At 37.9% G+C, this 121,932-nt stretch overlaps 4 protein-coding genes across 4 annotated transcripts; all 4 read right to left on the bottom strand.

Moving 5' to 3' along the window:
* Positions 1-1,481: 1,481 nt before the first annotated feature.
* Positions 1,482-23,901, bottom strand: LOC132620441 (transcription factor GTE7-like). Its single transcript, XM_060335111.1, has 2 exons — positions 23,474-23,901; positions 1,482-1,718 (listed from the first exon to the last, which is right to left on the bottom strand). The coding sequence occupies exons 1-2, from the start codon at positions 23,684-23,686 to the stop codon at positions 1,662-1,664; spliced, it is 270 nt and encodes an 89-aa protein (XP_060191094.1). The 5' UTR covers positions 23,687-23,901; the 3' UTR covers positions 1,482-1,661.
* An 11,141-nt stretch (positions 23,902-35,042) lies between these two features.
* Positions 35,043-39,976, bottom strand: LOC132618081 (GPI-anchored protein LLG1-like). Its single transcript, XM_060333133.1, has 3 exons — positions 39,784-39,976; positions 37,376-37,547; positions 35,043-35,496 (listed from the first exon to the last, which is right to left on the bottom strand). The coding sequence occupies exons 1-3, from the start codon at positions 39,866-39,868 to the stop codon at positions 35,298-35,300; spliced, it is 456 nt and encodes a 151-aa protein (XP_060189116.1). The 5' UTR covers positions 39,869-39,976; the 3' UTR covers positions 35,043-35,297.
* A 1,898-nt stretch (positions 39,977-41,874) lies between these two features.
* LOC132617411 (GPI-anchored protein LLG1-like) lies at positions 41,875-44,232 on the bottom strand. The gene is made up of 3 exons (XM_060332411.1): positions 44,029-44,232; positions 42,885-43,062; positions 41,875-42,303 (listed from the first exon to the last, which is right to left on the bottom strand). Exons 1-3 carry the CDS (start codon positions 44,111-44,113, stop codon positions 42,105-42,107), a joined length of 462 nt encoding a protein of 153 aa, XP_060188394.1. The 5' UTR covers positions 44,114-44,232; the 3' UTR covers positions 41,875-42,104.
* Positions 44,233-45,586: 1,354 nt separating this feature from the next.
* On the bottom strand, positions 45,587-66,611 carry LOC132619045 (protein transport protein SEC24 B-like). Its single transcript, XM_060334026.1, has 26 exons — positions 66,346-66,611; positions 66,118-66,223; positions 61,415-62,292; positions 60,361-60,576; positions 60,117-60,191; positions 59,855-59,953; positions 58,532-58,643; positions 57,617-57,744; positions 56,599-56,718; positions 55,755-55,835; positions 53,877-53,954; positions 53,672-53,764; positions 53,148-53,202; positions 52,250-52,326; positions 51,200-51,271; positions 50,992-51,075; positions 50,679-50,798; positions 50,500-50,568; positions 49,549-49,626; positions 49,251-49,389; positions 48,014-48,178; positions 47,407-47,552; positions 47,091-47,270; positions 46,774-46,862; positions 46,573-46,604; positions 45,587-46,006 (listed from the first exon to the last, which is right to left on the bottom strand). Exons 3-26 carry the CDS (start codon positions 62,252-62,254, stop codon positions 45,900-45,902), a joined length of 3,255 nt encoding a protein of 1,084 aa, XP_060190009.1. The 5' UTR covers positions 62,255-62,292; positions 66,118-66,223; positions 66,346-66,611; the 3' UTR covers positions 45,587-45,899.
* Positions 66,612-121,932: the final 55,321 nt, after the last annotated feature.

Below are 121,932 nucleotides of genomic sequence, written 5' to 3'. Positions count from 1 at the left end.
TAAAGCTGAATGCACAGGACGACAGGAATATGGCTGATGCAGCCTAGAAGACTGATGGGCGCCTCTCGGACTAGAACCACCATAGCTCCCAGTCTGACGCGGTCTCTTGTCACCACCACTAAATGCACGGGCCTTAGCGCCCTCAACCATAGAAGCATGCTCGATGATGGACTAGAAGGAAGCCCCTATAGCCTCCATCTGAAGGCAAGGAATCTGTACAGAGCCGACTATCCCACAACCAAAAAAAACATAATCCTGTCGGCCTCAATAGGTATCAAAGGAGTGGAATAATAGGCCAGATATAGAAAGCGGGTCACATAGGTCTCCAAAGACATACCCCTGTGCTCAAGATGTAGAAAGTCCTCCCTACGCGCCTCTCTCAAAGATCGGGGCACATACTTCTCAAGGAAGGCTTGGTAGAACTGAGTCCAAGTCAGGGGAGGGAAACCCTCAGGTCTACAAGCCATAACATACCTCTACCAGGTCTTCGCGTCGACGCGAAACTGGTACGACACATAGTCAACCCCATGGGTCTCCATGATCCCCATCCGGTGTAGCAACTCATGCATATCTAGAATGAACTCATAAGTGTCCTCATAAGAAGTACCCGAAAACCTCGGCGGCTCTAACTTCCTGAACCTCCCAACCAGATCCTGATCAGAGACGGTCATAACAGTACCCTCCATGGGCCTAAGATCATCAGCAGGAGCGACTATCGCATCAACATGGGGAGCCATAGCTGCAACGGGGTGTGCTACCCGAGTATGTCCCTGCTCAGGGGTCTGCGCCCCAACTCTGGTCTGTGAACCTCCGCCTGGAGTAGTAACACTAGCGGCCGCCTATTGGGTATCAAGATGAAGTAAAACCCTGGACATAGTATCCTGCACGTCCTGATAAGAAGTACCCTCAGGGTGTGTCTGTGCTAGGGTCACCTCCTTAGGCTCTGGAGACGGAGATCTCTCTAGCCGCTGTCCTACTGCAGGAGCCCTGCCCCTGGCTGGGGAATCCCCGCGGCCTCTAGCTCTGCCGCACCCATGGGTGCCAGCCGTAGCTGTCGGCTCTGGCACCTGACCTCAGGCCATAGTAGCTCGAGCCCTTACCATCTGTGAGAGAAGAGATAAGAGTCAGATACCAATTTGATCTTTCTAGATACCAATTAGAATAAAGTACCACGAAAGAATGCAAGTAAATGAGATTTCGTAAATGTCCTATAGCCTCTCGCAGATAAGTACAGAGCTCATCGTACCGATCCACGAGACTTTACTAGACATGCTCTTGTATTATAAATTGGGTAACCTAGGGCTCTAATACCAACTTGTCACGACCTAATTTAATTAAGTCATGCGGGCAATTTCTTTTCCCACCTTAGTAAGAGAACCCTCAACCTAACGATAAGTAAGGACATAAATAATTAAATCAAGCAAGCGGAATAGAATATTTACGTAAGTCGTATGATAATATATAATAGAAATAGTGCGGAATAAGGAAAATACCCCCAAGGTCTGGTCTGAGTCATACAAGAGCATCTAAATGAAATAATACAAGTCTGGAATATAATAATACATCAATCGGTCTACGTCTCAGAGTAGAAAAGTAAGGCATAATAATAAGAGAAGTCTTCAAGGCGGCGAATGACTCGTGCTCACCGTGGAAACTCGATGCTAATGCTGAAGGCGACTATCAGCCACGGGAGACGGAGGAAGCCCCAACCTGGTACTCTGCATTCATAAAAGAATGCAGCAAGTGCAGATCAGTACAAAACAACAGTACTAGTAGGTATCATATGACGACTAAGTATAGGTAACATAATTCAGACAATAAAGCAAGATAGGCAGATAAATCAACAAGTATAAGTCAAACATAATCGAAACCAAGTACACGTCATCGCCTAAGTAGAGCATCTAATCCAAATGTGCCAAGTCTCAATATGTCTATTCTGAATCCAATATCACAAGTAAAAACACCAAATCATCTCAATGTAAGCCGTGATGCAATGCAATGCAATAATGTATGAATGCAATGCATTGCATTGCCATGCCAATAATGTGTACACATGTACTCCGGACAGAAATATCGACATCTTGGTAGCACTGGACAAGGTGACTCGTGAAGTATAAGTGCCACGCGTCCCGGATCTTTGCCCAACAGACAGATGAGACCCGGATCTTTGCCCACGAGAGTTCTCACCGACACCACCTTGGGGGACCTGCAAAGTCCATGCACTCACTCAATCCACGACTCCAGAACTAACATCGGATATCGGACTCTCCCAACACCCTCATTTAAAAATCGTGCCCAGCTCATCACAGTGTTTCATCAAGTACCACCAGAGTATCAACAGTATATCATGAAGAATGAGAATGAGTGCAATGTATGTGTCAACATCAAGAATCAACTCAATATCTCAAGTACCAACAAAGGGGTACGCCATCAACATATCAATGTCACAAATACCAATATGGGTACGCCAACAATATCATGAAAGTCTACATAAGTCATATAGAATTTTATCCTCGTATCAACATTAACCCGTAAGATACTACAATATCACAATCAAGACGAAACAACAGATTCTAGTATCTACTAACAATACGTTACATCAAGCTAGCATAATAGAATAATCAAGTCACAGCACAACGGGGTGGCTAGCCCCAATCACGTAACAGGGCCCAACCTAACACAATATCCAACCCAACTTCATACCAGAAGGTTTACATGCTTTCTCTGATAATATAATCTAGATATATGCTTCAGTATATGAAGTCTCACCAAGGGCAAGCCATAACCTACCTGGATGGCCGAACAGCAAACACCAACAATCACTCAATAGCCTTGCCCTTCCGCTGAGCCTCTAGATCAAAGAAGTCTAGGCATAATCAAATTCTAGATTAGAAATCATGAAGAACGATACTAATGTTGCTATTATTCAATTTAGGTCCAAATCAACCCTAGAATTTGGGAAAACGGGACCCACAAGGGGAAAACGAGAAACTCGGGGATAAAATATCAAATTAAACACTAGGTGATCAAAGCCCATTAACCAATTGCTAAACAACTCAAAGATTCATCCAATTTCGAAATTCAAGCAAAACCCCGATTTTGGGTATAAACCCTAACTCTTTGATTCAAGAATTCAACACTAATAATGGAAGATATATGATTAACAACCATAGATTCATCAAAATCTAGCATAAACTCCATCAATTTCATCATTAATAAGCCTAGATATAAAATCCATCAAAACCCACTTTTAATCTTCCATTACTAGGGCTAACAAGGAAAGGGGAATCTTTAAGATGATTAGGAACAATAAAGTAGTAAGACGGTTTGGGGAGCTTACCACCAAGAATCTTCACAATAACTCTCCAAGAACGGACCCCAAGAGCTCTATTTTCGTAATGGTATTAAATGAGACTAATGGATTTTAATACTTCATTAAACGAACTCACTGCCCGTCACCCCCTTTGGCGACACTAAGGCTACCCAGCGGTGCCTTGACCGCTACAACGGTCAACCCCAAATGGCCAGGACCGCTCTATCGACAGGGTGACCGCTCCAGCGGTACCGCTACCGCGGTGCTGGTGCCGCCAAAGGGGGCACCAGACACCAGGATCTGCCTAAGTTTTCACACTTCAATCCGATTTTTTGACTAATTTTCGAGGCCATCTGCTCACATACCACATACATAGACACACATAAAAACACGCTACGAACGCGTTCATGGCCTCGAAATTCCCAACGGAGGTCTCGTTGACCGAGTCGACCCCCGATACCTTAATTCCAAATTCCCAACCTAAGCCTCAAAATACATCTGTGTGCATTGGGAATCGAACCAGATATACACACAAGTTCTAAATGACCATTCGGACCTCTCAGAATTGACGGATTTTTAAAAAAGATCCGTTTACCCAAAAGTCAACTATGGTTCAACTCTTTTGCGCTTAAGCTCATATTTAATAAAAAGTCGCTTGAATCAATTCTAGACACCTCAGGAAATGTGCCAACGGTCCCCTCGGGTTAAAAGTGAGCTAACCAAGCTCATAAACGGGCAAAAATGCCAAAAAGACTATAACGACCAAACGGGTTGTTACACATTGGCTAGCTATGCCTCGATGATACTTCCCACTGAGGCTGAGAGAGTGTGGAGGTTTGCTAAGGGGTTGATTATTCTAATTCGTATGGGACTTTCTCATGTTGTTGCTTGTGGGATTTCATTTCAGGAGGTGGTAGACGCCAATAATTTAGAGAATATTCAACGTGAGGGATTTAAGCAGCGGGATGGCAAGACGACCCATCATTTCGGCGGTTGTAGCAGTGCTCTACCTAGGAGATGAGGTTATGCAGGGAGGGGTTATCACCCTCAGACTAGCAGACCCATTCATGCATCTATGCCATGTTACACCACGTAGTTTCGTCCGTTGAGATTCATTAGGAGTTAGTTGTCCTAATCGTGGATACCGGAGTTACCTTAGGATATATGAGATTATATATATTATCTTGTACTATGGTTATGGGGGTTTAAGCCCATGAAATAAGCTATGGAAGGATTTAAGAACAAGTAAATTAAGGAATGAAGTTTGTCGGAACTTTGGAAAACTTGGCAAACCTTTTGGACATGATTTTGGTCAAAATTGGGGATGATATATCTCCTAGACTATGAGAAGTTTTAGTGTGCTTCTTTTATCCAAATTGAAGTTCATCGAGTCTAGTCTCCAACGCAACAAACCGTTCGTTAATATGACATCAGAGTAAAAAGTTATGGGTGTTTCAAGACAGATTGTCTGAGCAGAAAATTTTGATGGACCGTTTGACGCCCCGCAGGAATTTTGACGGACCGTAATTTCTGCGTCCCGTCAAATTGCACTAGCCCAGCGTAAAATGGTTACAGTGAACCATATTTGACTGGGTAGTTGTACGGACCATTTTGACGGTCCGTTAACGGCCCGTCAAAATGGGCGCAGAATTGCCCGACGGGATTTTAAGTTACGCTTTATATATTTCACTCCACTTCATTTGGACATTTTATTTTACCAAATTAGATCCAAAATCTCTCTAAAAACCCTCTCTTCAACTCCATAAACTAATCCAAGCTAAAATCCAAGGGAGATTAAATATCAAGAGGCAAGAATCAAGATACCCATGTGTTAGAAGTCTTGCTAGGGTTAGTAGACTCCAAGAATTCTTTGGATATTGAAGCTAGGGTGTTCATATAAGTTGATATCTTGCTCCAAAGCTCATTCTTATGAGATAAAAGGTTAGTTTTCATACTTATTACATGTTATCAAGAATGTTTAGTTGTTGAACAACTTGATTAGAAGGAGAAAGCAGAAGATGAGTTGTAAATGTAGCTTTTATGATGTTTATGAGTAGTAAACTAAATTGAGTCATGATTCTTAGTATGATATGGATATAATCATGTTATGGGAGGTGATAATGGTGATGAAGAAGCATTATATGAAAATGTGCTAAAATGAGTGCGAAGTTGTTGGCATAAGTTGAACATAAGGATGAATTTTGGAGGCTTAATGTAATGTGATTACTTGATTATGATATTGCGATAGTATTATGGATGTTTGGGAGTTGTTTTGGGATATATTGGAAGTTGACGAAATAGGGGAAATGCTGCCCAATTTTCATTAGAACATGAATTATCCTAGTTTGAATTGAAGAGTATCATTAAGGCTTAACCATGGTATGAATCCTTCTAAATGTAGATTATTCAAGCTTGAACGGTGAACGCTAGATAATTAAGAAGTCGAAGAGGTATGTAAGGCTAACCCTTCTTTCATTAAGGCATGGTTCCCTTGCTATATGTATCCTTTCCTGAGTTCCATAATGTCTTCCAATTGACTCTATCTCTAAGGTACAGAGCAAGGGGATAGGGCTGTTAGTGTAAGGGCCCGTTATTTTATTAGCTTGAACCCTTCGAAATTCTTCGGGTCAAAGCCGGATGAGGACCCACAAAACTTTATTGATGGGATGTTGAGGACACATCGGTTAATCCATGCTTCAGACATTGAATCGGTAGAGTTGGCATCTTATAGACTCCGGGATGTCGCGATTCATTGGTATACGGTTTGGATGGCTTCACGGGGAGTCAATGCACCTCCCCCGGTATGGCAAGAATTTGTGGATGCCTTTCTCCGACATTACTTACCTCCAGAGGTTCGGCGGGCTAGAGCGGATAAGTTCTTGAATCTTAGGCAAGGAAGTGTGAGTGCCTTAGAGTATAGTCTCCACTTCAATTCTTTGGCTAGGTATGCTCCGGCCACGGTAGCGGATATGGGTGACCGAGTGCACCGATTTGTGAGAGGCCTAGAGCCACATTTGATGGATAGGTGCTTGACTGCGTCCCTTCATGACAACATGGATATTTCACGCATTCAAGCCCATGCCCAAAATTTAGAGGAAAGCCAACAACAGCAAAGAAGTGAGCGTGAGCATGACAGAGGGTATAACAAGAGGGCTAGATCTTCGAGTCCAACAAGTGAGTTTAGAGGCGGGCCAAGACATCAGTTTTCTAGGCATTCAGAACATTCTATGACTAGTGCGCCTCCATGGTTTGCAGGCCAGAGATTTGATAGATCTACTCATTCCGGACCGATTCAGAGTTTCAGGGCTTCGGGTTCTCAATTCAGGGGTGATTCAGGTCAGGCTAGGCCACCCGTGCCACGATGTTCCCAGTGTGGAAAGTTACATTGGGGCCAGTGTCGACTAGGTTCGGAGGTTTTCTATACATGCGGTTGGCCAGGCTATATCATGCGTGATTGCCCCTCGGTTAGTAGCAGGGGTAGAGTCCAGCCTTCAGGATCGGCAGCCAGGTCTTCATCATCGATATGCCCTATGGGGCAAGGTTCACAGGCGCCGGTTGGCCATTGTAGAGGTAGAGGGAGAGCTCCTAGTTCTAGTGGTCCTCATCACTGTATTTATGCTTTGGCTGGACGCCAAGATCTTGAGTCTTCCCCCGATGTCATCACAGGTATATTATCGGTATTTTCTCATGATGTATATGCTTTGATAGATCCGAGCTCCACGTTTTCATATATTACTCCATATATTGCGGGTCGATTTGGGGTCAAACCAGAATCGATCAAACCTTTTGAGGTATCTACACCCGTTGGTGAACCGGTAATAGCTAGTCAAGTATATAGAAATTGTGTAGTTGTGATTTGTGACCATCGTGCTATGGTTGATTTACATGAGTTAAAAATGGTGGACTTTGATGTTATCATGGGCATGTATTGGTTGGCTTCTTGCTATGCCAATGTTGATTATAGAATGAAAATGGTTCGCTTCCAGTTTCCGGGAGAACCAGTTTTAGAATGGAAAGGAAATGCTGCGTCCCCGAAATGTAGGTTTATTTCCTATCTCAAGGCAAGGAAAATGATTGCAAAAGGTTGTATTTACCATCTAGTTTGGGTTCAAGATGTAGAAGCTAAATCGCCAACTCTTTAGTCTGTCCCAGTGGTGAATGAGTTTCCGGATGTATTCCCGGAAGAGCTTCCAGGTCTCCTTCCCGAACGGGATATTGATTTTGCTATTGATGTGCTACCGGACACAAAACCCATATCCATTCCTCCTTACAGGATGGCTCCCGCGGAGTTAAAGGAGTTGAAGGAACAATTGAAGGACTTGCTTGAAAAAGGTTTTATTAGGCCTAGTTCTTCCCCGTGGGAGCACCCGTGTTGTTTGTGAGAAATAAAGATGGCTTCTTGCGAATGTGCATTGACTATCGACAGCTAAATAAGGTGACAATCAAGAATAAATATCCGCTTCCAAGGATTGATGATTTATTTGACCAATTGTAAGGTGCCAAATGGTTTTTAAAGATAGATTTGAGATCCGGGTATCATCAAGTGCGAGTTAGGGAGAAAGATATTCCTAAGACAGCCTTCAGAACCAGATACGGCCATTTTGAGTTCCGGGTAATGTCATTCGGGCTAACTAATGCACCGGCAGTATTTATGGATTTGATGAACAATGTGTTCAGGCCCTTCTTAGACTTATTTGTGATTGTGTTCATCGATGATATTCTGGTATATTTTAGGTCCGAGGCAGAACATGCAGATCATTTGCGTACCGTTCTTGGAGTTCTTCAAACTCGAGAGTTATTTGCCAAATTTTCTAAGTGTGAATTTTGGTTGAACTCAGTGACCTTTTTGGGGCATATTATTTCAGTCGATGGTATTCGGGTAGATACCCAAAAGATTGAAGCGGTGAAGACTTGGCTAAGGCCCACAACACCTATAGAGGTTCGTAGTTTTCTGGGCTTAGCAGGGTATTACAGGAGATTTGTAGAGGGCTTTTCTTCTATTTCTGCACCACTCACGAAGCTGACCCAGAAGTCAGCCAAATTTCAATGGACAGATGCTTGTGAATGTAGTTTCTAAGAGCTAAAGGATAGATTAACTTCTGCCCCAATCCTGACACTTCCAGAGGGATCGGAAGGTTATGTTGTCTATTGTGATGCTTCAGGCGTTGGGCTAGGCTGTGTGTTGATGCAACATGGTAAGGTAATTGCGTATGCTTCAAGACAGTTGCGGAAACATGAGAACAATTATCCGACCCATGATCTTGAATTGGCTGCAGTAATTCATGCATTGAAGATGTGGAGACATTATTTGTATGGCGTCCACGTTGATATTTATACAAATTATAAGAGCCTTCAGTATATCTTCAAGCAGAAAGAACTGAATTTACGGCAATGGCGATGGTTGGAATTGTTGAAGGATTATGATGTTAACATCTTATATCATCCCGGGAAGGCAAACGTTGTGGCTGATACTCTTAGCCGTTGATCCATGGGAAGTTTATGTGATGTCCATCCAGAGAAAAGAGAGATAGCTCGTGAGCTCCAGCAGTTAGCTAGCCTAGGAGTTCGAGTAGTAGACTCAGGCAGTATAGGAGCTATCATTCAAAATGCAGCGGTATCGTCACTAGTAGTGGAAGTGAAAGAGCGTCAATACGAAGATCCCATGCTAATTCATTACATAAATACCCTCCCTCAGAAGGAGAAGTCATCATTTAAGATTTCTGGAGATGGAGTTCTCCGATGCCGAGGCAGGTTATGTGTTCCTGATGTTGTAGGATTACGCCACCAAATATTGAGGGAAGCCCATTGTTCCCATTATTTTGTTCACCCAGGAGCAACGAAAATGTATCATGACCTTAAATCTATATATTGGTGGAATGGGATGAAGAAAGATATAGCGGAATTCGTAGCTCAATGTCCTAATTGTCAGCAAGTGAAAATTGAGCACCAAAAGTCGGGTGGATTGTTGCAAGCTATGGAAATTCCAACTTGGAAATAGGAAGTAATTAACATGAACTTCATTACAGGCTTACCCCATTCTCGACGAAATTATGATTCTATATGGGTGATTATGGATAGACTTACGAAGTCAGCTCATTTCTTACCAGTCATAACTACATATGTAGCAGCAGATTATGCAAAGCGTTATGTTAAAGAGATAGTGCGACTTCATGGTGTTCCAGTTTCTATTATCTCCGATAGAGGGACTCAGTTTACAGCCAATTTTTGGAAATCTTTCCAAGAAGGTTTGGGGACTCAGGTGAGTCTTAGCACGACATTTCACCCACAGACAGATGGGCAAGCTGAACGTACCATTCAGACTCTTGAGGATATGCTACGGGCATGTGTATTAGATTTTGGAGGTAGTTGGGATGATCACTTACCACTTACTAAATTTGCTTACAACAATAGTTATCATTCTAGCATCCAAATGGCCCCGTATGAGGCTTTATATGGGCGAAAGTGTAGATCTCCAATTGGGTGGTTCGAAGTGGGAGAGACCAAATTGATAGGGCCAGACTTGGTCCAGCAAGCTATAGAGAAAGTCAAGCTTATACAGGATCGATTATTAATAGCTCAGAGTCATCAGAAATCCTATGCAAATAATCGTCAAAGAGACTTAGAGTTCCAAGTGAAAGATTGCGTATTCTTGACGGTGTCGCCAATGAAGGGCGTCATGAGATTTGGCAAGAAGGGCAAGATTATCCCCGGTACATCGGACCTTATGAGATTGTACGCAAGGTAGGTCAGGTGGCTTACAAATTAGATCTACCTTCTGATGTGGAGTCAGTTTACCCAGTTTTCCATGTATCGATGCTTCGTAAGTGAATTAGAGATCCTTCTAGAATTGTGCCAATAGATGATGTCCAAGTTACTAAACAATTGTCTTATGAAGAAGTCCCCATTGCCATTTTAGATAGGCAAGTACGAAAACTCAAAACCAAAGAAGTAGCTTCAGTAAAAGTTTTATGGAGAAATAAAAATAGAGATGAAATGACTTGGGAAGCAGAAGAAGACATGAAGCTCAGGTACCCGCATTTATTTCCACTTTCAGAGGAGACTCAGGCAGAGATGCCATTGCCCCCAGGTATGTGATGCTTTGTTCAATGTTTTCTTGGTCGTGTGTGGCCATGGCTGTTGATGTTGTTTTTGTAGCCCTGTGAAGCGATATATATATTTTGGGTTGCTGTGTCCGGTAGTGCCATATTACAGAGGAAAATCTGATGAAATTTTTGTAGAATTCCCAATAGTCTATCAGTCGAGGACGAATGTTCCTAAGAAGGGGAGAATGTTACACCTCGTGGTTTCGTCCGTTGAGATTCGTTAGGTGTTAGTTGTCCTAATCGTGGAAACTAGAGTTACCTTAGGATATATGAGATTATATATATTATCCCATACTATGGTTATGGGGGTTTAAGCCCATGAAATAAGCTATGGAAGGATTTAAGAACAAGTAAATTAAGGAATGGAGTTTGTCAGAACTTTGGGAAAACTTGGCAAAATTTTCGGACAGGATTTTGGTCCAAATTGGGAGAGCTATATCTCCTAGAATATGAGAAGTTTTAGTGTGTTTCTATTATTCAAATTGGAGTTCATCAAGTCTAGTTTCCAACGCAACAAACCGTTCGTCAATGTGACATCGGAATAAAAGGTTATGGGTGTTTCAAGACAGACTGTCTGAGCAGAATATTTTGACGTACCGTTTGACGCCCCGCAGGAATTTTGACGGACCGCAGATATTTCTGCGGCCCGTAAAATTGCACTAGCCCAGCGTAAAATGGTTACAGTGAACCATATTTGACTGGGTAGTTGTACGGACCATTTTGACGGTCCGTTGACCGCCCGTCAAAATGGGCGCAGAATTGCTTGACGGGATTTTAAGTTACGCTTTATATATTTCACTCCATTACATTTGGACATTTTATTTTACCAAATCAGATCCAAAAGCTCTCTAAAAACCCTCTCTTCAACTCCATAAACTAATCCATGCCAAAATCCAAGGGAGATTAAATATCAAGAGGCAAGAATAAAGATACCCATGTGTTAGAAGTCTTGCTAGGGTTAGTAGACATCAAGAATGCTTTGGATATTGAAGCTAGGGTGTTCATATAAGTTGATAGCTTGCTCCAAAGTTCATTCTTATGAGCTAAAATGTTAGTTTTCATACTTATTACATGTTATCAAGAATGTTTAGTTGTTGAACAACTTGAGTAGAAGGAGAAAGCAGAAGATGAGTTCTAAATGTAGCTTTTATGATGTTTATGAGTAGTAAACTAAATTGAGTCATGATTCTTAGTATTATATGGATATAATCATGTTATGGGAGGTAATAATGGTGATGAAGAGGCGTTATAACACTGAGCCTTGGTAGGGCCAGGTATGTATGACACCAAGCCTTGTCATGGCCGGGTATGTGAAACCACCGAACCTTTATGGTCGGGTATGCTATTGATACGAATATGTATATGAACACGGATATGAATATGGATACATATATGGATATATGTATATGTATATATGTATGTACACGAGCACGCATTAGAAATGGAAGGTCCCTATGAAAGACAAGTAAGTAATTATGATAATGGCTACTATCTCCTGTTTTTCCCATCTTATGTTATTTCTTATGCTGTCTCATATGCTCCTATTATGATGTTGATTATACTTTACATAATCAGTACATTATTCGTACTAACGTCCTTTTGTTTGTGGACGTTGCGTCATGCCCGCAGGTGGACAGGGAGACAAGCTTGATCCATAGATATCTTATTCAGGGACTGCATAGAGGAGCTCCACTTTATCCGGAGCTACAGCTTTTGGTATTATTCTTTTGTGTACATACCTACGGGAAAGGCGGGGTTCTGTCCCGCCTATATGATGTGACATACTCTTCTTAGAGGCTCGTAGACAGTTGTGTATGGTTAGATGTCTTGCAACCTTGGCGGCCCATATTTTGTATATCATTTTGATAGCCTCGTCGGCTTGTGCATATGGATATGGGCATTGTTGTTGATGATGATATCAATGTGTTGTTGCCCAACGAGATTAGCACTATTAATGTATATAAATTATGAGTAAGCCATGTGGCTCACCTAGAGGTGAATATGAGAGTACGATAAGAGGTACCCGGGTAGGTTAGCACCGGGTGCCCGTCATGGCCCTCCGGTTAGGTCGTGACAAAAGTAGTATCAGAGCAGTTCTTTCCTAGGGTGGGTCTACGAGCCGTGTCCAGTAGAGTCTTGTTTATGGGTGTGTTGCGCGCCACACATATAAACAGGAGGCTGCGGGCATTTTAGGAATGAATGACCTTCTTTCTTCATAAGATCGTGCGATAGAACCATGATATAAGGATTTATTTTTCCCTAACCATGTATTATGTATTTCAGAAAGGCCTGTAAAGAGAAAACCTACGACAGCCCAAAAGGGCAAGACAGTGGCAGGGAAGCGGGCTGAAAGAGCACCGCCAACGGTTGTAAAGGAAAGTGAGTCCCAGAATGCGGCTCAATCTTAGTCCTCTCACTCAGTGCCTATTTCTGAGGAGCATAAAGGACCCTCAACCCTAGCTCCAGCACCCCCAGCTCCTCCACCGGGCGCTTCAGGCCAAGATGTGAAAGAGGTCATTCATTAACTAACTCAGTTGGTTGCCGCCCAGACTCAGCGGCAAGGTACAGGGCAAGAGGATAGGGCTGTTAGTGCAAGGCCCGTGATTTTATTAGCTTGAACCCTCTGAAATTCTTCGGGTCAAAGCCGGATGAGGACCCACAAAACTTTATTGATGGGATGTTGAGGACACTTCGGTTAATGCATGCTTCAGACATTGAATCGGTAGAGTTAACATCCTATAGACTCCGGGATGTCACGGTTCATTGGTATACGATTTGGATGGCTTTACGGGGAGTCAATGCACCTCCCCCAGTATGGAAAGAACTTGTGGATGCCTTCCTCCGACATTACTTACCTCCAGAGGTTCAGCGGGCTAGAGCGGATAAGTTCTTGAATCTTAGGCAAGGAAGCATGAGTGCCTTAGAGTATAGTCTCCGCTTCAATTCTTTGGCTAGATATGCTCCGGCCATGGTAGCGGATATGGGTGACCGAGTGCACTGATTTGTAAGAGGCCTAGGGCCACATTTGATGGATATACAGGTTTGGAGCATTTTATTTAAGACATGTCATTGTATTGCCTTTACATCATACCATCATTCTTTCCTTGATTGAATATATGTGTTATTGCTCCTATTTTGAGTTGTTTACCTTACCTGATTGTTCATTATTCTAATTGACTGTCGGATTGGCTTAAATAAATAAGGAAATGAATAGTCCTAATATGGATGGATAATGGTTTTGCAGATAAGGTGATATGGTAATGGCATAACTGGGTTTTCTTCTTAATTACTTCGTCACTAGTTCTTGCGTTGTCGGTCTATGAGATATGTTGGGTACACGTATTACACTTGCTACACTCTTTTGTGGTGCAGATTTGATTCCGAGTATGACCACATCTCGTGGAGCTTTCTGAGTCCGAGATTGGTGATTCGGAGTTGCGGTGAGCTGCTTGGCTATTCCGCGGCCCACATCTCCCTCTATTATTTATGTATTCTGTCACTTTACTATTCGGATAGTGTACTTACATTTAGACTATCTATAGACATTTCCAAACTTTTACGCATTTCATAGTAGCTCTTGTATTTGTGACACGGATCTTAGGTAGCGTTGTATTTTTCTGGATTTTCTTATTATGACACTTCGTTGGATATTCTTCGACTATTTACTTAACTTAAAGTTAGTGATTTTGAATTGTGTGTTTGGGTTTGGCTTGCCTATTGGTGGGATGGTTAGGTGCCATCACGGCCTCGATTTTTGGATCGTGACATGCCACAACTTTGGAAAAATTTGACTCAAAGCTGGAAAGTGTCGTGCTCCAAAGAAGGAAAAGAAAAAGGGTCAAGCAAATATGGTTGAAACAAATGAGGATATTGACGACTTGTGTGCTATTATATCTGAGTGCAATTTAGTGGGAAATCCTAAAGAGTGGTGGATTGATTCTGGAGCCACTCATCATGTTTGTGCAGTTAGAGAAGTGTTCGCTTCATATGCTCCCGCTGGACCCGACGAGACCATTTTTATGAGAAATTTTGCAACGGCCAAGATTGAAGGTTATGGCTTCTTTCTAAAGATGACCTCTACAAGGTGGTGACTCTCAACAGCGTTTGTCATGTTCCTGAAATAAGAAAGAACTTAGTTTCTACTTTATTTCTCGTCAAGAACGGGTTTAAGTGCATTTTTGTTTCAGACAAAGTTGTAATAAGTGAGAACAAGATGTACGTAGGAAAAGTTTACCATACAGAGGGCCTTTTCAAATTGAATGTAATGGTAGTTGATAATAATAAAATTTTAGCTTCTTGTTACTTACTTGAGTCAAATGATTTGTGGCATTCACACTTAGGACATGTCAATTATAGGACCTTGCGTAAAATGATTAGTTTGGAAGTATTGCCTAAGTTTGAATGAAATCAATCAAAATGTCAAATCTATGTTGAATCTAAGTATGTTAAATGTCCTTATAAGTTAGTTGAAAGGAATTCAAGTACTTTAGACTTAATTCATACAGATATTTGTGACATGAAGTTAATACCATCTCGCGGTGGAAAGAAGATTAAATGATAAGGAGTGATAGGGGCGACGAATATGAATCTCCTTTTGAGCAAATATGTTTGGAATATGACATTATTCATCAAACAACTGTCCCTTACTCGCCACAATCCAACGGAATTGGGGAAATAAAAAATAGAACACTAAATGAGATAATGAATGTCTTGTTAATAAGTTCTTATTTATCCCACAACTTATTGGGGAAGTTATCCTCATAGGTAGTCGAATACTCAATCGAGTGCCCCATAGAAAATTAGAATCTATTCCATACGAAAAATGGAAAGGAAGAAAGCCCAATTTGGAATACTTCAAAGTGTGGCGGTGTTTGGCCAAAGAGCAAGTTCCTAAACCCAAAAAGGTTGAAATAGGACTTAAAACCATTGATTGTGTTTTCATAGGATATGCCACAAATAGTAAAGCATATCGATTTCTGGTTCACACATCAGAAAATTCTGACATTCATGTGAATACGGTAATTGAATCAGATAATGCTGACTTCTTTGAAAATATATATCCGTATAAAAGGGAATGTGAGTCATCTAACGAAGGATCTAAATGACCCGGGGAAGAAACAAAGGAAGATGATCCTGATGAGAAAAATCCAAGACGTAGCAAACGTCAAAGGACATCTACTTTCTTTGGACCAGATTTTCTAACATTTTTGTTGGAAAATGAGCCTCAAACTTTCATTGAAGCTATGTCTTCATCAGAAGCTCAATTTTGAAAAGAGGCAATCAATAGTGAAATACAATCCATATTGAACAACCATACGTGGGAACTAGTTGATTTTCCTCCAAGAAACAAACCTTTAGGTTCCAAATAGATTTTCAAAAGAAAAATGAAAGATGACTATTGATAAATATAAGGCAAGACTTGTTGTTAAAGGGTTTAGACAACGAGAATGTCTTGATTACTTTGATACATACTCGCTGATAACGAGAATTACATCTAATAGGGTGTTAATAGCATTAGCCGTCGGGTCCGGTCTTGAAATCCATCAAATGGACGTGAAAACAACCTTCTTAAATGGAGATTTGGAGGAAGAAATCTACATGGAACAGCCCGAAGGGTTTGTAGTTCCTTGAAAAGAGAAGAAGGTGTGTTGACTTGTTAAGTCTCTTTACGGACTAAAATAAGCACTCAAATAATGGCATGCGAAATTTGACCATACGATGCAGTCAAATGGATTCAAGATAAATGAGTATGACAAATGTTTTTACATTAAGAACACTCCAAATCAAGTCCTCATTGATTGTTTATATGTGGATGATATGTTGATAATGAATAATGACATTACTAACATAAATTCTACTAAGCGCATGCTTTCTAGTAAATTTGATATGAAATACTTAGAAGTTGTTGATTTAATTTTTGGGAATTAAGATCCATAAGACTCCTTAAGGTCTAGGATTGTCTTAATATCATTATATCCAAACGGTACTTGAAAAGTTCAAGTATTTGGACTTTAAAGTTGCAGAGACGCCAATTGATGTGAACCCTGCTCTTGCTAAGAATAAAGGTGAAAGTCACTCTCAATTGGATTATGCCAGAGTGTTGGGAAGTTTGATTTATATCATGAACTGAACACGACCTGATTCGCATATGCTATAAGTAAACTGAGTCATTACACAAGTAATCCCGACCAAAATCATTGGATGGCAATGAAACGAGTTTGGGGTATTTTGAACATACTCAAAACTTTGTCTTGCATTATAACAAGTATCCTGCAGTTATTGAAGGATATAGTGATGAAATTGGATCACCGGATCAACTGAAACTAAATTCACAGGTGGATACTTTTTTACCATGATGGAGGAGCAGTGTCTTGGAAATCATCCAAATAGACATGTATCGCCTGCTTGACAATGGAGTCTGAGTTCATAGCTTTAGACAAAGACGGTGAAGAAGTTGAATGGCTCCGGGTGAAAAAGCGTATAATTTGGATAAAATGTAGTACTACAGTCAATCCTCTCTAATGACAGTGTTTGTCCGAACATTTCATGGTTGCTACAGTGAGGTGTTGTTATGTATGTAAACTAGCATTTGATTTTAGATCTCATTTAGTTATCATAAACAAAAGTATTTAAACAATTATTTTTTTGTAGTTTTTATGTTATAAACGAAAACAATATACTTGTCAACTTTAAAATCTCAATTGATTTTCACATCTCATCAATTAAAAATTGAAAATACTAATAATTACAAATAAATTCATAAATAGTTGTACCATACCGATAAAGAATCAAAATATAGGGAATATATGCATTTAAATTAATTGAGAATTTAAATATATCAAGTTTGGCGTATGAATTCTACAGTTGTAGGTTATTCGTAAATTCGAGTCTCTTAGTGATAATATAATGCTTGAATTAATGGAGAATTTTGTCCAAACTTTCAATATGGAATTCAATAGCTTTCTCTTGAAGGTTATCTAAGAGCTTAATAGTTGACTCTTCTATCTCACCGCACTCTTCATCAACATTTTCATTGTCACCTTCTGAATCTGTTGTTTCTTGTTCTTCCACTCCAATCACTTGTGCAATAATCTCTTCATCAGTATAATCTTCAAGTATTGGAAGTGTTGCCTCAAACTCCATATAAGTGGTAGCATCCATCGCTTGATTGGTGTTATGAGATGGGATTTGGGCTATAAGTGATGATGATTACCATAAATATTTTACTATTATAGTTTTATATATAATATGTTTCTTACAAATATTATTACATAATATTTGAGTATGGTTGTTATATAGAGGTAATTTTACAAAGAGTGTACCGCTATAATGAATGGCACTGCTGTTATAGGTACAACGTTGTTATAGAGAAGTAAAATATAATATAAAAATCGATTTCAGAGAAAATCAGGCCGTCATAGTGAAATGATATTATAACGAATGGAAATTAAATAGAGGTTTACTGTATGTATTCATATGTAATATTGTATCATAAATATAGTATATTAAAGTATCAAATTAAATATTTGGTCAAAATCTTTGCACTTATTATTAGTAATTATAGATATTCTATTTTTATAAAGATGGTTTATTATCAAATTACCAAAAATAAAGAAGAGTTGTTATATGAGGATAATTATACAAAGAGTGTACCGTTATAAAGTTGGATGTTTTGTTGTTATAGGTAAAATGTTATGTTATAGAGAAGTGAAATATAATATAAAAAATCGATTGCGAAAAATCTTAGTTGTTTCAGAAAGGTGTTGTTATATGTGGATGTTGTTATATAGAGGTCTGATTATATTATATTTATCTTTAAATATTATATTAACACTCTACTAATTATTAGAACAATAAGTGTGAATTTGGAAAAAACGGGTAATAGATGCTTTTTATTTTTCTAAAACAACAACATACCCAGTGAAATCCCACAGTGTGGGGTCTGGGGAGGGTAAAATGTACGCAGACCTTACCCCCATCTTGAAAGATAGAGAGGCTATTTTCGGAAGACCCTCGGCTCAAGAGAAAACATGATGAGAAAAGGTCAGATAAGCACAAACAGTTCAAACCAATACGAAAATGAAACTAACGAAAACGAAAAAGCCATAATAAAGCAGTCTGAGAAAAAAGAAACAGCAACTACCACAGATAAATACCATAATTCTGGTACAAGGAACAACATATAGTTGCACGAATCAAAGGACAAGAAAATGAAGATCAAAACTACGACTACTAGTAAGACGGGATACGTGGGACTACCTACTAGCCTTCTACCCTAATCTGAGTCCTCCATAGCCTCCTATCTAAGGTTATGTCCTTGTTAAGCTGGAACTAAGCCATGTCCTGTCTAAGAACCTCTCCTCAATACTTCTTCGGCCTACCTCTACCTCTTTTGAAACCTTCCATAGCCAATCTCTCACACTTCCATACTGGGGTATCTGTGTCTCTCCTCTTCACATGCCCAAACCATCTCAGTCGCGCTTTCCGCATCTTGTCCTCCACCGATGCCACTCCCACCTTATCTCAGATATCTTCATTCCTAATATTATCTCGCCTGGTGTGCCCACACATCCATCACAACATTCTCATTTCCGTAACTTTCATCTTCTGGACGTGCGAGTTCTTGACTGCCCAGCACTCTGCCTCGTACAACAAAGTCAGTCTCACTACCACTTTGTAGAATTTTCCTTTAAGCTTTGGTGTCACCTTCTTATCACACAGCACTCCTGAAGCGTGCCTCTATTTCATCCACCCTGCACCAATACAATGCGCAACATCATCGTCAATATCCCCATCTCCTTGTATAATAGACCCAGGATACTTGAAACTTCCTTTCTTTTGGATGGCCTGGGTACCAAGCCTTACTTCCACACCAGCCTCATGTGTCTCGTCACTAAAGTTGCACTCCATGTACTTTGTCTTGGTGCTACTCAACTTGAGCCCTTTAGACTCCAAAGTCTGTCTCCAAACCTCCAGCTTAGCATTCACTCCATTGCGGGTCTCGTCAATCAGGACTATGTCATCCGCGAATAACATGAACCATGGCACCTCACCTTGAATTTGACATGTCAAACCATCCATCACCAAGGCAAATAAAAATGGGCTAAGAGTTGATCCCTGATGCAACCCTATCTCCACTGGGAAGTGTTCCGAGTCTCCTCCCACTGTTCTAACCCTGGTCTTGGCTCCCTCATACATGTCCTTGATCGCCCAAATGTACGCCACATGTACACCTCTATCCTCCAAGCATCTCCATAAAACCGCTCTTGACACTTTGTCGTAAGCCTTTTCTAGGTCGATGAAAACCATGTGTAAGTCTCTCTTCCTCTCCCTATACTGCTCCACCATTCTCCTCATAAGATGAATGGCTTCTGTAGTCGAGCGCCCCGGCATGAATCCAAATTGGTTCTCCGAAATGGACACGCCTCTCATCACCCTCATCTCCACCACCCTTTCCCACACTTTCATAGTGTGACTTAGAAGCTTGATACCTTTATAGTTGTTGCAACTTTGAATGTCTCCCTTGTTCTTGTACAAAGGAACCATCGTACTCCACCTCCATTCCTCAGACATCTTCATCGTATTAAAAATGACACTAAACAACCCAGTCAGCCACTCCAAACCTGCCCTGCCTGCACTCTTCCAAAACTCCCCAGGGATCTCGTCAGGCTCGGTCGCTGTTCCTCTACGCATCCTACGAACAGCTCCCTTAACCTTCTCTACCTTTATACTCCTACAATACCCAAAATCGTGATGCCTCTCATAGTATTCCAAATCTCCCAACACAATGTCTCTGTCACCTTCTTCGTTCAAGAGTTTATGGAAGTATGACTGCCATCTTTGTCTAATGGGAGCATCCTCCACCAATACTTTGCCATCCTCGTCCTTGACGCACTTTACTTGATCCAGATCCCGTGCCTTCCTCTCCCTTACCTTGGCTAGCCTGAACAACTTCTTATCCCTGCCTTTGTCCTTTAGTTCTGCATATAGGCGTTCAAAACTGCCATTTTTGCCACCGAAACTGGCAACTTCGCTTCCTTTCTCGCAATCTTATACCTTTCCCTATTTGTCTGCTTTTCCTCCTCATCTTTGCTATCTACGAACTTCGCGTACGCCACTTTCTTTTCTTCCACCTTTCCTTGGACTTCTCCATTCCACCACCAGTCCCCTCGGTGCCCACCACGATGACCTCTCGAGACCCCCAGTACATCTCTAGATGCTTCCCTAATATAGTTAGCCGTCCTATCCCACATATTGCTCGCGTCCCCCCTACTCTCCCATGCCCCTATAGCCATCAACTTCTCCCCATCTCCTAGGCACTAGACGAAGTCAGACTCTCCCATTTGATCCTCTGCCAGTCATCCACGACCCTCTTTTTCTTCTTCCTCCTAATCTCCAAATCCATCACTAAGAGCTTATGCTGGGTCATCAGGTTCTCATTCGGAAGGACCTTACAGTCTTTACAAAGACCTTTATCATCTTTCCTAAGGAGAAAAAAGTCTATCTGCGTCGCAGCCGTCGAACTACGGAAGGTTACCAGGTGCTGCTCCCTCTTCGGAAAACTCGAGTTGGCTACTACCAATCCAAAAGCTTTTGCAAAATCCAGGAGTGCGACCCCTCCTCTGTTTCTGTCCTGGAAGCCAAAACCACCATGCTCATCGTTATAGCCCCCCGTAGATGACCCAATGTGTCTATTAAAATCTCCCTCTTCTCCTCCTCGTCCAAGCCTGCTTGTGGCACGTAAGCACTAATAATGTTCAATGTAAACGCTCACACGACCAACTTAATCGCCATCATCCGATCATTGACCCTCCTAACCTCTACCACTTGGTCCCTTAGCTCACTATCTACTAAAATGCCTACCTCATTCATATACATCGACTTATCCAAGAACCATAACTTATAGCCGTCCACATCCATAGCTTTAGATCCTACCCATTTGGTCTCTTGGACGTAAGCTATATTAATCCTCCTCTTCTTAAGAATCTTAACTAGCTATATGGACTTCCCGTCAAAGTCCCAATGTTCCAAGACCCTACTCTCAACCTAGACGCTCCCTGAACCCACTTACCACCCCTACCCCCAGCCCCCGTCTCCGACCGAGAACATGACCCTAGTCTACCACCGCTCACTAAAGCCACTAAGGCAAATATAAGCTGCTCAAATATTTATCTAAAAAAATAGGAATAAACACTAAAGCACAAGTTAGCAAGAAACTATAGGCAAGTCAGGCCACTACGCTAAGAATGATAGCACTATAAGCGAAAGGAATAAAGGGAAGAATGTAACGTCAAGAGGCACAGAGAAGCAGGCAAAAACATTTACAAGGCTAAAGGACAGAATATTTATGGGCCATTGGAGGTACCAACTCCAGGTGGAAGAACCTGTTCGCCTCAAAAACAAAATGAGTTCCCCGGCGAAATTACTTGTCACCGCCGATTAAAAAAATTGTATACAAAAAAGTGAATTATGTAATATTGAAAACAACATTAAATAGATGCAACTTCATTTAAATGAGAAAAAATGTTAACCAAATTTAGCTAAATCAATAAAGAAAAAGAAATCATGCCATACCGAAATCCTTAGACATATAATGCAAAAAATTAATAGGATAAAATGCTAAAATAAAATATTGATAAAAAACATAAGTTCGAACATCACATACATTTAATCCCAATATTGATCAACCCATACATAGCTTCTTTCTACGCGTCTCACAAGTCACAAGAATAATATAATCAATTTGAATACCAACATATATAGTCCATTGCTAATTTATGCCTATGTTTAGGGTTTTTTTTAATGTACTCCAGCACAAGTGTATTGACAATGCAAGTCCACTCCTTTAAGTATGTTTCTTTAAAAAAAAAAAATTATGGGACTTGTCTTATTTTATTTTTATTTTCTTTGATGTTATTTTATTTTTATTTTCTTTGATGTTATTTTAATTTTATTGTATTTGATTATTGATATATATATGCCTATGCTAATTTGTATAATTTGATCAAATCTCCAAGCGAGTGATCTAAAAGTTGATGAGTTAAAAAAAATCAGAGGGAGTATATATAAATTTTATGATGAATAACAACCTTCTGAATTTCTGTTGACATTAAGGGGATTGTCTTTCCTGGCATCATTGATTTTTTAAGTTAACATTGATTTAAATCTTTGAGGCATGATTGGAAATATAGTATACGGTAAAACTGAAGCAATTAGTATATGGTAAAAACCGGAGTAAATAGCGCAGCTGTCCGGTGCGAGGTCGAAGAAGAACGAGTTCATTAGCCTCGGGTAAGATTGAAAGGAACGAGAGCCGAGGAGTTGTGAGTCTCCAACTAAGTGTCATAAACCGAGGGTATGTTGATAAGCATAGAAAACCCGAACCTAAGAGGAAGACACTCGTCACAGGTCCGGAGTATCCGTTACGAGCCAGGTTACACGTCACCTAACCGCTCCGCCTTTTGTGTTGACGTCCGTATGGGATTTCTGACACCCGTACGGATGTCGTCTTATCCATTTTAGAGTTTTCTTAAAAGGCCTTTTTTGGGTTGTACTAAAGGCCCATCTATTTTTGTCTATAAATAGGGATGTACCCCCTTCATTTTAGAGCTAGCTTTTACTATTTTTATATACTTGTAATCAGAAGAAGAGAGAGAGGAGTTTCATTACTGATTGGCTCGGGTTACAAGCAATTTCCAAAACCGGACCAATTCTCAGAATCTACAATTTGATTTCTTGAGCTTTACTTTCTCTTGTTCATCAATAAATGTTTGTCATTTGCATATTATTATTATACGTAACTCATTAATCTAGTCACGTATCCTATAAACCACTTACAAATTTAACTATTACCATTTTAAGCGTAAACAGTGTACATAAATTCTACAACTTGAAAAGTAAGGAAGCTGGAAACAAATAAGTACTAACAAACAAACAACGAAATATTTGAGAGTATCCAGAAATTAGGATAAAACAATAAGTTATGTAAATTATTAAAGTATTAAAGTATGTGTGGATCAAAAGATAGTAGAAAAATGCAATTTTGCATTAGCATTACCCCATCTGCCGATGTAGTTGCAGCACTGGCGGATGGTGGTCCCAAATTGTTGATCAATGCCTGCCTCTTAGTTTTGCTCACCATCTTCTTCCAATTGGCCACAAACCGATCAAGCTCCCATAGAGTCTCCTTGTCAAGGGCCTCAATGTCGAGCTCACCATCTTGGGCTAAATGTTCATTCCTCTTCCTTATAATCTGCACTAACTGCGGCATCTTCTCTTGCGGTAAACTTTGCAATCCAACTAACGCCTAATTTATACTCCCTCTGTTTCAATTTGTTTGAACCTATTTCCTTTTTAGTCCGTGCCAAAATAAATGACCTCTTTCCTAATTTGGAAACAAATTCACTTTATGAATGATTTACAGCCACACAAATTTTCAAGCCTTATTTTGAACCACAAGTTTCAAAAGTCTTCCCTCTTTCTTAAATGTCGTGCCCAGTCAAATGGATTCATATAAATTGAAACGGAGAGAGTATATGATTCTCCTCGATACTCATCTCTCTTTTATTCGGACCCTTCGCCCTTGATCGGCTTAGGTTGCTTTCCCATATTTAGTAGGAGCTTTTGCAACAGCTGATTGAGGCTTCATTGACAACGGGGATTGGTGGGTTGGGTGGTGGCATTGGTAAAGAGTAGGGGTGTTCACGGTTTGGTTTAAAACCGATCCAAATCGAAAAGCAAAACCTAACCGATTAAATAAACCAATATTTACCTGGATTATGTTTGGTTTGGTTTTGAATTTTTAAAAACCGATAATATTTGGTTTGTTTTGATTTTGGTTTTGATTTTACTAAAAGCAAACAGAAAAAAACGAACAAATTTTATATATAATTTTTATAATTATATATTACAATATATTAATTTTTATAAATACTTTTAAATATTTTGTACACTTTTTAAGCAAAAAATTATTTATCTCTAATAGGCTAATGAACTTTATACCTTGAACTGATTTTTAAAAAGAAATTCATGAATTCAAACTCATTTATTCAAAGAAACAACTATTTGAGATTTACCTAGGTTTATTTTTGTATTTCTTATAAACTTTATTCACTTAATTAAAATCATAAATCCTAAGACATTTTCTCCATAATGCAAGAAATTACACAATAAAAGGGTAATAACGGATTATAAGTTGGAAAATGATAGAAAATTCTCTCCTAATTGTAGGGGAAAAAAACATGAAAGATAGAAATATCGTTAATTTTCTTGAAAACCAAAAAACCGACCCAACCCGACTACAACCAAACTGATGGATATGTGTTATATTTGGTTTGGTTTGATTTTTAATAATTTTAAAAATCGACTAGATTGGTTTGGTTTTGATTTTAACCCAAAACCGACCCATGAACCCCTAGTAAAGAGGGTGTCGGTTGATGCACTCCAATGATTTTGCATCCGCACACCAAACTAAAGTTTATGATAGGACAAGTGTAAAGTAAAGTGGGTCTCTTTTTTTGAGTCCGAAACCAAAATGACCCCAAAAACGACCATTTGAACCAAAATATCTCAACAAAAAAAAAGGTGACAAAACTACCTTTAACGCAGTAATTTACTGTGTTAAAGGAGTTGACTGTAATGGCAGGGTTAACTGCTTTAACGCAGTAATTTACTGCGCTAAAGGAGGGTCCCTTTTTTTTTTGGTTAACTTCTCTTTCTTTACACCTTTAACGTACTTTAGCCATAGATTAATCATGTTTCGGGACCCCGAAACTTCAATATTTTATATAGAACCCTACTTATTTTTGTGCGATTAATAAGGTAGGCTCAATACATCAAGGATAAGCAAAACTTCGGATTGTCGTTTTAGTAGTTGAAAAGTGCTCGAACTCCATTTTTGTTTGAAGACTTGGTGTCATTAGCTTTAAGTTACAACAATATGAAAATACTTAAACTTGTTCATTAATAACAAACCGAAAATAGTTAAAATACAATCATCAAAAAAAGAAAAAACTTAAAATGCATTCATCAATTCATGCCCTTGAGTTGATGAAAACCTAAACATACTAATATTCTTTAAAATAACAACATCATCATAAATTAAACATAAAACTAAAATCACAATATTCTTAATCATCATCAGAATAGAAGTCCTCAATATCGTCCTCAGAAAAATATTTTGGGTTTCTTCAGACATATCTTTTTTCTGTAGATGTTAATTCCCTACCGATTGATGATGCTTGTTCTTCGGCCAACTTTAGCATGAAAAATCTACAACGTCTTGCTAGCATTCTGTTGTTTTCTTTTCTAATCCTTTGTACGACAGCCTCGCAAGTTTCTGGACCTGCTCGAGGCATGGTTATTGAGTATCTTGTTAGGATTTGAGCATTGAGATTTTTCAAGTCACGAACAAGACGTTGTGATTCAGCGTACCGATATGCCCATTTGTGATGTAAACTGTAATAATATTCACGTGGATCTGTATATTTCAGCTCGCGAAAATCGTCATTACACTCTATTAAAAGGTGGGGCTTGAAACTGTCTATCACAAATTCACTGTTTTCGGTTGAGGAATCACCGGAATAGTTGCTTTGATTTGAGTTGTCATCACCACTGCTATTAGAATCCTGTGGAAAAAATACCGACTAATCTATATTTCTACTATTCGATATTGAATTTTAAGTGGATACTAAGTAGCAAAAGGTATTGAATTTTAAGTAGATAATAAGTAGCAAAAGGCTCTTTATATAGGAATCAAACTCAATAGGTTGTGGGATCATGACTATGATCCCACCAACTTTATTTAATACAGTACAACCATTAATAATATCATAGGGAATCATCGTCATCGGACATCTCACAGTCCGAATTCCACTTGGATCTGAATTTGACGTAACTATGTTGACCATATTCTACCCTGAGGCAACGTATTTTCATCCGATTGTTCTCTTCGCAAAAACGCTTAAGAGCAAAATTCAACTCTTGTAGAGTGCCACGAGACATTGACATAGCATGTCTTTTTGGGCGTTTGAGCCCTAGGGACCTCAAGTTTTGTTCTAGTGTTGCAGCCTCCCTAACACGCCAATTCCACTCGTTTGTCATCATATTGTTGTAACGTTGGTTGTATCTCTCGTTCGGGTTGTTCGAGTATTCAAAATCTTCACCCAATTCTCATGTCCTACCCATTGCGTCGAATATGTCTCCTGGAGAGAACGATATAACACGACTAATATATCCAAATTGGTTAAAATATAACATAGTAACTCAATTTTGTGTGGTTGGTAACTTATTCATCAAATTACGTTATATAACACTTGCTAAGCATGAAACGTAAATTTTGGATTCGAATTATAACGTTTTTCTGTATGACAACTGAGTGTGACAACACAGCGCAGTCATATAGCTCAGCAATTTACTGTGTTATGTCAGAATAACGCAGTATTTTATTGCGTTATATACATACACTGATATAACGCAGTTAATTAATGCGTTATGCAACACTCCGTACTTAATTTGACTTGTCGTAACACTGCAAGACACACTAATTGCATGCATGCGTTGATTGAATATTCAAACGCATTCAAACCTTATTAATACAGATTTTGTGTGAAAGAAAAAAACACAATTTCAAAGTTTCATCAAACTTTTACATTTTGCACTCTTAAATTAGTCAAAAAATGGAAGATGTTCCAAAATTTAGGGTTTCTTTATTCTGGGACGGAGAAATTATATTCGAGGATAGTAATTTGTGTTATGATTCTCCCCCAAAATATCATGTTAAGTTTCCACTTAACTTAAAATTCTCCACTTAACTTAAAATTCTCAAAACTACTCCAAGTCTTATATTGACTACAAGTTAGTAGGAGTGATTTTGATTTAAATATAATTGGAAGATATCCAATATCATTTACGCCGCAAGGCGTAACTAGTTATGGACAGTGGTACATTCAAGACGATGTTTCTTTGACGGATTATTTGAAGGCGCCTTATGATTATAGGGAATGCATAACTTTAAAAATCCTTGAAATGTAAGTAGAGAAGGTCCCCATTAATCGACTTGAATTCATGGCTACAGCTCCTCGGGAAGCCCAAAATAGACCTCGTCGGGAAGCCCCGTCTAGAATTCAGGCCGAAGTCACTCAAGCGGAACCTACTTATGAACACAATTACCCTGACATAAGTACTTATGAAGGCATTTTGACGAGTCAAAGGCCTCTGGAAAGTTTAAGTCAGCAACTTGATAGGAAGTTGTAAATATTCATTATTATTATTATTATTATTATTATTATTATTATTATTATTATTATTATTATTATTATTATTATTATTATTATGTGTAGTAGCATATATTTATTACTTGAATGCTACTAATGATGTTGATTATATTTGTTAGGGGTTATACACCTGATATGGATCATATCGGACAGTCCTCTCAATCGGGATGGATGAGTTAGGTTGGAACATCCTTAGCCTATCAAACTACTCAAAACGATGGTCCTTCCTCAAGTTTCGGTGCAGTTGATTACTATCGATACGTCTATTTTTTTAACATCAATAGTATTATTTGATGTGTAGTAGTTAAAATACTCTACTTGCTATGTAGGGAGAATGTGGTGGTCGCACCAAATTATAGGCAAAGACCTGCTATAGATAGTCCGGATTATCTGAATTATATAGCGACATCATCGAGTGATAGTGATGAAATACCTAATGCGGAGGAAAGTGAAGATGAAGAAAGTGAGGATGAGGTTGAGGTTGGAACTAATCCTCAATATCAGGTAGAACTGTTGCAAGAAATGATGAACAGTCCGGCATACCAGGAAGAACTAAATTCACAGCACCCATTTGAACAGCAAGAGTTGACCTCGGTTTAGCCACAAAGCCAATTTTAACAGTAAGAGTCGACCCCGATTCAGCGGCATTCCGATGAGATCCCCTATCTTGATCATCTTCAAGATCGCCCAGATGCCTTTGTCTTTACTAAGGATGATGATCATATTCGGCGAAGTTTGTGGAAAGAGCCAGTGGATCTTGTAAAACAAAAGGTTCATATTGAAAAAGGCATGATTTTCAACTCGAAAAAATCATTGCAAAGGGTTGTTAAGATTTATTGCATCCAGGGGATGAGGGAGTTCAAAGTTGATGATTCCACTCGAAAACTTTGGCGATTGGTCTGCAAGCGAAAATATCAAGGTTGCCAGTGGATGCTCCGTGGTAAGGAGACTGCTGAAAAGATGTGAACTATTTCAAAGTTCTACACAAAGCACACTTGTGATATGGGTGACCTCCCAGATGATCATTGCAATCTAGATACCAATATGATTGCTCGTGTGTTAGTTGGCGACATTAGAAAAAGCCGAAGGTATCCCCTTCGCCTAAGTTTATTTTAATTTTGATGTTATTACGATGTTCCTCGTTGCTATATGCTGATATTTCAGCTTATCCAGGTACCCTATTAAAGATTGTATTATAGCCGTCCTAAAAGTATATCGCAAAACCGTTAGTAGGCGAAAGACGTATCTTGGGCGTAGGCGTGCACATGAGATAGTCTACGGCAATTGGGAGGGCTCTTTCAAGAGGTTGTTGTCACGACCCAGCCCCGCGGGCCGCGACTGGTGCCCTACTTGTGGTGCCCTACTTGGGCACCCAAACGGACAAACATACCAAATCGTCATATAATAGCATAGGCCAATTTCAAATTTCATCATTTTAAAGAGTTCTGAGAATAACTATTGTCTTAAGCGGTCACGCGTACCAAAAATATCATATCGGAACAGAAGGGGCGGCGGAATACACATCGCCGAATATACACACACATATACAAACATACCGGCCATTTAGGCCGCATCAAAATCTGATAGATTGGCGGAATGTACATCGCCAGATACAGACACACGTACAGCAGACAATTAGGCCGTTTTGGCCATAATAGCAAACGGGACCGCATTGAGACGTAGATCATAGACAAACGAACACACACATGACCCATTACCCACATATATGACTACAGGCCTCTACAAACCATAACAGAATCATATGACGGGACAGGGCCCCGCCGTACCCCAAATAGTCAGATATACAAAAGCATATATGTCACAAAAGATGTGTACCAACATATGGGCTCCGGATCAAAAGGAGCACTCTATAATAGCAGAATGTGTGGCCTACACTGGCGGATCTCGAACCACTGTACCTGCGGGCATGAAACGCAGCCCCCCCCCCCCCCCCCGAAGAAAGGGGTTCAGTACGAAAGATGTACTGAGTATGTAAAGCATAAAGTGCAGAAATCCAAACCATAACTGAAGTGAAGGGATACAGAGAGAAAATACCGGATCAATATATCAAAACCTGTACTGAACACATATATACATAATGCAAACAGAAATCATGCATAAGGCTTAGGAACGTGGTCACCACTCCGACGCTGGTGCCACAACACAGCATAACTTCATAAACGAAACCCGGCCCTATGGCGAGGTCTCGGGAACCGTAACACAGCATACTGCCGAATATATCATAGTGCGCACGATCACAAAACCGGCCCGGGAACCGGCGAACGATGTCATAATGATGGGCACGAGCAGAGTAGTGCGGAAACTAATGCAATTTACATATCAAAACATTTATGAAACTGAATATAATCATATGACAACCCGTTAGGCAAACTGGTTCGGACAACTGACCAATACGGAGTTTATCTCACAAAAGTACTTCTGAAATCGTATTCATAGTTCAAAATGTAAATCAGAATATCATGAAGTAATCAAAACATTATTCTTTAATAGCTAGAGTTATAAGCAAAAGTTTCTTTCCGATATCGAACAAAGTTAAGTCAATTAGGGCAACGAAGGAGACTCGGGGCTAGAGGGTCCACCTCGGTCCAAGTCGAGGCGGCGTACAAAATTTTACAGACATTTAACCTTATGGAATCAACCATGAAAGCTTAGGGGTGATTCGATCATGTTTACAAAAGTTACGAATGTTTGAACGTTTCTTTTCAACAAAGCATAAGTTTCTAATTCAATCCCACTGAATGAAATAGTGCTAAAAGTAAACTCGGATTTCTATGAATAGAATGATCCCCGAGGTTCAAACTCAAACTTAGTACTTCTAGGACATGCCAAGAGAAGAAAAGGGACAGCTTTACATACCTCACTTGCGCCTTACGCTCGTCCAAACTCAATCCCCGCTTCGCCCAAAATCTACAATTGGTCATAGTTGCCAAATATGAGTTTCACGCTTTTAGAATTTCAAGTCTTAAATTCATATTGTCTACCGAAATTTCGGCAGCATTCCCTCTATAAATTCAACGTCCCCGAGACTTAGCTCGGCCATAATATCAACAACAACAACCACAGCAATAACAACAATCATCAAAATCACAACAAAACGCATTCTAACATAATTTTCCCTTCCTTTCCACATAATGTAGCTCTTCCATTCTTACTTCACACTTCCAACCCAACATCAACGTTCTCATATTCATTTACCAATTCAGAGTTGTCCAATCATAATTCAATAACATTTCAAGCAATACTCAAGGATTCAAACAATCCCGACAATTCCATATTCCATCCAAAACTTCTACAAATGCGACAAAACCATCACAACACATTTTATACTTACAAATTCATAACCCACAACAATAATCCACACTTAGAATCTTACTTCCATAATTATACAAAAATTATATAAAAATCACAAAATTTCCCATAACTACTTATAACCAATTTCAATGCCAACTCAACTCGTTAAACCTTTTTTCACGTCATGAATGTCACAACGACACAACTATCCAACTAAATGAACTTCACTTCACCTCCCCTTCACCATACTATGGCTCACGGCCATACACTACTTCACCCACACACACGGCTATGCACACACACATCACAACTCCATAATCCTCATCCAATTCTCGTCTTCATAACATATATATTTATTCCATAACACAAAAGAATAGGAATCTTACCTTTTTCTTCAAATTCTCTTCTTTGAAAAAGAAACACTCTTTTGCTTCCAAATTGGTATCACATAGAAGAGGACCTTGAGCTTAGTATTAATTCAACAAAGAATGAATTTTTTTTGGACTAAAGATTTGAGCTCAAAAATTTCTCTTTTTTTTTTTTTTTAAAAGGGGGTCGAACCCCCTCTTTGTTCTTGCTCTCTTTCTCTTGTTCTATTTTAGTCTTGAATGTTCTAGGGAATTTGATGAACACTTGCCCTCTTTATATTAATTGGTCACATGATTAATCACATGACCAATTCCATGGGTTTGGGCCAAGGCTTGGCCGGCCACCCCTCTACTCTTTGGGCCTCATTTTCTTTTATTATTCCAAGCCCAATTGAGTATGAATCTTGTTTTGTAATTCCCGAAACTAATTTCCGAAATTCCAATTTTGCCCTTAGCCGTCCTCCGAATTTCCGCATCAATATTTTTCCCGAATATCACACATGTGTTAAATAAAATAAAAGCATAGCCTTATTTCCTACAAGTCGAGATTATTCCAACTTTTCCAAATGCGCAAAAACGCGGGATATAACAGTTGCCGAGATACATGGCGGCACTACAACACTTCAATCCTGGTACTATTGTTGAATGGAAGCTCAAATCGAAGCCTGGAGTGCCCCGTAATATTTTTGAGTTTGTGTTTTGGGCATTCTAACCATGCATTGATGGTTTTGCTCATTGTCGGCCTGTAATATCGATAGATGGAACACATGTGTACGGGGTATATGACATAAAGCTGCTAATTGCAGTTGGAATGGATGCAAATGGAGATATATTCCCTCTAGCTTTTGCAATTGCAGCTAATGAGAGCATTAGTACGTGGAGTCTGTTTTTGGACTACTTGAGGCAACACGTTATTAAGGATCGCGTGGGCATATGTGTTATATCAGACAGAAATGCTGGCATATTGTACAATATGTTTAATTTGCATGGGTAGTAGCCGCCCTTTGCCTACCATCGTTATTGTTTAAGTCATTTGAAGGAAAACTTCCAAAAGGCATATCGAAGCCCGACACTTTTCAATTGGATATGGGCGGCTGCAACAGAGCATCAGGGGAAGAAGTTTCACCTGCAGATGGAGATTATTAGGCGGGCGGATGAGGAAGCCTTCCACTGGTTGAATGTAATTGATAAAGACAAATAGACATTATACCAGGATGAAAGTAGGCGACGGGGGATGCTGACAACAAACAGCTCTGAGTCATTCAATGGCTTGTTGAAATCTGCACGGGGACTACCCGTCACTGCAATGGTGAGAATGACTTTTAAGCAGGTTGTGGAGCGGTTCGTCAATAGATCAAAAGAGGCCAAAGCACTTGCGGCAGACAGTCTAAGATAGATGCCAAAACCGTCAAAAGTGTTCGAGTATCACAAATTTAAGGCTCAACAACACGATCGGATGGAGTACAACTATGCAGAGCGCATATTTTAACTCACAACAAGTGTGCACCAAGGTAAAGGAGGTAACGTCCACACAATTTGTGAGATTCCAAGACCATGCACATGTGGCAAGTGGCAATCATATCACATGCCATGTTCTCATGCCTTCAAGTGTTTTATCACAATGGGAAAGAACGCTTCCACGTACATGGCTGAGGAATATACAGTTCAAAATTATACAAAAACGTATACTGGAAGGTTCTACCCACTTGCTAGTGATAGTTATTGGCCACCGGATCCATTTTCCATGATTGCAAATAAAACATTTATCCGTAAATTCAAAAAGAAAGCATACCTCCCGTATTCCTAATAAAATGGATGTTCCACCAGGGAGATACACTAAAAAATGCTCATTTTGCAATTATGTTGGTCATGATAAGCGCAAGTGTCCCTTACGACATGGTGGTCAAACTACATTTCGCGGTGGAAGTACCTCTCGTGGCGGAGGAAACTTTCGTGGTGGTGGCACATCTCGCGGTGGTGGCAAAAGATCAACTCAAAGGCATGAATTGATGAATATTTTTTAAGTTTTTTTCTTTCTTTGATGATTGTATTTTAACAAGTTTGGGTTTGTTATTAATGAACAAGTTTAAGTATTTTCATATTGTTATGAATGATGCAATTTAATTATTTTGAGATTGCTATGAATGCTACAATTTTGACTAAAAAATAGCACGCTTAAATCTAAACCCTAAAACATAAAGAACTTAAAGCTAATGACACCAAGTCTTCAAACAAAAATGGAGTTCGAGCACTTTTCAACCACTAAAACGACAATCCGAAGTTTTGCTTATCCTTGATGTATTGAGCCTACCTTATTAATCCCACAAAAATAAGTAGGGTTCTATATAAAATATTGAAGTTTCGGGGTCCCGAAGCATGATTAATCTATGGCTAAAGTACGTTAAAATGAGTAAAGAAAGAGGAGTTAACCAAAAGAAGAAGAAAAAAAGGAGTGGGGGGGGGGGGGGGGGGGGGATCCTTTAGCGCAGTAAATTACTGCGTTAAAGGAGTTAACCCCGCCGTTAAAGGTAGTTTTGTCACCTTTTTTGTTGGGGTATTTCGGTTCAAATGGTCCTTTTTGGGGTCATTTTGGTTCCAGACTCCTTTTTTTCCCCCTTCAAAAGATGAAATCAGTCAACTGTGGTTTCTTCCCTATTTCTTTGGATTTTCCTTTTATTTTAGTTTTGGTTTAAGTCATATTTTAGTTCATCCTAATATTTCTTTCTTTGTTTCTTTTGTTAATACCTTTTCATCTTGCCATCTAAACTATTACTCCCTCCGTCCCAAAAAGATTGTCTTACTTTCCTTTTTAGTCTGTACCAAAAAGATTGACATCTTTCTATATGTAGAAACAATTTAACTTTATGAAATGATTTACAGCCACACAAATATCTAAGGCTTATTTTGGACCACACATTTCAAAAGTCTTCCTTTGTTTCTTAAACTTTGTGTCAAGTCAAACTAAGACAATCATTTTGGGACGGAGGGAGTATATGTTTAATGAAAAAGTCAAACCACTTAAATCTAAATGGTATATAATGAATATAAATAAGAAGAATTTTTATATGAGGTAATATCATAATTGATTTTAAACTCCTAAATATTAGTACTTGATATATAGTTCAAATAAGGAACAATTTAATAAGTAAAAATTTTATTAATTTTAAAGTTCTAAATATTAGGTAAATAGTAAATGACAATTTTGTCTATTGGAGAGCCTTTCAATGAAGGGCAAAAAGTTCAATCAACATTTCTAAGATCTTTCGTGTTTTTAATATAGTATATAGGTTAAATATTTTAAAATAAATTTATTTTGACAAAATGACTAATATTTGGGATCGGAGGTTATAGTTTTGAACAATCTTCTCAACAGTATCATAATTGTGCCTTGATAATAATGACTTAACCTACTAAAATTACTTATCGCTCGAAAAGGTAATGGACCATGGTTCCCATATATAGTTAACAATTACCGCACAAGAGGGTTGCAACTTGCAAGTTCAATAATCCGTTCGATTATTTAGTTCAAATTCGACTCAAATCGATCTAATTTTTTGTTCTCAACTCTCATATCCATTATCTGTTTGGATTAATGTTACATTTTCAAGAGACTCCGGAGGACAAACTTTATTCTAATTTACGAGTAAGAAGATACTGAGAGAGAACACGCGCATTAATTGAAAGAAAATGTATTATCTTATTCATACTAGTCTCACGGAACATCCGAAAAATAGTCATCATCAGTGTAAAATTCGTATCACAAAATGCAATACTAAATTTTCAACTGTACACACCATGTTATGATTTAAATGAATGACTGATTTAAATGAATGACAGAGGTTATTACTAACCAACATCATAATGTACCTACAAGACTCTTTTATTTTAATTAATTAATCCAAGCAATTTTGTCATCCCTAATTTAATATCAGCCTCTTGGTTTTGCAGCAAAAGTGCCCCTTAGTTTGTTTATAGCTGGACCAGTAGTGGTGGCACAGTTCAAACCCTCTCTATCGTCTCTGCACATATTACTAAAGAGACCCATTGGGTAGCCTCCTTTTTTATTAATGAAGTAATTCATGCCCTGCGCACACCTATTGTTCTCGTCATTTATTTCTTCTGCGTATCTGCACATAAATGTGATAAAATTAGCCCATGAAAATATATGGGAAAAGAATATAAATGACAATCCGGGTGAAATTGACACCGGATGGCCCAAGAATATTAAAAGACATTTTTTAGCCTTTTTAAAATAATTTCATTTTGTTGTCATTTTTCAACTAATCTCATCATATGTATAGAAATTGTATCATTGTTGTATAGAATATGTATCACTACTGTATATGTATAGGGATTGTATCATACATATAAAAATGGTATCATTGTTGTATATAATATGTATCCCTACATTATATGTATAGAAAATGTATCATTGTTGTATAATTTATGTATAATAAATGTATAATCAACGTATAGTCAGTGTAATAATATATACACACTAATGATACACATACACTATTTACAAAGGCAAGGATTATAGGAGAAAACATTGAGACCGCCGAAAAAGTTTTTCTGGCCAGATCTGTATCAAATGACCATAGATCTGATGATTTCACTACAGAGTTTGATATTATCTCTTTATTTTTTTCACTCGTGTGAAGTTGTTTTTCTGGATTCCCTAACCATCGACTAATGGAAACCCAAATCGGCACCGACGACGTCGTCTTCATCAATGAGTACACGACGGTGAAGATCGAGTTCAGGACGAGCTCTACAAGGTGAATAGATGGCTAAGGAACGATGTCGCCGAAGAGATCATCGCCGCCGGAGACGCTTGGCCTGCTTGATGATTTGGAAGAGATCATCGTCGCTGGAGATGGCGGAGCCTAATTTGCCGGAGATGGCAAAGCAACGATGTCGACAAAGAGATGGCAACAGAGAAAACACAGATACTCAATTGTCGGTGGCCGCGACTGGAAAGTGGAGGAGAGAGTGTAGAGTGAAATTTTATATTTTGACTACAATTTGTCTTTGAGATGGGCTGAAGGGCTATTTTGGGGCATTATCTTAAAATAAGGCCTTTTGGAGCCTTTTCTTCTGCGGCCAGTTTGCAGGATTATCCTTCGCTAGGGGTGGTCTTTAATTTTTGCCTCTCAAATTGGTGGTCTTTAACTTTTGCCCTTAGCCCAAATTGCATGGTCAGTTTTGCAAATTCTGTCTTGCATGGCTAGATTTGCAAAATTCTGCCTTGCGAATTTATTTATTTTTTACTGAGCTGGGGTTCGAACCCACAACTTCGGGAAATTAAGCGAAGGGCAAAACTTAAAGACCACCCCAAATGAAGATCAATCCCCGCAAAAAGAAAAAAAAAAAGGTTCTTCTGCTGGTGGTCACACCTTGTCTTTTTCTTAAAATACAATCCACTTATTTATTGGCTCAATACGTTTTGAATCGACAAATTCAGCGGGCTGATATGTAATCCAAACTGACGTATGAACAAAACTCATAAAAATATCTTTGATATTTTTCTTGTTTGCTCGTATGTTATATAGTACAATAACATAATTAAAAAAAGTATTTTATTAGGTACTTAAAAAATTATAAAAAAAAAATCAAAGATGGTACTACTCCCTTTGTCTCAATTTATGTGGCACACTTCCCTTTTTAGCATGTAACAAAAAGAACGTCACCTTCTATATTTACAAATAATTTACTTTTAAAATTCCTCTTTTACCCTTAAGTAGACGATTTACGGCCACATAAAATATCTAAGGTTTATTTTGCCCAGAAATTACAAAAGGCTTTTTTTTTTTTTTTAAACTTCGTGTCTAATCAAATAGTGTCACATAAATTGAGACGGAGGCAATAAAACTTAGTAAAATTGGGACGTTGAATTATGACCCGCTTTTAGCTCATTTTAAAATTAATCCATTTTAGCCTAAGTAATTTTTTAACTAATTTTAGCCATCTAAATATCAATGCAACCCGTCCATTTGACACTCATACCTGCAGGCTATTTGCTTAATCCCATTGCAACATGTCACTGGGTTGTAATTAGGTCCTTTGCATTGGTTTGTAAGGACGGAGAAGTCTTCCTTCTCGAAATCAATGGGACAATCATTCTTCACCATAAACCTTTCAAGAAGGCCACGGCGCATGTGAACATTAAGCGCGTCATCTGCTCAAACAAAAAAAGTAAATTTAATTAAACACAAATTTTGAAAGAAAGAAGGTTTAATAGAGTGATCGCTGAAACTATTCACAAGCTTGCGCACACGTGGAAAATTTGAAGCTTTCTGAGAATGGAGAACCTCGGACTAAAAATGTTAGTGTTGCAATAAGTTGAACAAGAGGTCTAGAGTTCAATCCATTCACAGGGCGCTAACCGAGTCGCATTTGGTAGTGAGTGTTTTGCCTTCATAATGAGACTTTCCGGCATAAATTCGAATTGATTAGATCCTAGAATTGATACTGGGCACCAGTAGAAAACCCAAAAAAATCCAGAACCAGTGGCAGATGTAGAGCATATTATATGGACTCACGAGAACAGTAGCTTTTCGTAGACCCTACATTTCTATTAAGAAATTCATAAATTATATATAAATATATGACTGTGAACCCAATTATTACTGTATATTAACTTGGAATCGTTAGAGGAATCCATAACTTCCAATCCTAGATTCCCCTCTGTCTAGAACAAGAGCGCTAAAGGGAAGCCCGGTGCACAAACCATGCCGCATTAGCAGGGTTCGGGGAAGGACCCCACCCTAAGGGGTGTGACGTAGTGTGATATAGACAGAACAAGAACACAGAAAGAAATAAAAATGGAGGACCACCAAAGGTTTTTAGACTGTGGTGGAGTGGTAAGTTTCCCTTTATTCTTAATCAAAGGTCTCAGGTTCGAATCTTGAAAATAGAATTTCCTCTAATAAGGAGTGTTACCTCCAAGAGTAGCACTTTTAAAAGCCCGAATCCAGATTTATTGGGCTAAAAAATGGCTGCTGGTAGGGTGTTCAGGGTTCGGTTTTTGGTTGAAATCAAACCAGTTTAGTCGGTTTTTTAAATATTAAAACCAAACCAAACCAAATATTATATACATTTATCGGTTTGGTTGTTATCTATTTTTAACCATACAAAACTATAAACACTACAAGAGAACATGGAATTAGCTACGGAATTTGTCGGTGATCCCTAGATAATCCGTTGCTAAATAGTTCATCGCTAATTAGATTTTCTTATAATCCATCGCTAATCCGTAACTAAATGAGATTAGCATGAGATTTTTGTTTTTAGCTAAGAAATTTTGTCTGTCGCTAATTCCTTGTTTTCTAGTAGTGAAACTCTTTCCTTCTTTTTCTATTATTATATCTTCCCGTTAAACAAACAAATAAAGTGAAATGGGGTATACTGGAGGATGCTAAATGCTCATTTTGTCCTGCTACTACTGAAATTGTAGCTCATTTGCTGTTTGAATGTCCTATCTACTCAGGGGTATGGAAGAGACTGTTGATTTGGCAAGGGATCATAAGATAGATATTTGGCTGGAAGGAAAAAATAGCATGGTCTAGTTCACAATATAAAGGAAAGAGTCCTGAAGTAGAAGTGTATAGGATGACATTGGCTTGTGCTGTCTACTGGATTTGGCATGAAAGGAATTGTAGAGTGTTCCAACAGAAGCAGAGAAGTGAAGATTGTTGTTCAAGAAGTGCACTATAAAGGCAACACCAGTAGCAGATTATGTAGTAGATTAACAAACTTGAATTTCTATGCCTAGTGAGTAGTAGCAGATGTATAGGAGTTTGAGGTAGTTAGCAAAATTGAGGCTGATGAAGCTCAGTAATTTGCTGTTTTCTTTTTCTGGTTTTAAAGCTTACTTGGTGTATAAAAATTCAACTTCTTTGCCAAAAAAAAAAAAAGTGACAAATTTATTATTAGGTAAATGTAACATCATTAAAATATACTCAGAACAAATCAGATATATTTAACTATATAGTGTCTTATGATATATTCTACGTAAGCCAGAATAATCAAAAACTAAAGATTGTTGAAACTTTATCTTCATATGACACAAGAAATTTTGACTAATCCTAAATGAAGAAATTATGTAATTAAACTTCGTGAATTTCATGATAATTTTGATACAATTTAATATATTATATTATATATATAGATATATATAATTTAAAATATTATCGATTTTCTATCAATAATTATCGATTTTTAAAAAATTTAAAACCGAACCCAAAAAAGTATCGATTTATTTAATCGGTTTGATTTGATTTTCTATTTGAATCAATTTTTAAACCAAACCATGAACATCCCTACATGTCGGACTCCGGTTAAAAAAAAATATAGAGAAAGAATAAGAGCATTGAAAGAAATAAATAAAAATAAAAAAAAGGTGGAATAATTACATGAGATGTAGGATGGGGAAGAGGAGGCCAAGCCATCAGCAAGGAAGAAGAAAAACAAGAAGAAGCATGATCTTTCAAATGCCATTGTTGCTTTTCTTCTTCTTAATTTGGTAGAGATTTAACTCTTTATTGATCTCCTTTTCTTCCCTCTATTGTAATGACGTGCACTGCTTTTCTTTCTGAATATCTTCACAATTTTCCTTCTTTATTTATAACGCAGAAAATGATAGAGAGACTCGGAGAAAGAAAGGCTTAAATTGAGCTAATTTTTCAGTCCATTGATTTGTTCAGTTTTATAGGCACTTAATTTATCTAGTTCCAAAGAAACTAACACAACTGTTTCCTAAAAATACTCTCACAATTTTTTAGAAATCTGTGCAAAAAAGAAGTTCATGATAAAAGAGCATTCCTCTTCTATATTGCAGATGTGATAGCAGTTAACTAGATAATTAAAGACAATCCAGCCAAGCATCAAGTCGTAAATCAGATGAAAACTGAATTGGCCCTTCTTGATCTTGGTTCTGAAATGGATGTAGCCTCTTTGATCATTCTTCAGAGAAGCTTTAGCTTTCCTTTGAAGAGTTATAGACTGTGTAAAGAACCTTCGCATTTTTTCCCTACACCAATATTAGCCATTATGTCAGCCACATAATTAGCTTCCCTATAGCAATGATACACATGACTTTGCTCTGGATCATCAGGAGTCTAATCTCCTGAATGCTAAGTTGCTCGGACTCTCCAAATGTTGCCGCACCCGTGCCAGATCCTCCAAAAATGCACTACTTTTGGAGGATCCGATAGGCACCCATTGACATTTTGAAGAGTCCGAGCAACATAGCCTGAATGTACTCCTTTAGGCAAGATCGAATTTCAGTATTGTCATTGATCATGTGCACTAACAAAAGAGAATCAGTCTCCAGGATTAGATCCTTATGACCATTAGCAATGCACCACTGTAGGCCTTTAACTAGAGCCAATGTCTCTGCCTTGTTGTTACTAGAAACACTAATAAGAGAAGAAACTCATCATCATATTGCCTCTATCTTCCCTAAGGATACCACCACCAGCAGCTTCAACCTGTTAGGAGAGGGACTAGTCCATTTGATAGTTTTATTATCCAAAACTTGTACAACTCTTTCAGCTTTGTCACGGATATTAGTCCATTTATAAGAGCAACTGAAAGAAGGGAATTGGCTGTTGAGAGTGAGCCCAATCAACTTGGTTGATTATATTGCTAGAAGATATGTTGATCTAATCAAAACTCTTCCTACATCTGGTTTTCCAAATTTTCCAGGAGATTACTGAGGGAGTGCATTGTAGAAGAAGATCATGTATTGGATTCTTTGGCTTGATGAGCCACCATTGAATCATCATGCTTCTGTCATGTTGTGACATTGGATCCCTGCATAATTACAAAAGAAAGAGCAAAATGTGTTTCATCTCCCCTTCAACAACAACAACATACCCAGTGTAATCTCACAAGTGGGGTCTAGGGAGGATAGAGTGTACGTAAGTCTTACCCCTACCTTGAGAGGTAGGGAGCTGTTTCTGATAGACCCTCGGCTCAAATAAATTATTTGTTGTCTCAAGAGAAGGGATTCTACAGCAGTTACAACTGGAGGGACCATGAATTCCAAAACTCTAAATCTTATCATCGGTTTAGCAGTCTCAGCATGACGAATGAAACTTTAAAAGGAAGTTTAGCATGCCAAATTCTCTTGTCAGTGAGAGAAGTGGATCTTGGAGTTCTAAGAGCTTTCCAAGCAGATTTGCAGGAGAATTCACCACTGTCATCAACTAACCAAATGGTGTAATTAATCCATTTTGTTGTGATCAATCTTGATCTTAGTTATCAGGTTCCCATATAGTTAACAATTACCACTCAAGAGGGTCGCAAGTTCTATCCATTCGATTATTTACTTCAAACTCGTCTCAAATCGATCTAACTTTTTGTTCTCAACTCTCATAGCCATGAGTAATTAATTATCTAATTGGATTAATGTTACATTTTCAAGAGACTCACGTGGACAAACTTTATTCTAATTGACGAGTGAGATATAGCTAAGAAGATTCTGAGAGAGAACGCACATGTTAATTGAAAGAAAATGTATTATCTTATTCATACTAGTCTCACAGAACATCTGAAAATACTCATCATCATTAGTACAAAATTCGCATCACAAAATGCGATACTAAATTTTCAACCGAACACGCCATGTTGAATTAAAATGAATGAGAGGTTATTACAAACCAATATCACAATGTAAATATAAGACTTTTTGATTTTTAATCAATCCAAGCAAATTTTTTTCTTGCCTAATTTAATTTCTGCCTCTTGATTTTGCAGCAGCATTGCCCGTTTGTTTGTTTATAGCTGGACCAGTAGTGGGGCGACAGGCCAAACCCTCTTTATCTTCTTTGCACATCTTATCAAAGAGTTCAAGTGGGTAAAGTTTATTGATGATGGAAAACATGCCCGTGGCGCACCCATTCTCTAGTTCATTTAACTCTTTTGCATACCTGCATGTAAGACCGATAAAATTAGCCCATGAAAATATGATTCGCTTATTTATTTGATCAACTCATTTTAATTCTGCACATTTCAAAATTTGAGTATTTTTTAAAATCTTGGCTCGTCAGTCGAAATTAATTACGGACACTGACCAAAATATACAAAACTTGTATACTGACTATATATATATATATATATATATATATATATATATATATGCAAAACACAGACATTTGTTGGTTATTATCTTTTTGAGCTGTCCAAAAATGTAACTATCTAATTCAAGGTTTATATGTTGGCCCAAATTGATCATTGAGCGAAACCTTATCAAAATATTTAAAAAAATATTTTTTTTTCTTTATTTGATATGTTGTATGTAACCACAATAAAGAAGAAAAAATGTTTTGTTAGGTACTGGAAAATTTATAAAAGATCAATCAAAGAAATTTAAACTTAGTAAGAATTAGACCGTTTGGATCAATGACCAGTTTGTTAGCTCATTTTACATCAACTAATTTTAGTCCAAGTAACTATTGAGCAAATTTAAACCATCTAAATTTAATCCAGTCCGTTCATTTGACACTCATACCTGCAAGCAACTTGCTTGAACGCATTGCAACATGTCAGTGGGTTGTAATTAGGTCCTTTGCATTGGCCTGTAAGGGGGGAGAAGTCTTCTCTCTCGAAATCAATGGGGCAATCATTCTTCACTAAAAAATTTTCAAGAAGACCACGACCCCCTAGCATGTGAACATTAAGCACGTCATCTGCACAAACACAAAAGGAATTTAATTCAACACAAATTTTGGAAGGAAAAAAAATTTGTTAGTGTTGCAATAAATTGAACAAGAGGTCTCGGATTAGATCCATTCATAGGCCGCTAATAGAGTCGCATTTGATAGAGAGTGTTTTAGCCTCATAATGAGATTTTCCGGGGCAAATTTGGAATAGTTGGACCTCAAAGCAGAGAGGAGTGGATGTAGCCCCTAAGGTATGGGTTCATGTGAACCCAGTAATTTTTATGCGTATCATGTATTTGTATTAAGAAATTCACAAAGTATTTATAGATAGCTGATCGTGCACCTAGTTATTATTTTATGTTTGAGACCATTGTAGGAACCTATGAACCTCAAAACCTGAATCTGCCTCTGATTTAGTGGATGTTGAATTCTGATGGAAAATACGAAGAAGACAAGAATATCTAGAGTTCAAGAGCATTGAAAGAAATAAAAATGGAGGGCCACCAAAGGTTGTGGACTTTGATGGAAAATACGAAGAAGACAAGAATATCTAGAGTTCAAGAGCATTGAAAGAAATAAAAATGGAGGGCCACCAAAGGTTGTGGACTTTGATGGAGTGGTAGGTACCCCTTCATCCTTAACCAAAGGTTCGAGCATTGGAAATGCAGTCCTTCTAATAGGGAGCTTGTACCTCCCAGAGTGGGATTCTCAAAGGCTGATCAAGTTCGAATTAAACGAGCTCCAAAATGGATGTCTAACAAGGGCATTGAGAACTAGAGCATTAAAAAAAAGGCAGCCGTTACATAAGCATCCCGTGTTAGTAGGGTCAGAGGAAGGGCCGCACCTCAAAAGGTGTGATGTAGACAACCTACCCTAATGAAAGTATTAGTGGCTGCTACCACGACTCAACATAGGTGACCTATAGGTCACACGGAGATAACTTTACCGTTGTAGCATTGAAAGAAATAAAACAAATATAGAAGGAATAATTACATGAGATGTAGGTTGGGGAAGAGGAGGTCAAGCCAACAGCAAGGATGAAGAAAAACAAGAAGAAGCATGATCTTTCAAATGCCATTGTTGCTTTTCTTCTTCTTAATTTGGTAGAGATTTTACTCTTTATTGATCTCCTTTTCTTCCCTTTACGGTAATGACGTACACTGCTTTTCTTTTTAATATTTTCACAAGTTTTCTGCTTTATTTATAAGGCAGAAAAAGATAGAGAGACTCGGAGAAAGAAAGGCTTAAATTGAACTAATTTTTTAGTCCATTGATTTGTACAGTTTTATACGCCCTTAATTTCTCTAGTTTCAAAGAAACTAACACTATTTCCTAAAAATACTCCCGCAATTTTCATTAAAACTTATTACATTTACAACTAATCAAACAATATTTTCCCAAAATTATTCTAAAACTCTTAAAAACAGTTTTCTGACACATAAATCAAACCTATTGTGCCTTTTTTTTTCTTTTCCATAAAAACCAACTATTGTAACTCAGGCTTAACTTTCTTATTATTAGAAATAACGTATTAAATTATGTAGGGATGAATGTGTCTAAACATATATCAGTATTTTTTTTTTGTTGGTTACTAATTTTTTATTTCATTACCATGTAAGCTCTACAAATCAGAAAAAAAGAGCTTAAATGAATGTATCTAAACATATGTCAGTATTTTATATAAAACCTAATAATATATTTAACATATTTTTTTCTTTTATTTTATTTAGTATGATGATAATATAAATTGAGCTTCAAAAAAAAAGTGACGATTCATATAGCCAACTCCCAAAGTTTTTTTTCTTCCTGTTTTTTAAGGAGAGTCTTTGCGTAATAGTAAACGTTGTTGCCATGTGATCATAAGGTCACAGATTCAAACCGTAGAAATAGCCTTTTAGCAAAGTAAAACTGTGTACATAAGCGGTAGAGTTCCATCGGTTGCATTTTTCATCATTATGATGTTTGTGTTTGGGGGAAATCCAAAATTACACTTCTGTATATACGAGGTATCTTAGTTATATCCTTTGTTATATATTTCGAGACCACTCAATACACTTAATGTTGCCAATTAAGATATTTACAATGAGAAATTCTTTTATTGGCCTAGATTTTGGGAACGATGTTTCCTTTTTCGTCATGGAATAAAGCTGCTTGTGTATTCCACTTCTCAATTATCCTTTATTTCACCGATTTATATGTATGTCTACCGTTTTTTTCCTTAGTCCACACTCCTCTAATCTTTAAGGGGTCGTTTGGTGGAGTGATTCAAAATAGTACTGAATAAGGCGTATTAATAATGTTGAATTATTTATGATGGTATTATTTTTTATCGACTTGTTGGTTTGTTATATTAAATAACATGCATTGCATAATTTCTAAATAGTATTGAATAGGTGTACTAGAATAGGAATAGTACTGGTATTGTTAGTGTCATGGTTTACTATGTATAAAAATAATATTGAATAGAGTGTATAAGTAATATTGATATTAGTTTACCAGACTTAAATTTGCAATCAAACATGAAGCTAGTTCAGTTGATGGTGCTCTGAGATCAAGAGACAAACGCTACTAAGACATGGATGCAAAAGATACACATTTTCAACACCATCGCCAATATAGTCGACAAAACTAATTCCATTTTAATTCTACATTTCACGTCAAGAAAAATAATCAGAATAAATACCACCATCACTCTGAATATAGATAAAAATCACGCTTTTTTTGTTTGTTCATTTTGAGCATGCGCCGCTACACTTAAAAAACTCTCAGAGAACTCTAAAAGCTGATCTGCACCTCTTCATACTGAAACCATCTGTACCCCTTCTCTCTATGATCAAAATTCATGAACAAAACTGGATATTTTCTCAGGCCATTTTATTTTGAATATGCCGATGGATATGTACTAGAAACTCGACATATGAAAGTCCATTTTGTGTCTTGTCTTCTACCATGTGCGAGAGAAATAACATGCCTGACAAAGAGATTCAAAGGTTAACAATGTGCTAGGGCCATGACCATGAATGAATATCACATAATTTGAGCTTCTTTCCTTCCAAACCAAACCAATATCACATGAGCATGCTTCTTGCATGTAGAAAATCTTTTGCCAAATGTAATATAATCATTCTCTTCCCTCAATGTTAATTAAAGCTATAAAACAAGTGTAGAAGTAGTCCCCTTCGATACGATAGTTCTACACCTCAGTTAAACCTCAGGATACCATGTGATAAACTGTTGTAAAACTAAAGTACTGCCTAAAGAATCAGAAATGGCTAAAGGTGAGTTAATAAGCAAAGAGAGGATGATTGGTCATTGCAAGATCTCATATGAAGTATTAAAAAGCAGCTAAGAGCAGGGAACGTTAAATTGATTGAAAAGATTAATCCATGTAGATCATTTTGATATTTCGTTATTCCGCCCATCTCCTTTCTTCCACTTCAGACTAATTTATAAATATATATTCTTTGGTTTGGGGGATGGGGGAAGATATGTTGAGAATTGAGGTAGAAATGCAAAAAAAAGGTACTGGATACAAACCTGATGAATCTCCCTTTTTGCATAATTTTAAGCTGCCAAAATCAAATTGAGAATATATCAGAAATTAGACACATTATGTGTTACAGGTTCAGACTAATCACATCTTTTTGATTTATAAGTAATGAAATGTAATTGAGTAACCCTCTCCTAAAAGGTGGACGTAAACACAGGAGCAAATACACAGAAAAAGAAGAATCATACCGGAGATAGTTACACCTTTGGCGTCTAATATCATTAATGATGTCATTGAGCTTCTTAGAGAGTGGATTGTCATACTGCTGCAGAACAAACTGAGAGAGGGAAATTTTAGAATTTACGCCCAGAGGAGCTAAATACAATAAGTAATTGCTTTCCTTCACCAACGGGATAAAAAAGGAACATTAATCAACAGCTTTTTCAGCCACATGTATCATACGAGGATCCTAGGAGAACGCATGCTGAGAATGTGTTCCCTCTTTTACCTCCTCATAAATTTGGAATAATATCACCAATCAACAGTTTAAGACGTGTCAAATTACCTGAGCAGGAATTTCTTCAACAGATGAAATGCCTAGCAGCTGACGGATAACATTAGGATCTGCAGAGTTCCCAACATATATCAAACAGTCCTCACCGTTCTCGAGAAGATAGATACCATTGTCGCTAATGTGTTCACTGGAAAGTGGAATAGGAGGAGGAATAAGAGAATCATCATTCTCCTGCAAGTTCAAATACAGATAGAAATGTAATCCAAAAATAATGTTCCAAATGTCTCAATAAAAAGAATAGAACTACCACTTGACTTAGAAAGGCAAAAGGAAAAGGGAAACAAAATCAATAAATACAAGCCCATACCTTTGTATCAAGATCGTGAATTGCTATCAATCTAGGGTAGACCAGAGGGATTGCCAATGGAGTAGAGAGTGGGGAAACATAATTAATCCAGAAGGACCTACTATCGATCTGTCCATCTGCTCTAAGTCCAGGGCTTTTAACTAAAGCTGAAATATTAAGAAAACTTATAAAAACATGCTTTTACATTATTTTTTGCACAAAAATTTGCACAAGTAGTTTTACGGTGGCAAAGAAAATTAGAGTTAGCCATTCAACATACCCTGTAAGTAGGAAGCATTCAGAAGCTAAATGCACATACTAAGAATGCATTATCATTCATTCATTTAGGTTTTCTTGGCGCTATTTTCCTTCATATCATTTACATCAACTAACTCATATAATACACTGAATAAACAATCTTAGAATAGAAACAAAAGGACATCAAGGGGGGGCATAGCGGAGGAAAGTGATATTAGGCATTTTGATCAATATGTCAACTTAAATATAAAAAGGAGAAGAAGAGGAAGTAATGCAAGAAAAGTATTTGCAAATTGCACTGCATGTATAAACCAACACTGTCAAATCATTGGGAAACGAAGGGCTTGGGAAAAAGAAATGCAAGATATACCGAGTGTGTAAAGAGGAAGAAGTTTAAGTGCCTCAGGAAGGATAAGTTGCCCCGAGGATGACACTGTAGCACAGAATTTACGGTAAGAATGAAGAATGTTGATGCAAAGGTTTGTCACTTGTTCTCTGATCCGTGAGAGAGGAGCGGTCGGTACTTCACTGGCCGCTGCATGCAAGAAAAATGACATAAGTACGAGTACTCTCTTAAAATAATACATGAGGAGAAAAAAGGAAAAATAATGAAATAGCAACAGCACATGAGATAACATTAAACATCAAAAGCAAGTAGTGCAGGCCACTTGGCAGCTCGTGATAGTAATTATGTCGACCACAACAGCACAATTAATAAGCTGTAAAGAGCTACCTTCTACTTACTTACTCCTGGCCAGGTGGAATTTTTTATCTTTTGAGGGGGGTATTTAGCATATCGAAGAACAAAAATATCTGCCTGACAAGTTTACCGTGGTTGATTAGTCAAAAGAAATGTAAAGAAAGAAAAGGAGTGTATTAATTGTGCATTTTCAAGGCAAAATATACGATTTTTTAATTTTCCCCTATACATCCTAACAATATGAACCCCTGAGGGCAAAAAAAGGAAAATATCATTTAGCCATTCGGCCAAAAGATCTAGAAGAGGTGACATCCTACAAACACCAGTTCCCTACTTATTCCAACAGTGTCAATTTCTTTTTTATCTTTTTTAATAAGACACTTATTATTCTTCGTCCCTCATTTTGTTCATGTTGCGGTTTTGCTTTTGGATAGCATCCAAAATCACGGATCATCTAGACACAAATGTTCCACCCCCATCTAGACAACATTCATTTATGCAGAACAAGAGTTACTGGGATTATAGGGAAAAGGGAGCAACATGTAGGAGGAGTCCACACACAATCTTATATATAATACGGTTATGCACATATGAGAAAGGAGCAAACACCAATGCAGCTTTTGGAAATAATAAATGCATACTTTATAAGGAAAAATTAAGTATCAAAGATCATCTCAGCATAAAGGGGAGAAAATAGGCATAGATGCAGAAACCAAAGATCCTTTCTGAGGCAGCAGTACATTATAGAGATAAAATCTTCCCAAATTTTAGCACTTCCAAAAATGGAGTTAATTGAGAATAAAAATGGGAGATGCCCCCTAACCATGAGGGGGCGGATGAGGACGCTGAACTGTCGGCACTGTACTTAAGAATGTGGCACAGTGTATTATGAGATATTATCCTCTACCTTGCTTTAAGATGCAAGCAAATTGGGTGTCCAGGTCAGCTGATCGAAACAGGTTACTCAACATAGTTGTGCAAGGCAGAGCCAAAGTTGATACTCGGATTCTTCTTTGGCCGTCGATGGTAGTGTAAAGAACAGCAGACTGGAAAGACAGAGACAAGCTCTTGTAAATGGCCATCATATTGCACCAGGGAAGAAAAAATGAAAAGGAGGGAGCAGCAGCAGGCAAAAATAGACATAGAAACAGGGCAAACAAGATTAACCAAAAACTCATTGCTGAAGATTCAAAATAAATTTGTACCTGAAAAGAACATTCTGAACCATCCTGCAATTTGTCATCATGTTTCAATGTCACCATAATTGTTTTGTCAGAGTCAATCTGCACAATGGAAAGCTCACTTAGAAATGAACACACCCAATTCAGGAGTCAGTCAAACTAGCACATTCAGCAGGGAATCAACAGTGTAAAAAGCTTTTGAGTGTAAATATGCACGCAGAACAAGGCGAATTAACAGTATAAACATGCATACAGAAAAACCTACGCTAGTACAGCTTCCATGGAAAAAATGGACAAGCTAAAATCCCTTACCAGCACATTGTGGGTTACTAGATTAACATAACCCCTTCTGGAAGGGAATATCCTCTTATAAGGTTCTCTCAAAACATTTAACTTAGAAGATATACCTTTAGGTACTTTTGGACATGTGAACTTCCACACGTATGGCCCATGAAACATTCATTTGAATATTTTAGCCATGGACAATCTGTAAAGATGGTTTTAAGAGATTCATCTTGATGTGAAAAAAAGGCTAGATAAAAGCATAGGTGACAAACGAGTGCCGAATGAACATAGCACAACATATTCCTTTTCTTGGTTGCATCATCTCTACCCCCCAAAACTCACCAAAAGAACAGGACAAAGGCAGAGAAATCAACACTGTGGGAAGCTCACTTAGTAAATCAGGCAGGAATCAATAGTAAAGTATCAAAAGTAGTCAAACATAATATGGGTAGATTTGGTATTAGCCCAAGAAATGTGCTATAGATGCTTCGAACTTAATACAGATGTGCATAGTTTATTTATCAAATCTATCTCAGTTATTGTGGTTGTACTTCAGGTGTGGGAAGTGCATAATTGTCTCCTAAATGGGGAAGGAGTACAGAAGGATAAACCACAGGTAGATCAGCTCTAATGGAATTCCTTTACAGTAATATATATGTGCAAAGTTTATTTAAGGATAGAGGGACAAACCGCAGGTAGATCAACATCTGTTGGAATTCTTTTACAGTAATTTCCAGAGTACTCCTGAACTTGAAGGCCCTACAAATGGAACACAGTCAGCATGAATTTTGTGCTCAGTTTCCATAAATGAGGTCTGGCACTTCTCCTATGAGAGAAGCACAGGAAGACCCAAAAACTGAGGAGCATACCTGACTACATCTTACACGCATCACCGCCTCAAACCCTTGGGGCCTAGTGATATTCCATCGAAGATCATTGTATAGCTTGGCAGTATCAGCAAGAGCAGAGAAAGGGAAATAGTAGTACACCTGACACAAGTGAAATATCCTTAAAGCTCAAGCCTAGATATAAAAATATCAAAAGGAATATGAAGTGAAGCGCTATCATATACAGTAAGTTTCATAATAAGATCTGTTCATAAATTCCATGTACAGAAAGTGCCTCGTAACCGGGGTCCTAGAGGAGAAGACAAGCTAAAATAGTAACAAATGTCACAGTTACCTGCCCACCAGTGGTCCTAGGAATGACTGAGATGGAGGCAATGTCTACATAAGATTGAGTTGTGAGAAACACGTCAACACAGACCTGAAGCAGTTGAGATCTAATTAATTAAAGTGAACGATTATAAATATAAAAAGACCAAAAAACGTTCTTAACATCCTATTTGTGCTTAATGAATCATTCTTCCACGGGCTTTCATATTACTCACCTGATACTCGGCAAACTCAATAGCCATTGTCTTCAGAGTTTTGTCAGCCGGCTGGAGTAACTTGTGAGCCTCCTGAAATTGGAGAATATACAACTCTTCTGAATAAGCAATGTCATGGTTGCTTTTTTTCCGGCATAAACAACAAATTATTTTCCTGAGAATTATAATTAAAAAATAATAATTGTATTCATCGCCACATTGGTGCTGGATATGTACATTATAAAAACTCAGATGGAGTCCAACGTTCATTTGTCCAATGCTTACAAGGACTACGCTAAAAGTACCTCAATGTGCCAAACAAACACCATTGTCATATGAACTTTCAATCTGTTCTAAGCAAACTGATCAACGAGAAGAAAAATGATAAGCACACTCTGGAGAAAGCTTAGAGGGAATACACCTAAACCCAAGATTTAAGAAGAAACTCGACAGCCACAAAAAGCTCTCATTTACCACAAAAAGAAAATGATTCCTAAGCTCCATAATTGCAAGACGATGATCCAATAGTGGAATTAAGACCAAACATTTTGTAGAAATGATGAGCAAATTGCCATCCATTTCTCAGAGGCGATGATCCAAATAAGTGATTAGCGGCTCAAAGGACTTAAGTCGAGTTATTGAACCACTATTTCTGCCAATACATTATTGTACATACTCTAGAAGTGAAATTTCAAGTAGACATGTTGATGTCAACAAATTGAAAAGATTGTTTGATTTTCTATTGTCTCTTTCATAAGTTGGCAATTAAAAGACAATAGCTCTCACACTTAAGCATGTTAAGGACAATATTAGAAGCTTCTATATACATATTCAGCACTGGATATGGACAATTTTATGGACAGAGCCCACATGATAAATATGGACAATGTTTGTGACATCCAAAATATGAAATGAGGGGCAAAAACAAGGGAACAGTGGGTATAAACAATCTAAAAGTGAGACACCAGTGTCGGAGTACCTAGCAGTCTATAGCAATCAAGGAAAAAGGCACCAGAAAACATAACTCCTACTAAAAGACAGATATACTAAAAACTGGTTCAATAATTTTACCTTTTCTGCAGCTGATACATTGGTTCTTCCTTCAGCCTCTCTAGCAGAAAGGGCTCCAATACCCGTAGATGGCAGGACTATAAGACATAGCAAGTATAGCCAACACTTAGAATCGTATTACAAGTTGTGTAGTCAAGGACTCAAGGTTGCACCGCTCATGCAACAGATCATTCACAAGAAATATATCACAGGACCTATGAACTTGTTGATGCACCAGGTGAAGGAGAAAAGAGGAACCATAAGGCAACTGCCTAAAGCATGCTACTATCTTACGAGGTATTCGGTCCAGATATTTGATGGAGACTTTCATAACATGAAAGTACTGAAAATATAATCCTTTTTTTTTCTTTTTTTTTTTTTTGATGACAAGGGAACCAGCAGCCGCTACCCTTTGGGTGCGCACAGGGTAAACCCCGCTCCTGTGCAATAGCTCGCAAACCACACAGGAGAGATAACCCGCACTAGGCAAGCCCCATGCGACGAGCTCGACCCAGAAGGCAAATCCCCTACTGTTGTAGGCATGGGTTTTCGAACCTGAGACATCCATTATGGAAGTCCCATGCTCAACCAATTAGGTCACCCTTACGGGTGTACTGAAAGTATAATCTAAACATAGCTATCCTATTAATACTTCAATTTTAAAAGAACCAGATAGTGCCATAGAAAGCAATGCTGTTATGTATCATCCTATCTAGGCAGACTGCATTGGACACAGAAGTTAAGCATACATTAATAGAAGTGAAACAGTCAATCAGCAGTGCATTGTAAACAAGAAGTGAGGGATCAAAGATAACAGATGTTTTAACTCAAGCATGCGTACAAGATAGAGTCTTGATATTAGACGCACAAGGTTGTAATTGTACATGATACTTAAAGTTCACTGCACTTAGCACCTTACCTGATTGAAACACAAGAAGTTTGCCTCCAGTGCTTTGCATTGCCAAGAATGCAGCCTGAAGTAACAAAACGCGAAGTAAGAATCAATCGATATGATAATCCATCATAGACTGATATGGTTAAACTTGGAATCACTCATCTGCACAGAGGCGGATTCCTGATTTTAATTCTGTGGGTTCAATCTTTAATGTTCTTAGCATTGAACCCATTATACTTTTAAAGTTATAAAATCATATCTGAAGTTTATTGCAACTTTAGTAATTTTTTACACATAAATTTATGCTCCGCGTACGGTCAGGTTGGTCCCCCCCCCCCCCCCCCCCCCCCCCCACACGATGCAGAATCTTTCAAATCTCTTTCTCAGAATGGCAAAGTGTCAGGCAACCGCGGTGACCTAACTTATCATATTTTAGAGGGAATGCAGAAAATACTTATTCCATCAATGAATTAATTAGGCTACAAAACAAGTGGGTTTACGATCCAAATGACAAGTTGGGAAACTAACTTCAAGTAAAGCATTGATACCTTGACTGCAGCTCCAAAAGCTGAATCAGCAGTCCTGTTGTTCTGGAACATTGTTGGGATGCTTTCTAGGAGAAGCTCTAGGTGTTGACGGCACTGAAAACACAAATAAGTAACCACTTACATAGGACGCACTGAAAGTCTTAGTCATCCCGCTTTAAAAAGGGGGAAATGAACAGAAAATTGGTCAACATCTTGCAGAACAAACCTCCGAGAGCTGCACAATCACATCAGTTTGAAGTGGGGTGTAAACATCTTGGACATCAGGGACTATAAGCATCAATGGCTGAAAAGGTAGATCCAGAATCAACTTATCAGAAAATAAGTACTTCACCAACCTAAACCATTTGCCACACCCTAATCCCATTTTAGCATCTATGTTAAAGAACAATGAACAAATCACATCAGTGAACAATGGAACAAGTGAAATACAATCCAACTATACCAGAGAAGGACAATGAGAGAACTGCATAATTAGGAAAACGGAGCAATTAATTGATAGACGAGACGTGTGGTGGAGTTAAAGATAGGCTGGAAGTTTGGTGAGAGGCCTTAAAGATTCTAACAGTTTCAGGTTAAGCAGGACTAAAAGGGAGTACCTAGAGTGCAAGTTCAGTGGCATAGCACATGAGACGGAGGTAGAAGCGAAGATAGAAGAAGAAGTCATACCCAAGAGAGGAATCTTCTATCTTGAGTCCGTAATCCAGGGAGACGGGGAGATTGACGATGATGTCACACATTGCATTGGAGCGGGGTGGGTGAAATAGAGGCTTGCCTCCGGGGTCCTGTGCGATAAGAAGGTGTCGCCAACGCTTAAAGGGAATTTCTACAGAGTGGTGGTTAGACCAGCATTGTTATATGCGACAGAGTGCTGGCCAGTCAAAAATGCTCACGTTCAGAAGATGAAGGTAACGGAGATAAGGATGCTCAGATGGATGTGTGGAACAATACTCAGAGAGGTATGATTAGGAACGAAGTTTTACAGGACGAAGTGGGAGTGGCATCAGCGGCAGACAAGATGAGGGAAGTGAGGCTGAGGTGGTTCGGGCATGTGAAAAGGAGGTGTAATGATGCACCATTAAGGAGGTGCGAGAGGTTGGTTGTAGCAAGAGTTAGGAGAGGTAGAGGTAGGTCGAAGAAGAACTGGGGGGAGGTGATTAGACAGGACATGGCACAACTTCAACTGATTGAGGACATGACCCTAGATAGGAAGGTATGGAGGACTAGGATTAGGGTAGAAGGTTAGAAGCTAGCTAAGTGTTGTCCACCTCTGTGTGGGGAGGGACGGGGTGGGTCTCCTCCTCTCCTCTTTCATTTTAGTAGTAGTAAACCGTTATCGCGTCGTTTCTTATTTCTTGATGCGTATTACTATCCGTTGCCACCTTTCTTTTGTATCTTGTTATGTTGCTATCTCTTCTCACATTATTGTGCCACGTACTATTTCTGAGCTGAGGGTCTACCGGAAACAGCCGCTCTACCTCACAAAGGTAGGGTAAAGTCTGCGTACATCCTACCCTCCCCAGATCCCACTTGTGAGGTCACACTGGGTTTGTGTTGTTGTTGTTGTTGGAGCAATTAGGCAGAAAGGGAGACGAGGAGCTAATTAAGGCAGAGAAGTCAAAAAGGGCTGTAAAGTAACTCTTTTTTGAAGGCTAATATTTTTCTTCCTGCAACCCTATGACTTAATCACAGACAAGACAAAATAAAAAAGGACACAAGAACAATTTTACTTTGTTTTAGTAAGAACTACTAACTCCCTTCCCCACATATTTCTTAGTTAGAGATTTTTATTTTATTTTCACATAAGTACTACTAACTCACTTCCCCACATATGTCTTAGTTAAAGATTTTTCTTTTCTTTTCAGTCAGAGAAATTCTTTAAGAAATGCATTTAGTTAATCATCTAGGCAACACATTTCTGAAATACAACAAGAATTCATCATTTTCATCATCAGCGCAACAAAGAGGGGAAAAAAAAAAAGGCAAAGATAACTGATTAAGGTTCAATACTCATTTCAAAGCTTCTTTTAATTTCAGATTTTAAAGCATAATTTAGCAGAGTCAAACTCATTTGAATGTGTTAAACCTGCTGCAATGCACGCTTGAGATTGTAAAAGTGGATAGTTGAGTCAAATGTAGCAACTCCAATGAACGTCCGAGGACCATCCTGCAATAATAAGTTTTCAATGTCAAAGAAAGTTCAAAAGCTTTCCAAGAATTCATATTGTGCATAAAATTGAATATAAATGCATCTTAGCTGAACTGTATCACAAATAGTATCTATTCCCTAATCCATGCCTCCTAGTGAACGCGACATTCTAACCACTTGAATGATCCCACCTCTCCCGAGTTCCATTAGATCAAAGATAGCTTTCTTTACCAGATCAAACCTATGGTTCATTCAAACTATAAGAATGACACCAGATGCAGAGAAAAGAACCGCTCAATTGAAGACATTCAAGGGTTCACCTAAATCCTTTTGTCACATTCATCATCTCCCTTTTATCTTCTGGAATTATTAAAAGCCATCGCTTCGCCGCTTAAGGAGATGCAAATCGACAGGTTATGGCATCAATCTCTTCATCTTTTTTGCCTACCCCCAGGGCCACTAATTACAGATATGCCATAACGAACTCTTGGATAAACCAAAGTGACCAAGCAGCATTCGCGCAACACTGCACTATTCAGAATGGAGACAAGCTGGGTTTTCCACAATTCAGATGCATCAATAACCTTTTTCAGCATCTCAACAGACAAATTACATGGGTACTTGCTTTGCTACACCAGAAGTTCTAGTTAATCTCTTAGTACGAGAATGTGATTAATTTATGATGATTCCACTTGAGAAGACAAGCCGACTACTTTTATCTCTCGCTATTCTAAAGTAAAGAAATGCATGTTGCATCATCATAAACAACCAATAGACTTACAGGGAGATCAGAAATAACTTGGCTGATCGCACTGCAAGCAGCTGCAGTTGCACCAGTCTGTATGGCATTCATGGAAACGTCTATAAGGAAGAAATACACAGCGGGCATCGGTTCCCGCACCTGAAATACAAGACAATATTCCAAGTTATTACTGCAAAATCCAATAAGTTACAAAACTGAATTAAGGGATTCCCTACACCAAAGAAAGGAGCACATCTACAAAAAAGGGCATCGAATCAACTCCCAACAGAGAGTAGGTTTAACGATATATCTACAATGATTTAGAACTCTGTCAATAAATTTCCTGTCGAAGTATTAGTTTAATTTTCTAAACTTGATATTCTACTCATCCGCACTACCAACCCCCTCCACCTATCAGTTCTTCTGTTAACCGATTGCACAGTAATCTAGGAGCAGTAATTTGACAAGTCTGCCACAGACCACAGTTCAACATTTCACGTCTACCACTCATTGCTTACTGGACCCTTCTCTTCTCCTCACATTCCTCTTTAGCTTTCTCTCCGTATGTGTTATTTTTGTACTACTTTCAATGCTGAAAAGAATTTTGTCACGAATGGTATACAGAACAACTGTTTCCTCCTAAAGTCTAAAATCAGCACAGAATAGCACGCTGATAGCAACAACCCAGTGCTGGGAAACTACACAAAAGTCAACATTTAGAATAGATAGAAAAGGGTGCTAGTGAACTACAAACTTCCCACATACCAATCCACTATGCTCAATCTCGAGTTAGTGTTTTATTTTTATTATTATTATTATTTTGATACCAGCCTCAATCCCAATTTAGGTGATATTGCAATATGAATCCTTCCCGCATACCAATCCACTATTCTGGCTAGCTTTCCAAAATACCAAAACAAGTTAAGATTGTAAATTTGAAAGCTCAAAGCTAGTTAAACTGAAAGTTCAGCGCTAAGAATGTCTACTTAATGTGACATTACTCCTATAAAGTCATGCAATCACATCCCTGAACAATTACGTGCCAAAAGGTACCAACCATATATTCCTTGGTAGCGACAAACTCAACAGTTCCTCGGCATAGTTCAGGCCTTTCATCAGCATCCCTACGCCTGCCATCTGGACCTAAGTTGCACTGATAGTCACGTGGAGTTTCATCGGTATGTCCTGCAAAAATGATGGGAGGAAACACGAGATGAAAACTACATAACAGCACATTTTCATTCAAAATGCAGCATTAGGAAATTGAAAATGGTTTCTACATTTCACGTTGTGCATTCAATTATTAATTGAAGCTGATGGCATAGGAGTTCAATCCATTAACCTTTTAGAGTTAATTGTTTTGGAAATGTGTAATTTGCAGTGAATAGCATGGAACCTGACCAATTGGTCTTCTACTAGGAGATTGAACTTTTCCTGCTATAGCACAACCATGCACTTCCACTAGGAAGGGTGTTCAGGAAATGCAAGCTATACCATAGAAAATTGAAGAGGTCTTTGCTGTCAAAGTAGGACCATATCACCAAAAATAGAATTGGATGGGTCATGCCAAAGCCGGCTTGTGCACACCTTGACTATTTAGCAGAGGATGAGAGAGAGAGAGAGAGAGAGTCACTGATTCTTTTGTTTTACTGCTCCACTTCATACTGTTAGCTTAAAGATAATTTTCTTCTTCGCTTCTTATGAAATGGAAGGCGTAAAAGTAAGACGGGCCACATGTTTTCAGTTGACCAGAAAGAATGTATATTAGACGTCTAAGAATGTGCTTAAGTTTTTCATTAGACTAGTTAGAGCAGAAAAATATCAATAACGATGTAAATTTGGCACTTCTGTTTCATCTCCTGTAGATTTTCGCACATCACGTCCATGCTATGTTGCATTTCAATCTTGAGTCCCTAAATAATATCTAGAAGTATCACATAACTTAGTGGGAATAAATGAATTTCATTCTTACCACACAAGTTACAGATAAAACGTCTTCCCTGATCAATGAACTTCATGAAAGGATTTATATAGCCTTTGCAACGAGAGCACCGAACAGGACCACTTTCCCCAAAATCAACCACCTAACAGGAAAGCAACACGAAGGTAAAAGAACCAACAAATTAATCCATTCTGCCTTCAAGTAAACTACACAAACCAATTTACATTATTGAAGTGCCCCTACGTGCTCAGAATATGGAGTAAGTAGAGATGATAACAGATATATAACAGCATAAACATAGGATCGGTGATGATTATTTGAAACGATTTCCACTCTAGGGATCACAATCGTTCCTTTTAGCCACCCATAAGAAAACGAAAAAGCACACTCCCCTGCAGCCAAGGGTCATTACAGTCAATTGTATATCTTAGCATACATCACGCCAGTGGTACTTCAACAAAACCTCAACAAACATAATTAATTGTAATAACCACTTATAAAATCATGATACTACTATTATCATTGTTAATCACAGATGTGACAACTCTGCTTTTAGTTTGACTTGAGGCACTATCGCAGTTGTGGGTCAAAATTAGGAAGTCGAAACTATTGTTTTTGTACTGAGGGACTCCTGGCCTGTGTACTGCCTTAGCAGTTAGCACCTTCATGAGTTAGCAGCGATGTGGCAGTAAGTAGCTAAGCTGCCAACGGAATTACTTGGGCTAACAACATGGTGAAGGTGCAAAGGTGAAAGAGCTCTAGCTACCAAAGGTAGAAAGAGTTGATAAAAGACTAGAGACATGGAAGCAGGGCGGAGCCAGCCTTAAAGCTACAGGTTCGGCAGAACCCAGTAGCTTTGGCTCAAACCCATGCTTGAGTTTTAAGTATAGAATCTTTTCTGTTCTCAAAAAGTCTTGTTGTTTCTTTCCTTCCAAATTGCTATATCATCCTTCATCAAGGTATACCATTATTTTACCCAATAACTATTACTTTGTCTGTCCCGTCAAAGCTTTTACTCTATCATTTTTAGCCTGTTCGAAAAAGAATGTTATTCTACATTTACAAACAGTTCCACTTTAAAACTTCTCATTTCACCCTTAATGACATGGTTTTATAGCCACATAAATATCATGGCATGTTTTTTTTTTTTTTTTTTAAAATTGAAAATATCATGGCATGTTTAAGACCACAAGTTCTAAAAAATCTTTTTTCCTCCCACTTAAACCCTGCGTCCAGACAGACAGGTTCATATAAAATGAAACATAAGGGTTCTAATTTTTTTTCCCCCATATCAAAAAAAAAAAAAAAAAGGCTAATAAAATTAGAACAGATAGATGGCAAAAAATGCATTACCTGGAGGGGCTCTTCAGATGGATGAGGAAGAGCTAACGGCTGGACCAATAAAGCCAATTGCATTGCCGAGGTTGTCAAAAGGTCAACAGTACAAGGAATCTGTTACACAAACAAGGACCAATCATCTACAACTAGTGCTTCAATAAGAAAAAGGATGGTTAATAAGTTTCTCATTCCATAGAAAGATGAAAGAGTATAATGCAGAAACCATAGAGGGAAGAATAACAAATAGAACAAAAAACAATGCAAAGAAGTTTCGTACCTGATTAATAGTACACCTCATGTACCGTGGGCTGCAATTTCCAGTGTCCCTAACAATATACTCACTTGTGGCAGGCTTCAAGTGGGCAAAAAAGGAAATCAGGAAAAAGCAGTAAAAACAAAAAAGTTTGATTAAGGAGGCAATAACCATTTGAAGAAAAGATAGTTCAGCTGCATATGCAACAGTCCAATACAACCAAGCAAGGTATTAGAGCGAAATGTTCCTAAATGAAATGATAATTTACCGGAGGGGGATTCGCCTGGTTGCCTTGTCGGGTTTCATGCAGAACTGCAGAAGCATTTGGAATAGGGCGCGGGATTTGATTGGGATCAACTTTTGATGGGCTGGTATGGCCAATCGAAGGAGTTATCGAAGCCACCGCCTGATTTGGAAGAGGAGGTCCCATCCCATACATACTTGGTGGTTGCATTGAACCAGGGATAGCAGAAGGTGGAGCCCCCTGTCAATGAGTAAACTCAGAATATGCACCTCACATGAAAGTGGAAATACAGTAAAAAGCATACTAAAGACAATTTACTTGATCCAACATGTGATCCACATAATTACGGGATTTCAATAGAGAAAAAAAAAAAAAAAACACTGCATTGGAAATGCACCATGTACTTTAGGGGTCTTTTTGAATTAAATATATGATTTATGTAAGATCAGTATACCTCTTCTGATTAAGAAAGGACAGGTAGGTTGTTGTAACTTCAATTGTGAAAGATAGTTATCCTTTTCAGATGGTCCAGCCAAACTGCAAAGGTGGTGTAATATACTTTGAAAATGTTTAAATTTTTCACGCTTGAGATAACTTGTATACTTAAGATTTTTCTTTTACAAGTACTGATACACGTAAGATATATAATAACAATTATTTAAATAGTGACAGATTTTGTAACAAACTTATAAAAGGATTTCTATATTTATACTTTGAATTGATTTAGATAAAGTAAATAAATGATACTGAAAATATCTTTTTCATAACTTTCAAGCACGGCAAAAAGTCCTAACAAAAATACAAAAATTATAAATAAAAACAAATTTTATTTATGGAGTAATCAAATATATTCTTAAATAACTTCAAATAATGAAATCTTCAGCTTCACCAGATTACACAAAACAAATTATACTTAGCTAATGAGTTTAGTGAAAATTCTTAACACCAGGGACCAGAAGCAAACTCTATTGTTGTTTCCCTTAAATAGCATATGCATATGAATCAATTTTATTTTTGGGAAAATACATAGAATTCACCTTCCAAAACAAGTACAATAAGATAGGCATATAAAGATCACCTGATGGGGTTGCCACGACTGTGTTCCATAAGGAGCACCCATGGGTGGAGGCATGGCTTGAACAGGTGCTGCAAATGGGGAGGAACCTGAAGGCGGTGGCATATTCTGAAATGATCCCGAAAATGGAGGTGGTGGTTGTGCTGTAACTGGTGGTGTGCTAACAGATGATGAACTTCCAAAGGGTGAGCGCATGCCTGAAGGCTGAGAAGAAGCGCCAGGTGAAACCATCGTTGGTGGAGGAGCTCCAAATGGTGGCCTCATTGTATTGCTTGGAGGAGGAAAACGTGCTCCACCCTGCATCATTCCCGGCCCACCTGTCGGTGGCCCATTACTAACCGAGCCAGAAATGCTTGATGGCAGCGGCACAGCAGGACCTGTTGTCAACGGTGAAGAAGAAAAAGGACCCCGAGGTCCTGGACGATGACCCAATGCAGAAGGCAAAGACCCAGGTGGTGGGGCTGCACCTCCCATAGAAGGAGGCATTACACCAGGAGGAGGTGGCCGAGATGCAAAGGGAGGAACAGACTGAGACACAGGAGGAGGCAATCCAGTGTGTGGAGGACCACTAGGAGGTGTGGGACCTCTCGGGAAAGCACCAGGTGGTGGAGGTCCGGGACGGCTAACAGGTGGTCCACCAGCAAAAGGTGGCTGCTGCCTAAATGGGGTATTAGGCCTAAGAGCACTAGGTGGCTGCTGCCCAAATGGGGCATTAGGCCTAGAAGCACCAGGTGGCTGATTGGGCCTATTTACTTGTAGATTTTGCATACCATCCACAAGTGCATTAGGGTTATAATTGGGTGGTGGCGCATTCCTTGGTCTAGGTCCCCCTGGAGCTGCCATTGATTATTTCCAAGTTTCCCAAAACTCTAGAACAGATACTAGAAAAAAAGTTCAATAAATAAATAAAATCAGTAGGGAAAAAAAAAATAAGAACAGCAACCTTCACTATTTCAAGCATTCAGCAGGCCAAAAGAAACACATGTTTGAAGCCATATTGATTCAAGGAAAACAAGTCCATAATATCAACCACAAAAGAAAAATAACCACACAATACATCAGATGCTGATTACCACAAAAGAAAAATAACCACACGATACATCAGATGCTGATTAAACAATCGAAAAAGAACATCAGACACTGATTCACAAGATTAACTTCTCAACCACCAGATTATCAGCAAATCAACAAAGTCAAAGAAGATGGAGAGGGCACGGTTCTTCCTGAGAGATTTCAGAGAGAGACTAATTTCACATAGAGAAAACTAGTCTCTTGTGCAAGAGAGCAAAAGTTCTGTGGCGACATAAATGAACCCTAACTATAGGATACAAAGGGGATTGGTTAGAGAGAGTGAGGATAATTTGAGAATTAATTCAGCCTTTTCAATTTTTTATTCAGGATGTAGAAAGAGCAAAAGCACAAGAAAATGCTAACTAGCTAAACAGGGATGAGAACATTAATATCTAAGATCTCTTTAGATATTAGACACAAGCTACAAAAGGAAGGAACTGCAAAAGGCCATTGAAAAAAGAACCCAAACTAGCATCCCGTTAAGGAAGATTTAAGGCACATACTTTGTTGTGCTTGGGCACTGGAGAAACCGATCACATCGTATTAGATATATAGAAAATCAGACCGAAAAAAAAAAATACCTACCTCCAACAAGGGATCAAATCTTAGAAGTAGAGGAAGAACAGAACAAATAAAGAGAGACTCAATTTAAAAAGAGCGAAATTTTAAGACAATAGCGTCGGTAGATAAACAAATAAAGATCCTAAGGCTGGAGAGGGATCGATTTTGCATTTATTCCACTGAAATGGTAGAAGACTATTATTCCTCCAAAGGAGTTTCATGATTAACAACAGAGTTAATATTAGACATTGAAAGAAGAACCCAAAAGGCCATTGAAAAAGAAGCCAAACTAGCATCCCATTAAGGAAGATTTAAGGCACATACTTTGTTGTGCTTGGGCATTGGAGAAGCCGATCACATCGTATTAGATATATAGAAAATCAGACCCAAAAAAAAAAAAAAAAACTAACTACCTCCAACAAGGGATCAAATCTTAGAAGTAGAGGCAGAACAGAACAAATAAAGAAAGACTCAATTTAAAAAGAGCGATAATTTTAAGACAATAGTCTCGGTTGATCAACAAATAAAGATCCCAAGGCTGGAGAGAGATCGATTTTGCATTTATTCCACTGAAATGGTAGAAGACTATTATTCCTCCAAAGGAGTTTCCTTATGAACAACAGAGTCAAATTGTACGACCGTCTTTCTTTTTTCTCTATGGATTCTTTCATACTTATAAACTGAAAATACGAATAGGAAAACAAACCAGTCAATAAGATCCAAATCAACAAGAAAGAGTAGCTACCACTGACTAGAAATCAGGGGGAGTTACAGATATTTTATTTGTCTCATTCATTGGCCCCTTTGTTCAAATGAATATGGTGATTGCTATTAACACTGGCGTTTCTTTGCCCAACCATTCTATTAATAAAATGTCCTATTTTTTAACTGCTTCACCTCTTTTTGGTTAATTTCAAAACTAACTGGCAAATCAAAGCAGAGAACAACATACAACAAAGTTAAATTCATTATCCCGTTTTTCAATACAAATTTAAAACATACAGAAAGTGAGGTTTTAGTGACGGTACAATTTACTCTCTGCAACTGGACTTCCTCTATTTATTAACCAATTGAGTTAGGGTTCCTTATTAAATGAGCGATTTCTAGCTTTCTTTGTGGACCCCAAGAAAAAAAAATCTTTCCCAGATATAAAGTTGCCACAGTGAGATTATATAACAAAAAGTGATAATCATTTTCATCCTCAAACTTAATTTTAAAAAATAGAATTTTCATCTAACTTTGTAATATGAATGTGCTTCTTCTCTCTCAATGTCGAGATATTATGCTGACTAATTAGTAATTCTAGACAGTGTTATCAAAAGCGAAAAGCGCAAAAAAGCTCTAAGGTCAGCTGGGGCTTTAAGCGCAAATAAAGCGTGGGCTTTAATGAAAAAAAGCGCAATGGTGCAAAAATACAAATATATATATTTTTAGTCCAAGATTAATAATAATATTTTTTGATTAAGCACCGGGTGTCCGGGTCTCTTTGAGCCCCGACTAATCCCAGTCCAAGATTAATAATAATAAGCATGAATAACAAATGTATGGGAAAAGAAATTGTAAAAATATTACGATAAAGTGATATATTAATCATCTAGTGTCACCTCTCCAAGAGAGGCTCATTGGCAAGGAAAAGTATGTCTTAGAGCCTTGATGATGACACTGAAGTGCACATAAAGCGAGGCGAAGCGCTCAACATGTTTTGAGTCTCACTTCAGGGCTTAAGCGCGCTTAAAGCGCGCCTTTGATAACACTGATTCTAGAAACAGAATGCCTAATTTGCTCATCAAATTATTAATCTCTCTTTCTTTGAATTTTTATAACATGACATTTTCTTTTCTTTTTTCTAAGGTTCTCTTTTCACGGTATTGATTAACTCAGCTTTATATATTGTATTTTTCTTCCTTGATATCCCTTGCTCTTATTCATATAGTGTTGTATTTAAGGTTGTATATAGTACGATGTGCTCCTCCATCCAAGATGTTTTTAACATTATATTAATAAAACGATCAACCTGCCTATGATTTATGGTGATAGTAAAAGATGAAAGGGTTCATAGTGACCCCAAACATGACAGTGCATCAATTTAGATGAAGCACTCCTCAGCTCAAGACTAAGAGCCCGTTTGGATGAGCTTATTTTAAGTGACTTTTAAGCATAATCCATAAGTTAGGAATTGTAGTTTTTGGGTTATTTTTGTCATTTTAGCTTAAAAACAAGTGCTTAAAAGCACTTTTTCACTTTATCCAAACACTACAAAATGACTTATAAGCTATTTTGGCTTAAAAGCACTTAAAATTAGCCAATCCAAAGGGCCTCTAAACCCCAAGGGCGAAATATGGCTAAGTTAGATACTGATAAAACTTGAACACAACAGTTGATTTTTAAAGGATAAACTAGAACTTGATTTTCAATAAGTGGGAGGGCACACTGTCACAAATCATATTTTGTTGAAACTTTACCAAGAAAACGACATAAATTGTCCCTTAACTATGAGGGTAGGTTCAAAATAGTCCCTTAACTATGTACTTAACAATTTCGGTTAACAATTTCGGTCCATTAAGTTTGCCATAAGATAACAAAATAGTCTCTTAAGTATGCACTTAACAGTTTTGGTCCTTTAAGTTTGCCACAAGTTAACAAATATGGTCCCTTAACTATGAGGGCAGGTTAAAAATAGTCCCTTAAGCATAGACTTAAGGGTTTTGGTCCTTTAAGTTCGCCAAAATTCAGCACTTTTAGTCTCCGGCAAAATATTCATCGAACTCTGTCAGTTAGATTTGACGAGAAATATGAAAAAAGGGGGGGAGGGAAATGCCATGATCTGTGATAAGAAGGTTTGCCAAGAAATCTCATATTAAACTAAGCACCAAATAAGTTAATCAGATAAAGAATACTGGAGAAACTGCAAAACGAATCCATACGATCCTAAAGCCAAAATGAAGCTAAAACATACATTAATTCATGCTGAACTTAAACAGACATAAATCAAAGCTTGAGTAAAATAATTGAAAAAAGAGGAACTTTACATAGGAGCAGAAAATGAAAAATAAATAAAGAGGAAAGAAATTTACCTTATAGAGTTGCGTCTAGAATACTTCAGTTTGTGCCCCAAAGTAAAGAGAAATCAATTAAATTGGAAGGCGAAATTCCTTTTAGCCTTAACTTGAATCCCCAAATCTGGATTTGAAATTGTTGAATAAGTATTAAAAAAGCAATTCGAAAACAGAGATCTTTACAACACTTTTCCTTGGATTAATCGAACAAAAAACGGGAAAACAGAAAGAAAGAGAATCGCTTACCTGTCTTTAATAAACACCTTTGCCCGAAATATTGAAGCAAAGGCTGTTCAAATGAGATCAGAATTGGTGTAAGATTTCAGTGATCGATCGCTCAATGGGTCATTTTGGTGTAAAAAATATTTACTTTTTCCCTGTGTGCAAAATGGCGATTTCCCCTTTGTTATTTTTCCTTTTTAGTTTTGGAAACCAAAGCAATGTGATTGGTCCAAAGCCCAGAAATTGACGTCAACGCAACAAAAAAAAAAAAATACTACAACATATTACAGTTATTACATACATTGGTAGTAATAATGTTAGATACTCCATCACCTAATCAGGTTGTTCTTTGGGGGTAAAAAATAAGGAGGATGGGTCGGGTAGTCCGGTATTTATCCATTTTTTTTTTTGCGTGGATGGTCTTTAAATTTTGCCTCTCATATTTATGGTCTTTAAATTTTGTCCCTCATATTTGTGATCTTTAAATTATGCTCCCCATATTGCTGGTCTTTAACTTTTACCTTTCGCATTGCAACTCTGAGCATTCACGCACAAATCATAAGGTTCTCAGTTCGAACCCCACTCAAGCATAAATTAAAAAAAAGTTTGCAAGGCAAGGTTTGGGTCGTGTGTATGCCGGACCCGGCATACACTTGTTAAGGAATTACCAAATTTATGCCGGACCCGGCATACTCATGCCTTGTGGGCAGACTTGGCATAAGTATGCCGGGTCCGACATAACTTTGGTAATTCCTTAACAAGTTTATGCCGGTGGGGGCAAACTTTTATGCCGGACCCGACATAAACTTGTGAAGGAATTACCAAAGTTATGCCGGACCCGGCATACTTATGCCAAGTCTTCCCATAAGGCATAAGTATGTCGGGTCCGGCATAACTTTGGTAATTCCTTCACAAGTGTATGCCGGTGGGGGCATAGCGAAATTTAAACTCTACCTTGCGAATTTTTTTTAAAATTTTGACTATGTGGGGGTTCGAACCTGGAACCCATGGGTTTTAGCCGAAGGGCAAAATTTAAAGATTTCAAATATGAGGGGCAAAATTTAAAGACCACCCCAAAAGAAGGGCGCAATTCTGCGAATTGCCCGTATTTATCCAGGTATTTGGGCTTAATGGTCCAACAAATGATAGGCTGGTCATAGGGGGTTTGAGAATGGTTAAAATTGAGTTTATGTGATAAATACACCGTATTATAGACGTCCATTTAAATACACACAATATTCTGGATAAGCTTACAATGACAGCTTGCAACTAGCTCAAGCAGACAACTTCTTTTCCTCTATAAATAGGAAGTCAATTCAGTTCATTTGTACATCAAGTCAAAGTTGAATAATATATTAGTCTCTCAATATACTTGTCTCTGGTGTATTTACTTTATAGTCTTTATTTTATAACACGTTATCACCACGAGACTATACCATCTAGAGCAAATTTGAAAGCCTCGAAGGTATAAACTTTCTTTTTGTTAGTTGATGGCAAATCTTTCTAAACGTGAATTTGTTACCCTGGATATATCGGGCAAAGGGTACCTGTCTTGGGTGCTTGATGCTGAAATTCATCTTGATGCAATGTGTCTGGCAGACACCATCAAAGATAAAAATCAGCCATCAAAGCAAGATTATGTCAAGGCAATGAAACTGTTATATCCCGTGCTTTCGCACAATTGGAAAATTGGAAAGTTGTTTCAATTTGTAAGAAATAAGTTCATATGTTGATTTGAATTTATATATGTGTGATTTTCATGAAAAATATTGGTGTGGAAATACGGAATGAGGCCAAGGGCAAAAATGGGAATTTTGGAAATTAGTTTCGGGAATTACAAAATAAGAATTTTGACCAATTGGGCTTGGAAATTTTTTTTTAACTAAATTGAGGCCCAATTGTAGAGGGGTGGCCGGCCCCTTAATGGTCCAAGGCCCATGTGTGGGTTTTAATTTGTGGTCATCTTTTAAGTCATAGAAGAATCAAGAAACCTTGAGCAAAAATAAGACCACTACATTTTCGGCCATGGCCATGGAAAAATAGCTACTCTAAATCTTCCTCCAAAAATATTTTTCTTGTGGTATTCCTACTATATTAAGGGTCCTCTACAATATGGTGCAATTGTTTGGGAAGAAAGAGCCCTTGTTTCTTCAATATGACAACATGTTTGAGTGAAGGAGATTGGAGAAAAAGGTAAGAGTTCATCTCTTTTTATTGTGTTATGAAGTTTTGTTTGTGTTGTAGTAAGTGGGAATGAGTTGATTGTATGGAAAAATGGAAGATTTCAAAGTGGGTATGGAATAGAGTGTATGGCCGTGTGTATGCATGCATTGTATGCCAATGATGAATTGAAATTATGTTGTATTCTAGTTGTGAGTATGATGGAATTCATATTGAGAATGAAAGTTGAATAAATTTGGTTGAATTGATAAAAAGAGCATTTGGCCGTGTGGTATATTGGAGTTGGAATGGGAGTGAATTAATTTTGTTTAATGTGTTAGTTGTGTTGTTGTGATGCTTGCAATGTAAATGAAGATAAAATGATATAAGTTTGCATTGAAATGGAATGTAGAAGCTTATGTCGTTTTAGTACGATTTTATGACATTATGAAAATGAAGTTGTTAGGTTGCAAATTATGATGATCATTGATAGATTTGGAAGATGGAAACATGTTATGAATACGTATGCCAAAGATTAGGAGTTTTGGATGAATTATGACTTTGGCGGAAAGTTTGTATATTATGTATATCGTGTGTATAATTTGAGGAAACGATATGAAATGCTTCTAAATTATGTTGTGATGCTCTAGATTGATGATGAATGTGAAACCATTGAGATTAGTTTGGAATTTAAGGTTGAAGTGAAGGTTATGACATTGTGTTGGAAAGATAGCTAGTTGTGTTATATTGTGTTTAGTGGGATTGTTGTTGTTGTTGATGTTGTTGTTGGGTTGTTGTTGATTGTTTTGGCCGAGTTAAATTCTCGGGGGTGCTATATGTATAGGGGAGGTGCTGCCGAAATTTCGGTAGACAAATATGAGTTAAGTTGAATTCGTAGAATCTATAACTCACAATTGGTAAATATGACCATTTGCAGATTTTTGACGAAAAGGGAAGTGAGCTTGGAAAGGCGTAAGGAGCTTGAAAGGTATGTAAAGCTACCCCGATTCTTCTTTTGGCATGTCCTAGGTGTACTAGGATTGGATTTGCACCTCGGAAGACATTCTGCCCATCTGAATCCGCATTTGAAAATACTCCTTTTTCGTTCAATAGAATTGAACCCCTTAAGCATGCTTTATTGAAAAATTAAGCAAGCCTCTCCAAACTGCCTAGAAAGCTAGGGAATACCCCTAAGTCCTCTGTAGGTGACCCCATAAGCTTAATATACGTAATTTGAGCCCGCCGCTTTGTTTGTCCCGAGGTGGGCCCACTATTTTTTATTTTACCCTTATGGTAATTTGTGACTTGATTTCAAGCGATTTTCAAGGAAACGTCCTGACTATTTTTCCAACTACTAATGATACTTATCTTAAATACTTTATTGAGTCTATGTAAAGGTACGATATGTTGGGTTGCATTTAGTCTCCCACTATTCCCGCTTTGCTCACTTATGGTACTATTGCCCTATTTTCGAATAATATAAAATGAAATGTTTTACTTCTCCTTTCAACTACTAAGGAAAATCATTTGGTGACTCCCTCGAGTTTGGTAGGCTATTTTGAAATATGAAAACAATTTCAGGAGGATTACTCTTCTGTAACTCATTATGACATATGACAAACACTTGTTAAGATTTCGTCCGACTTCATTGATTTGATTTGTCATTCGATATGCCTCATTGAGTCTCTGGAAATCCGTGATATTTTTATTGCATTTAGTCTCTCACTACTCCATTCGTGGATGCCTCAATGTTTCCCACACTGAGCCCGGGCCAAGATATGTTGTCAAGCGTATTCCACTCATTGTTCGCCGTGCCTCGATGTGAGGGGGCAGGTATACATGTACATGGGTTTTGGAGTATGCTGTGCCATGTACACACATTCTGATATGATATGATATGTTATGTGACGGGGTTATCCCCTATTCTGTTCCTTATGTATGGTGGCACCAGCGTCGGGGAGGTGGCCACGTTCTGTTTGCTGAGCCCCTTGGCAGGGGCCGGATATGATGTGATATATGTTTCTGTACACACTCCTCATGTTTTGCAAATATGCATTTGATACTTCGGATGTCACATTCACTTCTCTGTAAGTTCTGTTTCGGTTAAAATCTTGTTCCGCAATGGGACCAGGTACGACATATGTTTTCAACAAATACTATTTATGCTTTATGATTAGTATTTTGCTAATCTGGATATTCTGTCCTTTTCTGTACCTTCTGCTTTGATGATGACTTTGTTTACTACGTTCTGTGCTTTACATACTCAGTACATATTTTGTACTGACCCCCTTTCTTCGGGGGCTGCGTTTTCATGCCGCGCAGGTACAGAAGACAGATTTGCTGACTGCCTACCTAGGACATCTATTCTGCTATATTGGGAGCGCTCTCTTGTTCAGAGCCGGTATATTGGTACAGTCTGCCGCTATTATATATATGTACACTATTCAGGGGTAAGACGGGGCCCTGTCCCGTCTCATGAGTCTGTCATGTTCTGTAGAGGTCTGTAGACATACTTGTGTGGGTTCTGTATATGTTTGGGTATGATATGATTTGTGACAGCCTCATCGGCTTCCATGTACTGCGTCGGTTCATTTATGATCATTACTAACGCCAAGTGACTTTTATATTTGAAAATATTCTATCGTTTGCTAATTTGGGTTATTGGGTACGTTTGGGTGTCCAGCACGGACACTAGTCGCGGCCTACGGAGTTGGGTCATGACAGAAACTCCTCCGCCATCACCTTGATGAGGCTTAAAATTGGAATATCTCACTGTTAAAGATCCTCTTATGTTGTGAAATTACTTGAAAGATAGGTATGACCACTTGAAGATGGTCATTCTTCCACAAGCATGTTTTGATTGGATCAATTTAAGGTCCAGGATTTTAAATCTATATGTGAGTATAATTCTTCAATGTCTAGAAATATATCACAATTGAGATTATGTGGTGAAAATATCATTGATAATGATATGCTGGAGAAAACTTTCACCACTTTTCATGTGTCACGATCCAATTCGTGAGTCACGAGGGCACCCACACTATTCCCCGAGTGGGCGAACCCTTCCTTTAAGTCCGTCATTTAATTGAGGAATGCGGAAATAAATACGAATTCACAATAAATATAAAATAGCATATGTGCGGAAGTGAAATATTACAACCCAAAATCTGGCCTGAAACTCGTACAAGAGCTGCTAAGTAACAATACATAGTCTAAAGGAAGGAAGTACAATCTCAATACTAGATAAATACTGTCTCAAGAGTAAGTAGTACACAGATATAAGAGAGGAGCTTCCCGGCTGCGAATCTAACAAGTGGCTCACCCTAGAATCTCCTGGAAGTGGCATCGGGATCACTCGCGAGGTCGAGAACTGAAACCGGTGACAAACTCTACACTAAAGAAAAAGTGCAACAAGAGTCGTATGAGTACAACACAAGTACTCGTAGGCATCATAGGCCGACAACGATTAGTTCACGCATATAAAGGAAAGAAATCAACAAGTAAACAGATAAGCAGTCAAGCACAGTCACGAAGCACGTCTAAGTATAAGATTAGAAAGAATGTATAAGATGTCAATAAGCAGTCATGAGTAATCAAGTGAATGCAAGCAATGCAATGTCGTGCTATGCAATTCCCCCCAGGCCTCCTCTCTGACTCACGTACACATATGTTGAGGGAAATGCCTCATATTCATGGCCCATAGGGAACTCGCGAAGTCCATGTAACCACATAGAAGATCATTGCCACGGGCCCACATAGATGATCATTATTGCCATTACCACTTGGGCCCACACAGAGTATAATTGTTTCTATTGTGACTATTATGCATATGGAAAGATGATATGAAAATGTCACGCCCCAAAACCCCACCCTAGACGTGACCGGCATCCGACGTCATGAACAACATCGGAAGAACCTAAACCGTGCAATAATGGCACTTGAACCCGCCAGGTTCAATATTCGCCTCCAACATTTTATAAAATAAGTATAACAAATCATGAATATATGAATTAAATCAGCGGAAGTCTTTATTCACCAAATACTTAGTCAAACGTAATGACGTGCCCGAGAGTTAATCAATAACTCAACAACTACCCACAAGAACGTATACTATGGAGCTTCTAAGATAATGAACAATGTCTAAATTATCGGGACGCAGCCCGAAACTAAAAGACGAAGAGTAAAGATAGAATGGTGCCCCACGAACAATCATGTGGGCTTACCGAATAGTCTCGAAGCACCAAGTTCTCTTAAGTCGTAGGCGTATCACGAACCTGCTCCTTAATGATACCTAACATACCATCAAAAACAACAATCGTCCTCTGGATTAGTACAGCTTGCCCATACAGGCCCAAACACCAACAAAATACAAATCATGGCATATTACCGACTCATCAATCATGGCTTAGAGCCGAATCTCACTTCTCAAGTCATCATCTAAAAAATGGAGGCATTTCAAGTCATAACCGATTTAGAATCTTATTCAAATCGCTTATTCAATTTCAAGTTCAAGAAACCCATTCAACAACAAAATAAGTTTAAGATCCAACCTTTAGAACATTAAGTTCAATCATCCAATAATGGGAAAAGCGAGTTTCACAAAGTAATATAGTTCGTATAAGGTTCGATGCGGGCTTGACCCTACACACGCATGACCTTGTCTAAAAGAAATCATCTTTTAATTCCAGAATAAATTCCACCAAACAAGAGTTATAACTTATACAAACAATCAAGGAAGGATTCTCAAATACAATCCATGCTTTCACAATATAAGCGTACTTCACAAATAGACATAGTTGAAAAGATGATTTTTGGAATATAGACATACTTCAAGGAAGATTTTGGGAAAATCTAGACATACATGAAAAGATGAATTTTGAAATATAAACATACAAAACCCCTTCATAGTCAAAAGGATTTTCAAAAGAGATATACAAATCACAACCAAAGAGTTCGTAAAAACCGATAGAAAGAGTATGTTCAAAAGAGACATACCTTAATTTGTTAAACAAGGTTTAACAAATCACTTTTCTAATGAAGAACACCCAAACCCTAGCTTGAATCACTTTGGAAGAATTATGTTGCAAACCCTAGTTTTTTGGTCACAATAATCATGTTAGAAAGGGATTAGGAACTTGAATTCAACCTAGAATCACGGTAACACTTACCTTGTATGGTTCTTGAGGGTTGGGACTTGTTCTTATTGACTTTAGGGTAATTTTTCGTGAATGGGGTGCTGAGAGAATAAACCCCAAACCTTAAATATAACTTAAAACGCGTAAACCCGAATCTGACCCGATTCACGATTGGTCCTCTATGCGGAACCATCGTGCAAGGTTCTGCAGCTCAATACTCAGACTTGCGCGATCGGCCCGCGATGCGGGGCCATCGCACACGCCCCCACGCGCCTGAAAAGGCGGCGTGTGTCGGTTCTGCACAGTGTTCGATAAAATGGACATAACTTCCTGTACATAGCTCTGTTCAAGACCCACAATATACCGTTGGAAAGCTATTTCAAAGAGCTACAACTTTGATGAAGGAAGGTTTTCGAAATGCACAACAAATATGCACGAAAATCGCCCAGAAGACAGACCTACCAAAACTTAGGTGAATTTAAGAGCCCTTAAGAACTTCGATTGTTGGTTTGACTTCAAAACGACCATCTTCCACCCGAATTCATCAAGAATAGATTCATATAGATATAATATCATCTTAATATTAGATTTTTACACATTCACACCTAGTTCAAGTTTACGAGGTGTTACAGTAAATGTATGGATCAATTTCAACATCTCCACATGGAAACAACAAGTGTATAACATGAATGCCGAACTCAACCAAGTCATCATTACATAATCCTTCCCTTTTCATGAGATAAACGAAATATCAAGTATAACAATTCAATCAGTAATCACAATATATCAACAAGTATGGCGGCAACCCCACATAACAACATCCATACTCCATTGCCTAATAAGGTTGTTCTTTGGGGAAAAAATTGAGGATGGGTTGGGTAGTCAGGTATTGATCCATGTATTTGGGCTTAATGGTCCGAAAATGATAAGAAATGGGAGCTGGTCTTTAGAGGTTAACGAATGGCTATATTTGAGTTTAAACAATAGTACCACTTTCTTGTAACAATTGTAGCCAAAGGTTAATAGAATGATCGAATTAAAAGACCAAATTGAAATCAATTACTTTCTTTTGAGATCAAACCAATTTATTGAGACAAATCCTTAATCAATAAAGCTTCTTAACTTTAATAAAGTAAAAAATATGTACTTAATGGTCCGAAAATGATAGGAGGGGGAGGGGTGGGGGGGGGGGGGGGGCTAGTCTCAGGGGTTTATTTAAGAATGGCTAAAATTGAGGAGTCAGGAACCTAAACGACCCAAAAAAAAGGAAATGAACCAAAATATCCCAAGAAAAAATATGTTACCAAACTACCCTTAATGTAGGAATTTCTTGCGTTGAAGGAGTTAACAGTAACAACACGACTAACTCCTGTAACGCAAGAAATTCCTGCGTTAAAGAACGTTATAAAATTTCCAACACTTGGCCATATTTTCACTCTACATTTTCACCCTGTTTTCATACTTTAGCGAAAGATTACTCATGTCTAAAAGACTCCAGAATGTCAATATTTTATATAGAACCCCATGTTTTTTTTGTGTGAACAATAATGTAGACTCAATACATCAAAGATACCTAATAGTTCGGATCGTCATTTTAGTGGTTGTAAAGTGCCCGAAGTAAGTGTTATATTTTTGGAAATTTGTCATCATTAGGTTTAAGTGTTATATTTTTTAGGGTTTAGATTTAAGCGTGTTACTTTTTAGTCAAATTTTTTACTATTATTAATTTAGGATTTCACACGAATTGGTAATAAAAGATAATAAACACTAAAGATAATATTTATCATTATGAAATATATATACTCAAAAGATATACTATCTACATAAACTATACAACTTTGGAATTGGTCCCACATGTAGTAGACTTTAGAATACCCAGAGGGCTAAGTCTATCCCCACCACCCTCGCCATCGTCCACATCCCCTTCCTCCTCTTAATAGCAGGGTGCTCTAAGCCATGATCATCCGTCACTCTTTCTCCCCTGCCCTTCCCCTTCGTCGGAGTCCAAATCATAGCGCGATTGTGGCCGACTGCTATGACCAGAGCCAATCTGCTGGAATCAGTACGATTAACCTCTTCATTATCTTTATCGAGAGAGGGGTTCGTAAGCGTTGAAGGATGAACCTGAAAAAACATATAAAAATTAGTACTAATTTTTATTTATATTGAATACATTAACTTTTGATAAAAATCTAACCTGTGTGTCGATGTGCTCCTGAGTGGGCTCCCGAGCGGTCTCCTGAGAGGGGTATGGTGTAGGATCTGAAGCAATCTCGTGAACAGGATATTGTACTATCACGACCCAATTTTACTAAGTCACGCGGGCACCTACCTGTCCCACCTCGATAAGTGAACCCTTATCCCAACAAATTTTAAAAGCGTGAATAAATAAGTAAATGAGCAGAAGAGATAGAAATACGTTAGTCTGACATACTAATGAATAAATAACACGGAGATACATCAAACCACCCCAGTATCTGGTCTGGTCGTATAAGAGCATCTAATTAGAATCTACAAGTATGGAAGTAATAATAATACATCAATAATCTCAATATGTCTTAGAATATCAAGTAAGACATAAATAAAAGAAGAATCTTCAAGGCAGCGAACGTCCTCGTGCTCACCCTGTAAGACTCTAAATAGCAATCCTGACTTTAAATAGCAATCCTTGAACTACTATCAACCACGAGGAGTAGAGGTCGAACCCACCTGGAACTCTGCATTCATAAAAGAATGCAGCAAGTGCAGGTCAGTACAAACAACAAGTACTGGTAGGTATCATAGGCCGACTAAGATTAGCTAACATATATCAAGGAAATAAAGTAAGATAAACAGGTAAATCAACAAGGTATAAGTTAATCACGATCCGGTAACCACGTACACGTCATCACCTATGTTATAGCATCTAAGCCCAAATGTGCCAAGTCTCAATATATTCAATCAGAATCCGTATATCACAAGTACATCACAAGAATATCACAATAGAAGCCATAGTACAATGCAATGCGATAATGTTTGAAGTGTGAATGCAACGCATATGCACCGTACACATGTACTTTGATAATGGAACATCACATCTCGGTAGCACAACCGATGGGGGACCCGCGAAGTCCATGTACCTCATGATTTCGGCAGCTACCTCGGCAATCGCTACCTCACAATTCCGGCAACAACCTCAGCAATCTCTACCACTCATTCTTGATTCCGGGATAGACCTAGGGCATCGATCCTCACGTCACTCTCATCCAACTGAGCCCAGCTCATAATAATGTTTCCTTAAGTATCATCGATGTATCAACAGTATATCATGAAGGATGAGAATGCGTGCAATGTATGAGTTACCTACTGATGCATGAAAATCATCCCAATCTATGTCATCACGTACCCCGAGGTACGCATTCTGGATCTGCTGAGATGAAAACTCAGGTATATTCGCAAATAGACCCGTCGATGTAAACGCAAGTGTCAACGATCGGAATGAAGTCGACGGGAGAGCTGAGCTGCGGCTGGGCTCGAACGGGAGTAGCATCATCGGGCTCATCTACCAGATAGTGTCCTCTGCCACCACATCCTCTATCACCACCCTCTCTGCCACCACATCCTCTATCACTACCCCTTCTGCTACCACCTCTTCTATCACCACCTTCTCTGTCTGGTTGTACTCCTCGTCCGCCTTCACCCCTGCATGATACTGAACCTCTAGAACATGATCATGCATATGCCTAGCCTCTTCTGCCTGCTGGATACTGTTCTGGGGATAGATAACCCCAATAGGCTCACTCGTTGTACAACCACTAGCTGCATTTGTTTTCAATAGTAATAATTAGTTAATTGTTTTTAAAGTAATAATTAATTTTATTAAATCAATCCAAGTGCAATGAACTTACCAACGCCTTATACTACCCCCCCCCCCCCCCGAGTGTTGCAAATCCTAGATTATCCGGGGGACGTAAAGCGGGGTTGCCAATCAAGCGACGTGTGATCTGCTGGTACCACTGCATGTAAACCCCGATAGGAGTCCAATGACTGACTTTCGCTAACATCTCCAACCTAAGCTCCCAACGATGGAGCTGGATGCCCATGAAAGTCAGAAATATATCATCGATGGGCGATCGATCCTCCCGCTCATAGTGGCAGTGCTCATACTGAATGCGGGGGGTAAGGGGGACATATTTTGTCGATACCCAAACTGTCGTAAGACTCGGTCCGACATGTGGTCCTCAACGATGTCCATGTGTATCAATAGACATCAAGACATCCACACAGCCTGACCACCTGCAAAAGGCCGACAATCGATCCAAAAATGTGGCGTACGACGTCCATAAGAAAGCTATATAAAATATAGCTACAAATTATGAATTAGCAAATAGAAAATAAAATAATTAAAGTAATAATGTAAAATTAAGCAATTTTATCGCATCGTCCAAGCTGGTCTCAAAATGGTAGAATAATGTGGTAAATATCTATATCCCGGTCAATCCCTGTCATCCACCTCCTCACGTAGGGCATCTTATCACGGAGGTCAGGTTCCCTAGGTACGGGCTGAAAAGGCAGCATCCTATTCCACACCCATAACTGAAAGCGAAATAAAAAATATGATTTTGTAGTCGTCGTTTCAAGAATTATATTTAGAATAAAAGAACACACACTTAAATATATTACCTGGAGTAGAGCAAGAAATCCAGCGACATCACTGCTATCGCCAATAGACGCTCTGCATAGACATCGGTAGAAGTACGTTAAAACAACATCGCCCCAGTTGTAGTCTCCCTAGCGGTATAGATCGTCCAAAAAGATCAAATACCGTAAGCTGACAAAGGCACCCTATGTGTTGGGGAACATGATTCCCTGAATATAATGAGCAAGCACAGATGGGCATGACGATCAACAACCACCTATTGAGTGTCGTCGTGAATAGGACCCAAGCCACGCAAATAGTCGCAGAGTGTTCTAATCCTCACTCGACTCTGTCCCGAGATAGCAAGGCCCACAACAACGAAATCGGTGAGCCTAGTTAAATCCGTCGCCCTTGTCTCACCAGGAGGAGGCTTAGCCTGACTGTATAATGGGTCTCCATCTACTTGCAATCCAAGCATGACCTCAACATCGTGAAGCGTGATCGTGGCCTCACCAGTGCAAAGGTGAAAGGTGTGCGTCTCTAGCCTCCACCGCTCAGCCATGGCCGTCATAAGAGCCCGATCATGATGTACCTGACCAACAGAGATACAACAATATATACCGCCCTGATGCAGTATCTCTAAGATGCGGGGATGTGGGGGGCACTCATATAAAAGAGTTCACGCCATTTCCATCCTACGGGGATGGAACAACGCCCGCATATGTATATCCCTACTCCATAATAGCTCAGAACTATGATTATCCTGTAGAGCAAGTACTGATCTATCGATGGGCCCCGGATGAACGCTGGGATCCATGGAGGTGTCGTATATGTATAAACTAAATTATTCTTTATTGTTGACATTAAAGGGAAATTATGTTAACTAACTAATCTTTTATCGGAAATTATATTAATGAACTAATCATTTATAAAATAATTATATTAACTAGCTAATCCTTTATAGGAAAATTATATTAGTGATGTTCAATCCTAAACTAAGGATTAGTTTATCGTTCGTTATTCAGGATTTAGTTTATCGGTCATTATTCAAGATTTAGTTAGTTATTCACTATTCAGGATTTAGTTTATCATTCGCTATTCAAAATTTGTGAATTATGAGAATTATGTTGTATTATATTTTTTGAATAATTATATTTAATTAAAATTACTCAATTAATAAATTTTTTAACTAAAATTTTATATTAAATAGATAATTTATTTAACGTGAAATTATGTTAACTAACTAATCCTTTATCGAAAAATTATATTAACCAACTAATCCTTTAGTGAAATTCTTTTAGCGATGCTCATTTATCATTCGTTATTCAAAATTTGTGAATTATGAGAATTATGTTGTATTATATTTTTGAGAATTATTATATCTAATTTAATATTACTTAATTAATTAATATCTTAACTAAAATTTTATATTAAATAGCTAATTTATTTAATGGAAAATTATGTTAAAATAACTAATCCTAAACTAAGGATTTATTTTATCATTCGTTATTAAAAATTTGTGACTTATGAGAAATATGTTGTATTATATTTTTATGAATAACTATATCTAATGAAAAACTACTTAATTAATTAACTTCTTAACTAAAAATTTAAATTAAATAGCTAATTAATGTTAACTGACTAATTCTTTATCGGAAATTATATTAACTAACTAATTATTCTTTTAACTACAATTAAAGTAATAACGAACTAATTCATTTAACGAGAAAATATATTAACTAACCAATTAATAATTTATTAAATAATTAACACATAAAATTATATAACTACTTAGCACATTAACATAGGATAAACAATTTGACAAATAAATTAATTAGCAATTACATAATTAACAAATAATAAGAAATTAATTTTCTAATTAACAAATTAACATAGAATAAAAAATTAAAGAAAATTTGTTTTTTTCAAAATTAAGAAAAAACAGGGAAGATGACAATTATTTCAAAAATCCAGACTAATAAACCATATTCATGCTTAGGATTATCATTTATTGAACAATGTAATCGAAAAATTTCATAGTAAAATACTTCGATTCAAGGTTGTTGTAGGGTTGTTTGAATTGAGTTGTACGTCACTTTTTTTTCGAAATTAAACCTTAGAATCTTGTTCCTTGACTTGAATAGACCGAGAATCTTTACTTTCGGGATGAAATTTGAAGCGAAAATGCTGTTTTTGGAAGGTGGGCCCTGAGCTTTTCACCTTTAATGGCTTTTTTAAAATTAGGAAGTGGGGGATCCGTGGGGAAGAAACCGATGGAGTCGGTTATATACCCCTATAATGCAGCAATTTGTTGCGTTAAAGGCATTTATATATCTTTTTTTTTCTTGGGTATTTTGGTTCAATTCGTTTTTTATTGGGTCATTTAGGTTCCGGACTCAAAATTGATTTAAAATAATGTACCACTTTCTTGTTACAATTGTAGCGTAAAAGAATGACGGGCCAATTTGAAATCAATTAAAACCATTTTTGAAATAAGATTAAGACAATCATCATTGGTTAATTAAGCTTCTTAATTTTAATAAAGTAAATATACACACACTTAATTAAACACTTGTTTCTTACACAAGTCGACTTAATAAAATAGACATAAGTAGTACAGATATATATGTGTGTGTCTATATGTATATATTTTGACTTTTATAAATACTTATTTCATTCTGCTTGAAATTCAAGAAGCTTGACCAATAAATATGAAATGTGGTGGGCCAGATTTGGGTGTCAACAGTAGTCCTTATTAATGCTATTATTGGGCATGAAGGTGTTGGTAATGATATGCTTGATATGAATGGGTAGTTATATGGACATGATAGCCCAGTTCCATCCCTTTCTGTCCCTTAGGTCCACAACTTAAGAGTTGTCCTCTCCTCTATTTAGAGGGCCCTAGATAGTGTGCATTGGGGGAGTAAAGTTGGGTATCTAACTATCATTCCTGAATTTTAGTTATTGTCTTGTTAGCCACCCACTGAGAAGCCCTTCTACAAGTATCATATCCATCAAGGATATTCTTCCAGGTTTTAGAGTAAGCCTTGTAGAAGTGGATCTGCTAGTACAGTTTCTTGCAATGAGAACAAAGGCCCAAACGGCATCTGGCTTTTTTAGAAGCCTCCAAGACAGAGCAGTATGCATGGTTTTGTTCTTAATCTCAGCCTTTTGGATACCCCGACCTCCTTTTTTTTGTCCTAGTTATGGTCTGTTATCCAACTAAGTGCATCTTCTTTTTAGCTGCAATAGTATTCTAGATAAAGTTTCTTTGGGTCCTGTTAATATTTTTATTAATCTTGCTTGGGAGCTTATTATATTGCATAGCATGGTTAGAATATTAAGAGAAGCTTTAGAGAGTGTGGTTCTGCCAACCATATTATGAAACTTAGTTTTCCAACTAGCAAGCTTAGTGTTAAGGTTGTTAATAGAATCTTCTTAGGGGTCTTCGAGGTTCTTTTTTCACTCCCTTTCCTTTTATATTTGGGTAGGTGGTATGCTTATTTGAGGTTCCGGGGGTTGCCTGATCACTGTTGGGTTCAACACTGCTGCAAAATTACCCGATGTTGGGTTCAGTGGCTGTTTGATTCCTAAATAGAATTTGGTAAGGTCCCTGGGGCAAAGAACGATTAGCATTTTGCTGTGACGATCGTTGAACTCTATTATTTGCAATTTCTCTAGAGTTATTGCGCCTGATTTTCACACTTTCATTGAGCTAATTATGGCCTCTAATTATCTGTTGTTTGCTTGAAGTACCTTTAGAGTTTGGTTCCCTTCTATCCTCTCCCCCTCCATTGGTGTTAGACGAGTTGCTACTATGGTCGAGTCTGTCTACATGTGGTTCAAGGTAGAGATGCAATCTATGGCACAAAGGTCGGATTCATAGGAAGCATTTTTGGGCTTTTAGTGGAAAAGAAAGGCATATTTTGTGCCACCTCTGTCACGATGGTCGATAGAGTTTGGGGTGTGATCCCCTTTTGAAGGTCTTGACTCAGAGCTTGCAGGAAGGTTGTTATCCAGAGATGGTGTCTATAGTTTGTCAGCCCCTCGTTCAAACCCTCTATCACCATTTGTGCTAGGTATACAGGGTTGTCTATTATTAGGGTGATTAGTTTGCTCTTTACTATTAAGTTCATTGTCAGCGACTGTACATGCAACCCCATCTCCAACCACAAACAAGGAGAGTGGCTAAAAGGGAGTGGTGTTGTGATGAAGGTCAATGAAGCAGAAGGGTTTCGAGAAATCTATTGTTAAGAAGCTGATTTTTTTGGTTATTAGATGAGCTTTGAGAAGATATGAATTGATAGAGGGGAGAAAAGGGTTATCTATACTAATCTCTTCTTCATGGATGAGATATTGACATTAATTGCTAATCTCTCAGATAAGACATCCTAAATCATATCAGATACAGGGAATGGCTACTCTGGAAAATAGGTACATACATAGTTCTCGGGTGTGGAGAAGTTGTTTGGAGGTGAGAGTATTGGTTAAAGGGTGGAAAAACAAAGAGGTTTTTCATTTTTTAGGGTCGTTTATCTTCTCCCATTTTACTACTAGTAGAAAAATTCGGTTGTTTGAGATCAGATGACTTAGAAAAAGTCTAACGATTTGGATTAGAGGGGGTGTCAAAAGCCCCGATTTGGGTATATCTTTTGAAGGATTTGGGGGTGTAAAAATATGTTTAAAAGGGACCACTTGTTTAGAATTGAGGCCAATTTTTCCTTTATTCGAATTTGGGTCTTTTTAGATAAGTCCCTATTACTCGCTTGGTCCTCATTAGCCTTGTTGAGCTGGCTGTAGTGTCAAAAGTTATAAACATTTGGGATGTTTCTGGACACATAGTCCCTAAACCTAATTCAAAAATTGTCTAGCGCCTAACAAAATTGTCTCACACAAGACGATCCCTAACCTATGGCCCTATCCACGACTTAACTTTCCCCGGACCTAGTCATGCCTTATGATCCAGAATTGTGAGACACGCGGGACACGCCCCCACGTTCTAGTCTCAATGGGACACATGCACTCGTCTTTCTAGTCCCTCCACAGTCCACTCCAACTCCCTTTGAACTCCATTTACCCAAGTCTAAATGGATAAGGCTCACTTCTATCAACTTCATCATAATAGCCTCCATGAGGATCAAAGGAGAGTGTATCGGCCTTAGCGGTCAAATCAACTCAAAGAACTATTGGAGTTAGAACTGCCACTTTCTTGGAGTTAAAACTGTCCAAATGATCTTATATATTTGAGGGTAGGTTTGAAATAGTCTCTCAAATATTCTTCCGAGCAGTAATGGGCCTTTAAGTTTGTCAAAAGTAAGCACTTTTGGTATCTGGCCAATATTGAATAAACTTTTTAAATTAGATTTGAAGAGAACTGCAAAAAAATGAATTTAGCAAGAACTCACATTTGGAGGTGAGGTTTTTGTTGTTTCTATTTTTTTTAGAGTCTGGTGCAGCCTTTTGAAGGACAACCTTTTCTGTTGAAGTGTCTAGTGCATTTCTCCGTGTTGTGATAGACTTGATGGGACCCTTGGCGTCTGTTTAAATCTTGTTTCACAGTTCCCTCAAATCTAACATACATATTTTGTTAAAATGTTTAACGAAAACTAAAAGTGTTCATTTTTGAAAAACTTAATGGATCAAAATTGCCCCGAAATATATTTAAAAAAATTATTTATTTAATTGTTAAAGTTATCAGAAAATCAATTAGTAAGCATTTTACTCCGTTTAATTCAAGAAATCTGATTAATTAAATGAATTAATCATTAATACCCCTCAGTTCTTATTTTTGCATGTTTTATGTTGCATTGGTACGATTTATTAGAATTAGTCATAATTAATCAAGTGTTTAATTGTGTTTAAATTCCATAAATTTGTTTACCACATGTCTAATGTTGGTTTCTTTTGAAATAATCAAATGTTAGCCAGGTATAGCCGTATTTGAAATAGTCAATCTCATGGCTTAATTCAATTAAGGTCATTTTTACAAAATTAGCTCCTAATTAGCAAATTCATTTTTTATGTGGTCCCAATTTAAATGTTCAATTAATGGACATTATCTAAATTCGGCTATTTGTTAATCAGTGCATTTGTGCCCGTCCATACACATATGTATACATATATACGCATGTGTATACATATACACATATGTATATCAGATATAAATATGCATCAAATGGGCCACTCCTGTATCCTTTTACAAATTGGCCGAGTCCAGCCCAAACCAGGGCCAGACCCGGCCTATTTGATAAAAATATATATAGAACGCATTTAGGACAAACACGCTTTTGCCTTATTTTCAACTTGAGAAAAGGTTTCCATTGTGAGACCTTAGCCGCCACTAGGAGACTTCTCTCTCCTCGGTCATGAATGCCTGAAAATGGAATTTTTTTAGAGTGTGGAAGGTTTTCTCGGTCGTGATTTGCCGATTTCAGGCAAAGCATTAATTGTTTTGCCCTCTCTCCACCATATCGCAACCAAACAGGGTATTACCTTCCCCCTTTTCTTTATTTTTTGCTTTTTATGGTCAAAGGAGTACAGAGCCCTTAATGGGATTTGTCTCGACTTTTTTGAATTCCTCAATCAAGAATGGTTCATGAAGAACCCGTTGGATTACCTCATTTTGTGTCATATCTGGCCCTTCGCACTTTGTTTGGTTTAGATCTTAGCCGTTGATGCTAGGATTTGAGAGATTTTGCTCCCAAAGTTGATGAAGTCCCACATCGTTTGATATTATGTTTTTCTCAGATTTTGGGGTCCTATAAATAGAATCCCAATTCACACTTTCTAGGCAGACTTTGAACTGGATATACACATATATTCACTCAACAACTCGATCTCTTTTAAGTTTTGGTAAAAAAATTGCTTTGAAACTTCAGTTTTCGAGTTAAGTAAATTTTAAATATTTGTTTTCCTTGCTGTGTGGTTGAGCCGTGGTTTGAGGAGCAAAAAAGGGGTCTCCAAGTTCAAATCTCGATCAAGGCTGCACCAAAAAGAGGTAAACCCCTTTCCTTAGTTATTTTGTTCGTTTAAATTGTTGTTTATACTGTTTATGCTATGTGTTTGATCCTGTGTTAATAGTAAGCATGATTAGGATAATTATGTTGTTTCATTAGAGCTATAGTAGTAAGCATGATTAGGATTAAGTTATATTATTTGTTTAGTTAGAATTATAGTAACAAACATGATCAATGGTTAAATATTAGTATGCTTATGTTGCTTGGTTGGGGTTAATGTTTAGATGTTGTGTGATGAGCATGATTAGGGTAAAGACATGTTAATAGGATTGTGCTATTTGATTAGAGTTATAAAAGGCTATTAGTAAACTGGATTAGGGAGTTTTAGCATGCTATTTAGTCAAATTTGTTACTGAATGTCTATTTGAGTAGTCTATTTGTTGATCAGTTGGCCTGTGTATGATTAAAAGTATTGGTTAGTCTCTATTAGCATAGTTGATGCTCTAATAATAGTGTTTGAGAATGTTTAAATGTGTTATGGGACTGACTCTTTGTTAGTATAATTGGTAATCCAAAATCATGTTTATTTTAAAATGTTTGAGTCCAATCTATATGCCGTTACATCTTGCATCTGTGTTTTGTCTGAACTCACTTAGACATGAATTGCACTCTATAAGGTTAAAAAAAAAAAGGGATTCTGTGTTTAGTTCTAATATTTTGTGCACATATATAACGCCTCTGATTAAACTCGATGGGAGTATTGAGGTTCATTATTGATAAAAGTGACAACTACATGCTGAGTGGTCACTCTCTGTTAAATTTAATCCTAGTTTCACTCCTTATTATCACTTAAAAACATCATATGAATCAGTTAAGTGCACATCCCCATGTGGCACTTGTCTAAACCTAAAAAAATAGTGATATTGTCATGTTCCATTAAGAAACCATGTTTTGGTTCATATCTTTTAAGTAGTCATACCAGAATAAAAATGTCAAAAATGTATGTTTATATGTTCAAGAGATTTAAATGCCATGCTTAATGTTTGGTCTGCCTGTGTCTATGTCAAATGCCTGTGCCATGTTAGTTGCAAGACTGCATATCTACTTTTCTCTCTGTATGTTTGTTGAGTTAGGGCTGAGTATGAATACTGGATCATATATATTTTTTGAGGTTTGGTATATGAGTTTAAGTATTGGGAGGTCTGAACTGAAGGAGGTTCGCACTTGGTGTATGAGTAACTATGGGTGTGATTTACCTAGGGCTAAGAAAAGGATGATGGGCTTAAAGTTTCTAGCTAATTCAGCCTAATCTCTCTATTCTAGGCTGCTGGGGTTCCCTCATAGGAGTTCATATTCTATGGGACCCTCTAAATGTTAAAGACAATGTAGAAATAAGTGATTTAAAGTCTGTGTCCTGTTTGTTTGAAACAATCTGTGGACAACTACTCTAGCTTATGCAATATTTGGAATCTGTTATGAGTTAAGAGGCTAGAGTCTGGGATTTGTAATGAAATATGAAGTTGGAAGGAGGCTAAATATGCTAACCAAGATTTGGTTTGTTGTAAATAACTTGGTAGTTGTTTTATTTGATCTCCATATGTTAGTTTCTGTGAATCTGAGGTCTGAATCATGTTATTACATAAGATCATTAGTTTAATTTGTTAAACTTGTTTATGTCTATGTGTTACATTTAGAGTTGGGAAGATTTTGGTAAAATGGTTTAGGCATTTAAACCATTTCAAAAGACAGGCTGTCTTTTTTTACAAAGATCTTAAAGTTAGTATAAGATTGGTTATGGACTATTGCGCTTGAACTATGAAGTACCATTTTGCTGAATTCTGTATCTTTCCTGAACTCTGTATCTTCTCTGCCCCTATGTGTTGCAAGCAATCATGCGTTAGGTAAGGAGCATATGAAGTATACATACTCTGCATACACCGGGGTGTATACAAGAGGTATACTTCGTATACCCCTTTGGGTGAATGCTGGAATTTGTCAGGAGAACAAAGATTTGGGCCAAATTTACCTCTCTTGAATGTTTTTGTCATATGGACCTATACGCGAATTATGGTTTGGTTTTTCAGTCTGAATTATTTGGGCCTGTTTAGTTAAAACAGCCTGTTTGGGTTATGAATTCTCCTTGATGGTTATTTGATATTGAGCTTTTTCGTCAAGCTATCATATCTCCTTAGGTTTGTTTTGTTTACGTAGCTACATGATTTCCTCTTTGTATTTTACTTGCTTAAGTATGAATTGTGTATGCCTTGATCCAAATACTTAGACGAATACTAATCCTTATCCCTTTGTGTTCCATGTAAATTCAACTTGGGCCGTTCGGGCCACCCTTGGATTAAACCTGTTGGGCCGGAGGCCCAACCCTTTTCTTGATCGAGTCCGAAGGAGGAGAAATGGAAGCTAATATGTTGAAGGTCCTGTCATGGGTAAAAATGGCACTAATGGGCCTGGGTAGGCCCATCAGTTAAAGATGACCAAGGCCCATCAGTTAAAGATCTACTTTCTTCCCTTCTTTACTTCATATATATCTTGTATGTATATGTATTGTTATGTACTGAACGTGTAAATAACGGAACCCCTTGTGTATGTTAGAACTTAGGAAAACTCTAGTGTTCTAGGAAGTTGCCAAAACATTTTAAACTCGTACAATAAACTGCTCGATTTTGAGTTTTAAAACTAATTGAGACTATGGCCAAGCGTAAAAAATGAAAACATGGAATTTTTGGTTAAGTCTAAAACAGGATCAATGCAAAAGGGATTTCTCAAATAATAAGTAACCAGTTTTGGGTTTTGAACTCGTGATAAAAATTGTTTGATAAGTTTGCCTTAAACTTGAAACGAAGTTGTGAAATGAATCAACTTCAAAAATTAACATTTTTTGTATATCAAAGAAACATTTTCTGGATTGGAATTGATTTGTTAAATTTGGACATTTTATAAACTAAGAAGTTGGAGCCTGGTCTTATGAAATTTCTAAAAAAATGGGACTGTTTTGGGCCTGGAAGCCCAGAATTCATTTGAACCCAAGAAAACAAAAGGAAATCCACGTGGACCAGTGTGAGGAAGATAGAATTTGGACTAGAATGAGATTGACTTAAATGAGCTTCAAAGTGGATGAAATTGGACTTAAACAAATTTTCAATTTTCTTCTATATACGCGTATATGTATAAAAAAGGAGATATACTCCATATTTTCCTATATTTGTATAAATAAAACCCATAAGAACTAAACCCATTTTATTAGAACTAGAATAATCGTGACTCTACTCGAGAGAAATTCCCGGTGTGTCCTAGTCCGGCAATAAAGTGAGTTGAACACTTATGCGGATTTTTTAAACCCAAAACCCCCTTTTCTAAGGGAACTTTTTGCTAAATGTTTTCTTGAGTTTCTGTTAAAAATGAGTGACATTTTTGTGGAAAGTTAAACATTTTAACAAGTAAATACATTAATCACATATTGAAGCTCGTAGGTCAACCGTATTCTACTGATCTTTAATACTAGGGTGCGTAACACCTTCCCTAGGAGATTACCAGAACCCTTACCTCGAACTTTGGTACTGCAAAGAATTTTCTCTTGCTTGAATAAATCTTTTACCCGATTTTTCCTAATTTCCCTTAATAAATTAGGTGGCGACTCTAAAACACTAAAATCCAATTAGAGCACCAACAACCTCGAAGTAGCTTTTATGCACCCGCATAAAAGTGAACCGTAACAGTTGATATTGACTTGATTATTGACATTGAACTTAGACATTGCACGCATTCTCATCCTTCATGATATACTGTTGACACATTAATGATATACAAGGAAACACTGTTATGAGTTGCGCTCAGTTGGATGAGAGTGACGTGAGGACCGATGTCCGATGTTTATCTCGGAATCGAGGTGTGAGTACTGATAGCGATTGCCGAGGTTGTTGCTAGATTCGTGAGGGTACATGGACTTTGTGGGTCCTCTATGGGTTGTGTTGCCGAGATGTGATATTCCATCATCGGAGTACATATGTACGGTCCATATGCATTGCATTCATACTTCATACATTATATATTATTGCATTGAATTGTACCATGGCTTCTATTGTGATATTCTTGTGATGTATTTGTGATATATGGCTTCGGATTGAATGTACCGAGACTTGGCACATTTGGGTTTAGATGCTATAACATAGGTGATGACGTGTACTTGGTTACTGGCTCGTGATTGAATTATACCTTGTTGATTTACCTGTATATCTTACTTTATTGCCTTGATATATGTTAGCTAATCTTAGTCGGCCTATGATACCTACCAGTACTTGTTGTTTGTACTGACCTGCACTTGCTGCATTCCTTTATGAATGTAGAGTTCTAGGTGGGTTCGACCTCTACTCCTCGTGGCTGATAGTAGTTCGAGGGTAGCTGTTTAGAGTCTTACAGGGTAAGCACGAGGACGTTCGCCGCCTTGAAGATTCTTCTTTATTTATGTCTTACTTGATATTCTGAAACATATTGAGATAATTAATGTATTATTATTATCCAGACTTGTAGTATTTAGTTAGATGCTTTTATACGACTAGACCAGATTCTGGGGTGTATTTCCTTACTTCCGCATTTTTCATGTATCATTATCGTAAGACTTATGTATTTCTATCTCTTCCGCTTATTTATTTATTTATTTATTTATTTATTTATTTATTTATTTATTATTTCATGTTTTTAAGATTGTTGGGATAACGGTTCGCTTACTGAGGTGGAAAAGATAGGTGCCCACGCGACTTAGCGAAATTGGGTCGTGACAAACCTGTAACTCTGTATGATTCAGTATTTCAGCATCATTTATTACAGTATGATTCTCAGTTCCTGATTTTAAATCCCTAAATGTTGAACACCTGTATTTAGGCCTAAGGCTGTAGTTTATGCTTTATGCATCTTGGGCCTGAGGCCGCAGTTATGTATACATATACTTGGGCCTGAGGCCGTAGCTTGTGCACTTATATATTAGGCCTGAGGCCGTATCTTATTTACTCAGATAAATAGGTGGGTTCTCATTTAGTATAGGGAGTATTCATATCTTTACTTTTTGTTCAGTTAAGTTATCAGTTATCAGTTACCAGTTTAGTTTTCAGTTTCAAAATTTATAGTTCTTTCTTTCAGTTGCTTTACATACCAGTGCAATTCAAATGTGTTGACGTCCCTTTTTACCTGGGGCCTGCATCTCGCGATGCAAGTAGTGATTTACAGGTTGACGATTCTGCTTGCTTGGACATTCTCGTATCAGCTGCTTGGTGAGCCCTAGTTCCCTCGGGGCATTATCATAATTTCAGTCTTTATAGTAGTTAAGGCAGTGAGGTATGCCGAGGGCCTTATTCTGGTAAACAGTTAGCAGTTCAGTACTCTTTAGAGGCTTCATAGACTATAATCTAGTTAGTCAGATGTTTATCACCTTTTGTGTTAGCCTAGTCAACTATTATTCAAACTTCCAGACTTAATCAGTAATTCCACATTTATGATATTTCAGTCAAATTTTAGTAGAACAACATGTGTTAATGTTATTTCTGTATTCAATATGGTTTGATATGACATGTTGATTCAGCCAGCCAGTTGGTTCGCTCGATCACATGCAGTTAGGCACCGAGTGCCTTGTTACCCCCAGGCCATGGTTCGGGACGTGACAATAACCAATACTTATCTTCAATTAGAATTTCAACTTTAGGTTCAATCCACGGGGAGTAGTGCCTGGTGCAGCAATCCATTCAGCCACCTATTGGCGCTGACTTTCAATTTTGTCTTTTTGAATCTTTTCCTCATATTCACGATGTGGCTGACCATGATTTTTGAAATACATATAATTGATCCCCGTATGGTATAACGACACCGCTACTTCTCGAACTGTGCAACCACCCACATATTGCTTCTTCTTAGCCATTGACACTCCCAAGCTAGCATAGAACTCCCTTCTGTTGGAACAAACACCTCGGGGGACTCAATAAATACCATCCACTTTCTTTTTTGTAGTTGCTCAAGAATGTGAGAGAATGATTTCTTTATCCCCCTCATGTTGATTTGATTTTCTAGCTTGGAGGAGCATTTCTTTTCATAACGCTCCTTCACCCCTTCAATTTTGAACCCGAGGCCATCCTCATATCTAACCCCCTGCTCCAATTACTCCCTCAACATTTAGGCGGTGGCATCACTAGTCCCCGGAGCCTGTGCTACAAATCTTGGTTCAAAGGGAGTAGTGGATTGCCCCTCAACATGGTGCACTGCTTCTTTTCTCTTAGATTTTGGGGGTTGTTTTCTTTTTTGCCCTGAATTTCTCACTACTTTGGAGGTGTTTCTCTGGGCAATGGATTTTCCACGTCTCATTCTGTACAACCAACACACGTTAAACAAAGTAGAAATAAAAAAAAATGTTTTTGTTTTTTTGGTTAAAGGAAAGGAAAGAAATCTAATCTTTTTGGTGTTTTTGATTTAGATAAAATCAAGGAATTTAAATTAACTACACCAAAGAAACACGAAAAAATGACAGAGGATGCGTCGAATATGCGGCCGCATAAAGAGTATACGGCACCGCATCAGGTGAGATGCGATCACATTCACCAAATGCGACCCCACATATGCAATATTCGGAGTTGTAGATTCGACGCATTTGTGCTAATTTGGCCTTCAACACTGGTTTTCAAGGTGTTGAATATACAAAGCAAGATGCGACGGCATCTCGAGAATGCAGTGAAGCATTTTGGTCGCATATTCAGGCTTTCTATTTTCTTATTGTTGGGGTACCCTTGGAATGAGATGTGAATGCGACAATGCACCATAAGAATGCGACCGCATTCGCATCGTCTTCCCCAAAATATAACCCTTACTCACATTTTTTTTATCAAAACGACCAATAACACCCCTAACTAGATTGATACCCACACACAACTGTTCAATCGCTAATTTCTTATCACAACAACAAGAATAGGTATGAAAATTCATAAAACCCCCCATACCCGCATATTTCACCCCAAATTTCAATCGTAATGGACAAATTCATTGAGCAATGGGCCCCACTCGTACACATTGTACACACTAAACTCCTAAGACTGTGCTATTCATCATCACCATGCTCACATGTAAGGAAAGTGGAAAAAAAAAACAAAGGCCCATGTTAACATGCCTTACAACTTAGAATTCGTGCAAAAGTGTGTGACATTGAGGCCTTGAGGGTGTGCTTGTGACAAATAGAGGAGTGTGGTGGTCTTTAAGATTGATTTTAAATGAGATTATCGCTTGAAACCATCCAATTGAGATGGTGGGGGAGTGTAACAGTTGCTTGCTTTGAAGGGGGAAAATGGGGAATTGAATTTCAACTTGATATTTATACCTGCCCGACTTACAATAAGAATGCCATTAGATGAAGGACATGCAACGCTGCATTTTGTTTACACCATAAATTACCTTATCTGATGACTACTGAGAGAAGGACCGCATACGGCTCCGCATTTTAAGAGATGGTGTCATATAAGGCTCGCATTTTCAGTGTTTTTATGTTGCACACTAACAATTTTTGGACCTCAAATGCGACCGAAAACTTGACCGCATATGGGTATGGGTGGTCACATTTGAGCCGCACATCAGGTTTTCCTGACTCCTTCAGTGATTTTCAATTCCCACACTAAGTGTTCATGTTTTGTGTGCCTCCTTTGAGCTTTTTCCTCAATTTTCCCTGCAACTTTTCATCCTACACACTTAAGCAAACGGTGAACACAAGCAAAATAAAAGCTTGGGTTGCCTCCCAAGAAGCGCTTGATTTAACATCGCCGCACGACAGAGGTACCATTGTTTTTTATGATCAATCGAGGTAGATCACCTCAATCATCTTCACTTCATTTGGTACTCCCAAGTACTGCTTAACTTGGTGCTCCCAAGTACTGCTTCACCCTTTGCCCATTCACTTTTATCCAGTTGCCTCTTGGGCAAGAAATTTGGCTCCATAGGGAAGCACTTATGTGACTTCAAAAGGACCCGGCCACTTTGACTTTAACTTTCCGAGAAACAACTGGAGCCTTTAATTGTACAACAACACTCAGTCCCCGGGGGTAAATTCTCCATTGAGGATCTTCTTATCATGGAAATACTTTATGTGGGATTTGTAGAGGAAAGATATCTCATAGGATCTTAGTCAGAATTCAGCCAGCTCATATAATTGATCAACCCTCAAGTTAGAGGCATTATTCCAATCAAAGTTCAACTTCTTCAAAGCCCACAAGGCATTGTGCTCAAGTTCCACTGGGAGATGACATGCTTTCCTAACACCAATTAATATGGAGACATAATAATAGGGGTTTTGAATGCGGTCCGGTAGGCCCAAAGTGCATCATCCAACTTCTTTGACGAATCGGTCTTAGAGACATAGACCATTTTAGAAAGGATCCTGACACTTCCAACTTGTCCACTAGTTTGGGGATGATATGGTGTGGAATCCTTATGCTTGACTCCATATTTTTCCAGAAGATATTTGAACACCTGATTGCAAAAAGGAGAGCCCCCGTCACTTATGATTTCTCTAAGAGTACCAAACCTTGAGAATATGTACCTCTTCAAGAAAACGGTGGCACTTCCTTCATTGTTTGGAAGCGCAATAGCCTCCACCCAATTAGACACGTAATCGACCGTCACAAAGATGTACTTTTTTCCATAATAACTTACAAAAGGGCCCATGAAGTCAATCCCCCAAACATCAAACAATTCTACTTCAAGGATTGGTGTCAACGGTAGCTCATGTTTCCTTGAGATGCCTTTATACCTTTGACATTTATCAAAAGCTTTCATATAGTCATGGGCATCTTGATAAATAGTCAGCCAGGTATCATCTCGACCTCGGACACACACCTCCTTATGATGTTATCGGCGTAAATTCAAAAACGATAGGGCTCATCCCAATAGAACTTATGTGCATCACTTATGAACTTCTTCTTCCTATGGGAGCTCAAGTCCTTGGGCATGATGTCGCTAACATGACAGTTAGCAAAATCGGCATACCATGGGATCATATCATGCTACCCCGCCATCACTTGGTCATTCGAGAATGATTCATTGATTTCAAGCCTATCCATTTGTCGGTTACCTTCTTCAAGCCGTGATAAATGATCCGCCACTTGGTTTTCATACCCCTTTCAATCTTTGACTTCAAAGTCAAACTCTTGCAAAAGTAGTACCCAACAGATCAACCTAGGCTTAGCATCTTTCTTAGCCATGACATATCGAAGTGCTGCATGATCGGTGTGAACTATGACATGAGTTTCTAACAAATATGCTTGAAATTTCTCAAAAGCATACACAATAGCAAGACACTCGTGTTCGGTAACGGTGTAATTCATTTGAGCCCCATTGAGAGTTTTACTTGCATAATAGATGGGTGAAAATTTTTCTCATGCCTTTGCCAAGAACAGCTCCCATAGCAAACCCACTTGCATCGCACATAAGTTCAAATGCTTTCGAACAATCCGAAGCAACAATAATGGGTGCCAAAATGAGTTTCTTTTCAAACATTCAAAGGCTCTTGTACACCCCTCATCAAACATAAACTTTGATACTTTTTCCAACAACTTGCATACGGGGTTGGCCAGTTTAGAGAAATATTTGATAAACCTTCTATAAAAGCCGGCATGGACTAAGAAACTTCGGACCCTTTGACGGTAATGGGAGGAGGAAGTTTAACAGTGACTTCAATTTTGGTTTTATCAACCTTAATTCCCCATTCCAAGATTTTGTGCCCAAGAACGATGCCCTCTTTGACCATAAAGTGACATTTTCCCCAATTTAACACCAAGTGTGTTTCTTTACAACGTTTCAACAATTGTGTCAAGTTCTCCAAACAATGCTTAAAAGAGTCTATGACTACGGAGAAGTCATCCATGAAGATTTCAATAGAATCCTCCACCATATCGGATAATGTAGACATCATGCATCGTTGGAAAGTGGTGGGAGCATTACAAAGGCCGAAGGGCATTCTTTTGAAAGGAAAGGTACCATAAGGGCAAGTGAAAGTAGTCTTTTCTTGAACCTCGAGGGCAACAGTGATTTTGGTTATACCCCAAGTATCCATTTAGGAAGCAATATAAATCTCTTCTTGTAACCCTATCCAACATTTTGTCGATGAACGGCATTGGGAAATGATCCCTTTTTGTCCAGCTATTCAACTTTTGATAATCCATGCAAACCCTCCAACTGGTGGTTGTACGAGTTAGGATCAACTCATTCTTCTAATTTGCCACCACGGTAATACCACCCTTCTTGGGGACACATTGAGCCGGACTAACCTATGGGCTATCCGAAATTGGGTACACCACTCCGACATCCAACCATTTGATGATTTTTTTTTTCACAACTTCTTGCATGGGAGGGTTTAACCTCCATTGATTCTTAACACTAGGAACACAATCTTCATCAAGTTGGATTTTATGTGTACAAATATCGGGAGGAATCCCTTGGATATCCGCAATCGACGACCCAGTAGCCTTTTTAAATCTTTGTAAGATAGCCATTAATCTCTCAAGTTGTGGTTCCGTCAAAAGGGAGGACACTATGATGGGAAAAGTATTGTTTGGTCCTAGAAACTCGTACCTCAAATGTGAAGGGAGAGGTTTGTTTTCTAGTGTAGGTGGTTCAAGAATTGATGGCTTTGCAAGAGGGGTTTGCCAGTTTTCTAAGTCAAGATCAGGGTTTTTGGGATTGTAGTTATATGACCCCAACACAACCAATGCATAACCATCCCTCAAATTCTTCATAGTTTCACCCATCATAATTCATTAATACTGCCGCCAATACTTCACCAACATACTCATAAGCAACGGTGTTCTCCATGGCCTCATCAATAGTGTCAATAACTGACACCACTCTCATATACACCGGTTGTTTCATTGACTTACAATATGAAATTTGGCTTCCTCGTCGTTCATCTGAAATTTAAGGTCTCCCCTTTCAACATCAACAAGAGCTAGCCCCGTGGCTAAGAATGGCCTTTCCAAGATTATGGGAACTTAAAAGTCAACTTCACAATCCAAGATCACAAAATCGGCCGAAAATATGAATCGGTCCACTCTTATAAGCACATCAAAAAAGAATTCCCACTGGTCTCTTCACGGTTTAATCTGCCATTAGTAGCGGCATTTTTGTGGGTCGGGGAGTGCCCAAACCCAATTGCAAGCGGCATCAAATTGATACTAGCACCTTGATCACATAAGGCTTTAGCAAATTTATACATCCCAATAGTGTAAGGAATAGTAAAAGCTCCAGGGTCTTATTTCTTTTGAACCAAGGCTTTTGTTACTATGGAGCTACCATGATGTGTAACGTCCGCTATTTCGACACTATCTTGCCTCTTCTTGGTCACAAGATCTTTCATGAATTTCGCATAACCCCGTATTTGCTCAAGTGCTTTTATGAATGGGATATTAATAGAGAGTTGCTTCAGTTTTTCAATAAACTTGATAAATTCATTATCATCCACTTTTTTTGCCAATCTCTAAAGAAATGGTGGTGGAGGTCTAGGAATGGGTGTTGACACCTAATTTTTGAACTCCAATAATTATTTTAATTACCTAGGGTTCTTGGATCTCAAACGGAGTGAAATATGTAATTTTATAAATCAAAATAATTTTTATAGATTTATTTCAATAATGTTTTGCCATTTCATTTTGCATAACAACTTTAAATGTGTAATAAGTCATTTAAAAGTAATTTACATATTTTACTATTTATTTTAAATTATTTGTCAAGCTTAATCAGAAAATATCTTAAAACAATTATTCAATTATTTGTTAAAAATATCAAGTATTTTACTCCATTTAATTCAAGAAAAATAGTTTAATTAAATAATTAATCATTTTACCTCTCAAAATTTTAAATCCCTGCATAATCAATTTGCATTTTGTTTGCAATTTTTAGATTAATCATAATTAATTAATTGTTTACTTGTGGTTATACTTATAAATTGCTTATTATGTGATTAATTGCGGCTATAATTGCAGTGACTAATTGATTAGCTAATTATGGCCATAATTGAAATAGCCAATATCATGGTTCAGTTCAATTTAGGCCAATTTTGCAATTAAAGTCCCTTTCATGATTTGGTCGTGCCTTTACTTTAAACCAATAGGTTAATTGGTTAAATTTAGGCCATAACTAAAGTGTTTCACTAATTAACATGCATTATTTTTTACTATCTATTTAAATTGCATTTTTTATCCCTCCTTATATACATGTGTATACACGAATATACATGTATACCCATGTGTATACAAACATATCGGCTCAGGCCCCCTCCTCTTTTCTTTTATTTCAGCCGAGTCCAATCCATTAGGACTAGATCTCGCCCAAGTGCCCCTTTATTTCAAAAAAAAAAACAAAGACCAAACAGACCATGGTCTCATTTGTCTTCAAGGGTTCGGGTTTCGGGTGAAACCCTAAGTGCCACCCCTAAGTTTTTTCTCTCTTCTCGGGTCATACATGTCGTAAACGGCAAAAGTAAGGGCCCACGTCATATTATGGACTGCTGCATGGCCGAGAATGGCAAGAGCGTTTATTTCTCTTCCATTTCTCACCTATTTCCATCAAGGGTCAACCCTAAACACGGTATTGTGCTTCTTCTTTGCTTTTTCTATTGATTTCTGGGTTAAACTAGTACAAATCCTTAATGGATTTTGTCTAGAGGCGAATTTGAATCCTTAAATCCCATTGCTTCATTTGAAACCAAAGGATCCGTTGAGAATCCCCTCAAATCTGACCCTCTATGTTCATTTGACTTCAATGCTCACCGTAGAATATGGATTGGAAGAGAACCAACCTCATTTTGTGCCTAGTCCCACATCGATTGAGAACTAGGGTTTCTCAAAATTAGAGGTTCTATATAAAGAACCCCAATTCACATTTTAGAAGAGACTCGAACAAAGATATACACTGATATACTAAAAAAAGGGTCGAATTACCTAGGGTTTCTGCTATTTTAGCTAAGACTTTTAATTATTCGGCTTTAGTAAAAATTGTAAACTTTTTTTCTTTGTTCTTGTATGGATGAGCTTAAGTTGGTGGAGCAAGGAAGGCTTCTAATTCCATTCTCGACAAGGGCTGCACAAAAGAAAGGTAATAGTTCTTCATTTATTTCATTTTTTGTAATTTATGCATTTATTTGATGGTTATGTGTTGGTTTTAAATGTTAATATAGCTGCTTAGTTTATTATTAAGTCTATATGTTTGTTTAGCCTGATTTTAAATGTTAATATGGCTGCTTCATTTATTATTAAGTGTATATGTTTGTTTAGCCTAAGTTTTAAAATGTTAATATAGCTTCGTTTCTTATTAAGTCTATATGTTTGTTTAGCCTGAGTTCTAGAAGTTAATGTAGTTTCTTAGTTTGTTATTAAGTCTATATGTTTGTTTAATATGAGTTTAGGGATGTTAGTATATTTCTCATGTTCAACTGTTGAAGATCTAAGTTTGGGATATCATGTTCTTTAGGCCCAACTTTCTAGTTAACTACTATATATCTTAGATAATGTTTTATATTTGTGTTTCTATTAGGCAAGTACCTATTTAGTATTAAGTTGGAAACAAGCTAAGTGTCAATCCACCTCTCATTTCTGTTTTGCCTACTTGCTTTAGTCATTTATTGAGATTGGTTTAAATATTAGTTAGTACACCTGTTCATCTATGTGTAGTCTCTGCCTAGATACATTTTCTGTAGATTGGTTTAGGTTCAATATGGCCATATGAATATCTGTGTTTGACCTCTGCTTACATTATTGTGTCTGTTAAATACTAGATGTGCTTTGCTAGGTCACTGATCTTAACATGAATTTTGCCTAAACTCTTGTATTGCGTTAAACAAATAACCAACACAGTTCATGTCTTTGCCTATTACCATATTTATAGGACCATGTTTGTATGGATAGTTACTTAAGGTGCTTGGAACAACAAATTATTTTTCTTTTCTGGGCTTGTGTGCTAAAGAGTTTATTCTAAAAGAGAAGATTTTACTGCTTATGTGTTCAACATGTTTGCCTCATCAAAAAATGTAAACTGAACTTAAAACTTGTCAATATGTCCTCACACCCTGTTTTATTTTCCTCTATGCTTTTTATGAAACTTCTGAGTGTTTGTTAAAAAAGGAGAAAGGGATAAGCTATGTTTGGCACTGTTTATGTTCTGAGACTTATTCGTAAGGGAAGTGTTTTTTTTTAAATACAACCTTATGTTTTAAATATGTTAAACATGCTCTGCTTAAGTTGGTCTCCATGTTAAAATATTTCATGTAGTTTGTTGGCTGTAGCTATTAGTCTCTATGCTGTCGAATATAAGTCTGTATTTCGCATGAGTACCTTGCTTTAGTATAATTTGGGATCTATTTTAATTTTAATAATCAAAACTAAAGTATAATATGGTGGCCTTCAGGGTCTAGTTGGGATTTAGATGCTTGCATATAGGGATCTGATTCATGGACTGCCTAATCTTGAGTCTTGTAGTGTTTAAATGCTAATGTTAGTCCAACTCTGTCATCAGCATGTTAAAAGGCCTATCTGCAACTGTACTTGTCTTCATATGAATGTTATTTTCAAATTGTTACCTTTCCTGATTTGGCTGGGCCTGTCCCTGCGTTTCAATGAACTGGACTTTCTGTTTCTTGGTCTTTCATAAATATATAATGTGTGTATATATTTGGTTCATGGTTAAGTGTTCGTATTCTTTTTAAATTAGTTGGTTAAGTGAATTGCTAAGTATAGATGCCTCCTAATCACATTTCTCCTTTCCCCCTCATTGTTTGCATATGAAAACAATACCGGCCACTTGGGCCAATTTTCTCCGCCACAGACCTGTCGGGCCAGAGGCCCAACTTTCTTTATTCATCGAGTCCACTTTGAAGATGAAAAAAAACAAAGGAGACCCAACAATGGGTGAAAATGGTTAACTGGTGGGCTTAGGTAGGCCCACCAGTCTAGCTTCCTCCTTTTATTTCTGATTTCATATTGGATATGTATGTATTTGTAAGAATGCTTGATATTGTTGAAACCCAAATGCGTTAGGGCTTAGGGAATTCGCGTAGGAGTTAATATTTTTTTCTCAAAGGTTCTTTCAAAACAAATAAGGTCACGATATAATATGATTATCACATGTAAATTGGTAAGATTTGGACCTTACAAAATTGTTTCAAACACCCTGCGGATGGACCATTAATAGGCAAGTATTAAAAGAATTTGGATCAAGCAAGTGATTTGTCCCATATGTTTTTTTTTTGAATTAAAAGTGATTGGACCATTTGGACTTGATGAAAATTGGGATATACTTTGGGCCTTAAGCCCACAATCGAACATGAACCAAAACTGCACTTGTTTTGCCCCCCTTTTGGGCCTTAAAAAGCAAATTAATGATATTTTTGGGCTTATAACTTGGACCCGTTTTGGTAAAGTTTTTGGAGCAAAAGATCAGATTTGAATACGTGTAAATGGACTTCTTCTTGAACTTGTTTGGACTTAAAATATTTTTGTAAACATTGTTCTGCCAAAATCCCAAACCTTAAGGCAATGAAACAAAGGGAAATACACTTAAATTTCAGTTTGGGAGCAAGTTGACTTTGGTTGTAAAGTATGGTTGATCAATTGAGTTTCAAATGGACTACGATAAATAAATAGACCTTTTCTCATTTCATACTTATTAAAACTATAAAGGAAATATATTCCTTTTACTTCCATATATATATGTATACAAAACTATAAGGGCTAAAGTCGCAACATTTGGACCAGTAATAACTCTACTTAAGAGAAATCTTTAGCGTGTTTTGGTCCGGAAAAGCATTGAGTTGAACCCCTTATAACATTTTCAAACCAAATCTTTCCCTTAAAGATATTTTTTGTGAAAAGTGGAGTTTTATGATTAACATGACAGTTTTAGCAATGAAGTAAACATTTTTAGCAAATAATCACATTAATCACACATTGAAGCTCGAAGGTCAACCGTATTCTACGGATCCTTAATACCAGGGTGCTTAAAACCTTCCCTAGGAGATCACCAGAACCCTTAGCTCGAACTCTGGTTTAAACAAAGGATTTTTCTCTTGTTTGATAAAACCTTATAACTCGATTTTCCTAGTTTACCAATAAATTAGGTGGCGACTCTAAAAATAACAAAACCCGAATAGAGTCCGCAACTTCTTAGTAGCTTTAATGCACCCGCGTAAAAGTGAACCGTAATAGATGGCGACTTCGCTGGGGATTTTCTAGGTTCTAACCATAAGGGTTTTAATATAATGTGATATAATTGTGAACATTTTCTTACTTGTTTATTTTCTTGCAAAATATAACTGTCATGCATTTCATATCATAAACTCCGGCACTCCTGGCAAAAAGCATGGTTTCAAAGGGTACAGGCGGGATCACAGTCTAGCCTTCACTAAAAAACCCAAAACACCCCTTCTTTGGAACACGTTGACCGCGGAGTTGGTACACGGTCGTCCAACAGCCGACAGTGGTTCACCCCGAGTAGTCCGTTCGGGTTCCCGTCAATTTGAAGAAGCCCACTCTAGCATTTAACCAGGATAGATCCAAGCTAAATCCTACCGGACTAGGGCATGATTGACCTAGACGGGTTTTGGATATTTTTGATGTATCTAAAACCCATTAGGAGAATTACCTTATGTTAGCACGGTCTATAACCCGAAAAACACAGCATGCCCATTATGTGCTAATTGGAAACATGTTTTTTGGCTATGTGTTAAACCATTGCCCATGGGGCTTGGGGAATTAAACATGATTTATTTTTTAGATGAACCATAACTTGAAATTCGACATGGTTCTCGAGGCACCAGAGATGTTGAAAATATGGTGGGGTTGGATGAACGTCGAAGAACAAAAGAAAGTGACTAAGTGTTTAGGGAACCTTCCCTCTTTATTGGTTATGCCCGGGTGTAGGGACTTGATTGATATAGCCCCGATATTGGGACCGAGATAGGATGGTATTCCGATTTGGGGACGACATAGAAATGGCCCCGACTTTAGAGGAGCTTCGGGATGTGATAGACAACATTGGAACTTGTCTAACAAGACAAAATAAAACCGAACGAAACCTCCTTATCCCATATAAGCCCAACCCTATCCAATCATAAATATGTTGTCCCTCTCCCACGCCAATTAGATATTTGGTCCAACCGTAGCCTTTTAAGAATTACTGTGACGATCCGTTTAGTTATTATATCGTTTTGACCCATTTAACCTTGTTGACCCTTTCCCCATGTCCCGTTAGTATGATCTATGACTTAATGAAGTCATTGGGTTGGTTTCCGCAAGGTTCTAGCGTAAATTGAGTCATTGATAGAGAAGCTAGTTAAGTTAGCAAGTTAGATTTGACCACGGTCAACGTCGGGTTAGGATGACCCCGTGTCATTGTTTTGGAAGTTCCAACATGTTAATATGATGATTTTTAAGTTGTCCACAAGTTTGGTGAGGTTCTGAAGAGTTTCGGATGGGTTTGGGTTTTGCCGCGCTCGTATTCGATGTTTTCGCCATAGATCTGTGGATAGAAGCGGATCCATATTGATCAAACGACCTTTTTTTTGAGTGAGTTTTGAACCATTAGATCCGTATCGAAATTATGAAGCCATAGGAAAAAGAATCGTCGCGTTTGGCCTCCGTATGAGGGAGTTATGCCTGCTTTCGTTCGGGCTGTTTCAACTGGCCGCTGGCAGCGACCAAAGGGCCGCCATAGCGGGGACGCTGCAGCGACCAACTGACCGCTGCTAGAGACAGACGGGGAAAGAATGTCCTATTTTAATACCCCAACTCCTAACCATTATCCGCAAGACCCCAAAGTCAGTTTTCAAGAGAGAAAGCGGCAAAATTTATTCCATTCTTTGGTGAGAGCATCTTGGAGGGTAAGTCCCCATCTTTATTTGTTCCTTTTCCTTTCTTCTTCAAGTTCCATGATTATTTTAAGGTCCATCAATGGTGGGTGAAAATCCTACAATCCTAGAATTAGTAAACCCTTAAATAATTGGTGGGTTGTTGATTAATCATCTAGGAGTATAGATTATCACTTTCTAGGAAGGGAATTTTATTTCTTATGGTTGAAATTGCATGTTGAGACTTAGGGTTCTAATAAAAATGGAAATTTTGTCCTAAAATCTTTTTGAAAGGGTAAATTGATTAGAAACCCATGTATTGAAGGTTAATGATTGTAGAGATAGAAGTTATGATAAATTCACCATTAAAGGATAGTTTCATCCTCCGAAAAGGGCAGAAGTAAGTGGGTCTTCTTCCCCAAATTGTTGTTCTTGTTTAAATATATGGTTTGTTGCTTACTTAGCATCATATTTTTAGACTTTGACCGTTATGAGGCGCTTCGAAAATAGAAGACTCGTGTGGAGTGGTTCGTGGCTCCTGTTCTGCATTCAAGGTAGGTTATGGCTTACTTGAGTTAAGACTTTGATATGCGAAACGTATATATTGTGTAGAATTGATAGGAGAAAGCATGATTAGGTCTTCAGACATGGTGTTGTGGTTGGATATTATCTAGGTTGGTATGACTTCGGATTTTGTGGGCTCATCGCCATTACTTTATGTACTGCAATATGAGGTGTAGTTATATTCATACTGTGGCGATTCGGGATGGATTTCTGTTAGTTTGGTTGATGGAGGCTTGTTTCCTTGTTATTGCGATAAGACTTATTACCTAAATTGTTGTGTGGTGCTACGGGTTGTACTAAATTCTATCTTATTGTGACACATATCACCAGAGAAAGGAAGGATAATGGGTTTAGACCTGAATCATGATTTATATATTTATGATAGGACGTAGATAAAAACTTGAGGTATGATTTACTGTTGATGATAATATATAGAACAATGGAGAATCTTGGTAATACAAGACTTAGTGTGAGGCGTACTTGGTATATGTGGAAGTAAACAGGGGCATAGACTCCTGTGTTGGGTGAGACAGTTTGTATGATCCATTTCATGGTTGAGTTGATTTAAGTCTTGATATGACTTGTGGCTTGTGACTTGTACCTTCACTGTTGCTTTGTTGGTTTCGTTGATTTACTATGTTTACACTCATTTATGCATTCATACACTCATACATAATGGAAATGGTTCGGTAAGGATTCATGAAAGACTTGTGGCATGAGGCCTTGTGTTTGACATTGATATGGCTAATTGTTCATAGTCCATACATACTAATAAACTGAAATACATTGAGACATACACAGTGATGTGTAATTAGTGAAGAAGTTAATGTAATATTCTTGTTGAACCTGTGATGCTATTTTAGGCTAGTTGTGAGCTCGTGGTCCAAGGTTCGTTCCGAAAACGAGTGATATATATATATATGAAAAGGCACAAATGTGACCTAGATTATGGGCTCGGGGTCCACGGTCCGTTTCGAAAATGAGAGGTACCTGATATGACTCGCGACCGAGGTTCTTTCCGGAGCGGAGGTTTATGCTCGGGTCCGAGGAATATTCCGGAACGAGTGGTACATGGACACCATGGGTCCCCTGCAGGTCATGACTACCGAGCAATGACATCAGTTAGCATGTGTGTACAGTTCGAGTTATTGGCTGGTGCATGGCATTGCATTGCATTGCACATCATTACATTTTATTATGCATTATTATATGCTCGTGTTTCTGATTTTGGTATGGATGTTGAATGCCTACTGTGATATAATGATGACCATTGACTGAGTTAAATTGTGGATTAGTGACTCTACCTAGGGAAGGAACTTGAACTTGTGATCATCAGGTGAGATTATTGAAACTTGACAGACTTGTGGTTTAGAAGCTTCATCTTAGGTTGTGACTCTGGTATGGGATATTCTGTGACTTCGATTTGAGTATTAAGTTCCTATCTATTTATCTTGTTGATTTTATACTTATATGCATGAACTAATCTTTGTCAGCCTATGATTCTTACCGGTACATAGCGTTTGTACTGATACTACCTTGCTGCACCCTTTTTGAGTGCAGATTGTGTTCAAGAGATTTCATCCAGATTACATCTCCAGCTTGAAGCTAGTTTGCTCGATCAGATCCGAGGTGAGCTTCTATCCATGACATGCCACCTGAAGATCTCTCTTTCCAGAAGTCTACTTTAATTCCAGACATTATTTGTTATTATATTTGAGATATACGTCATTCTCTAGACATTGTTAGTTAGAGTCCTTGTACGATGACTTTCAGATCTTGGGGGTGTAATAGTTAAGACTTCCACACTTATATTATTTATTGTTTATGACTTGGTAGACTATTTATTCATTCACATGTTCATTGATTGTTTAAGTATAAATGATTAAGGAAGTTAAAATTGGCTAGTGATTAATGGGTTAACGGGTAAGGGTTCGCCTACTAGTGATAATAAGGAAGGTGCCCGCACAATCGGTAATTTGGGTCGTGATAGTTATACAAATGTTTGGGACCAAACAAGGATTTATAGGACACCCTGGAAAGTTTAAATCCTTTGCCGAGTGGGATGACACCCGACCTTTGGCCTTTGCCATTTGCTTATTAGGACTCATGGTATTCTCAAAATATAGGAACCAAACCATAGAACCCGAGTCATTTCGGTCACCCATGCTATCTTTCACGGCATAACCACAAATGGGGAATCGACATACTTTGACCTAATCCCTATCATCCTTGCTGATATAAACCGAGCCTTAAGCATGTGTCGTAACCATTAGCATTACTTCCAAGGGTGCAAACTGCTACTATAATGGTGGATCAACAAGCATTTAAGCAAGGTCGGGGGTCCTCAACATTTGAGCAAACAAATGGGGAAGAATGACCTTTATGCCCATTGACTGAACATGGGACAACAAACCAAAGAAAGTTGGGATTTCATTTTCTCTAGACTCAAAGAGGGTAGCACACAATGGATGTTTACCGACTTCATATCCGAGTCTGCGGTTGTTAAGGAGAGAAAGTGTCCATTCATACCACTTTTGGGAATTGGAGGGATTCACCCTTATGTGCTTGCTCGAGTACTAAGACAGTTTGGTAGGACCTAAATCATACCCTAAGTGAGGAACATGGGGGAATTCATAGTCGACTACGAGGACAACAAGATTCAAATGGGTGGGGACATAGTCCGAGAATGGAATGGTCGCATCACTTGCGGTCCAGAGACTCTAGCTCAAGATAGGTTCAACCCGGGGTGTGATGAGAACTACAAAAATTGGTTGAGGGCCCACTTGTATGGCACCCTTGCTCCCGGCCCTATCCTTTACCATTGTGTCCAAGATAAGTCTTCCAAGGCTGAAATCAAAGCCCGCTTGATTCAAAGGCGAGCCGATGATAGGGATGCCATATACTTGAAAAACGTTGAGTATGACAAGACCGTCATAGACAGCTTGACACGAGAGTTGGATTTTACACATGACTACCTGTTAGAGGTTGATGATCGGATGAAGAAAATAATGGAAAACATTGCATTTATGACTTTCACGGACAAGGGTTTTTTTATGGATGTTGTATTGACATCGACTCATCTCCACGTTCAGACCGCCCTTCGAAGGGCCAAGAGGGCGAGGACCGAGAGAGCTTCGTCATCATCCACTGGAGGACACTTCTGCTAATTTTATTGTTTTATGTTTTTATGATCTTTTGTAATCCCTTAGAGGGAAGATATTAATAAAATTATGATTTACGGGGGCAATAGTTTAATGCAAATGGAACATTTATGTTTCAAATCGACTAGGGTTAACTACTATAGAAATACGAGTAGCATGATTTATTGTATGATTATGTGATTAAATATTTTTGTGTTTCATATATTTAGTGTGGATAATTGGTTGATCCCGTGTTCCGATTACTATCCCAAAGAAAAATACAAGGAAATACCAATTAACCTCAAAAACTAACCCTTTGCACCTCTTACAAAAGGTTGATATGCTACCAATGGACGGACGAAGAAGTCGAAGCAACACTACTAGTGAGAATGAAGGGTTGTTTAGTAGGAAGGTTCCAAGTTAGAGGAAAAGCTCGAATTGGTCCGAGCCAAGATCAAAGAAGCCGACCAAATTTTGAACTTAGTGGAGAACCCACCAAAAGAGGCTGCTGAATTGGAACGTTGCCAAGAAGAATCGGCCAAGGGAAGGGCACAAAGTTACGTGTCTTTAATAGTCAAAACCGATACTCTCGAAGAAGAAAACGAGGATCCCAATAAGGAGTCTGACCCACAAGAACCCATCCAAGGAGGCTACTACTACCGCCTCTGCGGCTCAATAGGAGGACAATTGCCCGACCATTTTCCCACCTACCTCGTTGGAACGGTACCACACCTGCTAACCCTAGCACTTTTTACCACACCCACCGCTTCTCAATACTATCCAAATCCCTGGAACTACCCATTCAATATCTTCATATCAAGTACCACAACACACTCACCTTGGCTCCACTATACGCTGAAGCACCATTTCACTACCAACCACAAAAGTCACCCACATATCCAAAACCCACCCTGCACATCCAGCCGTTTCTTTCCACACCCATCACACCTAACACTTTCTCCTCGAATCACCAGAAGCTTGATCATTATGAGGGCATAGAAAGGGCTTGGAGAGCCAAGCAAGATAGGCGCGACAAGGAAATGGAGCTCAAGATTTACCCGAGGGTTTCAAAGTGTCCAATTTTGAGAAGTTCAATGGAACGGATAACCCCAAGGCCCATCGACAAGCTTACAGCGACCAACTGGTTAATGAGGCTATTTAGCCGAAGTCTGACCGAAGAAGCCTCCGAATGGTTCACAGCGCAAGACATACGCCAATGGACTACATGGGAAGACATGGGAGGAGCTTCATGGAAAGATTCTGTTTCAATATAGAAACAGTTCCAGACCAGTACTACTTGGAGAAGGTAAAACAAAAATCCACCGAGAACTATTGCGAATATACAAGTAGGTGGAGAGCCGAAGCTGCTCGAGTGAAACCGCCAATGACCGATAAGGATCTAGTGGCCATTTTCATCCGTTCCTAAGGAAGAAAGAGGATGTGACAAATGTTTCCCATATCGCTAGCCCAAATTTCAAAAGAAAGGAATAATTCCAATCTCCCATGGAAGTCTACCAATCGCCACCCCCTAATGCCTATCTACCCGCACCATACAACCCAATGCCTGTCTTTTACGCAGAACCTAATTTCCATTCACTACCACAAAATTTCCAAGCTCTACAAACTACCTTCCAATCACCGCCACCAAACTACCAAGCTCCACAGCCAAATTACTAAATTCCTGCACCAACTTACCGAGCCCCATAAAATAACCCACTCGCAAATTACCAAAATTAACCACCACCAAATGCCTACAATTTTCCACGTCCTAATTTTGAAAAGAAGCTTGCCCGTGTATTTTTGTCACTACCCAATTCAGCTAAGTCGCGCGGGCACCTACCTTCCCACCTCGGTAGGCGAACCCTCAACCCAACAATAGTAAAACATAAGGAATTAATTAAATAAGCGGAAGAAATCAAATCACGAACATCTGACGATAATAATATAGAAAGTATACGGAAATAAGAAAAATACACCCCAGAGTCTGGTCTAATCCAGACAAGAGCATCTAATCTAGAATATACAAATCTAGAATATCAATAATACATCAAGACTGAATATGTCTCGGAATAGAACGTAAGACATAAATAAAGAAGAATCTTCAATGCGGCGGACGTCTTGTGCTCACCCTGTAGACTCTAAGCAACTCTCGGAGCGACTATCAGCCACGAGAAATGGAAGTCGATCCCACCTGGAATTTTGCATTTATAAAAGAATACAACAAGTGCATGTCAATACAAAACCACAGTACTGGTAGGTATCATAGGCCGACTAAGTTTAACTAACATAATCCAGACAATAAAGCAAGATAAACAGGTAAATCAACAAGTATAAATCAACACAATTCAGAAACCAAGTACACGTCGTCACCTAGGTTACAACATCTAATCCCAAGTGTGCCAAATCTGAATATAATCAATCCGAATCCAAATAACACAAGTACATCACCAGATCACCAATATAAAGCCATAATGCAATGCAATGCAATAATGTATGAAATGCAAATGAAATGCAATGCTGTGTACACATGTACTCCGGATGAAAGTATCGACGTCTCAGTAGCACAACCCATGGGGGACCTGCGGATTCCATGTACCTCACGGTCCGGCGACAACCTGGATACCACTACCTCACAATCCAGGCACAAACATCGGGATTCGCTACCATACAACTACGATTCCGGAACTAACATCGGATATCGGTTCTCATGTCACTCTCATCCAACTGAGCCAAGATCATCACAATGTTTCCTCAAGTATCATCAATGTATCAACAGTATATCATGAAGGATGAGAAAACGTGCAATGTATGAGTTCAACATCAATGATCAGATCCATATCACAAGTACCAAGCATGGGTATGCCAACAATATCATGAAAAGACTACACAAGCCATAGATAACACTATCCTCGTATCAAACATCAACAAGTAAGATACTACAATATCATGAAAAGGCTACACAAGCCATATAGAATACTATCCTCGTATCAAACATCAACAAGTAAGATACTACTATATCATGATCAAGATATAATAATAGTATCCAATATCTACTATCACCACATGGCATCGAGCCGACAACAATAGAACAATCAATTCACAACACAACGGGGTGCCTAGCCCCAATCACACAACAGGGCCCAACCTAAGACAATATCCAACCCAACTTTATACCCGAAGGTTTACATTCTTTCTCCAACAATATTATCTAAATATATGCTTCGCTATATGAAGTATCACTATAGGGTAAACCGTAACCTACTTGGAAGGTTGAACAACAATAACACCAACAATCACTCCTTAGCCTTTCATTTCCTCTGAGCCTTGAGAATAAGAAAGTCTAGGCATATGCGAATCATGGAATTAGAATCAAGAAGAACATCAAAACCAACTCTACTTCTATCAAGACCCAAATCCCCAACCTATGGAATAGGGTTTATGAACTAGAAGAGTGAAGTTAGGGATTTAAAGGTCCCAACATGAAATTAAACCTCTAGGTGATCAATTCCCACCATTAGCAAGCTAGAATAATCAACAAATCACTATAATTCGGATTCTAGGTAAAACCCCCAAATTTGGGTATAAACCCTAACTTCCAATTCCACCAATTAGCCTTTAATTAGGAAGAAATTATGAAATAAAGGATTCTAATCATCAATTCAATGCTTAAAGAAGCTAACCCAACCAACAAATCACGATTTAGAAGCCTAGAAGGAATATTCATTAAACCCACTTTTAATCTTCCATTACTTAATGAACTAACAAGGAAAAAGGATTCTATGATGATTAGGGGTAATGGAATAGCAAAGAGATTAGAAGGACTTACCACTAAGAATCTTCTCCAAGAATCCTCTAGAATTTCTCCCAATAACTCAGTTTTTCAGAATAGTAATGAATGAGGGACTAAGGACTTTTAATACACAATTAATGAAATAACAGGCCCGATATCGATACGACGGTGCAACAGTCCCGCCCCTAAGGCGTCTCAGACCGTCGAGAGTGTCGGGCTACCAAAACACTTGGTAGCCTCAGCGGCACATCCCACCGATATGGCGGTGCCGCTGGGATGGTAAGGGTGCCTCCATGGCGGACACTAGCACCAGAAATTTTCAAAATGAACACATTCTCAATTCGAAATCCCGACTAATACCCGAGGCCATCGGCTCACAAACTACATACACAGACACACATATAAACACGCTATGGACGCACTCGTGGCCTAGGAATTCCCAATGGAGGTCTCGTTGACCAAGTCAACCCCCGATATCTCAATTCAAACTTCCCAACCCAAGTCCTAAAATGCATCCGAGTGCATTAAAAACCGAACCAAATATGCACACAAGTTCTAAATGACCATACGGGCCTCTCGGAATCGATGGATTTTCAAAAAAGGTCAGTTTATCCAAAGGTCAACTTTTCATCAAATATTTTCGCTTAAAGCCAATTTTTCCCAAAGGTCTCCCAAAATCAACCCCGAGTACCTCGAGAAGCGTGCCAACAGTCCCCTAGGGTCAAAAGTGCTGAAAAACCTATAACGATCAATCAGGTCGTTATAATTTACCCCGTTGCGGGAGACCCGAACTAAGATGTTCAAGAGATTAAACGCTGCAGGAATGATTCAAATGGTACTACCAAAGGTCGTCAACCCCGAAATAAATTTTTTCGAGTAGATCAAACATGTGCCTATCATTCTGGGGTAAACGGACACAGTATTGAAGATTGCATCAATCTAAAGCACAAAATTCAACATTTAATTGACAAAAAAAGATCATTCTTCAGACGACAGCACCAAATGTGACTACCAATCCCTTGCCAAATCACGGCAACAACATAATCCACATGATAAAGAGGGACAAAAATTAGGTCGCAGGAAAGCTTGTGATTCAGGACCCAGTTCAAGCACTTGAACATACAGTGGTGTCGATCACAATACAGGAATGTCCAAGTATTAATCCCAGTGCCAGTTGTGGCGCAGGTGTCCCAAGAGGTGATAGTGGCCCCGAGAAAAGAGTTCGTTGTGCAAGTGGCGGCCGCCCATGGGATGACACAGTCTGGGTGGTGTTACACTCTTGAGGATTTAGCCCAAGGGGCCTATAGGAGAGAAGGAAACCAAAAGAGGTCCATTACCAAGGGTGAGGTCGAAGATTTCTGGCGCCAGATCCAGCTAAAAGAATACTCCATTGTGGAGCATTTGAAGAAAACCTCATCCTATATATCTGTGTTAGCATTATTGCTAAGCTCACCCCAATATCGACTAGCTTTGATTAGGGTGTTAGAAGAAGCCCATATCCCAGTCGGGACAAGCAGTGAAGACTTGGCTGAGATGGTTGCCAATGTCATGGAAGAGCACCAGATTGCTTTTACCAATGAGGAATTGCCCAAAGAGGGCACGACGCATAATAAAGCATTACATATCACTGTTATGTGTCGAAACAAGGTGGTCACCCGAGTTTTGATCGACAACGGAGTACGGCTCAATATTTGCCCTCAATCCACTCTCAGCCAGTTAGGCTATGATGTCGAGAAAGTTCGACAAAGTTGCATGCACATAAGGGAATTCGATGGGACTCTGTGTGACGCCGTAGGGGAAGTTGACCTTCGTGTCCAAATGGGGCCTGCAAAATTTGTGACTGAATTCCAAGTCATGAAGATAGCCACCAATTAAAACTTACTATTAGGAAGGCCATGGATCCACATGGCAGGAGCTGTGCCATCTTCACTTCATCAGGCCATAAAATTTGTGTGGGAAGTGTTGACACCCAATTTTGACCCTCCTTTCTTCCGATTTATTTCCTTGAGCTTCTAAATTGGCAATAAATTAAATATCATAGCTTTTACCATTTTTACTAGTTACTATCGCTATTATTATTATTATTATTATTATTATTATTATTATTATTGTTATTATTATTATTATTATCATTATTACTACTACTACTACTACTACTACTACTACTACTACTACTACAACTACTATTACTATTACTACTACTAATATTATTATTAGTATTATCATTTTATTTTTATCGTCTTTAAGGCTTCTCATATTCGTTGACTTAATCAAGTAGTAATACTATTCTAGTTTTGCACTTTATAAATAGCTACTATAGTATTTTTACTATTGTATTTTTATTTCACTAAACCATGCAACATCTCATAATTTATTTAAGTGAAAAGTGACTACAGTATCTTATAGCATATTCGATAATTTAATTACTTAGTTAAGATTAGTATCAGTGTAATATATCACAAAAGTATTTTTAAACCTAATTTAGAAGCTCAAAAAGAAATAGGAAGGAAGGGTTAAAATTCAACACCAAGTCCATAATTTCAGCAAATTAACCATAAAGGACCTCTAGATCTTTCTCAAATAAACGAAAATACCAAAAGGGCCCTCATTCAAATCTGGTCAAGATATTCCTTCTCTTACTTCACGTGAAAAGTAACTTTTTAGCAATGTTTTGACTTTGGGACTCTTTCTCAGACTCTCTCTCCTTCGTTTTGTCTTTCACATGCTATCTTTCAAAAAATTACCTATTTCTCTAATCTTGCTCTCTTCACTCTCCCATGGCAGACATCTACCAACGTCAAAAGTGGTAATGTGACCGTTTCAAATTGAAGTCAACATCAAAATCTTGCCCAAATTTTGAACCCTTTCAAACCCCAAAATCTTTCTATAAATACTTACCCGTTGGCCATTCTTAGACACGGTTTTGTTTGCTAAAAAACATCTTAAATGCTATTTCTCATATACTCTTAATACTGTTCTATTTTTTCAAAAAATGAAATGCTTTAGTTTACTTTTGGTCTCAGCCGAGGCTTCGAATCTGGGCGTATTCAAGCTCGGAATTGTCTGTATTCGAGCATAGATCTAAGACCTCGCACCCTAGTTCACTGCACCCATAGAAGTTCAGTTTATTTTTCTTCTTGATTCTTTCATTTCTTACAAATATGTTTCTGATTTGGGAGTTGTTCGCGCAATGCTCTTAAATTTGGTGTTTTAAATACGACATTTCCGTATGTTATTTGTAGAACATTGATATTGCTTAATTGCATCACTTCATTCTTGTGTGTTTTAGTCTGTTAGAAAGCATGTGTTAAGACTTTCCTTCATTTGTATTTTCAATCTGTGTTCTGACCAGGTATGTAAAATTTGAATGCTACATGTTCGATGAAATTCTCATGTGGGTATTTTGTTTATAACATGGGGTCTTGACTAGTTTATTGAAAATCATTTGCTTCATTCGTTTGCTTTTAAGATCCCAGAAGGTATGATTTAAGTGTTGTTCTTAAGATTATTGAACTCATGATTAATTAAGAAAATATGCTCTGTTTAATGTGTCCATTTTTTTTCTTTCTTGTCGGAACAAAATTGATCCGATCTTATTCAAACTTTAGATCCTATGCTAATTAAGAACTTATAATGCTTATAAAATATGGTATTTGTCTATCAAGAAAGTATATGCTTAGAGATCATGGATGTAGGTTGCATATTTCAAGCTGCTATATGTTTTGTATGACTCGGTTTCCGACACAGATAAACTAGTTACTTTAGAGTAGTAGACTTAGCTTGTTAACCACACACGTCTTTAAAAGTCAATACATGCTTTAGACACCATGTATTATAATTTCTCTTTTCAGAAGTTATGTCGATATGGATATTTGTGTGTTTAAATATTTCTTTTCCCTTGGGGAAAGAAATGTTGATTAAAGGAAATATTATACCAAGTTTAGCTTGATAATATTCTGCATGCCATTTATTTTAGGAAATCTTTGATGGAAGTTTCTTTTCCGTTTATAACTCATGTTTCTAGATTTTTCACTTAACTAATTAGCATGAAATAATACCCATGTACATTTTTCATTAGAGACTTAAATCAGTATATGGCTGCTTCTCTTTAACATTAAAAGGATTCTAGCATGTTCTACTTACTCAGTATTAAAAGCTCAAAAGAGGAAATGCAAATAAAGCTCATAGCCATTGTCGCGTGTTTAATTAAAGTTGCTTGTTTGTTTGCTATAGTGAGTATTGATTCTAAAATGCATTTTACTTAAAGTCTACGGTTTGGATATTTTTTGTATTTGTTGTATCTCTAATTTCTTCCTTCTATATATTTGTCGCATGCACGGAGCAAAATGGAGTCTTCATAAAGACTCTCACCGCCGCAAGTAGTCTCGCATTGAGACTTAATATCCCGCCACTAGACTCGAAATCAGTATTTCTTCATCACTCCTCTTTATTTGCGTCTCTCACCAAAAATGAAGGGAGAGGCAGGGAAAAGTGGGAAACATTCTACCATAGCCTACTTTCGTTGCTTATTATAAGAGTGTTATATCTCCTGTTTCTTTTTGTTTGTTATGAGTGTTATGGCTTTGGTGGTGATTTATTTCGTTCTTTATAGTAATCTGAATATCTAACCTTGCTTGATCATTTAGAATAACATCTAGTTAATAATCAAGGCAATCTTTTTTTCAACTTAAGGTATGCCGGTTTAAGATATCTATATGCGGGCCAGTAGTTAAGCTTAAGGTTAAATTTTTATTAAGAAGCTAGCTCTTAAACTTTCTTTAAATTTTAAAACTCTTATTTAGCCACAAACATCTTCAACGAGTAAGAAAAATGACTTTTTACTTTATAGCTGAGTTGGTTTTGAATCTGTTAAGCACTTGTGGCCAAGAATGGCTTTTTTATTTTGCGTACAAAACCGTGAAAAACATTTTACATTTAAACGTCCAAGTGGCTGCTTTATTAATCTATATATTATTATATCAAAAGGTATATTATTACATGTACTATTTATCTACTTACATTTATGCTCAAGAAACCTCATTTCGCAATAAGCTTAATTGACCTAAGTTTGGCCGGTTAACCGTAATTAACGGATCTTAAAGGACGCTTAACCCCTTCGCTTTAGGATAACTAAGAATCCTTACCTAGAATCACATTAGTTAAGTAGACCATTAATCGGAGTTAATCTTAAGCATTTATTTAATTAATAAATGGTTGTCCTAATTCACCGTTAAAATAATCAGGTGGCGACTCCTTAAGTTAAATAATTAGGAATCACCAATATGTTGTACTCTGCTTTGACCTGGGTTAAAATGGGGGTATAACAGCTTGGCGACTCTGCTGGGGATATTTAGGTTCTTAACCATAACAAACTTAGGTTAATTAAGTTATTGTGCTTTTGTTATTCCTCTTACGTAATTTTTTTTAAAAACATTATGTGATAATTTTTGTTATTTACTTTAACTATTTCTTTTATGTGAATTCTTGTAATTATGTGTTATTTCTTTCTTTAAAACTGTCATTCCGCTCATATTTCCTCCAATTACGGAAAATTCACACTATCACACGTGCACGCGAGGTGTGTTTTGCACACCCGAAAATTTCTTTCAAAATCCCAAATGTTAGGAGAGTTGGCATATGCGCGGGGTGTCCGAATTTTTCGTGTGACCGCTTAGCCTTCTCACTCGAGTAGTCCACTCGGGAACCTTGAGTCTAGTCAACCAAATCTTAGAAAAACCTAGGATAGAGCTAAAACAACACCTTTTTCCTAAGGGCATGCATCATTAAGCTTAGGAGGCTTAATATCCTTGGTATATTAAGTCCGTTAGTAAACCTTACCCAAATGTCCAAGTGGGTTCATGACCCCAAGCGGCGGTTATCATATTGTGTGTATTATTTGAAGGTTGATTGTGCCAAAATATGGACCATTGTTCTAAATTAATTAAACTTTAGGAGGGCGAGTTTGATTAACCTTTTTGTGATGCAGATAGCCATGAAGATCACAAGCTTTGGTGAAAATTAAAAATCTTCTTGGCACACATAATCATTGGAGGAAGAACCTTGAACGCGACGAAGGGATGAATTTAGCTTATTTAGATTAGGGATTGTTTTTTTCTTTGGCATGTAATAAAGCTTAAAGCTATTCTTGTACCTCATTTTGGGAATAGAGTTGTTTAATTGATTAAAGAGAAATGGGATGATATATAATGACACATTCATCTTTCAAATATACGCTAGGCCTAACTCTGGCATAAAGAGGTCCCTGCATATTAAGACGCGTGATTGTTATTTAATATGCTTGTGTTATAATTTTTTTTTTAAGTCGTTTGCTTGTTTGCTAAGTGATTTACTTGAATTTACTAGCAATATGCTCTTACTTGAATTTATTTGCTATATGCTTTTACTTAATATTTTCTAACGTCTTCTTCGTTTCCCTTGATTTCAGAAGAGAAACTTGAAATTCGTATTTACTTATCTCTTTATTTTTGCATATTATTTTTTATGCATCATCTCACGATTTTTAAAATAGTAATAATCAAATTATTCCACGCTTAGCACAATCTAGCAACTCTAGAGCACCGTTTAGGCTCGCTCACATTCCTAGTGCCTATCCCTCCATTTTTCGAGCATGATCCCCTATTTTTACTAAGTCGGATGTTTTACTCGACAAAGTTCTAATCATCGGACGTCTTAGCTATTAAACTTTCCTGATTTTCGCATCTATGAGCTAGCCTCGAAAAATTTCTTTTGCCAGCACTTGTAGTTAATTCTTATCATTCCAACTTTTTTTTTTAAATAGGCATAGTCTCTTATAATTGTTTTTTCCCATCGTTGTTTCCTTAGTTAATCAAATCTATGTTTCTTCTACATTGGTGTCAGATAATTTGACGTTGCGTCAAAGTTCGAATTCTAGAGCTTTTTTTACCTTCTTAATTTTTTTCAAGTCCTTCCTTTACGGGTATGATCTTTTGTCTCAAACGACGGAACATTTGACCCGTTAGCTCCATGCCTCGTAGAATCCATTTATCACTTGGTCTAAGTCATAGAACTTTTACTTACTCTCAAATTCTTTCATTTTTTCCCACCATTTATCGCTTCTTAAATTGGTAGATGTCCCAAATTTATTTGCGCTATCTACCAATGGCATTTGTTGAAATATACTCAATTTTCGCCATCAAGTTGTTCAAGAACGACTTTCCAAGTACCTTACTTCTTCGTAGTTTTCACTCGTCTAATAGCGGCATTCTTATTGTGGGTCATCGAGATTTATCTTCGTGCACCCATTAATTTCAAGTTTGGTATGTAAGTCGAGAGACAGTCTCATAGGTCTCCCGTCCTTGATATTTTGCAACTCGCCAATGCTAAAATAAATTTTAGAGTCACTTGCAACCGTTAGGTAAGTCAAGTTTAATTTCGTGCGCTCAATTAACCGTAATTTCCTTATCAAGTGTCTTAATCCCAAGCTCGTCAATCATATGTCCAAACAAGCACCAAAATGTGTCCAAAGCCATAACTTGCCTTCGGCCGCTTTTAAAATAACCTTTATAGGACTCAATCCGTCGGTTTCTTCTTATGCACACATTTCTAAATGCTCTACTCTTAGCTACTATACACTTACCAAATATTTTGTTTTCCTTCTAAAAGTTGACTTAAGTTGAACACCGAAGGAAACTCAAGTTCCTCCTCAAGATCAAGCAATTATTGGACCAAGGTTTATTGCGCATCTGCTACAAGTACTTATGATATAGATGGATAAAGCACCAATAATGATTTCATTAAGAAAGAACGTTGGGCTTATGGCAGGACTTTAGAAGATTGATATGAAGTATGATAGTTTTTTCGGGTAGCATCTTTTTCAAAAAAAAAATTGTACTTTTTGAGCTTGAAAGATCAATCTTTGTATGTATTTTATTAAAAAAAAGAAAAAAAAATCCCTTTTTATGTAAGGCGAACTACGCTTGATCTGATTCCTTGTTGGATACGTAGGCAGCCTATATAAGGCTCGGTCATATTATTATAAAATTTTAATATTTCCCAAAAAGTAGGAGCAGAAAACCGGAGCAAATTTTAGCATGCAAGACGAGTTTTCTTCATCAGAAATAGCCTAAATACTGGGGCAAATTTTTGGCATGCAACCAAGACATCTTTATCAAAAACGTCCTCAAGACTGGGGCAAAATATTTGGAATACGTCGGTGTTAGCAATGGATAAGAATCAAGTCAGGGCCAAGCTTTGGTGTTCAGCATAAGTCAGCTTTTCGTCAAACTTCAAATTTTCAGATTTTCTTCAAACTTCAAATTCTACTCCAATATAGTTTTCTTTTTCTTCCATTAATGCTCAATCGTTAGAGTCTACTAGCCAATAGGTCGTTCTCCTCCGCTCGTGCTACGACTTAGGTCATCTATTCTTGCTTAATCAAATCACGAACTAATTTATCACATATTTTATTATTTGGTGCATTTAATTCCTATGCATATTCTCACGCACTAACACTTTATTTTGTGTTTGTTTAGTTTTATTGCATTCTTTAGAGGTTGCCTAGCATTGACCATTGTTTTGGCTGCGAATCTACATTAAGGACGAGACTAGAATGACAGAGAGATTTGAAGCTTTCAACACTGGTATGGAATTGGTGCAAGCACAAAATGATGATAGCAAGGAAAATGTGGTTCGGAAAAATATTGTGGTCAATCTGGGAAATACCTTAAGCCTTCTTCCTAACACAACCTCAACTTCCAGCTCAATTCGCAACATCTCCTTAACCATTTCGCCTCACCTAGATCCTACTTATACCATTCCACAAATGCCATCAACCTACACTCCCAATCAAGTAGCGATAATTCCTAATCCTCACCTTTCCATAACCACCACTCAATTCGAGAAAAATAAGAAAAACGAATTGGCAATATGCCCATATAGGAGGCCTGGAAAGGAAATCAAGTTGCTTTTCCATGAAGATTTGGGAAAAGAACTCCACAATTTGAGGAAAGCCATTAATGAAGAGTTATGTTCAAGAAATTTCCAGAGTTTGAAGTATGAAGATTTATGTGTGCATCCAAATGTTGAGCTTCCGCCAGGGTAGAAAATACCTAAGTTTAACACTTTCAATGGGGAGGGAGATCCCGTCACTCATTTAAAGGACTATTGCAGCAGATTAATTAGTATTGGACATAATGAAGCCGTACGAATGGGATTGTTCATTCAAAGTTTATCAGGATCAGCACTCTCTTGGTACACCAAACAAGATTTTAGCAAATGGCATATGTGGGAAGATATGGCCAGTGAATTTATAAAGCAATTCGAGTTCAACAATGGAGGCGATCTGCACATAGCCGATTTGCTCAGAGTAAAGAAAATGCCACATGAGTCTTTCCAAGAATATGCCATACGATGGAGGTTAGAAGCTTCAAAAATACATCTTCCATTACCCGAGAGGGAATTGATCTCAACCTTCATCCAAATTCAGGAAGACTTATATTATGATAAGTTGCTCGGAGCTTGTGCACGCAACTTCTCTGATTTGATTAGGATTGGTAAATAACTAGAAAGTTCCATTCAAGGAGGAATAATTATAGATAGCTCAGCAACACAAGCCGTTCACCAAACCTTCCAAGCGAAGATACTAGGAAATCTGCAAAGCGAAATGAAAGAAAACCAATTCGCTTCCATGACTATGCATCAAGCGCAATGCCATCAAAGTCACCAAATTTTTCAATCTTATGCCACTATGCAGTGTCCTCGTCAGCAAAACTCCCAGCATGGCTACCAACATCGGTTTCACCAAGCACAATCTAGCTCTTGACAACAGAAGAAGATGAAATCCGTTTCACTCCTCTGGATGAGCCATTGGCAAGTATATTTGAGAGGTTGAGTGCTAAGGGTATTCTATAACCAAAGAAGGGATTTATACCTAAGCATCCACCTCCAAACTTTGATTTATCTATGCTTACCACTTAAGCATTCAAGGACATGACATTAAAGAATGTCCAGCGCTAAGATTTAAGATTCAAAGCATGATTGAAAGTGGCAAGATAAAGCCACAGCTAGAGCCTCCAACCAGTAATGGTAACATTGAACACAAACACAATTGTTGTTAAGGGCGATCCATCGAAATTGGCACCAAGGCATTTGAAAAGAAAGCGGGCAACAAGTCAAGAAGACTGACAGGGACATCATCTCGCAACTTGAGAATATCATTCTCCACATGCCATCTTTATGAGTAGCCGCTATTTTGTAATCTTTTCTAGACTTTTGTAATGAACTACGTTCGACCTGATTCCTGTTAGTAGCGGGATACGTAGGCGCCCATGTTGGGTTCGGTCTCAATAAATAAAAATTTTAATTCCCCCCATACCCAAACTGGGGAAATTTTGCAGACGGCATATCGTTATTCGGAAAAACCAGAAGTTGAAATCCCAAGCCATATTCGCATAATTAGATTTTTGCAATGGCATAGCAGCGAGAAGCGCAGATTCAAAGCCAAAGCTTCAATGTTCAATGCAAGGCAACCACTTTCTTTTATACTAACAAATTTTCTTTGAGTAACGCAAAACTGATTTTTAGCTACTCTTGAATGATAATGCACGCTAGACAAAATCTCAGCATCGAGAAAGACATCACGAAAATCATGAGCAAAGGATGATGCAAAATCAACACAAATTTCGAAACTCACAATTTTCTTTGAGCGCAGGAATTTTATTCATTAAAACATTTCAGCAAGGTGAAATATCCCCAAGTTATTGGCACCGCACCGAGAATGTACACTATTGCAAAGGCACCACGTTTGGCTCTCCATACTGAATTTTCAATATTTGGCACCGTATCAAGCTCTCCGCACCGCAATAAATCTTTTTTTTCTTTTTCATTTGTAAGCATGCACCTTATTTTGGTTCATCCTCCCTAAAATAGGACATACTGGGTTCTTCCACCCTAAAATGGGATACATGGGTTTGTTCACCCTAAAATAGGATATATTGGGTTCTTCCACCCTAAAATAGGATACATGGGTTCGTCCACCCTAAATAGGACATATTGGGTTCTTCCACCCTAAAATAGGATACATGGGTTTGTCCACCCTAAAATAGGACATACGGGGTTCTTCCACCCTAAAATAGGATCATGGGTTCGTTCACTCTAAAATAGGATAGATGGGTTCGTCCACCCTAAATTAGGATATATTGGGTTCTTCTACCCTCAAATAAGATATGTCAGATTCTTCTACCTTTAAATAAGATATATCGGGTTCTTCCACCCTAAAATAGGATATATTGGGTTCGTCTACCCTCAAACAGGATATTTCGGGTTTGTCCACCTTATAATAGGACTTAATTATTTTATTTGGATTTGTCCCCCTTAAAATTGGACGCAATGTTATTAGGTTTG

The sequence above is a fragment of the Lycium barbarum genome, chromosome 11 (genome assembly GCF_019175385.1).
Source record: "Lycium barbarum isolate Lr01 chromosome 11, ASM1917538v2, whole genome shotgun sequence".
Lineage (NCBI taxonomy): Eukaryota > Viridiplantae > Streptophyta > Magnoliopsida > Solanales > Solanaceae > Lycium > Lycium barbarum.
Note: the sequence above shows the minus strand (reverse complement) of the source record. Positions and strands in the feature narration are given on the sequence as shown.

Excerpts from the sequence above, each read along its gene's own strand:
- LOC132619045 (XM_060334026.1), bottom strand. The coding sequence starts at position 62,254 with ATGGCAGCTCCAGGGGGACCTAGACCAAGGAATGCGCCACCACCCAAT. Across the intron at positions 53,955-55,754 it reads TCAAGCGTGCATTGCAGCAG|CCATTGATGCTTATAGTCCC; the intron begins GTTTAACACATT and ends CTACCTTTTCAG. Across the intron at positions 46,863-47,090 it reads TTGAAGAAATTCCTGCTCAG|TTTGTTCTGCAGCAGTATGA; the intron begins GTAATTTGACAC and ends TCCCTCTCTCAG.
- LOC132618081 (XM_060333133.1), bottom strand. The coding sequence starts at position 39,868 with ATGGCATTTGAAAGATCATGCTTCTTCTTGTTTTTCTTCTTCCTTGCT. Across the intron at positions 37,548-39,783 it reads TTCCCCATCCTACATCTCAT|ATGACGCGCTTAATGTTCAC; the intron begins GTAATTATTCCA and ends TTGTTTGAGCAG. Across the intron at positions 35,497-37,375 it reads ATTAAGCAAATAGCCTGCAG|ATACGCAGAAGAAATAAATG; the intron begins GTATGAGTGTCA and ends ATTTATGTGCAG.
- LOC132620441 (XM_060335111.1), bottom strand. The coding sequence starts at position 23,686 with ATGCCGCAGTTAGTGCAGATTATAAGGAAGAGGAATGAACATTTAGCC. Across the intron at positions 1,719-23,473 it reads CAACTACATCGGCAGATGGG|AGTACCAGGTTGGGGCTTCC; the intron begins GTAATGCTAATG and ends TTATGAATGCAG.
- LOC132617411 (XM_060332411.1), bottom strand. The coding sequence starts at position 44,113 with ATGGCATTTGAAAGATCATGCTTCTTCTTGTTTTTCTTCATCCTTGCT. Across the intron at positions 43,063-44,028 it reads TTCCCCAACCTACATCTCAT|ATGACGTGCTTAATGTTCAC; the intron begins GTAATTATTCCT and ends GTGTTTGTGCAG. Across the intron at positions 42,304-42,884 it reads TTCAAGCAAGTTGCTTGCAG|GTATGCAAAAGAGTTAAATG; the intron begins GTATGAGTGTCA and ends TCTTACATGCAG.